At 43.7% G+C, this 109,139-nt stretch overlaps 3 protein-coding genes across 6 annotated transcripts; 2 read left to right on the plus strand and 1 right to left on the minus strand.

Annotated features, from left to right (window-relative positions):
• The first annotated feature begins 26,115 nt into the window (after nucleotides 1–26,115).
• Nucleotides 26,116–69,414, plus strand: npas1 (neuronal PAS domain protein 1). The gene is made up of 12 exons (XM_069668545.1): nucleotides 26,116–26,213; nucleotides 35,374–35,553; nucleotides 36,884–37,119; nucleotides 51,966–52,033; nucleotides 53,764–53,853; nucleotides 61,718–61,892; nucleotides 62,021–62,133; nucleotides 62,544–62,740; nucleotides 62,930–63,036; nucleotides 63,267–63,414; nucleotides 66,095–66,207; nucleotides 66,305–69,414. The coding sequence occupies exons 2-12, from the start codon at nucleotides 35,459–35,461 to the stop codon at nucleotides 67,405–67,407; spliced, it is 2,445 nt and encodes an 814-aa protein (XP_069524646.1). The 5' UTR covers nucleotides 26,116–26,213; nucleotides 35,374–35,458; the 3' UTR covers nucleotides 67,408–69,414.
• A 4,408-nt stretch (nucleotides 69,415–73,822) lies between these two features.
• tmem160 (transmembrane protein 160) lies at nucleotides 73,823–76,977 on the minus strand. Its single transcript, XM_069668778.1, has 4 exons — nucleotides 76,668–76,977; nucleotides 76,426–76,450; nucleotides 75,583–75,675; nucleotides 73,823–75,064 (listed from the first exon to the last, which is right to left on the minus strand). Exons 1-4 carry the CDS (start codon nucleotides 76,902–76,904, stop codon nucleotides 74,751–74,753), a joined length of 669 nt encoding a protein of 222 aa, XP_069524879.1. The 5' UTR covers nucleotides 76,905–76,977; the 3' UTR covers nucleotides 73,823–74,750.
• Nucleotides 76,978–85,156: 8,179 nt separating this feature from the next.
• egln2 (egl-9 family hypoxia-inducible factor 2) lies at nucleotides 85,157–99,024 on the plus strand. 4 transcript variants are annotated; one of them, XM_069668717.1, is made up of 6 exons: nucleotides 85,157–85,429; nucleotides 85,818–87,325; nucleotides 95,872–95,991; nucleotides 96,190–96,326; nucleotides 97,280–97,347; nucleotides 97,448–99,024. In XM_069668717.1, the coding sequence occupies exons 2-6, from the start codon at nucleotides 86,066–86,068 to the stop codon at nucleotides 97,498–97,500; spliced, it is 1,638 nt and encodes a 545-aa protein (XP_069524818.1). In that variant the 5' UTR covers nucleotides 85,157–85,429; nucleotides 85,818–86,065; the 3' UTR covers nucleotides 97,501–99,024. The 4 variants fall into 4 exon arrangements, with proteins under 4 accessions (XP_069524818.1, XP_069524817.1, XP_069524819.1 ...); XM_069668716.1 differs by having other exon boundaries at nucleotides 85,840–87,325; XM_069668718.1 differs by having other exon boundaries at nucleotides 85,157–85,425; nucleotides 85,840–87,325.
• Nucleotides 99,025–109,139: the final 10,115 nt, after the last annotated feature.

Genomic DNA, 109,139 nt, shown 5'->3' on the forward strand with positions numbered 1-109,139 from the left:
AGTAATAAAGTAATGTATAAATGAACACAGTCTTTAGCTTATAAACGTGAAGAATGGCAAAAATGGTTAGCTAAAAGTAAAGGAAGCTAAATAAATTACATTCATGGTTAAAACAGACTAAAAATTATTGATAAATAGTTTAACTTGTTAGCTTAAAGTAATGGAGAAATTCTTAAAGACCAGCTCCAGTCGTGTTTTCAGACATATGAAATGCTCTGCTTAAATAATAAATTGTGTCCGATATGTTTTTTCTGCAGTTATACATTTAATTACCTGCAATACACGTTTAATTAGCTTGTATAAATCCTCCCAAGGCATCTACTCCTTCTCCCTCATTAAAAATTAATGACTCATTCATGACTGCATAGTCACCGCCCACTCCGTCGGGAAAACAAAACATATCTCTCCCAGTGTTAGTGAAAAGTTTGTTGAAACTTAGCTTGCTTGAAATGTAGTAATTAGTAGTAGTAACGTTAACGTCAGTAGTCAGTAGTGAGTTTGCAAAAATTACAGCTGGCTCGCACATCGCCGAAGTGGTTGCCATAGGTTACGCATAATGATATGCATAACGTCACCCCGTCCATTAATAGGATTGGCTCCTTAGGTTTGTGACGTCTCAAACCTGCCAATCTGAAAACGTGTTGTTCAGCCTGTCCTTGGTACACTGCAGTTTAAAAGCAGACAGGCCCAGCCATGGAGATGACTGCTGATGTTGTCCCTGATATGTCTCGTAGCACATGAAAGACACCACATGGAGATGTTTACAAGGTTAAACATTCGACTTTCACTGGAGGAGGTCTTTAACACCTTTAGCTTAAACGATCAAAACAGTTAGCTAAAAGTAAGCTAATTTAACAGTTTAGATTGTAAGCTCAAAGTACATTTTTAAAATTGTTATTTAAAAGTTATGCATAAATGGTTAGCAGTGGTTAATGGTGGCTCAGAGGTAGAGTGTGTCGCCGGTTTGATCCCCAGCTCCTCCAGTCTACATGGCGATGTATCCTTGGTCAAGATACTGCAACCCAAAATGCTCCTGGAGGCACAGCCTGTTGGGTATGAATGTGCATGACAGTCTACTTAGCTGATTAGTGGCACGGCACTACTTTAGTATGTGAATGTTTGTGTGAAAGGGTGAATGTGACATTGTGTGGTCGAAAGACTAGAAAAGCACTATATAGGCACAGTCCATTTACCATTACTATCCATTTTAGCTAGCAGAATTTGGTAAATGATTAAAACAGTTAGCTAACAGTAATGGGTAAATCAGGGACATTTTTATATCATTATTAATATTATATATAGTTATCTAAAAATTGCTAAAATAGTTTTCTTAGCATTTATAGATAAGCATCTTGCGACTTCGCCTCCAGATGATCGGCTAATATTAGGCAAACATAGACTTTGTAATGAAAAATGATTATCAGTGCAGACTTGTGGTGTTAGTGAAGGGTCAGGTTCTTGACCCATGTGATAAGGCTGTAGGGTTCATTCACACAAAGCCAGCTGGAAACCTCTGCTCTGCCGTGAAGAACACTAGCTTGGTTTGAAATACAAACATCATTGCTTCAAACAGCTACGCTCTGAGAAACATAAAAACGCAGATCTCCAGGCATGAGGATAGGCTGTATCTCCATTCATCCGGCTGATAAAGATGGAGTAATAGTCGGTGGTGTAGCTGTACAGCTCTGCTGGAACATGAGAAAGCATCATTACCAGAGTCCTCCCGGGAAAGCTCCCAACCAACAGTCTATCCTGCGTAACATACTCGTTCATAATTTATTTACACGGTGAGCTTCCCTTAGACTCTGCTGTGTGTTTTACTGCAAGTGTGGAGGTATTTGAGAGGTATTTTCCTCTATTTCTCTCTGCTTGTGAACAAGACCAGGAAGGCTGTGTATCCAGTACAATAGTAGATGATTAAACTCATACTTTATAACACATTAGCTGTGTGGTTGGCATGCTAAGTTCAGCCCAATGATGAATGTGAGGGTTGAAATCTGGAACATTTGGCCCCCGTCAAACTGCAACTCTGTGGACCAGTTAGAGCATCTCTGTCTATACTGGCATTAAGAGCCAGTACAGATGGTAATGTATCAATACTGTGTTAAAACAGGGCTCGCAGCCACATTTCTAAATCAGCCCCAGAGATATATTTGGCGAAATCTGTTTCTCGCTCTTCTTGGGTAAATTTACAACTTCTAATAACTTGTTGTTCGACTCGTCGTCATAATATTCTGCAGATGCATCGTTTATCTGCATTTGGATTTAATTACGAGGGATGAATTTCAATATTTATTTACCTTTTTCTCCCTCTCTTTTCCGTCTTCTTCTGCCTCTCTGTACTTTTCATTCATCAGCTTATTTCTACCTGAGCTGACCGCACACCCTTAGCCTTCACACACACACACACACTTTTTCTGCTTCCCTTCCCTCTATCTCCTCGCTCCAAGCCTTCTATACTTCACTGCGTTCCTCTCATACCTCTCCTTCCCTGCCCTTTCCTCTTGCCTTCCCTCACTCCCTCTTCCCGTTTTACCCTTGCTCTGCCTGCTCCCCTCTTGTCCGCTCCCTCCCTCCTTCCCCTCCTTCTCTCCCTCTTTCTCTTTATTAATTTATTGGGTTGTTATTCTCCTTGCCTGGCTCTGCTAATGAAGGCAGGATGCAGATGAGGGCGAAGGTCGTCTCCGTTGCGATCGACCCCACCGCCCCGCAGCATGGCACTCTGACTGGCACAGGTCAGTGGCAGCTGTCAATCAAAAAATACAGGCATGCACATATTCATGCACGTGCACGACTCTCACACACACTGAAAATCGTTCACACACAAAGATATGAGCCGTGTTGTATTACAATTAATTCATTAGCCGTACACATTCTGATGATTTGGTGCGAATATTTAACAGTCGCTTGGCTTTTTGGTTTGTCGGCTCTCCTAATGAAGCAGGCAGAAGTAACACGTAATCGTGTGAGCGTGTCTGTGAGATTCAAAGCAGTTTAACTAGTGATTTTATTCTTCTGAGCCTTTTTAGAGGCCTCAGGATATAAAACAGTCGCACATTTCCCCAGAAAAGAAGCAAATATTCGAGAAAAAATCAAGTTTCACTTGAATGAATACACTCCAGTAATGCCAGTTTATTAGGTCCTCCTACAGTAGCTAGCCTCTTTTATATAAATAGGATGGACAGTGAGGCAGCGTATTGTAAAACACAATGGAAGAACAATAAATCCAAATCACTCTATACAATTCACCAGCCTCCAGGATGACCATAAAGATGAATCAACACCTCTCTTAAACATTAAACCCTTCATAAAAGTAGGATCATTGGAGAGCTGTTGTATTAGACTGCATTGCTTTTAACTCATAAAAAGGTAACTGAAGGTTTCATGTATCGTCTCTGTCAGCTGGTGGCTGCTCTGCCTCTTTGATCCAGACTCAACTGGCTTAACCACAGTTAAATGGACTATTATTGTATTTTGTACAGACAGTCATGGTGTCCAGACGATGAATATTATTAGCTCAACCATAAGGTTATTATTTGGGCTTTTTAGCTAGAGCATGACTGAGCATTTTGGAGACCGATACAGATTTGATAGAGAAAGGAATATACTGATTACCCTTATGGCTACCTATATAGTGAACACCAACAAATATCATTATATTTGGCATTCAACAACCTAAACCGTAACAACCAGAGTAATATACACAAACATTATAAATAACAGATAGCAAGGCGGTAAATGGTGTAAAACAAAATATTCAAAAAATAAATAAAGTAAGTAGATAAATAACTAAAAATAATAATAATAATAAGACAATAAAACAAGTAAGACTGATTCACAAAGCCTATTCGTGTCCCCTTGACCTCGCCCCCATGCTATGTCACCCGCGCAGGGTTTGTGCAAACACTGTCATTAAGGTGCGTTTAAAGCCCATTTACAAAAGAGTAAACGAATCAAAGCACAGCGGGAAATAAATGACACAAATAAAAATTAAATAAAATACAAAGTCAATAAATAAAGGTTGTAGCAAAGCTATTTAGAAGTCGATATTGTTTTTACTCCCACAAATATATTTTAATTTACATCGTCTACCAGTGCGTACCACTGTCTGCTGTCATGCTCTGCTACTTGTGCTGCAGACAGTGCTGAAAGTACAGTGTACAGTTGATTTAGAGCGCGCTCTGATGGACTGTCTATGTGACGACATCACTTCTAAAAGAATCCAAGCATTGTTTTCTGCATTATATGTTCTGTAGGAAAGGTTCCATATACATAACGATATATCTGTGATTGGCCCATATCGACTTGATTATATCAGCCAGCTGATATATTGGTCGGTTGCCGTAATATTTTGTTTAGACTCTTGGGATGAAATGTCATTTCTTTGGCGATTCCCTGACTTTCATTATAAGCAAATGTTAGCTTACTTACACGCTAACAGTAAAATGTTAATTCTGTTAAACATTATACTTTCTAAACTTCAGCATTTTAAAACTGTCAGCATGTACGCAGGCTGATATTAGCATTTAGCTTAAGCAGCACTGAGCTGCTAGCATGATTTGTTTCTTCTTTTCCATCTGGTTAATAGAAGTGCAACACTTTCAGGGCCTTAACCTCCAACGTGGGAGCCGCTGACATATAGAAAAATCAAATGTGTCCTTATGGCATCACCGCAGCACATATACATACAAAAATACTTTCATCTAACACATTAGCTCACATGTTTGCGTGTCCACAGGTTGCAGTGTTGTAGCAAAGTGTGTAACCTCTGCCACGTCGTTCGTCGGCCTCGACACGCTGAGGACCTTTAAATTGCTCCTCCCTGCGTCCTGCTTCTCTGCACTTGTAGCATTAACAACCTCTGCTCTTCATCACAGCATGTCAGGAGATTGTGTGTGTGTGTGTGTGTGTGTATGTTGATGTGTGTTACTAGATGCAGTCTGCGTTCAGACATTGTGTATGCATGTTGATTTTGTTCATGGTTATTGTTGTGGGTTTATTTGTCTGCTCAGCCGTGTTCTTGAGTGTGCTCACCTGCATCGTGGCATTTCTGAGTGTGCATGAGCGCACAGCAACCACACACACACACACACAGGCGCGTATACACACACGCACACATCTCTATTAGCAGTATAGTAGTGTTAACAGTGTTATGCCATGCGTGAACCTCTCCACCTTTCCCTCATATCTATGCAAAGCTGGGGTCCTGTCAATCAGTCACCTTGGTGACATAGAGCCCCACCTCCCCAATTAGAGCTGACAGGGCAGGATTAGGAGGGGGGCGGGCCCCCGCCGACCTGCCTACGTGTCAATCACGCGCCGGGCATCCACACGCCTGTTTACTGTCAGATCCCATCTCCGTCTGTCAGACTGCACGGCAACCGTCGCCCAGGGAGGAGAGGAGGAGGGTGGGGGAAGGCGGAGAGGGGGGAGGAGGAGATCTGATCGGAATTAACTATGCTTCTCCCCACAGACCGGCCGTGCTTTTAATTCATGAAAGGGATGAGAGGAAAGTGGGAAGAGAGAGGGAGTGATAGAGGGAGGAGAGCGTTTAAAACCCAGAGCAGGGCCTTCTTTAGAAGTTTTCAGAGTGATGTTTCTTCTCTCCCTGACAATCACTTTTCGTCTCTCGCTCACTCTCCCTCCCGTCTTCCCCCCTCTCTTTCGGAGGTGTGCTTCATGCCGACTTACAGCTGCTGCGATTTATCAACGGCCCTCCTCTCTCTGAAGTTATTTGACCCTGGTCTTTTTAAAGTCGCACCAATATGTATTAGTGTTTTTTACTTGGAGAGTTAAGGTCAATTTATTTAGTTCTGCACATGCTCATGCAAATTTGTGTCTCTGTTTGGGTTCGTGTCTGGGGATGAGGGTCCTGCCTACACACCTACAGTATGTGAATACATAATGCTGTTCTGCTCCTCAGACTGTGCGGCTGCTTTAAAGCAGTGTCATGGGTGCAGAGTTTACACAATGCTAATGTGGGTGTGTTTGCAGTGTATTCGAGGCTCTGAGGTCCCTGGTGTGTGTACATTTCTTCTTTTTTAGGGTCTCTGGTGGTGGCCTCACTTTGACCCCTGTGCCCTCACTCTAATCCTTCAGCAAATGAGGGCTGTGTGGGGCTGAAGGGGGTGTTTGGGGGGGGCTGTGACAGGCCACAGTTTAAGGATTAGAGGACCAGAGTGAAAGTCCCGAGGTTAGGAGGGATGAAGACGAGGGAAACAATAGATTGTACCGGAGGAAGAAAGAAGGATATTGTTGGAAATGTGTTTTCCACAAACGGTCATATAGGATTTCTTTTTCCTCCACCATGTTTTTCATCCTGTCCTGCTTGTTTGTTTTTAGGTAGTCTTAGTTTAGTAGGAACTTTTTTGTGTTGTTATGGCACAACATCTATAGGTCGCACTACAGGATCTTTTAAATTGCTTTAACTCATTCCTCATGTGACGTTTAGGGTTTAAGGTTTCATGACAAAAGATGTGGAGCAGCTGAAAACAATAAGGACAGGGCACATAATCAAACTGGCGGGAAAGACACAAAGGCAGGAAGTGAACCAACACGAGACAAAAGCTGAGTCCCAATTCAGGGGCTGCATCCTACAAAGGACCTACTGTAAATGAAGGCCGATTGTGTCACAGTGGAGCATCGAAGGCTGTCCCATTGCAAAGGCTCCTTCAGATGCGGCTGACAAATGTGTCCTTCTTTTCCCGGTCCAGGAAGGATCCATCGGGTGCATCCACGGCCCAACGTATCTGGAGATTCATTGCGTTTCAATTCAAACATGATGGCGGACTCTCAGACAGCCGAGGAATACACTTTAAAATGTAAATGAAACAAATGTTTAAAAAACGAAAGGGGCCTTGAAACTTGGAATAATTTAAGTTACTTGACGTTAGTTATGCTAGCTAGTTAGCCCGCTAGCTACCTGTTGCTAGGCGACAGGAGCAGCGTTTGGTGATGCAAAGGTAAGGGTGGGAACAGCTGGTGACACAAACAGGAAATCCTCTGTACACCAGACCGTCCCGCTTTAGCGGTCTGCACAGGCTATGAATGATGCATCCTCCATGGACCGCCTCCTTCGAAGGCTGCAGCCCCTGGATTGGGACAGAGTGTCAAAGTAACACAGGAAATGCTCTCTGAACACGGAAATACATTAAACACAAAACTGAATGACAAGTCATGACAACTGATGATTCTGACTTGGCACATTTCAGCCAAATATTAAAAACTGACATAATTTAAACTTACAATAACCAATGTTTTTTTAACCACGTGGTGGCAGCGCAAGAAGGTATGAACAAAAAAACAAATTATCTCTGCTTAATTTTATATGGCCATCTTGTTAGCAAACAGTTGCAAATCCAGCCTTTAAGAAACAACAATAATCATTCATTGTCAATCATCATTAATTCTGACTCTTTCTGGTAACGATATCAACCTGCTTTTTGCTCTGTTTTTGGTCTCCACCAGTTCCAGGTAGTATGCAGTAGAATTTGAAAGCGAAAACAATGCCATGAAAGCACTCAAAGTGAACCAAAATTCTTTTCACCTCCTTTAACACATTGTTATCATGAAAATATTGAAGACAGCTGCCTCAGAGAAAGGACATACATCAGAATAAGTTCTTTAGTTCAGATCCAGATGAAAATTAAAAACCTCCTCACGTTTTCTGTTATTGAAATAAAATATTTAGAGCATTTTTTGAAGCCTTGCTGAAGGTGAGAGCTCCCTGAGTTATCTTATTTCTTCATCCCAACTTGTCTCATAAATATTTCTTTTGCATTTTGTCTGCATGATTGTCAAGGTGAATTAATAAACGTCAGTTTATTTGGGATATACTGTTTGTCAGCTGTCCTGCATCGTGCTGCTGACAGTCATACAAGTAGTATGTCATCTCTGCTGATAGCTGTATGTTCAGTGTTTGTTGGTACCAGGCATGTGTGGGTTGAACATGTTCGTGTGTGTGTGTGTGTGTGTGTGTGTGTGTGTGTGTGTGTGTGTGTGTATTTGCATTAGACATGCGTTGCAGGCTTGTGTCTGAGACGCAGCTCAGGTGTCTGTTGGTGTCTGTTGAACGACCTCGCTGCAGGGAACAGGCTATCAGGCTGAGAGGGAGGCTATCATGTTAATTACTTTACACACACCCCGCCAGCCAAGCGTGCAACACAACTGCTGAGCTCACACACACAAACACACACACACACGCGCACATACACTTTAGCACATGCACGTACACACGTAATCATCCGTCTTTCTTTCATTTTGTCGTTTTTCTGTCTTCCCGCTCGCGTTGTTTGAAGGCCTTGGACATCAATTCCCCTTTGCTTTCAAGAAAGATTGTTTTATATTCTAATCAATTCAACTCCGTCCTGCGAAATTAATTGACATTCATTCAATGATTTTTAAATTCCTCCGAGGCTTTTCTTTTGTTTCAGTCTGTCAGTGAGCTGCAAGTGAGATCGGGCTAAATGTTTTGTCATCTCACACTCGAGGGTAAGCCGGCTCCAAAGCGCGAGCCTGAGGTCAGCTTAACCTCGGCGCAGTCTCGTCTCTCGTCATCTACACCGCTCCTGAAAGAGAGGGGGGGAAACAATACAGATTCGCGATCACAAACTCGGACGCTTATTCTTTCTGTGGCAGCTTTCATATGTCTCCTCGGGAGAGTCTTTCACAATCGGGAGGGGTTTGAACGGCGAGTCCGGCTCTGTGAGGCCGGGGGAAAACAGAGGAGTGGTATTGGCTGGGGCAGGTTGATGCCTTTAGTTAAATGATGCTGGCACGCAGAGGGATTGCTTTGGGAAGTTGTCATCCATCATGATTTTAGAATGACTCAAAAGCAGCACTCTGCTTTTGGGGTTATGGTCTGGGATCCATGATTGATGTGGAGGGGATGTGTGTGTTGGAGGGAGGAGTGGAGAAGAGACAGTGTGGATTTGTGTGCTTAACATAAAGGCAGGAAGTTGGAGAAGTTTGTGTTATTTACCCTCTGTTAGAGTTACTCTAAATCAGATAGTAATGATTTAAGTAACATTTAGTGAATCCTACCATGTGGCAAAGTGTCCATACCTATTTATCTTTGATGCTAGCTTTGATTCTTTGCAGGTTTTTCCCCCCATTTTGTACGTGATCGCCCCTGAATGCGCCTGGATGCACCCTGGTGTGTACGTTATTGTATTTCTTTAAGCTGAAGCATTTTGTCCGTCTTCGCCTTTCTCCCTCTTCCTTCTTCCCAGGTTCAAGTCTCACCTAAGTTAATTCTTCAATTAGCTTGATCCCGATATTCCGGAGAGATCATGGAGAGGGGCCCTGCCAATCGATGTCCAATTAGCAAGGCTCCGAAGCCCAGAGAAAAAGGGGGGAACGACGGGCGTTGTGGTCATTTAGAGACCGGGAGGAGGTTGGGGTTGAGCGTCTGGATGTTGAAGGTGGAGAGGAGATAAAAAAAAAGGGAAGGAGAGCGAGATGAGAAGAAAGCATTCGAGGTCCGTAAGTGGGTGGAGGTGAGGAGGGAGCATCGGGGTCCGAGGAGGTGGGGGGTGTAGATGTTAGATGCTCAATCAAGCCGTGTGAGGACAGTGTAATTAATCCATTGAAGATGTCTGATTGCAGATGACTTTGGGAATACCAGAGTGGTGGCTGCATGGGCCCGGAGGAGGGGGGAGGGAGGAGGGCAGGAGCAAGATGGATGCGGGGATGCAGGGAGCGGAAAAGCGGAAGGGCAAACAGAGGGAGCGAGCGAGATTAATTGAGACGAGGAAGATACAGTACCTTTTAAATGAGAAGGATGAGTTTCAGTGACAATGTAGGAAAAAGGAAGAGAAACAAAGAATGGATCGAGCCGGGGTCAGGTCGGACCATCACTCACAGCACTGTAGGGATTAAGACCTCCACCAGATGTCACATGTATGTAAAGAGAAGCATCACGAGGCCCGACTCATCTCCGTGTTTCTCTCTGCTAAAACACTCTCAGACAAATGAGCGTCTCTCCTCTTCTAATGCTAATATGCTTTTAAGGCACTATCAGCCGGCAGAGTTTTGCTTTTATTTAATGGACTATTAATTTGTTTGAATGCATTTTGTCTCGGCGGCAGCGGCAGCACGGAGTTGGCCTGGCTTTAGCTCAGCCCCTGAATGCCACATGATTTACTTACCCACAGCTATTTGGAAGCTACGCCTTTATAATCTAATTGAATTTGATAAAGAAGAGTAATCATCAGAGTATTGTGGCGAGTGCTCGTCATACTGATATGGTAATTTCTTTGGATTCATGTTTTTTTTTGTTTTAAGCTCATTTCACTTTGTGTGCGGTTGAAAAGCTCGGTGTTTTTCAGCGAGGACTGGCAGTAAGCTGTGTTGGATATTCACAAGGCGCTAGCTTTCAAACATGCAGGGAGAAAACGCTGACAAAAGTCGAATTGTTTGACTTCTTTTATGACGGAGAAGAGAGACTGGAAGTTGACAAGTCGAAAAACAGTTTTTCCCATCTCGACAATTCAGTCAAACGGTTGCACACATCTGTACAGCCGTCTGCGAGCAGCAGGACAGTGACTTGTTGTTGTTTTCCCTCTGTGCTGTTTTATCTTCTTCCGTATCCTGTGTCTTGGTTCTTTTATCTAATAAGCACCTTTTAACATCTGTTCACAGAGGTGCTGTTTTACACTAACTTAATCCAGCAAATTGGGTTTTAAATTAAACAATTAATGCCTGATTACGCCTGCTTTTAACTTTAATTTGACAGAAATAACTGCACGTGTTAAAAGACAGCGCTTATAAATGAAATTAGCATGTTAGTATTTGGCGTTCAAGCCTTTATAGTCAATGACTGTCCAATCTCGGAACCCCTCGGCTGTAGTCTGACAACGTTAAAGCCTCTGGGAGCAACGGTGATCATGTCGGGCGTGTCGGGTTTAGCCAGCGTTTATTGATAAGGACTTCTAGCCAAGTCTTTCTGTTCCGTGTGCTGCATTTCTTACAGTGTAGTTAGCAGCTTGAGAAGCGACTATGTGTTCAGATCAAAAGTGAAGCGGATATGTCAGCAAAATAAATGCTGTCATTTCATGGTTCATTAAATCCCCAGGAGGAGCGCCCGTCCACCTGCCTCTGGTGAGTCTCAGTTTCGCTGTAAATAGTGAGTCACACAGAGGCTGCACTCTGGCTGACTACTGTGCTATGAACCCAAAAAAGAAATAGTTTTTCTTGTGATTTACTTTAATTAACGGGTCTTATTTTTGCCGAAATTACAACATCATGATGCAGATTTGTCAGGTCTATCCTCGAGAGGAAAATAAAACAACTTTTAAAATGCTTGTGTGTTGAACGGAGGTCGGATTCCATCATTTCTGGTGCATTCAATACAGACAGGAAATCTAAATGCTTAACGGCTTTTGTGACGCAGTGTCAAGGGAATTTATCTGAAGTTGAATTTTAGATCTCAAACGGATTGTTAGCTGTTAGCATGCAAATGTCTGTTTATAGAGATGAATAAGAAGCTAAATCCTTGTCAGATAGCCGCTGATGGGCACTGGGATGTCATTACGGACTGTTTTTCCTGGATACACTGCAGCATGCTGATACGTGACTGGTCAAGACTACTTGGACTACAAGCGTACTACAAACGGACACCAGAACACTTCCTGTACTAACAATCTAAAATAGAGATTAATGACGGTCAAACATCTACAACTCGCACAACTCGCCTAGACGTCTGCACACACTAGGTGTCGACCCTGACGAAGCTGTACTGTTCTGCGCCCTGCTTCACTTTGTGTGTGTTTCAGTCTTTCTGCTTTCTTTCTGCTCTTCAGCAAGTGGAACAAATAATCAGTCAGGTTAAAGAGGAAACAGGTAACTTTTACACTTTCCCTCCTCTGGGTTTCCAAGTTGTGTTATTCTTGGCACCACTGCTACAAAGACAACCAGGTCGCTCTCAGTTTTTCCCAATATGAACAAGAAACCCTGATCGGCGCTTTGTTAAAGTTCGAGTAAAACACCTTATAGTATTATTAAGCTGGTAGGTTGAGTTACTTATTGATCTAGTAGAAGGAAAGCAGACTAGATGTCTGTTTGGAACCCGTTCAAGTTTCACATCTCTCTCTATCAGGTTAATTCCTGTGCGAGGTACCAATTGACCATCTCTGTCTTTCTTTTGCCTGGCAGTGTTTCTACTGATACTCCGGGCCAATCTCCACCCTTAGGTCAAAGCACTGAACCCTCACGGAATTTAGTGAGAGGCTGGGCAGTCACGTTCGTATAGGTCAAGTTTGCTATGAACTTTGGGTAACCACCAAAGGAAAGTCTGCAGATATGCGAGACTTTCACGGAAGGTCCACAATTTGGCGTTGAAAAGTCTGCATCAGAGCCCTCACACATTTGCTTATGTGGGACAGCACTAAACACCCACACACTTATCGGGAACGCGCCTCAAAGTCTGTGTGAGTGGTGAGATTGAGATTGGGCCTCCGATTGTTCTCCACAGGGGAAAACAACAACACTGTGTTTGTTGTGCAATGTTGTGACATGCATCTTTGGTGCTGCAAATCAAACTTCATCTTTCCATAGAAATTGAAACTGATGGCAAACAGGCTGTCAGCTGCCTGGCAGTGTATTTACACACATTATCGAGCTGTTCCATCAAAAACACCTTTAAGTCGAGCTGAAACGGCATTTCGAGAGTATCTAGCTTCCGTATCGTGACATATTTCCGAGTGAAACAGGACGTGCAGGCGGGACATATCATTAGAGGGATTTGATTTGATCGTTGAGCAGTGGGTGTAGACAGACGTTCTCCACAGCGCAGTAGCTAGCTAACTGACCGAGCGTTCTTGGTGCTCTGCGGCTAAATGTTGCAGATTGAGTGGTTGAAATAGTTTGGTGCTAACTTACATAAGCACGCGTGAAATTTAGTTTTACCGGTTTTAAAAAAATGATCCGATTTTGATATAAGAATACGAAGAAGCTAAAAGTCCAAGCTTTACCTTCAACCTGGAACTTTCGTTCAACAGTCTTTTCACACGACTTATCTACAGGAAAAGTCACCAGAGCACACAGACACTTTGCAGTAGAGTCTGTGTGCTAAACAAGCACAACGCTGCAGACGTTCACTTACGCTTACACGTGGCTTTTTTAGTGTGTGAATTCCTGTTATCAGCGCCACCTCGTCCCGGTGCTCGTTAACACTGTGGCCACATAAACGGACCGTTAACCAAGCGAACGTGCCGCAGGGTGTTTACTTTTAGTGGCTACACTTGTAGCGCACACACGGCATGAGGTCGTGTGTGTCGACAGGAAGCAGGAGACGCTTTTTCAAAACGGTCAGCGGGCTGGTCGCGCTGATTGACCATAGATGCTGTTGATGACATGCACACAATGTGACTCACAAGTCTATTTGTATTTATAGTAGGCCTGCAGGTGGAGCTACAAAGGAAATTTGTAGCTCCACCTGCAGGCCTACTCTCTCTACTTTTTCATGAGGGCGTCAGAGTCACTGAACCAAGTGTGGCAAAAGTAAGAGAGGGGTTTTGTTTTGTTAGGAGAGAAAAAAGACTTAAAAGTTCAAAAATAATATATAAGGTATCATTGATAATTGTTTACATGGACATGAAACACTGCGTTTATGGTATTTATTTTTTTAAATCGCAATAAATATTGCAGAGGACATGAACGTCTGTTTTCTCAGGACAGTCTGAGAGAAGATAAAATTCAGTGTTTCGGTTCGGCTGCTCTTTCACTTTCCTTCATGTATTCATTTACAGAAGGAATTCCAGTAAATAATTCATGCAAAAATGCAACCTTTAATACATTCAATGAATAATTGAAAATGAACATGATACTGTTTAATGGATTGCTTTTTATGTATCTGTATGCGTGGAATGGTCAAGGCTCGTGTTTATTAACATCACGATGGCAACAGAGAAACGGGCGTCCTGCAGCACCGACCTGTACGGCTGCATTTACACTCGTGTGACTAACCGGCGCTGATATAGGGTTTAGGTTAAAGTCAATGTAATGCTCTTGTCTGTGAAACAGTTTAATGAAATGATCTAATGAGGTGATTGTAACAGGAGAAATACAAGAAGCACGTCACAGGACTGTGCTTGTTTGTGTATTTATGCCATCTTTAATACATATCTGCCAAAATTATGATACAGCACAGCCCATACATATGGCTTGAGACTTTCTAATTTCCAGGCGGGACTGTGGGGGGGGCACACGAGGTCTCAAATGAAGAGAAAGGCGGCGACAGAGAAATTAGTGGCGAGAAAGATAAACAGAAAGATGACAGCGTGAGATAGAGTGATCGGGAGATACAAAAAGACTGCGAAGAAAATCGTCCAGAGTGTAGAAAAACGGTGACGGGCATCGGCGGAATCGCGGGCAGAAACGTACCAGACAGACTCGGGTAGGGAGAGAGAGACAGGCAGAGACAGACAGAGCGAGAGATAGACAGTGACAGAGGGAGAGATAGACGAGCTGTGTGAGGATGCAGAGAGTGTCCCCCTCTCTCGGCTGCTGCCAGAGGCAAACAGACAGCCTCTCTGCTGGTGGAATGCTAATGCAACAAGCTGCTCCTCTCTTGTCTTCCCTCCCGTCTTTACCTTTCTTCTTCTTCTTTAACTCTCCTCCGCGCGAGAAGTTTAGAGACTATAGACACAAGACTTTGATAATGGAGACCCCGCCGCTTTTATATTATTTGCACTTTGCATATCAGGCGCGGGGAGTGTGTCACTTTGGAAAATGATGATTTTAATGGGAGATTAGTTGTGTGTGACTGTGCGTGCGTTGAGGGGAATCTTAGATGAGTTATTATTTGACCTCTCTCCTCCACCTCGCCCCCCCTCCTTCCTCTAAGTCTTACTCTGACATCATGTTTGTCTGCAGCTCAGTAGCCATGGCTACTGCAAAGAGGCCGTGGGGGGTCGCCGTGTCAGGGGGCCAATCGCAGGTCAGTCAGTCGACCTTTCTCTGTCTGTGTCACAGTCGGCTGACCTCTGACCCCCTTTGGCCCAAAACAGAGACACAAAGCAGTTGTTCGGGGACGATAAATGCGTCCCCTCTCCATCGTTGTTAACTCCCATCATTTAAGACATTCGCGTCACATCACACGGAGAGAGAGAGAAGAAACGCCCCGCGAGAGAAACGGCGATGCTTATTTTTCCTGCTGTGGCGACAGTCATCAGTTCTCAACTTCAGGCAGGACGTAACCTTGAGTGGAGCAAGCCGCCAGAGCCCCCACACCTCCCTCCCTACACACACACACACACACACACGCACGCCCAGTCTGTCTGTCTGCGCTTCCTGTCTATCTGCGTGGAGATGGCAGCTTCTGAGAAATGGCGGCACACTCTGAAGTGTGATCCATTTAGATAGCGGCAAGGTTCCTCTCCCTGCGCACGCACACGCACGCACACTTGCGCTAAACACACACGGCGCCGCAAACAAACACAGGTGGAGGGCGCGCACACGGGCGCAAAGACACAGAAACAGATCTCTCTCCCCTCCACACACACACACACACACACACACACTCGGCAGTCTCTTGACATGCACTTGCTTGGTTGACAAGTCATCTCAGATAAGCTTGAGTGACAGGTCGGGAGTGTTGACTTCTAGTGTGTAGATATCGCCACCTTATGATTATTGTGTATTTACTTAATCAGATTTGTATTATTTACGTCTAAAATAACAGCCATCCATTCCTAACAGATAAGTCCAGGTTATTTTCCGTCTTCCTCCTGAGTTCATCTTGAATCCGCTTTATTTTCTTCCTTGTGTTTCGCTTCTGTTGTTAATTTCCCTGCCACCTTTTTCTATCTCTGCTCAGACATATTGCACTTCCTCTGTCATCTAGAGAGAATCTTGTCAGGTTTTTGGCAGCAGATGTATGTTCAAGCTATATTTTTAAGGATTCAGGCCTTGTATACGCGCTCGCTTTCACTCCCTCCCTCCGCTCCCTCTCTCCCCGGGCCTCCCCGCGCTCCATTCCTCTATTTTCTTATCTCCTTTCTTCTCCTACTTGCTCCTCTATGTCATTGCCAAATCTCTCCTGTCTGCTCCTCTCTGTCTTCTCCTCCTCCCTCCCTCCTACCTCTCTCTGTTTCTTTTACACACCCTCTTCTCTCTCTATCAGTCTCTCTATTCTGTGACTGCTCTGGCTGGTCCCCCTGTGGCACACCGTGTCGTGTCCCTAATTTATTTATAATTAGTGCTCTTTGTCGGGATGCGCGGGGAATGTTAAAGTACACGCCACCTCGCTCTGGGTACAAATGGGGCTGGTGTTCCTCCATCCTTTTCCCCGCCCGCCCCGGCCGCCCAGCCGACACGGCCGCTGGGATGGACAGGGCTTACATCTCGAACCCGGACGCCGCCGACTCTTAAAATTATAACGACTCCACAGAGGAGGAAGAATCTCCATCTTATCAAGTTCTATAACGGAGTCCTAGAGCAAGTAGAGGAAGTCGGCGCGGATCCTTTTGTAATGAATTTTGTAACAATTTTCTTGAAGTGAGCGTAAAACAAGGAAGAGCGCAGTTTTCAGCACTAAAATAAAGTAAAATCTTCGCAGGAAGTGGGAAAAAATCTCTCTCCGCTTGCAGATTTTTTAAGTTTAAAAGGCTTTACGTCAAAAGAAATAGAATAATAGAGCGAGTTTGAACCCTGACTGACACCTGCTGGGATACAGACACACATTGTCAGTGCGCTCACCTGTGCAACGCCTGAATGCAAAACAGAATAACAAGATGGGACAACATGTAATCTGAAAGTGTAATTTATTAAACATCCTGTTGAATTTTAATGCCCATCACTTGTAAAGTTGAGCTGTTTTGGGGGTTTGAGCTGAAGATATTTATTTATCACACTACATTAATGTCAACGCCGTCTTTACACATGACGTACATGACCAGGGATGACGGCGCTGACAGGACTGTGCGTGTGTGTGTGTGTGTGTGTGTGTGTGTGTGTGTGTGTGTGTGTGTGTGTGTGATCAGCCAGGAAGAGCTTTTGTCCTTGGGCTGAGAGGGCACCTGGCTCCTCTTCCCGTCCTTGTGATCTCTCTGTTCCCTCTCTCTCGTGCCGCTCTATCCCTTCTCTATCTGTCTCTTCCTCTCTCCTCTTCAGCGCCGATCCCTTCATCCCCCCCTTTCTCCCGCGCGCTCTCTCCCTCTCCTCTGCCCAAGGCGATGCCGTCCTGCAGGCTTTGATCAGGGGGCCAGGGAGGAGAGAGGAAGTGGGTCAGAAAGTTGTGCTGGAGAGACTGCAGGAGAACAAGGCTGGAATATCGAGTAGGTGAGGCTGGGAGAGAGAGAGAGAGTGAGGGGGAGAGATGGGGTAATCTAGTGAGAAAGTGATAGAGTGAGAAAGGGGGAGATAGTGGGGGGGGGGGGGGGGAGACGAGGGAGGGAGTCGGTAAAGAAGAAAAAGCAGGGAAGGGAGAGGAGGGTTGAAACGGGGCGAGGGAGGGGCGCCTGAACTAAACGAGTAGAAGGAGATAAAAAGAAAATGAAGAGAGCAACAGGAGGAGATAGAGGAGAAGGACGTGGGAAAGGAGAGGTGTCTTCATTTACCGAGAGGAAAAAAAAGACAACACATTTGTCTTGAACGTGACGCTCAGCATTTTAACAGCAGGTTGGAGGATAAGGCCCTGTTTTAACTAATCTACACAGTGCAGGACAGATAGTTCAGCTCTGTGTGTGCGTGTTTGCACAGGCCTTCTTCTCTCTGTGTGCGTGTGTGTGTGCGTTTGTGTGTCTTTGTATCCTGGCTATACAGCGCTTGACTGTGGCTCTTTGTTTTTTTTTAAGATCATTAAGATGCATGCTTTATTAATATTCAGATCAAACCATTAATATTCGCAGAGTGTTTCTGCTCTCCTTGTGTCGTCAGCTCACCTGGGACTGGGGAGGGCAGAAGGGGGAGAAATGGGTGGGGAGGGGGGGCAAGAAATTAGGAGTGATTTAGAGGAACTCGTGGCGGGGAGGGGGAGCAGGAGGTACAGTGGAGGGGATGGAGGTCCTGTGAGGGGTCGGGGGTATTGTGATGGACAATCTGGCCATGAGGGGCAAGGGGGGGTGGAAGGTTGGGGGTCCACCGCTGGGACTGTGAGGTGAGAGGGGTGAGGGATTTTAGGGGGGGAGCTGGGAAGCAGAGGGGTTTTGGTTCTGGAGTAATTGGGCCAATGGGAGACAAACCATAAACACACACACACACACATTAAAATATACAAAAACGCACTTATATATACACATTATACACACACAGTATAACAATAATACATTTATATTACAAACTGTCTCTTACTTAAATTCACAAATATAATGTGTATAATTTTACTGTGGGTAAGTGGAAAAAAATGCATACACACACCTTTTCTTTAATTTACACACATGCATACCACCCAGATACCAAAAAGCATCAAACTTTGACCCCCAGCCACGGCCACGCCCTTTGATGAAAACTCAAGCTTTTAACAACTTTAAATCTTCAGTGTCTTGTCAATACGCTGAGCAAATTTGAAAAGAATCGGATGAGGTCCCAAGGAGGAGCAGTTCGTCAAAGTATGGACCCTGTAAATATGGCAAAAAACTAACAAAATCCAAAATGGCTGACTTCCTGTTGGGTTTAGGATATGTCCATGATATACTTTTTATAAGGTCCTGAGATGATAGATAAGTGTACCAAATTTGGTACATGTGGGTTACATTTTCTCCACTTCCAGGGGGAACTATGGAGCCCTTTTGCTGCGCCCATTTATAAAAGCACTATCCCACGTATATTACTTACCCTTCTCATGTGTGTGCAAACTTTCATGAGTTTTGGGATGTGTTAAAGCCGCCTGGTGCCAATATGCGATTGGCACCAGAAAGAATCATAATGCCTTTCACATCAATAGGATCCTTGCAACCGTCGATGCTCGGGGCACTAAAATGCCAGTCAAGTAAGTAAGTAAAGCTTTGTTTATAGAGCACTTTTTAAACACGAGGTTACATTTGGTTTTGCAGAAAAATAGATCTGAGTATCATCGGCATAACAGTGATGAGATTGACCAGGAAATCAGCTAAACAAGTTACCTAGAGGAAGCATGTATAGTGAGAATAGCATTGGTTCAAGGACTGAACCCTGTGGAACTCCAGAAGAGATCACATGATTATTAATGCAGACTTTAAAATATCTGTTACTAGGATATGAGTGAAACCAGTTTAAGGCTTTACCAGAAACGCGACCCAGTTATGTAACCTATCAAGAAAAATCGATGGTGTTGAAGGCAGCGGATAGGTCCAGAAGCCAGATTGGAATCTATCGAAAATATTAGACCCTCAACAAACTTCAAGCACTCCCAGATCCCAAGGTGACATCTTTAGATTGGTAGTTTGATCTCACCAACTGTCCAGATATTTAATAAATACAAATATGTAAACAATAATAGCTGGCAATCCTCAAATATATATTTTATGTTCTTCTGATGTATGACTTTAACAATTAATCAGTTATCAAAAACCGGTTGCTGCCAGTTCATTTCCTGTCTATCTCTTAAATTATCGACTCTCTTTCATTCTATTCACAATTGTATAAATACATGCACATCATTGCTTCCTCTGTGCATACATAAAATAGCCACACACACACACACACACACACACACACACACACACACACACACACACACACACAGCACTCCAGTCAGCCACAGATACACTCAGGCATGCACAAAAGCGGACAGCAAATTAAAGTGGTAATTACTTTTAAGCCCAGAAAGGTGAAGGATTGTATGGCAGGGAGCAATGGGTCACTGTTGAATAGAGAATAGCGGAGCAGGCAGACAGTGTGAAAGGCAGATATGCATCTCAATGAAATATGGAGGAGCGCACTCAACAAAAGGCGAAATGGCTCCTTAATGGCCGCATGCCCTCAAAGAATTATTGTCTGATAGATTTGGAATATTATCTACTCGATGGCAGTTATCTTTAAACACCCTTTTATTCTTATCGTCCGTGTGAGCTGCGGAGGGGAGGGTGGAGGAAATGTTGTGTTCTGCTACGCTTAATTTTTATGCTCTTAAATACCACGCTGACAGCTGCAGAACCTGGAGAAGGATTAATTTCTCTGCAGATAAGGATGTCAGATGGAAACAAATTATTGCCAGTGTTGCAGAGGTGACTCATCAATACTGTCAATGTGTTTTTTATTATTTAGCTTAAGGTTCGGTTTTGTCGAACTTTTTCTTCCTAGTCCAATCGAACTAAACCAACACTACATCCTCAGTAGAGTGCTGCAGTAATGAGTCCTCAATTCAAATGAGGTAGCAAAAGCTAATTGGTTCCCTCGTCTCAGGGTCAATGGAGTTTTTTGAATTGGATTTTGTAATAATGCCAGGAATGAGATCTGTGGTTAACACAGAGGTTTATACGTTTTGTTCCACAACATAAAATTCATCCCATAATACTGAGATGACCGAGGTTGTCAGGGACATTAGACGTCACCATGCCAAAAACAGAAACTCATCTGCGCACTGTTCCGCCTTTATAGCTTTGTTTTATTGATACTCATCCACTTGCAATCTGTTCCATGTCAAACTTTTCAGATTGTTTTTCAAAGTGTCCGAAATAGAGAGCAAAACTGCTCTTTGCAATGACTGCTCAGCTTCGGTGATGCGAGGAGGAGCCAAGGCAAAGTCTTTCAACATTACAAACTTGATTAACCATCTCAAGACCCGTCACCCCGACCGTTGTAACAAATGTGATAAGAGTATCACCAGTATACTGTACGCTACTTCGAATGCAGAAGAGAGGTGATGATCTCTGCAATTAGGTGTGCGGGAAAAAAATATCGGTATCGGCTAAATGAGTTGTAAAATATCGGCATATCGGATATCGGCAAAAAATCCAATATCGTGCATCCCTACTCATAAACCTTTGTTTGCCACGGAGCGTACAGTATTTTCTGCCATCTCATCGCAGTGAAAGTTATCCCTGCAGCGTTACAAGAATAATGGCATTTTAAAGGGTCTTTTGGGTTTGATAAGTGTCCCCTAAGACTAAAAAGGAAATTTTGATGTATAACATAAAGTTTAATTGCCTCTTAGAAAATATCCAATTACTAGCAAACCATCAAGAACTAATCATCTGTTAAATGCTGAAGAGTTAGAAAATGATTTGGGAAAATTAACAAACTTGTGCTTAAGGTAAAGAGAACAATCTTCAGCACTCAATTTTATGTGATGAATGCCACCCGAAGTTTTTCCTCTGTACACTGTATCAGTGTGTTTATATGTTTACATTTGGTGAAGCATGGTTTATTGGGATTATTCCAGCAGCACAACTTCTCTTTGATTCACTGCACAAAGTCAGTCAGTCAGTCAGTTTGTTTCAGCTGTACAAAGAAATAAACAGAAATAGTCTGCTGTATTTCAGAAGACACAAAATGTATCTGATCAGTCTTTGACATAAAACTGCCACATGTCGTCCCATCTGTCATTAAGAATGACTGATTGCTTTACAGAGTTAGATTTTACAAACAAAAACAGTGATGAAACTACTCCTCAGAACAGAAAGATCTTTAAGTTTTCCTAATTTATACTAATTCAAAAAGGACTCATCTGCAGCCGACGAGCTTAAATACATTCTGAATGAAGTACTTTTACTTAGTTGAGTATTTTCTGTGTGGAATTCGACTTTATTTAAGTTAAGGACCTGAAAGTGTCTTATCCTGTTTGAACTTTTATTCTGAAAAGTCTGTGTTTCTGTCACTGCATCGAACTGACCACAGCCGATAGCGTGTGTAGACAGGCGGAGAAACAAGGCCAGACACATGGGTGTGACTGTCTCGCTGACTGCAACAGCCGTCACACGCTAGTCCACATGCAAGTGTGCACACGCACAAACACAAACACACACACATGCTAAGGATCTTTTACTCTTATTTACGCACTGGATTCAATTACAGTTCTCATTCATCAGTTTGTGCTTCATTCTGCAGCCCGAGGTTGTAGTTTTTGTCACCTCCAGGAGCACCCTGAGTCGTGAAGGGAACACCTGTAATGCTGCTCCGCGAGGCAAGCCTGCGGTCCTAAACTCAGCCTGTGAGGGCTCAAACACTCGCTGACACACACACACACACACACACACACACACACACACACACGGAGTCAGATATTCCCTGCCAGTCTCCTTCAAGGACGCCTGGGGAAGACTTGGAGGACAAAATCACACACTCCCTCTCCCAGCGTCTCAGACGCGCTGCACTTCTAATGCAGACAGAAAGCCTCCTCCAAAGAGACTCCAGACACACACAAAGTCTCTCCTGCACACACACTTACACCTACACACTCTTAAACACAAACACCCTGAAAAGCCCTTCCACCTTCCCGTCCGTGTGAGAAAAGCAGGACATTTTTCTGTCTGCGTTGTTTCTCATATTGTCGCTCTCTCCTGCTCTCAGCTGTTTCGAGCCTGAGTGTGTGTGTGTCGACGTTTGTGTGTGTGAAGTGGAGGGGGGGAGGCTCACAGGGACTCTTTGACGACCTCATTCACTCCCCTTTTCTCCCCCCTCGGACCCGCCATGGCTGACACGTCCAACAATAAGGCGGGAGGGTGGGAGTGGGACAAAAAAAGCACTGAATGCGTCTTCATTTGCCTGAACTTTTCACACGTCTTTTTCCCTTTTGTTGCCCGCCGCCCGTTCACTACAGTCCTGCGAGCCGCTCGGCCAGTTTCCGCTGGCAAGACAGCCACCCAAAGCTGCACTTTTCCTCCCCCTCCCTCCCTCCCTCCCTCCCTCCCTCCTCTGTCACCTCTCTCCCCCCCTCCTCTCCACCATGTTAAGCCCATTTTTAGCTTGACATAATCTGAAATGGTACTTAAGTGAATTTATGTCTACCTCAGTGCATTAACTTCTGCTATTTCCTCCTTTATGTTGCTGTTTTTTTTCTTCTTCTCTTTTCGCGGCGGGTGCAGCGACGGAGCGAGCGGGAGGGAGGGGAGAGATTTGAAACTCAGACCACGGAGTAGACAGCCTATCAGTATTCAGTAGAGAAAGTGAGTGATGGAGGGAGAGAGAGAGACGGAGAGAGAGAGAGAAAAAGGAGGAGGGGGTGATGTATCAATATTCTGAGTAGTGTTTGAGGGCAAGGGGAACGAACAGAGGGGGGAGGAGGGAGGGAGGGGGGGTTGGTGGTGAGAGAGAAAGAGAGAGAGAGAGTACTTGAGTGAGTCTCTGAGTGTGATTATTTGTTCACGTATACCCTGGCATGTGTGTGCGTATGTGTTGTTTTCTGTGTGTGTGTGTGATTGTGGGGCTGATCACATGTTGACTATAGGTTGTTCATACAGTCAGGGGACTAAATACATTTATACTGTGCTTGTGTACAATATTTCTATTGTGTATTACTTTTTAGAGTGGGGATAATCAGGCTTTATTTAAGGCCCAGCTCGCGTACTAACATCACACGTGGCTTTAATCTGTCTTCAGATAGCTGGGTCCCTTTTAATAACAGCATCTTAAGACTAACATGTTAACCCAAAGACCAGCAATGGGACTAAGATCTTCTTAGTCATCGTAGCCCCGCTGATTTAGAGAAGGTTATTCATGCTTTTATTTCACCTCGTTAGGCTGCTGCCGACTCTCCTTACTCCTGCCTCAGCTGAATATCCTTCACACATGTCCGAAACGTCCAACGTGCAGCAGCAAGAATTTTAACTGCCATAAAAAAAACCTAGAGCCCATGTCACCTGTTTAAGCTCACCTGCACTGGCTGCCAGTAAGTTTTAGAATTGATTTTAAGATTTTACCGATTGCTTTTGAGGTACAGAAAGGTCCAGCCCCCGGCTATGTTTCTGACCTTTTAACTTTTTATGAGCCGACTCGCAGCTTAAAGTCCTCTGGCGAGGCCCTTTGATTCGTCCCACAGTCCAGGCTCGGGACACAAGGTGCCTTCTCTGCGAGGGCGTCTGTACTGTGGAACAGCCAGAGGAAATTAAGCTAGCACAATCGGTTTCATCTATGAAACACACTTTTGTAAACAGGCTTTTAGGTAAATCATCTTTTAATTTCCCTGATCTTTGTAAAGGTGCTATACAAATAAAGTTATGATTCAACAAGCAAAAGTTGTGTTTACATTCACTTCCTCATAAGAACACTTTGTGTGTATTCCCTGAGGTCTAACAAATATGTTTGTTGCATTTCTTTCTCAAAGAAAACAAAGCAGATTTAAGTGTTTTCAGTCCAGTATTGTTTACGACCTAGTGCTCCTTTACGTACACTGTGCGTATCACATGTATTTTCATGATATATATTTAACTGTATGTGAAATGTAGGAGTCTAATATATGTTTTTTATTCTTTTGTTTTTGGCCTTTTTATTAGAGAGAGAAGACAGTGGATAGTGTTGGAAACAGAGGAGGAGAGGGTGGGAGTCGAACCCAGGGCATCGAGGAATGTAGCCTTTGTATAAGGGAAGCGCGATTAAACCGCTGAGCTAAACCGACGTCCCGTAAGTATCACTTACAATTTGCTGTTTTTCACTTTGACTCGAGTACAAAAGCTGCACACAGTGTTGTGTGAATAGCCTGGAGGTAGCATGTGTGTGTTTTTCTGACTTGTTGTCATGCAGCTGTTCACTTTTATGTAACACGTGGAGGCTGTTTTGCAGGACTCGACTTATTTTGCTTACATTTTTTAAGTCCGAAAATCTGTCCACAAGTTCCAGTTAGGGGAATCCATCTTGGAAATAAGGACACGAAAAGACTGTGATTTTGAGAAAATTGTCATTAGTTGTAAAGCCTGGAATTTGCCTGACAAGTGCATGCCTGTCTCATCCTGTGTGCTTCAAGCAGTCGGCATTGTTTTTTAAAGTGTTTGTTATCATGATTGATGGCAGATTGGTGTCGCTGGTTGTTTGAAATGGGAGAGCTTTGATTTCCATGTTTTCACAGATGATTGAACAGATAAAAAATGATCATATGTTTTATTTCTGCTGCAGATTCGGACTGAGCGAGAACTGAAACCAGACTTTTGTCAGATGAGGAACACGGAGACTGCCAGGGTCGTTGTGGAGGTCAGAGTCAAATGTTTTTTTCATGAAGTTTGAAGGACAAAAAGGAAATAAAACGTTAGATTTGAGGTTTAAACTAGTTTTATTAAGTCTTAGGAGTGAGTGTAAGTCGATTTGATGTCTTCCTAAGTGACAAAAACAGGTTTATGTGCGTGTGTTTGTGTGTGTGCTCGGGACAGGAGTCACAGTTTACACTCTGTGTGGATGTGATGGAATCTCCCACTTGTTCCAGTCATCCCTTCTCTCTCTCTCTCTCTCTCTTTTACTCCGGCTGCTAATCAGCATTTGAAAGGCAGCTTTGACACTGAGAAAGAAAGTGAGGGAGGGGGGCCACGGGGAGGTGGGGGTAAACGAAAGCATGAGACACAGCGAGTTAGGGAGGGAGAGCCGGAGAGAGACTGAGGCGAGGGGCTGTACAAGCATGCCTTTTATATTTACTAGTGACTGAGAGAGAGAGAGAGAGAGAGAGAGCGAGAGCAGCTGAAGGCAGAGACAACTGGTGTGCACGGCTTTCCCAAGAGGAAATGAAAAGAAAGAAGCTCAGCGAGGAGAGTGAATGAGTGAGCGGGAGAGAGGAAGGGTGGGAGGGAGCATGCCGGCTGGAGAGAGAGAGAGAGAAGCAGAGAGAGAGAGCAAGACGGGGAGAGAGAGAGCGAGAGAGAGATTCTCACACTGGCTGTGTCCTAATCCGAGTCCATCTCCAAGAAGCAGCGGAGCAGAGTGTTGCTGAAGTGAGTCTGAGAGCCAAGGAGAGCTACATCAGCTAGCTCCACTCACACACACACAAACACACACTCTCTCTCTCTCTCTTACTCTCTTTCACACACACTCTTTTTTTTTTTGCGAACGGGAGTCCGCACGATGTGTCCGGCTGAACGGCCACAGCTTTTGTGAAAGTGAGGTTGGACTGACGCTGCCCCCCCCTCTGTCCCAGCCCCCCTTTTTGGCTCACACACACAGTGTTTGTTTGCTGTGTTTAAGCCCGAGGTGCCGCTGCCGCTGCTGGTGGAGGTGGTGGTGGTGTGTCGGTGGTGTGAGGAGGGGGCACTGCCAGGGCAGAGCAGGGGCTCCGGAGAAGAGGAGGAGGAGAAGAAGAGGAAGAGGAGGAGGAGAAAGAGAGAGACAAAGTGGATCAGATCAACAGTAGCAGACTGAACGCTGGAAATGCCCGTCAGGTGAGTAGATAATGGATCTAACAACTTGCGGTCATCGCGCACACACACACACACACACGTACACACACAGTTTCTCACACACACACACACACACACGCTGGCACAGTCATAAAGTTGTCACATTTAGTCGGATTATTGCTGCTAGTTGAAAGCAGATGTTTTTTAATGTGTTTATCTGTTTTTTTAATGTCTTTAAGATGAAATCACACGAAAGACGAACTTGTTAAATTGGTCCTTTTTTTCTCTCTCTGAGCAAAAACATCAGCATGTTTGCATCGGCGATAACTTCAGCAACTGAACACAAATATTACACAACTGTTTCATTAATTTGACTTAATCAGAATAAGTCTTTTTTTGCTTGTAAACTATAAAATCCGACTAAAAGATTTACAGCTTTTATTTTGAAATCGACCTTCCCTCTGCTGAGGTCTCTTTTTACTATGATTAAACCTACTTCTGACTACGTAAAACACATAGATAACTGTGCATATTTCAACATGAAAATGGTACATTTATAATTTATACCTGAATAAATTAATATTGATGATTCATTTGATCAGATGATTGGGCTAAATGTTCCTTGAAAGTTTCTTTTTGCAGCGTATTTGATGAAACGTTTTCAATGCAAATGTTCCAATATTTGCCTTTAAGCTAAGAAATAATTATGTATGTTTATGTTTCTGATAATTGTGTGTGCGAATGTGTGTGTGTGCTGGAGTTTGCCAGAGTGAGCGTCTGCGTGTCCGTCTCAACCTGCAGAGGCAGAATTGGTCACAGTTTACTGGCTCTGCAACATTCGCTGCCTTCAGGGTGTTTGCAGCAGGTGGTCCAAATTGGCAGAATGAGTGTGACAAACGCACTGTGTTAGCTGCTGCTGCGAAGTAAATAATAACATCAAACCATCACAGAGTGATTTCAGATTTTTTTTTTCCTCTTCTGTCATTTAAAGTAAAAGAAGTCAGACTTTCAGAGTAAAGGTGCACTCATTCCACAAAGGCACAATCTTGAGTTTCTGCAAATGTTTGATTTTCTTGCAGGGCTCCTTATTTGCGTTTGCGCATATGTGTCCGTCCATATGTCGATTTGTTTGTGTTGAATGTTTGTGTTCTACGCTCCCTGAATGTTTATCAAAAATCTGCATTGTGTGTTTGGTATAAATACCGCCGTGTTTGGTACGCCGCCCAGCAGGATCATTTGCACACACACCTGCAAGAGGAAGCAGGTGCTTGAGATAAATTCAAACCAAATAACTACCTGCAGCACTGACTCACTCTTTCAGGTGTCAGGATGAGCTGTCAAAACGGTGCGATTACAAGAGTTACGTCTGTGCATGCTCTTATGTAATGGGGTAGTTTTTAGTAACTTGCTGATATAGATTTTCTTTTTGTATAAGCGCTTTAAAATTCCTCTTTAATGATTGAAAACAGCAGCAGAATGTAAAAAAGAAAACGCTGACACGAAACAGGTTGAGACCGTGTCATCACACGTCCATGGTACAGTTTATACCCCGGACCACTGAGCCACTAAGCCCCTCCATCCGTTTGAGTTCTCGCATGTGCAGGGCGCTTTGGTCGTGACCTCGCTTCAGGCCTTTTTTATTAGACCCAGATGTGAGATTCTTCTTTGGCTTTTGGGGTTTTAAGGAGCTGCGGCTCATGCCAGCGAGCGACTGTGTGACAGAGCCTGGATGACTTTGTGAAAAGTGAAATTGTTGGCAAGAAAGAGGAGCGTTTGAAGACGAAAAGTAAAGTTGAAAAAAATTTAATATAAAGTAGCTGGAGTGTTTTTCTTTCCTGGCAGATGAGTGCGCTTTTATTTTGTAGGGGCTGGTGTGTGTTTCTGATGATCCTGCGAGGTAACATCTGGTTTGCTTTGCCAGTTACCTTTATTGTCTACACAAACACTCCTCACATAAGCAGATGAAGTTAAAACCAGTCATTTAAAAATGTATCTCCGTTGGCAGACTGTCACTTTTCGCGACTCCCTGACAAGATCTCAGGTAGACACCTCAGCGCTCCCTCGCTTCCTCTCCCTCTCTTGATATTTTTGTCTCTCTCTGTTGCTCTCTTACACACACACACACACACACACTAAGGTGGTCAGTGTCTTCTGTGTTGACAGACAGCCGCTCACACACGCCTTGCTCTCCCCGGCTGCTGCGCGCGCGCCCGTGTGTGTGTGTGTGTGAGGAGCGTTGACAGACAGTGTGTGGGTCTGTGACAGAGGGTGTCAGCGCGGTGTCAGGGAGATGTGTTTAGTGTCACACTCTGCTGACCTGATCTCCGCTCGGACTGTCCGCTCCGGCCCCGCTGTGGCTCCTTACATAACCCCCGCTGTCATTCACACACCGGCCTGGAGGGATCCGCGCACACTCACACACACACACACGCACTTATTTAGTGACGTGCGGAAGATGTGAGGGCATCCGAAATCACAGTCGAACGCCAGATTAGGTGCGAAACTGAAATTTCTTGATCTCTTTTGTTCCAGGACAAAAAGCAGAAGTTTGATAAATGAGCACTAAATGTGTAAATATTCAAACGCAGCGTGAAGCTCCGAGCGCTGTGTGGGAATGTAGAATGAAGCCAGCAGGGATCCCGGTTTCCCAAGGGTGCTACAACACCTACACAACTTGTGCAAATCTTATCAAGAGTTTGACTCTGCTCTGAACTCTGACATTTGCACCCTGCTAATTGATGTGTCTGTATTAGCATGTGGACATCTCTGCTGCTGCTGCTGCTGCTGCTGTGCGGAATCAGAGTTTGCTTTCAAGTCCATGCACACACTTGCATCAGTGTGTGTTGTGCACAGAGTGTGTGACCCTGTGTGCTGTGCTTTGGCCTGTGGTTATTTGGAGGTCAGTGCTGATGTGGTCTCTGCCTGCGGGAGTGGATTTACCATCCTCTGCCTTATAGAGACCTGCATCCACTCAGCTCGCTCGCACACGCTCGGAGAGAACTTTCTGTCTGCTTTTCTACCTTTTTCTGTTTGTTCACAACTTTTTACTATTTCACAACTTCACATGAATATTTTCAGTGTCCTCCTCCTTAAGAAGCTTTTATCGCTGACCTTCCTGTTAGTCGCCCTCTCCCTCCTTTAGCCTCGCCTGACACGGAGGTCGGGGGTATTTAACCCCAGAATAGACTGCAGCTTTCATTTTGACGGGTTTTATTTTATTGAACCCGGGGTTTTCTCTTTAAAGCTGGAACAATATAAGGGTCAGGGATGGTTAACTTCTTATGGACTGAACATTTTAACAGAATGACGTCTTTTGGTTGCTGTTTTGGTTCTCGACTTTCACGTGTTTTTCTGCTTTGTTTTAGTCGCTCCGTTTTAATATTAAAGCTTTAATTTAATCCATCATGCAGTCAGTGTTGATCCTGCATCACTTCTGAAAGCAGGTTAAAAGATACAAGATTAAATATTTTATAAAATCATATAAATTGTGTTTAAATATTTGTCTTATTTTGAAGTTCCGGTTGTCACTTTGTGGGGTAACGTCTGCATCCATCTTCAACTTATCACACCTGTCATGCAGCTTAAAGCCGTTTTATTACCCTCGATATCAAGCGTGAAATGATGTCCACTTTATTAGAGAGAGAAATCACAAGAGAGCGGTCTGAATTTCGGGTTAATATTGTAAATATATCAATGCTTCTGTACGCTGATACTCCATATTTAATACAGCGCAGGTGAAGTGGAGCGTTTCTTTTGTGTGTGTACTCAGGCCGAGCTGGATGGTAATTATGACAGGCATGGATTGGATTCTGCGTAGCTCCACGCCCATGAGGAGTGGACATCAAAGCGCGCTCACCAAAGCCTTCTGTAATAAAAGCGGAGGAGGAGAAAGATATTGATTACCATGGGTGAACATTAGCAAATCTCTTTCTCTCTCCTTTTTTTCATGTACGTCTTCATCCGTCCATCATCCCTCCTCTCTCTCTCTCTCTCTCTCTCTCACTGTCTGATTTGCCTCCCTCCGCCTCAACTTATGCTCCCTCCATCCCCCATCCGCTCTCCATCCACCCCTCTCTTATCATTTATTTATCGCTGATCTCTTTATTCTGTATTCTTCCAGTTTAGGGACGGTCCGCGCTGTGACTGCACGCCGCCGGTTGTTATCATCATTCCTTTACACCCTCTCCGAACCCTCCTCTTCCTCCTCATCAGCGCGGAGATACCTGGGGGCGGGCGGGGTCACTCTGGTCCAATCTAACGCCGTATTGATTCCATTAGATAATTAATGACCCAGGCAGGGGCCAGGGAGGAGCAAAGAGGGGGTTAGAGGAGGAGATGTGGGGAGGGGTGAGGATGATGGGAGAGGCGGTCGGGGTGGAGGAAGGGGAGCGAGGGGTGGGGGGACGCCAAGGCCCTTGAGAGTTGGAGAGAAACCTTGGGTTGGGAATGATCCAGAGTCGTCAAGGTCAACCGCAGCCGGCGCTCGGATACGAAAGCAGAATGCCGAGCGAGTCGGAATACTGATAGAGGGAGGAGGGGGGTAAGATCTTCATGTCCAGCAGCTGTCGATTGATCAGCGGCTGAAAAATTGTACATTAAAAAGTCTTTTGACTTCCAAATCCTGAGGTCCAACCAGGCCCGTAATGCATGATAAGTAGTTTTCAGCCCTCCAACCAGAATACCAAACTTCATCTCCCCGGACGCTCCAGACACTCATTTACAACTACTCAACAACATGAAAGGCCAGATAGAAAACTAGCTCCATCAAGTATTCCGTGCGTGTTACGTCCAACCATGTTTTCTACATCTTCCATGATATCGAGCGCTCTCTGTGTGATCAAATATTATTCACAGGAATATCTACATTGCTGTTGTATGAGCGCTCCCCTTCGACCTTAAGTTGGAGGTAATTAGAGGCGGGTGCGGGCGGGGGGAAAGAGAAGAGAGCTGTCTTGAAAAACTTCTAAGTAAACAGAGCAGGAGGACTGCTTTACACAGTTTGGATGTAAGGTGGATACTGATGCGGGCTTTAAGTATTTCCAGACAATTGAGAGATGATAGGAAAGAAGAGGGGACAGAGACAGGTGGGGTCGTGAGTCCTGGGTCGTGAGTCCTGGCTCACAGTTGGAAACATCTCTAATGGTTTCCTACTTCTACAGGTCTCCTCTATACTATACTCTATACTACAAAATTTGCAGCTTTCATGTTGAAAATTTGGTGAAACAAACGCCAGGGATGCTACAATAGCATGGCGCTAACTGACCGCCATCAAGACACGACCTTAAATTTAAACTTCTTACTTATAAAACAACCAAATTCCTGCTGTTTTTCACTTTGAATTGAAGGAAAACTATGTACACATCTCTTTTCATTTCAGTTGACAGTTTAAATATGTGTCTCTAACTTGTGATCCATCAGAAATTTGTCAAAAAATCCTCCGAACTCAAACTATCCTCCTCCTCCATTGCGCCCTCCCTTCACCTTTGCATGATGGCAGCGTGCATGTGGTCTCCGGCGGGCCATGAGTGCTCCTCTGCCTCCGCATTCACAGTCTTGGCCAGCCTCTGTATTGGGCCCCAGGGGTTGAGGAGATGAGGCATAAAACAACCATGTCTCTACCTAGGGGAGCTGGTGGCATGGCACCGGGGCTATTGTCTGTCTGCGTGCTGTTTGACTTAAATGTGTTCATTTGCCTGATGGCCCCCCCTGACTCCCTGCGGGGTGGGGGCGGCTCGGCGAGGGGAGGGGCACGCTAACGAACCTCTGACAGCTGGAGGCCCTAATTAAACGTCCCCGCTGAAAATAAACAGAGTGGGAGCCAAGCGAGCAGCCAGAGAGGAGCGCACGGCAAACAGCGGCTGTGAGCGCTCACCGCAGCGCCCTCCTCTCTGTTGCTGTTGAGGCCGTGCCAATAGTGCACAGCTCTATAGGGCAGGGGTCTCAAACACACACTCACATACACTACTTTATGAATATGGAGCACTGCAGCAACACATTGTGAACACCTGCGGTCACACTTGATACAGGTTGATCTCTACAGCTGTGGGCACCGTATATTTTTACACTCAGTGCTCTCAGAAGTCACACTTTCCTTTCCCATATATTTCCCACTGCGCCGTCACAGAATAAGTCGACTCAGCTCCATACGGCGGATTGTTTCGGGCCGAGATGACACTTCTGACATTCAGCCTGTTGTTGCTTGCCTGCTAGCTAGCCGGAGCATTAGCAGTCAAAGTGGCGGGGTCCATTTGGGTGAGTGCATTAATGGGCCGCCCAACCTGCGACAAGGTTATGAGGCTGATTGAATAATTACTGTGGAGGCCCCTGTCCATTACGCCCCTGTGTCTGCCCTGATAGAGGGAGAGATGGAGAGATAGTTCGAGACAGAAAGATGGAGGGAGAGATTAGATAAGCACAGATAGGGTCAATTAAGAGATAAACATACAGGTATGTGGCGGAAAAAAAGCCGTCCATGTGTGTGTGTGCGTCAGAATTTGAGGGTAAATTGTTTCCTGCCTGTGTCTCCTTTTTGATCCCTCCGCCCTACTGTACGCAGCCTAATTTGGCATGTAGCGCATTTAACCAGGTGAGATAGAGAAGGTGACAAAGGTGAAGTTGTTAGACAGAGGTGTGCTGACCTCTGCTCGACCCTGTCTTCTCTTCAACGCACTCTTTTTTAAAAAGCACTGTCAATGTCTCAGGCTGGAAGCTTGAGAGGGGAAGATATAGGTTTCCTATAGTTGAGTGAAGCCTCAGCCTTAAACATAAGCCAGGGACAAAATATTCTGTCAATGTAGGGACGCCCTGGGAGTCTGTGGTAGGAAAAGTACCCTGACTGATCAAATAAGCGTCTTTACTAGTCTCTTACTGACTTACTATGTAGCAATCAATTTTAAATTGTCTGAATCCAATGTAATCAAGCTTAAGAGCTACAACAAACATTGATTAATATGACATTAGCTCATCCAATCAGCTAGCAGTTCAGTCCAAAAAAGTCCAGGAAGTTTAATTAGTCAAAGTGTTAAAAAAAAAATTAATCTATGACTGTTTATTGTGATACAGATTTTACTTTGTTTTATATATTCCCCAACCCTACCTCTTAGTGTAGAGGAGGGCGTATTAGCTTTTAAGTCATGCTAGCAGCATCTCTAGGGTTGAAATGTCAGTCAGTCCACCACTTTGCTCCAAACTGAAGAACATCATCCACCGACATAAATTCATGATTATTCCTGTATTTCTTTTTATTTTCTCCAGTAGTTTTAATGATAAAATATCTGTTTAACTGATGACATTTCCATCAGCTAGTTAGCTAATGTAAGCATGCTATCGGGCTAAACTAAGATGGTGACCAATAAAAGGCTAAGCATTCTCCCTGCTAAACGTCAGGTTAGCATGCTGACATCAGCCTCAACTTACTTGTGTTTACTATTAATTAGATAACGTTAGCCTGCCATCAGGCTAAACTAAGATGGTGGCCGTGGTAGGCTAAGCATTTTCCCTGCTAAACATCCAGTTAGCATGCTGACATCAGCCTCAGCTGCACTTTGTGTTCACTGTTAATGAGCTAACGTAAGCATGGTATGAGGCTAAACTAAGATTGTAACCTTGGGGAGGCTAAGCATTTTACCTGCTAAACATCAGGATAGCATGCAGACATTAGCCTCAACAACACTTTGTGTACACTGTTAATTAGCTAACATTAGCATGCTATCATGCTAAACTAAGATTGTGACCATGGTAGGCTAAGCATTTTACCTGCTAAACATCAGGTTAGCATGCTGACATTAGCATTTTGCTCTACACTTCTGAGCTCCATTAATGCACGCAGTCTGATGAAAGGTTGCAGTAGGCATTGGGAGGTAAATATTCGTAAAATACCTATTTGTCCAGTTTCTAGTGATGCTAATCTCTCCATCCCTCACCTAGGACCGTGTTAGCAATAGAAAGAATCATTCAATGCTTTGCTATCTCAGCCTAAAGCTACTAAAGGTAAGCGTATGACCCCATCTCCCCTTTAAACAGCCATTTTCTCTGTGTTGAATCCCACATCGCCTCCTCTGCCTTTGAAATTGGTCCAAGAAGTTTTCCTGCATACATTAAACGTTGGCTGTTTTAGCGTAGATTTGTGAAATGATATCTGCCAAACCTGCCTGGCTTCTGCTGACCCCTCTTAGCCAAGGTCAGCATAGCCATGCTCAAACTCGAGACATAATCCATTTTCCTCTGCCCCGGCAAAGCTCTACTGAGTTGATTGTGCTGACCCAGCCGGGCCAAAGAAAGAGAGAGTTAGAGAGTGAGAGGAAGTGAGAGAGAGAGAGAGAGGGCATCTCAGGCCCAAGGGCATGACATGGGTGTGCTCGGGGCCACACCAGCCCTTTAAATGTCAACACAGCAGAGAGGGGAGGGAGGGGAGGGAAGCGGTTGAGGAGCGGGGCTTTTCTTTGAGGACACGGAAGAATATTGGCAACTTTCACTACGGGAGTGAAGAGTCGGAGACGGGCAGAAGGCGTCAATAGATGAGGAGGAGTCGGCTTTAAAGTCCAGCCGGAGACTAGTTTGAATATTCTCTCAGGGACGCGGGGGGACATTTAAGGATCTGTGATTTTCAGCTTAATTGTGACTTCAAAGGTGGCTTAGTGTTTTGTCTTATGTCTATTACCTTGGGAACAGTCTCTGACCTTTATGTAGGGAAGTGCATACAGTACCTAATTGCTCTCTGTCAACCTCACATCTTTCTTTCCTTCTTTCTTCCTGTTTTTTTCTTCTGTATTTCTTTGATTCTGTCTTTTGTTCTTCCTTTTTTCTTTCATTTTTTCATTTCTTTGTCTCTCTCTCTGCTGCTGCTCTCTCTCTGTAGAATTAGGCCGCCTGTCGTGATAAGCACTTTTTTTTCCAGAATGCAATTTTTCCGATAGATGAAGTAAGAAATCATAAGATGGGTTTTCATCAGAGCATTTTGATGCAAATTATATTCTATTAAATTAAAAGGGCTGAATGTAAAACTGCAAATGGAGATAAAATTTCACACATTTTCTCTATTTAAAAAAAGGCTTTATGGTCACGGCCTTAAAAAGTATTCTGTTAAAAAATAAATTGGGAAACATGTTTTTTAATTGAATAATTAAAGGCTTTCTAAAGCGCGGTTATTTTGACGTCCCAAAAAACATTTGTTAAAGTGTCTCTTTTTACTTTTTCTCACCAGGATCTCCAGGTCTGAGTCCGTCACATCCTCAGCCAATCAGAGCCTTCGTTAACGGCGGCGGCGGCGCCACGTGATTGGGAGAAGGATGGCTACCATGCCGTTTGTCAGCGAGGGGAAGTGCGTGAGTGTGGAGTGGGATTTCCTACAAGGACTACTGGCCAAGCCTCCCACCCTGCCCTGGTGAGACACAACACACACACACACACACACACAGGCTGATACTGTATAAGCCTGCGTGCATGCCCATGAATTAATCTCCGCAAGGTGAAATCCATGCATTAGCACCCTCGCTCACACTGACAGCCTGAAGAAGAATTTCCTATCAATGAAACACCACACAGAAGACATAAGTCCGATCTCCTCGCTGCTACATATAACCTGTATTGTTGCCCACCTGCCAATCCTGTCAGTGGCGTGAATCCCCTCCCTCTTAGTGGGAGATTAAGTAAATTTGGCTGGAATTATTAATGGGCAGTCATTTACAGGCGGATATAAAAACTAAGCAGAATCAATGTGTGCGTATTGATTGTTCTCGGTGGCTGGGGTCGAGGCGGTATAATAATGAGATGTTACAGAGGCTGGCAGCATGAGTCCACAACACACACACACAGAAACACACACACTGTTTTCCCTTATTAGAGAATAGTAGGGGGAAATACAACAGCTGTGTCAGCTGATTAAGATAGAAACAAATGTACACACACCACGTACAGGCCTTTTCTTTGTTCTCTTCTTTCTCACACACACACACACACACACACACACAGCTCTGGTGGTCTTTCATGGGATGAGAATCAACAACACAGACACGAGGGAGAAAGGCTGGTTCGTCTTGCTCCTCTAGCTCTCATTCTCACACACGCGCAGGCACACACACACACACTGTATTCGAGCGCAGCACCGACACAAATTGTGAAGTGGCTGTGACAACATAATTCCACCACTCAGGCCCCATTGAGGAGAGTCAATACCCAATCAGAGAGACAGGCTACCTGAGCCCCGGCCCCCCTCTGTCACTCCGCCCCTCCCTCTCCTATTGATCCCTCAATCACGGCTTCAGCTCACCAGCCCGGGACCAGATGAGAGAGAGGGGGAGAGAAGGGGGGGGGGGGGGTTGGAGGGAGGGGAAAGTGAGAGATAGGCAGCAAGAGATTGTAAGTGTGTGTTCACGTATGGATTTTGGAGCAAATGGCATTATTAGGACTCTGCTCTGCCAGATAGAAGGAGAGAGTTTGTCTGTAATTATCCGGACGATCTGCAGTGAGAGAGGATGGAGATTGTTTCACTCCAATTGCAGCAGCCATTACCATCATACGTGTTTATGAAATGAGGTCTCAGGTCATTCACACAGAGCATGAATCAATCAACAGGTGGTCACTAAAAGGCCGTTATGCGATACCCTTTGCCAGTTTCTCCCATCTAAGACTATTTTTTTCAATTACCTCTATCTCTCCCTCCACACTCTTTCCCCTCTTCTCTTTAAACGCCCGTCCCTCATTCCCCTCCGCAGTCTTCAGAACCTGCGTAAAGAGAAGTCTCGCAATGCGGCTCGCTCGCGGCGGGGGAAGGAGAACTTTGAGTTCTTCGAGTTGGCCAAGATGCTTCCTCTGCCGGGCGCCATCACCAGCCAGCTGGACAAGGCCTCCGTCATCCGGCTGACCATCAGCTACCTGCACATGCGCACCTTTGCCAGCCAGGGAGACCCGCCATGGAGCCCGCTGATGGAGGGGGACAGCAACTGCAAAGGTGAGCAAAAGAAATAGTTTTTTATACTCAGGTGTCATTTGCTTAATTTCTGCCGCTGGAATCTGCCTTTAACAAACCTTTTTAACAATATAACTTATTATTGTCTCTATATTTAAAGCTACTGTGAGGAACTTTCGGTTTGTATTGCTTTTGGCGCCCCCTGTGGACAAAGCAGTACCTCTTATCTCTTTGCTGATTTTGTCCTGTACATGCTTAAGTGGTGGTTTCTAATCAGCTTTCTTTAACAGTCATATGTATCACTCCTTTTACATTTCTGCCCTGTAAAATGTAAACAAAGGCAGCGTGCAGTTAATCGCTTCTTCTGACACCTACCCCCCGCCAGCAGTTTAAGGCATTAAAAACTATATAGAAATAATCGATCTTGTCGCTGATGGTCGGGTTTTGTAGGTCGTATAGAAACATCGGAATTAATTTCAGTCTGTTTCATAACCAGATAAAAACTCCTCACAGGAGCTTAAAATTAAGCAGATACATAAAACGTACATTTTTCACTCAAGTTGAACCATTCTCAGCCTGCGCTTACGCTTCTTTTTGTTTACGACACACCGGGAGATTTTGTGCACAACTGCATCTTTCCATCGACTTTGTTTGCAATCACACCACCAGTAAAGTTTTATTTGCATAATGTTTAATACACAGTTATTAGAAAACAGAGCAGTAGCTGCTATTGATTACAAGAGGTCATGTCCTCTTTACTTTCTCAGGGAGTTTGAGGTTTTTAGCAACAGTTAATTTCTGCATTTAATCAGCTGATTCCTGTATATTTTAGTACTTAAATTTTGATTCAATAAAAGATTTTTTACTGCAATTCCCAAAGCAGTTTTCTATTTTTGACAGCCTCCAGAGGGCTGTAAATATCATTTAGGCCTTATATTTCCCTATTTATCAATAATTAAGGCCTTTCGTTGTCTGGACTGTAGTGGCTTGGGAAGTTGAGACTTTGGCTTTGTCCACACGTACACGGGTATTTTTCAAAACATAGCTTTTTCTCTGCTATTTGGTCTGTCGTCCACACACAACCGCCGTTTTAGGTCACTGAAAACGGATCTTTTGTAATATCCAGGGTGAAGTTTTTTAGAAAGTCCGTTCCCGCGGAGACGCTTGGATGGGGTAAACGGCATTTTTTGGCTCGTGACGTCAGGCTGTGTGCCGTTATCTCTTATTGTGAGGCGTCACAAATGAGGCGACAGTCCTTAGAAAATGACGGACGTGACATACACTACCAGTCAAAAGTTTGGACACACTTCCCACTCACGTGTATGAGAAAATGTGTCCAAACTTTTGACTGGTAGTGTAAACAGTGATGCTTAACAGGACTTTTTACATGTTTACACATATTTTGAGGAACAAAGGCGTCTGGATAGATTTTTTCAGACATTTGACCGGCCATATTTCTTCTTCTTCTTCTTTGCATGACCGGGTTATATCGCTGCCTGTTGGTGTGGCATTCTCATGACAGCGTTTCTGTTGCATTTTCGTTTGGACGGGGATTTTTTCTAACCGTGCTTGTGTGGACGAGGTTTTTTTTTTTAACGAAGGAGGCAAAAACTCAGTTTTCAATAATACCTGTGTACGTGTGTGTGGCCTTACACTCATGACCTCAGTATGAATAAAATCCTGACTACAGTCATGATAAAGTCATGAGTAGAATGTGCTTTTTCACATATTTAGACTTTGACAGTGTTGGCAGAGTTAAATAATACATAGTTGTGATGGATAATTTCTCTGCTTAGAATTTGCGCTCCAAACCGTCTGCCCATTTTCTCCTTCCCACAGAGACACCGCATGCCAAAAAAAAACATTTAGCTTGGACCGGGACAATTATCCCATCCTCTATTAGCCAGCATAATTACTTGTGCTGCATGTATGTGACACAAGCATGTGTTACTTTGCGAGCCTGTAAACATACATGTGCTCATAATCATACAAAGAGTCTCCATAGGCTGCTGGGAGTTTGAGTAGAATTTATCTGTCGAGTGGGAGTGTGTGTGTGTGTGTGTGTGCTTGTGTGTGCGCTTGTGTGTGTGAAGGAGGGAGTTAGATGATACACATAGAGGGAGGGAACTATTGGTGCGATTTGTAATTACAGAAATTAACTATATAACGAGGACAGTGTAATTATAAAGCCTGTCTAATTGCTACTATTACTGAGGGGAAACGATGCAGCTACAATTAGAGGTGTGTGTTTGTGTGTCTGAGTGTGTGTTGATGCCTGTTCTTGTCTAATTTGAGGAGATGTGAGTGAAAAAACAGACATGTTAAAGCCATGTCGGTGTGTGACTGTGTGTGGCTGCTTTACCACAGGATGATGATCTCGATCCCCTTTTACTTTACTTATTTAAAGGTGAGTTATTCCTCGTGTAGGTCATGACTCATCTCGTCTTCTTGCTCGGACACAAGAGAGCACACCCAAGAGGTCATCATATCATAGTGAATATGCCGCTGCCCAGTGACCCCCAAAAAGACATATATGACTATATAATTTTTAAGTTTTTTATTTTTTTTGCAATCAGTGCGTCGAGGACTGTAGCCTCTGTACACGGGGCGCCTGCTCTACCAACTGAGCTAAACCAGCAAAAAAAAACAACCTATGAACTGCACAACTTTTTTGGGCATGCCCCAAAAGAGCAGAAGTGTTTGATTGGCCATGTTCACAGCACACATTTTGACCTGTCATAAAGAAAAGCACAGGTGTTACTAATACCATTAACGAGCCCTGTGTCCCTGAAAGCCATGACTGTGTAACAGTGACCCAGCCTGCACAGCACCATGACACTAAAAGTGAACCAGCCAACTGGAGCTCAGCCATCGTTAAGTTCATTGATTACACCTGTGCTTTTCCAGCTGTGATTGCCTCTCTTTAAAAATGCCTATCGACCTCTTTTGTGGCATGTAAAGTATCTGTGTGCAGACATTGATTAGGTAAGATACATTGATTTTTTTGTATGCTAATTGCAATAGCAGTAAAGGACAATATGAGTTTGAGTATAATATTCACTTACAGTACATACTTATGCGAACAGTGTTTGATACTTCAGTTTTTAATGTGCGGTCAGTACTTTAAAGGTTTAATAAGCAGGATTTTTCCTTGCATTTTGTCAACGACACATTCAAACTGGGCCCCTCCTCCTGGGCTCTTCGTCACCAGACGCTCACTCTCTCGTGCGAGAACACGCCCACCCCACCGAGCTAACACCGACAGTATCACGGTTACCTTTGCGCTAGCATGCTAACCGCTAGTTAGCTTGTCCTGCCTGGTTTGAGGCACCTACCTGTCCAACAGAAAGAAGGCCAACTCTGCATCGCTCTTTCGCCGTGTTCGCCGGTCTGAATGGGGCACAGTTGCTAATTTGAACCACTCCCACACTCACCTGTACGCTGTGATTGGCTCAGGGAACCACAACAGCGCCCCTTCTGAAAACGTCCCGTGCAAAGCAAAACAACAGAATAGATGCAGAGGGAAGGGTCTCACCAACACACATGTATAGAGGCCCATAAGTGATGATTTATATTATATTTGTAAAAGTCTATATTTTATTTTTCTAGGAAAATCCTACTTATTATACCTTTAGAGTTCGATATCCAGCCATAATAATCAGCCTCTGAACATTTTGAAGCAGTACCTCACTGTAAACTAAAAGTACCCAACTCAGAGATCTCATTTTGTACAATACATACAAAGTAAGCTCTGATCTAGCGCGATTGATCAAAACATATACAATATTGTGGGTGAATCCAGAGGGATCCATCGATATCTAATCAGGCATGCAGCGCTGCACAATGTGAATGTCTGAGTGATACCCATACACTAACACACGCACAGTCGTGGCCTTGACTGAGCTCTACACGCGCTGAATTGTTTTGCCTCCGTGTTGCAGCCTTTTTCTTGGCCTTGATGGAAAATACCTGCTGTTAAGAAAAGTAGGTGTGCAGGTAGCCTTGCTGTCCTGTGCATGAACTGAAAGTGTAGTAGAAAGACAAATGCGAGGTGTGCTGCTTACACCACAATGAGACGCTCAGTACAAATGTGAACCATAGCTGTAAATATATAGAATCCTGCAGCAGCTACGCGAAGGTCACTGGAAATTGTGAGGCACTTTAAAGCACAATGAATCGCAGCCGCGTGCCAGCAACAGTCTGAATTATCTCGGGCATTTCTTCCACTGATATCTCGTGTAATTTATTAAATGTTTGCAGATTTCTACAAGCAGGTCGCACGGTCTCAGCGGGGCCCGGGCTGAAAATGCGATGCTAATTTGGACATCAGTTTGAACAAGTCTACCCACAATGCATTGGCAGGGTTTTTAAGTGTGATGCATGACTTTAATTCCGTTAGTGGAATGTGGTCAGAGATCCAGCTGAAAAGGAGAGGAGGATGGAGAGGAGGGGAAGGGACCGACGTAAGAAGGAATAAAGAGAAAAAAGAGGAGAGGAGAGGAGGGGGAGGAGAGGGGGCTGCATTCCTCCACTCTCCCCCTCTTGTCCGAGGGTTTTTGGACAGGCGGGCGAGGGTCGGCGGTGAGGGGAGAGGATGGAGGAGAGGAGAGAGATGGAGGGAGAGAAGGGGAGGGGCCAGTGTGGCTTTTGTCTGCTTCCCACGTTTCAAAGCCAGTCTTGAAAAATGAATAGACAGAGGAAAATCAATTGCATGACCTTCACAGAGAGAGAGAGAGAGAGAGCAGGAGAGGGGGGAGAGAAGGAGGAGAGAGACAGATTATGGAAGGAGGGAGCAAATGAAAAGGAAAGGGCTAAAGGGAGGAAAAGTAAAATGACCCATGATGTTCAATCCCATTCAGTGTGTGTGTGTGCTTGCGTTTGTATTAGTGTATCTGTACCTATTTGCAAAGCACATTGAAGGACTAAACCTTTATATTAGAAGTCATTTATTTTTCAAAACCTCTTTTTAATTGAGTAAATTTTTCTTTCAATGCCACATAGTTTTTGTCTACTATTCACCTGTTGAAATGTCGCGTTAAAGGGTTATTCTGGTGTATTTTAACCAGAGCCTTATTTTAGTACCTTGTGCTACATCATCATCTATCGGTTGTGATTACAAGATACTCGCCTCACTTATTGCCGAGATGTGGGAACAACAGCAACATTGCTAACCAGATTAGCTTTAACACTTTATATCCAGGTTAAACCAAAAGTGAGCAGTAGTAACCCTTGTATAATGTAGTGATGGGTATTTCAAGCTAAAATACTGTTCGGATATTATTAGAAGATTTAAGGATTTCGACAAAGAACTCTTTGACGGCTGCAGAAGTCTCTCTCTGGTTCTGAATCTCACAGTTTTACCAGCGGCTAGCGCTAATGCTTTCTTCTTCTCTTGTTTATTAATGGCAGTTAGCAAACAGCTTTCAGATGCGCTACAGCCACCGTCTGGCGGGAGTACCGCATTACAACCAGGCGCCAGTAAAAACAATGGATAAAACATATTTTTAAGATGAGATTATAGTCGTGTGCTCTTTTGCATTTTTTATAAATGTAAGCCTTTTCGAATTTTTGAAATTCAGGACCCATTCGTAGTATATGTAGGAAAACTGTGCTAGCACAACAACGCCAAGTACAGTAGGTGAAGCATGATGTAGAACAAATTAAAAGTGTGGTTTTCAGAGTAAGTCGGAGTTGTGATGAAAGAGTAACACTGGGCTGAAGAGCAGCGTTTCACTGCCCACTTGTCTTGTATTTGAAGTGTGTTTTACCTCTGACACATAGACCGTGCATAAGAAGTGGACGCAGCCACTCTTTTGTTTTTAAGAAAATGCTTTGGCCTTGTATGCCTTTATTGAAGGAGGGGACAGTGGATTGTGTCAGAAACGGGAAAACAGAGAGTGGGACGACACGGCAAAGGGCCGAGGGTGGGAGTTTAAACCTGGGGCCGCCGCATCGAGGGCTGAACCTCTGTACAGGGGATGCGCAATTTAACCTCTGACCTAAACCCAGCTCCCCAGACGTAGCCACTTTTGTTGTTTCCATATGTGGAGGACAGTATGGACACCCAAGGGCTCAAATTCAGTGCCTGCAATAAGCCAGGACGTCAAGCAGACAGCTTACTTCACTCACCTGTCACTGAAGGCGGCCACGCCTCCTTCATCATCTCTAACTTAAAGCCTTAATATAATTTGACAGGTTAGTTATGTAAGTATCCGCCCGCCCTTACGGTTAGATTGTGATATCCCTTTATTAGACCTCTGATGACATCAAATGGTACACTCAATAAGATGTCACATAAGTACTGGCACCCTGGTGTACACCTTTACATCACTCCCACGCCTGATTGGATTTGTGAGGCGATATTGATATTTAAAAACTAAAAACTTTATAATAAAATGGCCAACACTCATTTCTAACAACTCGCATAACATTTGCAAACTTATCTGGTGACAAAGATATGAACAGAAAGTGGCGTTATACAGCTAAAACACAAACTAATCAGTGTTTTTAAATTGGTTTCAAACATATCTTTCGCATGTCTGTGTTTCAGCCGCCTGCACATCGGTTAATCCAGACGTATCGTATTTACAGCTAGATGCGTTAGTACTCTCCGTACGAATCTGTCGCCACTCAACCTTTAACAGGTGCAACACGGCAGCTGGAGAACCCCTCAGTATTTTACAAGCTACAGTACAATGACAACTCACTGCCAGCAACAGGGCCAGCTGAAGTGTTTTACTGTCTGTGTTAGTGAGGTCAAACACACCTCTATCCTCCCCAGCGATGGTGACATTGACTTTCATTCTGCCTGCACTCCCTCTCTCTCTCTCTATCCCTCTCTCTTCTCCTTTCTTTCATTGCCTCCCCCTCCCTTCTGTCTCCCCCACCTCTCCCTTTCTCTCCCTGCGTCTGCCTCCCCTCTAATTCACGGCGTTTAAAGCAGCCGGGGCTTTTAAGGGAAGTTAATTGCACTCAAATTATGTTCGACCGCAAAAAGGAGCGAGGGAGGGGAGACGGGAGAGATAGAGGAGAGATAGACGGAGGGAAGGAGGGAGGGATGGATGTCAGAGTGAGAAGATAATTGCGCCGGAGAGGGACGCCGCGATTAGGGTCACTCTTTCTCTCTCTGTGTCTGTCGAACAGACGAAACGTCACATTTGGATGGTAGTAAACAACTTGGCAGGTGATCAGGCTCTTGTTTTGAAAGGGTGAAACTACGGGAGAGGAGCCAGATCTGAGGGACAAAGACGGACGAGAAGACAGAGAGAGAGAGAGTGTGTGTCTGATATCTGTTTGGTTAAAAGGGTTGATACTGTGCGGGTGGAGAGAGGGACAGAGTGTGTGTATGTAGGTATGAGGATGTATAGGTGTGTGTGTGTGCGGCCATAACTCATGGACTTAACTGGGAGTAAATTATGTATTAGACAGAGCTATAATGAAAATCATTCAAATGAAATTTCTATCTTTTCTTCTGGTGGAGCGCTGGGGAGACCCCGAGAATTGACCTGCGAGTCAGACTATAATTAACGTGTCCGCTCGGCCCGGTCCCGTTCTGTCTCCCATTCCCACGATGAAATTACACCTCACACCGAGTCCTGGGGAGCTAATGAAACAGGAGTGTGACAGAGACGTGTGATGGAAGACCTACTGGTCTGCATCCACAACAAAACATGTACGTTTTACATGCATGTACACTGAAGCAAAAGTACAACAAATTAATGTAAACCATTGACAGGATAATTCCAGCTTCCTATGTCCTATTTCCTGTTTTCCCCATGTATTTCCAGAACATTGCGCTCGCTAAAGTAATTGCTGAGATATGAAAACATGCAACAATGACACAACAAAGTCAGACGGGGCGGGGATGAGTCATCAGACAATCAGACACGTTGTTAACAACAGTTTAGCTTTATTACTTAAAGTGCTGTTTGGAGGTAAAACGAAAGTCAGTGCACCAAAAATCTCTTATTGCCTGTGCTTCAGTTATATACAAAGCACCAGCACACTTTTGTACAGTTTAGTACCTTTGCTACTTTCTCAGTAACTGCTATTATTACCCCTTTCCAACCTACATTTAGTGTGTTGACGCAGGTTTTTCAGACCCAGGAAGACTTGTTTATAGATGCAGATTGTCTCTGTTCCCATTGCCAGTGAAGTATCCTCCTTTCTGTCTCTTTTCTGCTGCGTCACCGTCTGACGTCACGAACGCACCCGAAACAGGGTTAGTAAACAGTGAAGATGCTACGGTTGTTCGGTCTCTATAGTCTGTTTATTAAAATCACACGGGTTTTGTGTTCTCATCGATGCCAATCGGAGCCGAGGCGATAATTACCCGGGTAGATAAGTAGCCTCTCCCATTAAGCAAAAAAGCTTAGGTGTTAGCAGGTTTTTTGACCAGTGGGAAAACAGCTATATTGTCATCATGGTATGTTTACTGAATTCTGGTAAAAATCGATCAGATTTATGCCCGAATCAGCCGCAAAAGAAAAGTTCAGTTCAGTCTAAAAGCTGCTGAAAAAAAGAGTTTAGATTTCCAATAGTGCCTCAGCAGGTTGTTGAAGTAATTCAGCAATTTTCTCACCTGAATAACAGTTAATTACAGGAGATCACAGTTATTTTTGACTAACTAATTAAAAAAATAATGATCCCGATCGTGATTTTTACCCTGAAAGTTGAAGTTACTTTTTGAGTTTTTGACCAAAAGAAGCGTTTTATTGTTGCAGGTTTGACTATAATTAAAAATGCGGGGTGCCAGTCAGAGTCAAGTCTGGCAAACGAAAAGGGATTTGTCAAACCGTACAAACAATAAGCAAGCAACAGTAATTAAATTATTTCAGCAACAGCCATGCACAAGCAAACAGAGAGACCACAACTCAATTCAGCTTTCAACAGTATATTCCCACAAGCAGACAAAAAAGCGATATAGATATGAACTCTTCTGCTTCCACACGAGCCACAACTGTAACGCAGACTTTTGCAACGCGATCTGATGCTGGGGGAAAGCTGGTGTTCCTCTGCTCCACTGACCAACTACACACTGGCCTTCGAGAGGCACTAATAGATGTTCCAGAGGTTGGTTTATTGGATGATTTCGGATTGAAGACATGAATGAACGCTCTTTAAAGGTGGGCGGTGATGTCATTCTGAGGCTGGTCGCTACAATATATATATCAGAATCTCATGGGGACGCAGATGTGTGTTTGTGGCAGCGCAAAGATGACCTCTGTCCTCCTTTTAACCTGGCTTTGGGTTGATGGCACCATCGCTTCCAAAAGCGTTGTCCACACTGGAAGCAAAGTTAGCAAACATGGATGTCAACAATGCTTTTTATTCATAAAGCTGGCTTTGCACTCATTAATAAGGAAGGGTGTGGATTCATCACTCGCAGGTACACACACTTTGGTGTTTGATTGTTGTTGAAATTTAAATCCAATTCATGAGGTGCTTATTGCAATAGAGAACAGTTTGCACTCACAATTACAGCAAGCGCGGTAGGTCAAATTTAGGACCAGGAAGTAATGTCTGAAAAGTGACGGATGTTCACAGCAGTGTTCATTTTGGCAGCTATTTTATATTTAGTCTTAATCTTTTATTCTTCTTATTTTTACCCTTTATAGTTTTAGTCTAGTTTTAGTCGACGACAGCTAAGAACATATTAGTCCAGTTTTTGTACAGTCATCACATTTTAGTCATTACTTTTAGTCAACACATTTTCTCTCTTGAGAAAATATTACCCCTCCAGGCTCCCTCATCTTGTTTTTACCTGTTTGCTTCAGGTAAAATTACTTAAATTAACAATTAAATCAATTTCAGCAGATTTACAGTAAAAGAACGATGAGGACACAGCATCTAAGGACTGAAGCACACAGCCGATGATCGCTCGTTCTTGTGCAGTAGAAGCGTCAAATGACGCTTAAAACGCCCCCTTTTCTGTGAGCGTGCACAGAGCCTGAAGCAGAGAGTTAACAGAGAAAGTTCATAACCACCTTTGTGATACCCGTGATCTCCAACTGGTGCTTGAGGCTTTAAAATATCATGGATTCAAATATCCAACATCTTAGTCCTGCCCTCGTCTCGTTAACAAAAACAAAACATGCGTCACGGCAGAGTTTTATTATCAAAGATCTGTTTTTAGCTCGTCCACGTTTTGTATTCATCATGGAAAAACATTTATCGTCATGATTTACATTAACGAAATGAACACTGGTGTACAATGCACGGTTTGGATGATCATGTGTTTGTTTTGTTTTACAAACAAGCTGCTTCAGCTGCTTGTGTGGAACATGTAGGGTTGTTGAAGTACTTGTGTTTCTCATCCCATCTGACGCAGATCTCAGCAATGAACTTAGTGACTACAGTGACAGTTTAGGAAAGGGAGCTGAAACTATACAAAATAAAGAACACTGTTTTGTCAAATGAAGGATCATTAACAACAATTGTTTACAGTTTTAAATCAATAACATAAGACAATCTGGCTACATTAGCTACATGCTAACACCTGTCTGATCGTCGCACTGCTCATGGATAATGTTAAATTCCCAGATCTCTGCAGTTGGTGAATTTGAGACCCATTACGGCCAAAACTTATGAACCAGATTAATATTGTTTTTAGATTTATTTTCACCCTCTAACTAAGATAGAAGTTATATTACTCAAGGATATAAACAGAATCATGCAGGTCCCTCTCTCACACACACACACACACGCACACACAAACACATATAGAAGTAGGGGTTCACAGCAGCACTACAGAAGGATCTTTGTTCTCCGGGTGAGATACCAACACCGCTGTGAGACTCTCTCTCTCCTCACATGTGCACACGGCCGTGCATGCGTCCACACACTCGCGCAAACACACACACCAGGTCCAGTGTTTTGGTTTCCTGGCCGCCCTATTGTACCCTGGCAGTCTTTAATAAATGGTCCTCTGTGTATTTGTGTGTGTGTGTGTGTGTGTGTGTGTGTGAGTGTGTGTGAGAGAGAGTGTGTAGACTCATCCGTCAGCCCTCCTGGCCTCATGTCACATCCAGCGTTTCCTTCGCCCCGCTGACACTACTCAGCACTACTGATCACCCACCATCACCTTCACTCCTCCAGGGATGAAAGCACACACACACGCACGCACACACAGACCATGTACTCCTTTTCAATCGTAAGGCACGCACTCACATCAATGTGTGTGTTTCTGTGTGTGTTTTCATACGGTCATGATGGGGGTTGCTTCCTCCAGACACCCCAGCGCTGCAGCTCCATCGCAGCCCCACGAGGGAGCCTGACAGGCGGGCGGAGAGCAAGAGGGGCTCCCCATCCCCACCCCCCACCCCTCCCTCCCTCAGGCAGTGGCTGGCTGGGCTGAAGGGTCCCAGCACCAGACCCCCTTTCATAGCCCCTGAATGGACTCGCCTTATTTATATTCACACTCTGTCACACAGGGGGACCCCAATCTCACAATGCCACTGTGGCTTTGTCCGGCAACTCTGTATTTATGTGTGTGTGTGTGTGTGTGTGTGTGTGTGTGTGTGTGTGCGGCTATTTGTGTTGTTTAATCGGAGGGCATGTTGCCGCTGTGTAGTCTGTGCATGAGAATTCATTGCTGTGTGTATTCCTGAAGTGTGTGTGTGTGTGTCTATAGCTCTAATGGAATGCCTCCCTTTTCTATTCACCCACATCACAAGCAGGCAGCTGGGCAATATATATGTGCGTGCGTGCGTGTGTGTGCGCGTGTGTGTGTGTGTGTGTGTGTGTGTTCGACCCTCCCTCTGTGTTCAGTTGTAACCCAGAGCAGCGCTTTCATTTTCCTGTCATAACGTGTATTGATTTCCCTCAGCCTTGCAGCGACACACACACACACACACACACGCAGAGATATCCGATGATCCTAAAAGTCACACACACACACACGCACTCATTCATATGCTCTTAAACACACACACATGCACACACGCACACATAGTTTGTCTCTGTCGGATAAGGAACATTGTGTTCAAAAAGCAGCCCTGTTGGTGTGAGATTAGTTCTCACGTATGCTCCCCACTTTACAATCACACACTCGCAGGTGCACACACACACACGCGCGGCGTCACACACTCTTTTTTGACATAAAACAGTAAATACGGCTGATTGCGAAATTAATCTCGCACGTCACCGCAGCCCCTCACGGCCGCGTTGGCTCGGGAGAAAGTGATCACGCTCGCCTTCCGTAGTGTTTTCTCATTTTCCCGTCGTACCCTCTCTGCTCCTCTCGTACCTATCTTCACACACACACACACACACACACACCTAACCACCTCCAACTCTATTTGTATTGTAATTGCCTTGGTAAACAGCACCACTTTGGCACTGAAGCAGTTCTGATAGCTTGTGTTTGGGATGCACTGTGAGTGGCGATGCAGACACGATGAGTGTGTGCGTGCGTGTTTGTTTGCGTGTCTGGCAGCGATTGAGTGCTGTGCATCGCATAAACCCCCCCCCAATCACCACACACACACACACACACACACACACACACACACACATCTCCTTATACTCTTTTTTTTTTTTCAGACACACACAAGTGTTTCGGTCGATTCTGCTGTATATCAGGCGTGATTTGTTCGAGTGTCATTTCAGTGAGGATTTATAGAAACAACAGGGAGGCAACACGATCACAGACCCTCGCTGGTGAACAAGAAGTCATGTTCACACATTATTTTGTATAATTCCACAAATGTTAAACAAAGGGGTGGGAATCGCAGGGTAACTCACGATACGATACGTGACCCGCGATAACGATAATATCACTATACAGACAGTCACGATCCATCACGATATCTGATTAACTGAAGAACACAATAGGCGGGACTTTCACAGAATTTGACACAAACTGAGATGAAACATCGTACGTGTTTTCACTCTGCCCCTGTCCGACATCCTGCTGTCTTCTTCTTCTTCTTCTTTTATCCCAGCGTCAGCTTCTTCTTCTGTTGATTCATTTCCGTTCACGTTACACTCATTCATGCCACCACTAGGAGTCGTGAAGTAGTGACGCGGTGAGTCAAAACGGCAGGTTAATCTGTATCCGTATATTTGTAAATGAAAATATCGATATTTGCCGCCAGCATAACTATGATTGTATTGCACGAGTCTGGACGACGATATGTTGCTGTATTGATATTTTGTCTCACCTCTAGTTATACATGAATTAACCCCTTCTGACAGTGGCATCGCCGCGTAACTCATCAATATAACCTCCCTGTTCGGGCTGTTACTTTTCAATCAAAGTTCGATATATCGTTCAAACCTGGTGAAATATTAAAAGTTTGGACTGTAATGATCGAATTTAAAATTGAAGCACAGCAGATAAAGCTTGTCCACGAACAAATTAGCTCTCCAGAGTCCCAGAGTGCTATCACGTTTAAAGTAGAGTGCCTTGCATTCCAACAGACGGCGATATTATGCTCCTGCTACAAACCAATGGAGGCCAAGCCTCAAACTAACGAGCCGAGAACTTGTGAACCTCTCCTGCTTCAGCGTCCTGATCGTAGTCAGAAAGAACAGGGGAGACTTATTGTTGTTGTGCTCAACTGTAGCTGAGCTGTAGCTAGCTCCAGGGCTAACTCCCGTCACTTAAATACGCCAGCAGCATTCCTAAACTGTAAGTTAGTTCTGTTGTTTAAACAGCTCCCGATCAATCACTCTTGTCTCTGCTTTTCCACTGCTCCGGTCCCTGGCACTTCACGTAACTCGTGCAAACACTCTTCCGTTCTTCACTCGCTCTCAGGCACGTAGCTCTACCCGAAACAGAGCAACGCTTCTGGTGTAAGACCGTGCTACAGAACTGATCACCTCAACGCCAACGCACCCCAGAACTAATTCCATATCACGTTGATATCATATCATTCGTTCTTGTGAACTTGTTTTTCATTCGAACTCGATTTTTGGGCAAAGTGACAGCCCTCCTCCCTGTACCCCTAAAGTTGCTCTAAGGCTCCACACAGCTGTTTTAAAGTTGCTTAAGCTCGTGTGTGTCGTTCTTCTGTTGTCCACAAGAATGAACAAAAGCCTCACTTTTGAAAGGATACGTCTCTGTTCACGCTGTGATTTTCTTACACTTTCAGAGTAGAAATATACAAACAAATCAAGCATTTCTCGAGTATTTTTCTTGTGGAATTTTATCCTTTCACTTGAGAGTTTACAAAAGAAAAATGGCAGACAATCAGAGCAGAGAGAGAGATGGATGCAACAGAAGAGAGATGCAACAAAACTTGCACTTGAGGCTTCTGACCCCCTAAAAACATTTTCTCTTACAGCGTAGCACGATTCATTCATGGATGCTTCTTATTTAACTGCACATGTCATATAATAATAATAACGATGCATTTTATTTATATATATATAGCGCTTTTCATGATTTTAAAACAACCAAACAATTAAAACAATGAAAATAAAGAGGTTAAAAGCAGTTCTGAAAGGTGGGTCTTGATCAGTGATTTGAAGGCGGTCAGGTCGGTACAGTCTCCAGTTCCAGAGGGAGGGGGGCAGCTATGGAGAAAGCTCCGTCGCCCCAGGTTCGGTGCTTGGTTCTGAGTGGCGGAGAGAGGAGGTTTGCATCAGAGGAGCGGAGGCTGCGGGAGGGAGTGTGGCGGTGGAGCAGGAGGTCTGTGAGGTATGAAGGGGCCCGGTTATGGAGGGCTTTGCGGGTGAGAAGAAGGACTTTGAAATGGACGCAAGTATCAAGAGGGGCGCTGGTTTAGCTCAGTTGGTAGAGCAGGCGCCCCGTGTGTAAAGGCTTGGACTACTCCCCACATGTCCTGTCTCTTCCTGTCAAATACAGCCAAAAAAATAACCATGTATCAAGTTAAAGTTGCCCGTCAGTATCTGATGTGTGTTTGTCTTCTTTCTCTCTGCAGTAAGACGATCATCTCATTCCCTGGCGACCGACATGTTCGAGCAGCACCTCGGGGCGCACCTCCTGCAGGTACTGATCACGGCACCCTTCTTCTTCCTCTCTCGTGATTATAACGCTGGCATGTATGAATGTGTGAACGTTTTTAATAGCGAGTTGGTGAGAGTAATCTGTTCTTTACTTCCTGTGAAAACCCTGTCTCTTAAAAACTTTTTGAGAGCCCAGAAAAAGCCCTGGATTGTCAGCTTTCTGGCACTACATTTTTCATACGCTCCAGCTTTGAAATGGTTTATTTAGCTTGAGAAGGGGGAGCTTTTCTCTACCCATAATCCATCTGTTTATCTGAAAAAAAGTTTAAAACTAAATCTGGTTTTCTTAAGACGACTCCAGAAAACTTAAATTTCATAATAGATTTTTAAGTTTTTCCTTGAGAGGCTGACAAAAGTGTTACATTTGTGGGTGCTGTGTGGGATCACAGCTCAGCTCTTCCTCCCTCAGTCTATCAGACATACATTTCCGAGCAAACACGCGCTCTCACATTCACCCACACGGACACCCGCGCGTCTCATGAACCTCAGACGCTCGGACGATATCGTCGGCTGCCAAAGAATGCCTCCCTGTTGCACTGACAGATGAATGGAGCCTGGGGGGGTTTCTGGGGGGGGATGACGAAACGCAGGATGTAGAGACAAAGGCTCGGGAGGAAGTGAGAGGAAGGTATCACTGCAGGTTGTTCGTGGAGAAGGAGGAGGCTGAGGGAGGAGGGAAGGTTGGGATGATGTAAAACTCTTGGAAGTGCCACCTTGACCCTTGTTGGGAAAAGAAGGAGGAAAGAAGAGGAAACAGACGTGAGAAGGTTGCAGTAAAAACAAAGAAGCGTTACATATGTCTGCTCTCCGCCCGCGTTTTAAAGACTAAGGGAGTCTCGGGGAACGGCGCTGATAGAAATCAAATTAACGCTCCAGAAAAACTGTATGATTCTTCCCTCCCAGCCGTCCTCCCGCCGTAATAGCCCGATAATTGCACTTTAGTTCTCCGACATTCAGGCGGCTGGTTTCTCCTCGCCGCGACACACGACGCCCCGCACCCCGGCCGCACATTTGCATACTGGATGTGTCAGTTGCATAAATTACCGCTGCCACTTTAAGCACGGGGCCGCCAAAATAGCAATCATTCTTCTAGAGCAAAGTGGCCCTGGTCTGTGCGCGTCTGTGTGTGTGTCCGTTTATGTGTGTGTGTGTGTGTGTGTGTAATTCTTGTTATGACGATTAGTATTATTCTCTGAAGCAGTCCTCTCTAATGGTCGGGCTGTATACCTTTCACTTCTCATTAGAATCACTGCAGACTGTAATGACTCTGGTTCTGTCTGTGTCCATATCTGTGTGTGTGTTTAAGTGTGTGTGTGTCCATATGTGTGCGTGTGTGTGAGGCCCCAGATCCAGGACGAAGCTTTGGGTCTGAGTTATATCACAGTTGATTGAAACAGCTTTGGTCCGTAAGCTCAGTTTGTCATGTATTTTTGCTCTGTTTGTTCATGTATGTTTGTGTGTGTGATTGGAAATTTAAATTTATGCATGTGTGTGTGTGTGTGTTTGTGTGTGTGTGCGCGTTTATGTGTGTGTGTGAATTGAGAAAAGAGGCCGAGGGGTGACGGGTTGTTTGTTCTCCAGCTCATTGTAATTTGTTCGATACACACTAATTGCTCTAATTTGTCTGTCTTGTTTCTGTTTGCTTTAATGTGTGTGTGTGTGTGTGTGTGTGTGTGTGTGTGGGTGTGATGTGTGTTTTTTTAATGTGCACAGTCTCTGGATGGCTTTGTGTTCGTGGTCAGCCATGAGGGACGCTTCCTCTACATCTCAGAGACGGTTTCTATCTACCTGGGACTCTCACAGGTAAGACCACCTCATTGCATACACACACACACACAAACGCACAAACACACACCAGAATAATCCTTTGTATACAAGTGCATCTGCACACATGTGCCTCTTCTTCTGCTTATGCTTTCATATCCCCTCCCAGGAGTGTGTGTGTGTGTGTTTGTGTGTGTGTGAGTGTGAGTGTGAGTGTGAATATCTTTGACTGCACTCTTCGCGCTCATCTCTGGAGTGCGACTCTCACGGGAGCCGTGCTGCTCTCGCTCTACCTCTCTCTCCCGCCCTCTCTCCCTCTCCAGGTGCTCACCTCTGTTGATTGCCTGTGGCCTCTTGTACTGTGAATGTTAAGTCCTGCCATTTTGCCCAGATGCATAAATAATAACAGTAATTACTGGCCCAGCAATCAAAGTGTCGCCCCAGCGCGCTGGGCCTGTCTAGGGGAACAAATCGATAGGCATCTTAAAAGCCACATTGATTGTAGGGAGGGGGAAAAACACCAAGGGGGATGGGAAGATAGATAGAGACAGCCGGGGAGAGAAAGAGAGGGGGAGGAAAGGAGGAGAGGTGTGATAAGAGAGAGATGTTTCCAAGTAAGAGGAATCGGTACAGCATGACTTGGAGTTACAATAACAGAAGTAATGGAGTGTTTCTTTATGTGGAATTTTTGCTGTGATTGAGGGTCGGCCCTCGGCGACATTAAAGGATAAGTGTGGATTTTTTCTCACATGCAGTATGTACATGGAGAGAGTCACTGTAATCATTCTGTTAGCATTATGTTTGAAAACAGCCGCTTTCCAACATGACGACACTGTAAGAGACGGGGCCAAAATCAACACCGGCTTTCTGCGTATGAATGAATTGTAGAGTAAGACAGACACGTGTTAATGTGTGAGTATAAGATTGGCAGAGCTTCCTTGCACGGCCACAGCAGACATGTTTGACACACAGACATTATGTGACTACAAGAACCAAGTTTTTTGCTTGTTCTTGTTTTCAGCTGAACTTTAGATGAATTTTGGCAGAATACAGACTTTTGTTTTGCCCCCCATGTCTCCGGCTAAATAGCTGCCTCTACTTAGTGAGAGAGGGGTCACCGAGCCACAACCATCCATACAGAACACATCCTCTAACATGCCTTTGTAAAAATACAGTATTGGTCTGAATATAAGACGGGCCTGACTTTTTGAAGATCAAATTTGTTTTTAGAAAGAAAAACAATTTTATTTTACCTAAATAAAATCACGTTTTCAATATTCTTAAAATAAATTGTAACATTTAAATGCAACAAAATAAATACCAAAAATGTCAATAAATCTTTAACCATCAAAGTGAGGTCTATTTGTCGAGCTGTCTTCAAACAGCTGGATGACGGCTCAGGTAACGGGCGTACCTCTGTTCTGTTTCTCAGTAACACACTCACACACTCTCCTGTTGATCTCTTGGCAGCGGCCCACTGTATGATTTTCTCTATTACCATCTGTTAGGTAAGACTGTACGCAGCGGTGCGGCGGCCCATTGTGGCGTTTTTCCGGGGCAGGGGGGATTCCTGGGAGTTTAACCAAGGTGCAGAAGGCCTGGCTAAGCCAACTGACAGCGCAGGGTGGCGGGGCAAGGAGCTCCACGGCTAGCTATGGTGGCCTGTGATCTTTTTGGGCTCACCATTTTCAGACATTAAACTCTTTTACATCTTTTAAATTTACATCATAACTCCACCTCAGTAACTTGGCCTTCTTTTTAGCCATTTGTTCCGGACGATCACCGTGTCTCTCCATCTTTCATCCCCCTTGCTCTGTAGTTGTGAGTGACGGCTGGCCTCATGAGGGGTACACTTGCTTTACAGATAAGTAGCGCCGTCTACTGCTGGGAACGTATATTGGCCTTTAAAAATGTAGACCCTGAATGTAAGACGACCCCAGTTTTTCAGATGTATGTCGAGGGGAAAAGAAAACTTATATTCGGACCAGTACGGTAATTTGTACACTTGACACAAGAGATTTGATTATCACACATTTGATTGTACCTTTGCAGCAACACACAGAGTTGTATTATAACCTTAAGTATATTACAGGTTATACTGAGCTTTACGTATTTTCCTCACAGTCACAGTGTTTGTTCTATGAAACATGCTTCACACTGCCGCATTCCTAAATGACTTGTACTTTACGTGCAGGTATTAATCCCTGGAATCGCCGTTCTTTCACAGACTGTGATACAGAGCAGAAATCGACCCGTACAAAGTCTGTACTCGAGATATCTTTGTTCAGCTTTTCTCCAACTTTACAGAAGTTAGAGAAACTCAAGACTTGCTGTTCTTTTTGGTTAAAAGTTTCAGGCCTGGGACGTTGGTTTAGCACAGTCGGTAGAGCAGGTGCTCGACACAGTGGCCGCAGGTTCGACAAGGCAAAATCTGTTTAACCTCTGACCCCACCAAGCATCACTTATAATCTTACCATTGTAAGATTGCTGTAAGATTTGTTAAAGGAGTAACTTTCTTCAAAGAGCATGGTTGGGTGTGGTCAGAGGCGACCTGTAGCACCTGTAAACACACCCAGCAATGATGACACACCCTGAAGTACACCTGGACTTCACTGGAGCATAGAGAGCTGGGACACAACAAGTTATCAGTACTGGGAATTAGTATGGAGAGGATAGTGGTCAAAACTCTTAATGTGTTCAATAGCATGCAAGTATTTAGTTTACTTACAACAAGAAGTTTCTTACATTTGCAGGAAAAAATGACTTTAAACATATTAGGGCAAAAAAATGAAAGAAAATCAGCCAGAATTGTAACATCAGGTGGCAGAAAACAGAACAAAAAGGAAGATGAAGAGAGACAAGGAGAAACACACAGAACCAGACAGACGATTACAAGAGAGAAAGAAAACAAAGCAGAGGAACGAGGGGAGAGAAAGAGAGACAGTGGTAAAGAGGAGCGAGAGAGTCTGAGTGTGTAAATAGAGTTTAAATGTGCAGTAGGAATGAAATGCGCCTTGGGATTGCCTAGGTAAACAAGACAGCCGAGGCTTTGGTGGAGATGCTAATAAAACAGAGCTGTTCTTATCAGCTGAGCAGATGGCCTAACCCATCACATCTCCTCAAACAGGGCCCGAGCCATCAGCATTCTAATGAAATTATTTATGATCGAAGATTACGCTCAAAACCTTGAACATACAACGCCACGTTTACCTTCCTGAAAAGATGAGAGCACGGGGGGGGGACGGAGGGGGTTTATGATGAGAAAGAGAGACAACCTGAAAGGGCAGAAGGAGTTAGGAGAAGAGATGAGTTAGGGGGTATATGAGAGGGAGTGTGTGGGGTGTTTATGGACCAGAAATCAGAACCAGAAAGACTTTATTGATCCAACAGGGACATTAGAGCGTTACAGTTCCTCACTATAAAAGAGAGAGAGAAGAAGTAGAATAAGTCAATCAAATGATAACTAAATATTAAAGCAGCACGAACAGTTATTTTACCTTGTAAATATACGTGTAATTAAACCGCTAAAAAAGAGATTTTGTCCAAAGAAAAGCAGCGAAATGGAGGGAGGGGGAAAGGCGGGAGGGAGAGGACACAAACACTTACACACACTTTGTTGGGCGAGTGGAGGCGGACACAGGGGAGAGAGGAAGGACAGACAAACAAACGATGTTCTGAGTGAAAAAGTGTAACTGGTGGTTTGTTTTAGAGGGCATGTCGCCCCCGAGGACCGCCCCTGCCCCGCCATCTCCTGTCCCCCCCCACCCCACCCGTCTGACCCCTCTGCCCCCGGCTTACACCCCGGGCTGCTCCCCTGACAGGGGGGTTGCTTAGCCGGCTTAGCCCAGGTCAGGCACCTTGACCAAGGGCACAGCCCGCCGCCCACTCCCCTGGCGCCTCCAGGTATCATTTTTCTTCTCACCGGGTCTCCGGGCCGGAAGCACGGGGGATAAACCTGGGAATGCCACATAGCTGATGAGAGGGGGAGGTGGGGGGGGGGGGGGGACAAAGGAGGAGATGAAGAATAGGAAGGGAGGAGAGGCGGAAAGGATGGAGAAGTAAGAGTACGGGCCGGGAGGAGAGAGAAAAGGGATAAATGGGGTAAAGAGAAGGGAGGAAGGATGGTAGATTAAGGGAGGAGAGAATTGATCTGGGAATGGTTAGTATGCAGCCCCGCTCCCCCTCCCCCCCGCTCCCCCTCCCTCCCTCTCTCCTCTCCCATCAGTCAGTGAGGGCTGAGGGCTGAGAGTGTGTTGTGGACCACTGCCCGGATGCCTCATACATATTAAAGCCCCCTGCTATTATTTATATCATGTCTCTCCTTCCCCTGCTAGCTGCCCTCCTCTCTCCCCCCCACCCCCCCAATACCCACCATACTGCCATACATACATGAACGTGCATGTCCACACACACACACACACACACAGGTTCACTGGCAGACAACAACTCACACAAACAATGACACACAATGACGCGTGGAGACACAAAAACAGACAGTCTAGTCACATACACAGAGAAACAGAGGCGCGGCGTGTGCATGCATACGCACAAACACACACAATCACACACACTCAGAGAGATTTGAATGATCTCGGTCTCTCCTCACGTCTCCCCTCGCGCCACATTCTATACCTGTTTTTATGTCTGAGCCTGACTCATCCCCTCAATCGCTCCATCTCTTTCTCATCTGCTCATTTCTGTCTGATCTTTTTTCAATCCCTCCCTCCTGCCTGTGATGGAGTGATATTATTCGGATAGGTCTTAAGCCCCGGTAAAGCCCGTAAGGACCCGTTTGTCTCTAAACCTTGTTTTCCAATACAACAGGGCCAGGGGATCGTGTCTCTGTCAGAAGGGCCGGTCCGGTGTTCAGAGGAGAGGTGCATGTAGTCATTGTTTAAAAACGACAGGAATTCCCCTCGCAGAAGAAGAATGACTATTCATAAGATAGATAGATAGATAGATAGATAGATAGATAGATAGATAGATAGATAGATTTTGTTCCTTTTGCATTCACAAGTGTATCCTAACCTAATCGCTGTAAAACTCCCAAAACCACCTGATATAACTTTGATTAAAAAAAATGTTATAATAGATTTTGTCAAATGACAATGTGATATTTTGAAAGGGGTCACTCGTTGTGATGAACCTACAGAGAATTATCACCCTAATTTTCATTGAACTGAGCTTTATTGTGAGTTTTAGATTGTTAGATTGTTTTGGTTGACTCTCACTTCTAATAGCACAGTTTCCATCCGCTGCAGACAGATGTTAAAAGACAGCTCTAAAACCCACCTTATACTACCTGCTCAGTACCAAAATATAACACAGTTAGCAGCTTGCAAATGAACATAGTGGAGCCTTTAGAAGCCAAAGTACCAAGCATTTCCCTCCAGAGTTGGTAGTGACCAAAAACAGAGCCAAAAGATATTTGAAATGGATATTTGACACTGAGGCTACGTTCACACTGCAAGTCTTAGTGCTCAATTCTGATTTGTTGCTCAGATCTGATTTTTTTTCTTTGGCTGTTCACATTATTTTTTAAATTTCTCCAATATCAGGTTGCAGTGTGAACTGGTCACGGTCCTGAACTGATCCACATGCGCAAAAGAACAATAACAAAGACTACGCACAGCACGGTGTCATACGTAAACAAACACGGGTGCCATGGAAGTCAGCGTTTACAGTTTCATGTATAAATTGATGTGCCGTGGAAGCCGGTGAATTCGACAGCAGATGATGTCTAGGATTAGGAGAAAGAGAGCCAAATTTTTAATCATGGCTTTTTGTGGAGCAATGGCTGCTACTTCAGTATGGAGGTGTGTGTGGACACGGAGTCGGAGCCGTCTTCCGTGTTGTGTATGTACTGCTTGACTCCCGCCAGCGTGTCGATCGAGAGTTGCGTAAAAGTCGCAAGAATTCCGATGTGAAAGTTCAGACTCAGGTCGCATTGCAAAAAAAATCAGACTTGTATATGATTTAGGACCACATATGATGGTGGCCCAAATCAAATTTGAAAACATCAGATTCCATGTGATTTGAGCTGTTCACACTGTCATGAAAAAAAACAGACCTGAGTCACATATGAGCCAAGAAATTGGATTTGGGCCACATTTTTTGAAATTGAAACATGGTAGGCGAGCAGGGTACAAAGTTGGGAGGAATTTAAACGTAGAAAAGAGAGAGAAACCAAACTGTCCTCAAAGTGAACATATTCCAGTTTGCAAGCCTTTAACCATATTGGGGAAGCTAACAATGTTTGAAGAGGCAAACACCAGAAGACACAATGACACAGCATTATTTTGCTAGCTAGCTAACAACAAAAGCTAACTGGATCTTAGCTCCTGGCCATAAAAAGTTGAGGATACATCGATAGGTGGATGTCATGTGATTTTTTTTGTTGAAATTGGTTGGTTAAAGTTTACTAGAAAAAAATGATTGGATTTTTATGTAAGAGAGCAAAGAAATGTGTTGCCTCCAACATGGGCTTTGGTGGGCTTGGCTTGTGTCTACGCCTCTCACACCTGTTGTTGCATCAAGAGAAAGAGGATAAAATGAACCCAGTAGACTTCATGTTCTTGGGGAAACTCCAGCCACGATATTAATACTCTACTAGCTGCTAGCATAGCCTGTTTTTGTCGCAGCTTAAGCTACATGCTAACGGTCAAGTGTGGTTTTATGTGATGGGTGGGGTTAGCTCAATCCAAATCACTCACTCAACTTTATACACTTTTTTATGAGTGTATTTGTTGTCTATATTTTCCCTATCACTGTTAAATAAACACAAAAAACACATTTGGACTTTAATAGAATAAATAGAATTTAAAAGAGGTGTAAATGTCACTGGGTAGTCTGTTTAAAACACATTTGTATGTGGAAATTGCTCCATATGGTGCCTATTAAATGTAGTATTTAATAAAATGTTGAATACAGGTGGAATAGTTTAACATTAAAATAAATAGGGAATCCCCCGTCTGATTGAGCCCAGCATGCCTGACACTAAGACCCTCTGTCCCCTCTCTCATCCTCCCTCACTCATTGGGGTTCCCTCCATCTTTTTCTCTCTTCGTCCACCGCTTTAATTCCTCCGCTCCCGCCTTTCCCCGTCTTCCCCGCTCCTTCCTCTACTCGGCTGTGATGTCCTTGAGGGCCTGCTGAAGCTCCCATAAAGCCTGCAGTAAATGGCTCTAATCCGGTAATAAATGGCTGTGTCCTACAGACAAGGGTGTGAGGCTGCTGCAGCCACGGCTTTATCAGATGGAATGGTATTGGCACACACACACACACACACACACGCACACACACATTCGCAGATGTAATAGAAGCTGCACACATGTGTGTAAGCACTCTCTCTCTGCCACACACACTCATTTATACAGCTTCAGATGGAATCACATCTGCTCCGATTGTGCTGCTTTTATGGATGCAAGAGCAGCGCCGCGATTACCTTTAAATGATTAGAAATGCGACTATGATGCATTATGATGATAGGATCGTATAGAGCTGTATGAGCTGTTGCGTTGCTCTTTATGCCTGCTGGGATCGACTGTAACTGAATGAAGGAGCAGGGAGGGACGCGGGGAGTAAGAAGAATAGTAATGTGACCTTTGGAGATACTTGGAGTTCACCTGTTTTTAATCAGCAAATACAATTGATTTTTATCTCCCCTGGTTTTATTTGTGTAATACTGTAGTCACTTGCTCCTCTGAGACTGGACTTTAATGTATGTGTGTGTGTGTGTGTGTGTGTGGGAATGTCTTACAACCTCCACTCTCCTTGTTGAGTTGTAACCCAGAGCAGTGCTTTCATTTTCCTGTCATAACGTATATTGATTTTTCCCCTGTGTGTGTGTGTGTGTTTGTGCTCAAAGCTTCTCTTCCTGATCAGTGGGTGTGTTTCTCTTCAGGTGGAGCTGACCGGCAGCAGTGTGTTTGACTACATCCACCCGGCGGACCACGTGGAGATGGCCGAGCGGCTGGGAATCAAGCCGCACCTGAGGGCGGAGGCCGGCTGTCACACGGCCCCCGAGAGCGCTTCCAGCTCCGCATCCACCTCCTCCCTGGCTGGGACCCCTGAACCCGGTACTGATTATGCTGTCAACTTATACGTTCAAGAATAAAGAAATAAATAAGCATCAAAACAGCACAAAGAATAATTGAATTTATGACTAATACTGAAGGATATTTTCCTCCTCTCTCATCCTCCACAGCTCCGTCCAGCCCTCACTCTCCCGCTGACGAACCTCCCGACCGCGGCTTCTTCATCCGCATGAAGTCCACGCTCACCAAAAGAGGCCTGCACGTCAAGTCGTCTGGTTACAAGGTACAAATGTCATAAGAAATACTTTATCATAATAATTTATAAACACACCTCGTATTACTTCCTTGTTTGTTCTTGGGACGGTGAAATAACAAGCAGACCTCTGTCGTTTTGTTTTGCGCTGCCAGGGTTTCATAGCTCTGTCAAGGTGGTCGTTTTAGGTGTGTTTTATGGCGGTGACCTTATTTCACACCGGGCCACTGCACATAACAGTTTACTGCAGTGTAATACCAGTGCTGCATTCTTTAGCTTTAAATCTGGTGCTGTAATGTGTTTCTTTTAAATCCTTACTGATTCATTCTGCTCTCCTTTTTCTGCTCCTGTTGGTGTCTGTTTACTTGATCTTGCAAAACATCAATTAAATCTAAACCTGCCTCAGTTTTTATTAAAGAAAAACACACTCTGTTTGTCAGGTGATCCATGTGACAGGGAGAATCCGCTGCCGCCCCGCTCTCGTCCCGGGCTCCACGCGCTCAGTACGTCGACCGATGGGCTTGGTCGCGCTCGCACACACACTCCCGCCCTCCACGCTTAATGAAGTCCGCATGGAGAGCCAAATGTTTGTCTTCAGAGTGAACATGGACCTGCAGGTCACATATTGTGAGAACAGGTAAGGACTGTACGGGCATTAAATATATACAAGCAAATGTGTGCAAAATGTCTGTGTTTTCAGAGTGCTCCTGCATGTTTTTTCATGAGTTGTTGGCAGTAGTTCCTCGTCCAGGTGGTGGTTTCAGGCGACACATCTGCTTCTGTTCAGGAGGCAATTGTGATTTTGTGTTTTTTCATTTCTGTACAGGATCTCAGAGTATATGGATCTGACGCCCGCAGAGGTGGTGGGACATACCTGTTACCACTTCATCTACGTGGAGGACCTGGAAAACCTGCGGCAGAGCCATGAGGACTGTGAGTCACATCCATATGTTTATGTGATGTATGAGAATCACCCCCAGACCCTTTATTCTACACAATGTCTGATAATGGGGTCTTGAGGATTCAAATACAGCCTGTTGAAATCTCATTCAGTCATGTTGTGACAGGCGCCCTCTGCTGCCTTCATCATGAACTGCCACACCAATAACGCGCCTCTTCTCTCGTCTCCTGTATCCTTCCACCTTCCACCTATCTCCTCCCAGTGCTGCGTAAAGGCCAGGTGGTGACCGGCTACTACCGCTGGCTACAGAGGAGAGGAGGCTACCTGTGGATCCAGTCCTCCGCCACCGTCTCCATCAACCACAAAGCCCCCCACGAACGCAACGTCATCTGGGTCAACTACGTCCTGAGGTCAGTTACAACCGGAGCAGAGCGGCACTTTTTTTCTCTGCTGATAAGAAGCGAGTTTAAACATGAAGGCCCCACGCTGTGTACAGAGATCCTTTGAAGGGATTGATGATGAAATACAGACGGATTATTGGACGAGGTTCACTCCCTCCGACATGTGAGAAAAGTGATGAGGATACTTTCAAAATCGTGACATCAAAGCAAAGCACGTTATCAGTTAATATTAAGAGTTAGAGAGTTAAGAGCTATTTAACATTTTGAGATAAATATTACAGACTAGCTAAATTATATTCAACATTTTAAGATGACAAAAATGTTACTCATCTTATGTTTTATAGATTTTGATTAATTTTTTAGACATTTTTTACAACTTTTATTTTGAGAGCATTTTCAATATAAGAAAAAAGTGTGGAACAGAGGTACAGAGGGTGAGGTCAGCTAATATCAGATACACAGGCACGCTTGACTGCACAGATGTCTTATCAGTACTTATCAAACATAAAACATACTAAGTGAGTAAAGCGGGGGGAAAGAAATTCCCTAATCAGTGTTCTTTTCCTGTCGTCAACAATCCCATTTCATCCGGTATCTTTCCCCTCTGTCTTCCTGCAGACGGAGGGTGTAGGTCATCTTCTCGATGGAGCGTAGGTAGCAGTGTTCATTTTGGCAGCTATTTTAGCTTTAGTCACATTTCAGTCATTTTTACCCTTTGTAGTTTTAGTGTAGTTTTAGTCGACAACAACTCGAAACATTTTAGTCCAGTTTTAGTAAAAAAAATTTAAAAAAGTAATCACACTTAGTCTAAAAGTCTAAGTTTTCTCTCGAGGAAATATCTTCTCGTTTTTACCCGTTTGCTTCAGGTAAAATTAACACTTTAAATTTCAGCAGACCATCCAAACAGTAAAAGAACGATAAGGACACAGCATCTAAAGATTACTTTTTATCATCACTTCTCATTCAAACAGTCTGACTGAAGCAGACAGACGATGATCGCTTCTTTTTATGCAGTAGAAAAACGTAAAACGTCCCTTTGTCTGTGAGCGCACACAGAGCCTGAAGCAGAAAGCCTGGGTTAACACAGAAAGTTCACAACCACCTTCGTGATACCTGTAATCTCCAGCCGGGACACCCAGGTACAGGAATGAATTGCTTGTATTTTGACAGATTAGACGCGCAGTGGGGGAAAATATGTATTTTAAATGCCCACCACTGACATCTTAGTCCCGCCTTGGCTCGTTAACAAAAACAGAACATATGTGTCGCCTGAGTTTGTATTATCCAAGATCTATTTTTAGCTCCTCAACGTCTCATCTTTGCCATTTTTCGTCATTATTTTCATTAACAAAATTAACACTGGTCGGTAGCTCACTGTGCCCATAGAAAGGTCTATAGTGGGAGGGTTTCTCTGAAGCGATCAGTGCATCGTCGCCTGCTCTGCCGACTGAGCTAAACCAGCGCCCTTAAAATTCAATTGCTTTATTTGTAAGTTATCTTAACAATAAAGCAAACATACATACACAATATACATGAAGCACACAGAACCATTATACAAAATAGCAGACAGAAAAACAGGAGACGTGTCAAAAAATCCCAACAGTAGTCCAAAGCTGCCAGTCGACAGCAGTATTTGCAATAAAAAGAAGACTGCCCCTTCTCCTAAGAAGATCCTGGGTTAAAGATGAAATAGAAAACACACACACTTTGGTGGGGATCAGCCATAATATCAGCCAGCGTACAGGATGATGAGGAGTTTGCACAGAGTAAAACAGAACACAGCAGCAGAGATTTCGTCTGCGTTAAGTCTCATCGAGCGACGTCAAAAACGGCTTCACTTGGACAGCCCTAATGTATGTTATTTTATATCATGACTGTAAATGTACTTGAGTTTCTAAGAAGGTTTAAAAAATGAATAAGTCAAATTCACATTAATATGACTCTTTAAATGCAGTTCTACTTGAGTTTACAGCTTCGTTCCTTTCCAACACAAACACAACAACTGCAGTAACCTTGACAAAATACGCTCCTTTCTCCTTTTCCCTCTTGTATTCATCCCGACACTGATGCAAATGCACTCGTTTTACAAACACACACACACACATGCACAAACATAACAAGAATGCGTGCGCAGCGACGGAGCATTGAGACAAAAACAAGAGGAGTAGGCTGCATTTCAATGCTAATTGGACTGAAGCTATATAATTACAACAAATGGATGTCAGAATTTTGGGGCTGAATGGTGTTTTAGTTAATTAGTGCTGTAATTACAAGAGCTCATTAACTTCTCCAGCAGCCTCCTCCCTGTCTGAGCTTAACTGTGTATAGGTGGGCTGCTGAGTGGAGCAAAGTGTGTATGTTTCTGTGCGTGCGTGTGTGTGTGTGTGTGTGTGTGTTCCGCAGGGCGGGGTCTGCCTGTCTGTCTGCATGTGTGTCAGCGCGAGTGTATGAGTGATAAGCGCTGCTGTTTGGAGGATGGAGTGTGTGTTAGGTGGAGGTTAGAGGGGTGTGAGGCAGTTTGGCTATTGGAGGTTGTTATTAGGCTGATTATATGTTGTTTCCATCTCTAAGTATTCACTCAATCAGCACGGCACAAGTGTTTTTTTAAAGCTGTAAGTGCTTTAAAGTGGTAGATGATCATTTTTGCTATTTTTCCCTCCCGTTCTCCTTTTTTCTTTTTCACATGCAGTCGAACAGAGTTGCCCGACACTCCCCTGGATCTACTGCAGCTACCGGAGAATGTAAGAGCCGAGCGGCTTCGAGTCAGCTCGTCCCCCACTGACAGCTCCCCACAGGCCCGAGGTAGGACGCTACACACACATTCTGATGCCCGCTGACACGCGCAAACACCTGCCTGTCCCTCTTCTTCTGCTCATCATAAAAATCTCTCTCTCTTCAGGCTCACAGCCGGGAAAGAGCTCAGTGGGCAAGAGTGACCCCGACACTAAAGGCAGAGAGAAATTCAGGGCCGCCGCCATCCAATCAGAGGACAGGAGGAAGCGCCTGCTGAGATCCGAACCCGACGGCGCACCTCCCGAAACCCGTCGCAGGCTGGAGGAGCTCCGTCACACGGAGGAGAGCGTGTCGGCGTCCTCTGACCTGGCCAGCGAAAGCGAGGGGGAGGAGGAGGAAGAGGCGGAGTGGGATCAGGGGGGAGACAGTGACAGATTGAAACAGGAAGACGGCGGCGGGGGAGGAGGTAAACAAAGCAGGGGAGGAGGAGGTGGAGGAGACACCCCGACTCGAGGGGGGGAGAGGGGAGGCCGGGCGCAGAACGGCCGGGCTGTGATCCAGCAGCTGAAGAGCATAGTGACCCCGTCTCCCCTGCCCGGCAGCCCCAGCATCAAGACTGAACACGAAGCCCTGACCAGCGGGGGGCGCTGGGGGGCGCACACACAAACCTCCACCTCGCACACACACACCACGCAGCCCTCACACGCACACACACCCTCCAGCAGCCTCAACGGGGACAGCCCCACCACCCCGATCCCCGACTCTTCCTCCAGCAGTGAGGCTCCTCCGAAAGGCCTCTTCACTCCCCCCTCCCCGGCTTTGTCCCCCGCCATGTCCGTGTCCTCCCCGCTGCCCCGTGACGACAGGGTGGTGTCCGGGGCGCTCAGTCGGAGCAGCGGAGGTGCGGGTGGCGGCCCTGACTTTGAGCTGCTGCAGAGACTGGCTGCAGGCAGCGCAGCGGGCCGGGTCCTCTTCCACCCCCTCGCCCTCGGCCCTCAGGGCCCCCAGAGCCTCTACGCTCCCAGCACCATCCGCTACGCTCCGCCTGAGCTGCCCCCCTCCCACCACCACGGCACAGGACACGGCGACGGCCTGCAGTTACGCTCTGACCACCACAAGGGACCTCCACCGGCCTTCTTCCCCCACCTGCAGCGGTTGGCCGGCCTGCCACCCTTCAGCGGTTTCTCCCCGTCTGACAGCCCGTTCTCCTCCGGCCTGCCCTTCTGTATGAACGGACTGAGGGGGGCCGCGGGCTCCGAGGAGGACTGAGACTAGAGGAGAAGATAAAAAATGAAGGACGGAGCGGAGTGACAGACCAGAAAGAGAGGAAAGGGCAGGAGAGACAGACGTGGCAGGACATTAAGCCTCTGAGGACGTTACTAATTGGACAATGAGCTGAATAACTGCGATCTAAAATATGTGACACGCCGCTGCCACGGGGAATTATTGTGTCAGTGACTCTGGGAGAAAACGCAACATGGAAACTTTTGACTGGTCGTCCCTGCAGACTTTCCGTCTCCGCGACAATAATGAACTCTGCTCCGCGTCTTTCTCTAGATGACTGTGTTGATTTCTGTGTCTCTTCCACTCAGAGAAGCCATATTGTACATAGAGACAAAACCATAAAGACCCTCAGCTCACATCCTCCTCGCTGTCACTCAAATTAACCCATAAACACTAAAGCCAGGAGAGAGAGAGATGGACGCTCGTCTGTAGGAACAAAAGTGACTTTGGGATATAAATTTTTATTATTGCAGTATTACACAAACCGTCTCTTACTCTGAGATGCAGGTGATTAAAGATGGAGACCGCCCTCTGGTGTTTTTCTATTGAGATTTAAAATAATAGTGAAAAAGAAATCCGAGTATTCATCAGTCAGCCATACTTAAAGCACACTGTTGGGACGTAATATGAATAAAGTAGTCCCAGACATTCCATTATGTATAAGGGAAGAAAATGCAATGCAGACAGGACGCTATTTCTGTTGTTTACTTACAGTAAGGTCATTTGTTTAACTGAGTATTAATGATAGTATATTCTGTATGATTGTGTTTGTGTATGAAGCCATATCCTTGTTTTTAATTTGTGTATGTTTTCTTGCTTTTATCTTTTAGATAAAACGGATGAAGGATGGTGCGACAAATGTGTCCAGACAGAATAACTTTTGGATGTAAAATATCCAAACACCATTTTTTATTTTTCTCTATAAAGGATATTTGTGAAAATGTTTTTACGAGGGAAATAATGTTGGACAAAAGTGTTTATTATCATTTAAACCTGCGTGTTTTTTTTCTGAGCACTTACTGAAATTAGTTCTGTTGTGAACTCAAAGCACTATATCACTTAACACTGACTGTGTGATCCTGTTAAAACAGAGAACAATGCAAAGAGTGGTCACTAATACGACGGCCAGGACCACAGAGGAGCAGAGAGGGGAGGGGTAAGCAAGACCACGTGCGGTCATTAAACGACGACCATTAGAGGTCAATAAAAAGCTGAATTATTCTGATGTGGAGTTAAAATAATGGGGAAATAAAACTATTTAAATTTATGCTTTAATTGGAATTCAGCTCATGACTGTAGAAAACAAACAAAAGCATTTTTATATGAAAAACATTTTCTCTTTCATCTCTTTTTAAACTGAAGTCAGTCCCAAACTATTTAATGGTTGTTTAAAGAGACACAAACATCGGAGCATCTTAAATCCAAAATGTGACGTTAAATACAAAAAACACATAAAGACAAAAATGGTAAAGATTTTAAAGAATAGAAATCAAGACGACTCAGAAGTAAACATGAGATAATTCTTTAGCACTTTGGATTAAAGTCATTCAAACTGATACATTTTATAAACTATTGAGTCTTTAAAAAGATCCCAGACGCTGTGTGGACGTTGTTTTTGTTTTGATGATCTGATTTAAGTAAAAAAAAAAAACATTTCTAATTGTTCTGATCCGACGTGCACTACACGCCCAAACTGTAGCTGCCACATACAAACGTGTGAGCGCACATACTCTCGGGTGTTCAACGGTATAACGTGTGTGTGTGTGTGTGTGTGATTGTATGCGGATGCGCTGGATTGTACAAGTGTGTGTGCTTTTGTTTTCTTTCTTTTTTTTTTTATTGTTGAATTAAATATCTAACCCTTTGCCCATCACTGTGAAGCTAACGTTATCCTCCCATCTTTGTGAATACTTCACCCTCTCATCGAATAAAATGAACAAATGTAAAAAGAAACAGTGATACAGATGACGATAACAATAAAATATTCCAGTAGAGGAGCACAACTCAAGGCTTTGTTGTTTCTTCCTTCTGTACTGCACCTCACTTCAACAATTAAGATATATAGAGATGTGTTTATATTATCTCTTATGGAAATAATTAAGCTAAGCTTAAGATAATTTGGGACACATTTTATGGTAAAAGTTTGATCTCGACAGCAGTTGCATACATTATCAGTTACTAAAATGCATCTCCTTAATACAGTCTCGGCTTTTAAGACATTTATGTGTGTGTGACTCTAAGATCAATCCAAACACACAGCCAATAATAGCAAACACAAATCAAATGTAGAACCAACTTAAAAGCTGTTTGTGTCACTACAGGTAGTTTATGTGTCATCGACAACGGGGTGCTCCTGCACGTCCCCGGAGAAGACGATAAAACGCACATGAACACACACAATAAAACACGATAATGTTGATCCTTAATTTGAAAAAAGGAAGTTGTAAAGCAGGTGAGAGCGACCCGGGCGTGTCGCCGGACATCGCTCGAGTGTCGATCTCAGACAGAAAGGAACACAGACTGTCTCACTTATGAGAGACTCTATGCGGGCACGCATCACCGTGTGTGTGTGTGTGTGTGTACATTGGTGGTTTGCATGCGTGCCTGCGTGTGTGTGTATGCATGTGTGCATCTCCATGAATTTGCGAGTGCGTGTGTGTTGTCTGAAGCAGCCCCAGGGAGGGGCTCTGACATTGAAGACGGGTTAAATCCTGTTTTACATTCAAGTGGCAGGCCCTAGTTCATTAGAGTGAGGATCATTCCTCCTCAAGACCAAAGGAAGCGCATACTAAACAAGAGCAGTTGTTGGGGAGAAAATGGCATTGTACGTGCAAAAGCGTATGTACTGTATATGTGTGTCTGCGCGCACAATACCCTCTGCTTTCTTCTTTATATCTTCTTTTCTGTGGAGCACTCCTTCTGTTGGAATCATTGTGCACTGCTTGTGTCAATGTGCATGTGTGTGTGCGCGGTAATGTGTGTGTGCACAAGTCATGGCAGCTCTGCTGACTGTCTTCCACTCCGCCTGTCATTGAGTCACCCGTACGCCCTCTCTGTCACTGACTTTGATGGCTTATCTTACCCCCTGAATTGGAGTCGCGCTCCCGGGGGAAATACCTGAGCACATGTAAATGCATTTGAAAGAGTAAAAATATGGGAAGGAATAATAGAGTGAGGGATGGAGGGAGACACACAGACAGCTTCTAGCAGATGTGAGCGTACTACACCTCCACAACTCCCTCTTTTCTCCATCCTTCCTCTACTATTTTTTGTCACTGTTTCCCAACAATCTCCTCTTTCTCCTCTCAGCCAAGAGAAGGCCATCTATAGTTAATGCACTTCTCAAAGCAGATCCTTTGATCCATACGCATGGCATTTAACACCTGAGAGCAGATGAGCAATCTGCGCTCAAAATAAGCAGAGGTTATGGCTCCGTCTTCCAGCGCTGGGTTTGGAGATGTTGGAGCTGTGGCTGGTGGTGTTGTGGTTTCTGGAGCTGCTCGGGGTCTGGGGTAGATGGTGTTTGTCAGGGAGGGCGCGTCTCCTGCCTCTGGGCGCCCTGCCCTTTAGACGCGCCAGGCCTCAGGAGCCTCCTGCATGCCAAACAGACCTGTGCAGTCAGATGGAGGAGAGGAGAGGAAAGGAGGGGAGGGGAAGGGGAGGAGAACGTGAGGAGGAGTCCAGAAAGAAAGAACGAAAGGACTGGAGGGCGAAAAGGGTAGAAGAGGATCTGAGGGAGAGACAGTGGAGGAGGGAGGAGAGGAGGCGCTGGTCACACTGCAGCAGCCGTCCAGACACACCCTGCATGTGAAACACAGCTGCACTGAAACGCCCTGGGAATCAGCGAAGGAGAGGAGGGAGGAGAGAGAGGGGGAGGAGGAGAGGAAGAGAGGGTGACTCTGAGGTGAGTCTCAACAGCAACACGATGTGTCGATGGCCGGGAGATATCACAGACCTTCGCCCTAACCTAGTCACTGATAGTTATCACAGACAGAGCCCTCCTCCCCCAATCACCAACACACACACTCACACACACAAACACACGTCGGAACCACATGCTGTTCAGCTCAGCTCGTATCTTCCAACACGCTCGCTGATGAGCAGCTCATTATAAGAATTATGCATGTACAGCGTGTGCGTGGACAGTTTGTTCATCTTCTGACTCCCACTTTAAGGAGAGCTACGACTCAGTCTGACAGCTTTACACGTTCAATTCAGCCTTGTTTGCATAATCCTAAAAATCCTATGATGCACTGGGAAACAGGTGGAGCTGTTCGTGGAGATTATATTCTTAGATTTAAAAAAGCGTATGTGTTGGGTACTTTACGGGATCCTCATTGGCCACTACTTTTAGACTCATAATGGACTGGCTTTAGCCCCCATTTGAAACATTGTAAGAGCCTAAAGTAATATCTTCCTTCAGACATAAGAAGTAAAGTGAATTAACAAAACATGAAAAGTCTGAATGATAAACAAATGTAAAGACCTCTCTAAGTAGGAGAAGGGTGTGTCTAATGGGACCATTCCTGGATGAATCAATTAGGGTGGGCCCTATTAGCCGCCAACCTCTCGGTGTATTAATCAAGTCAAGACACATTTATTTCTAAAGCACATTTAGAACAACATGAGCTGACCAAAGTAGGCAAAAAAAAGATCATAGTGCTCTTACCACATAGTTTATTTGTCAAACTTAAAAGTAGAATTGTTGAGCTGAATCTCAGAAATGGGTCTAGAAGGACTACACTTCCCAGAGTGCACCAGCAGCAGCAATCCGGCTGCTTGTCACCTAATCAGTCATTGGCACTGATTTGGAGCACCTGAGAAAAAAATGGAGGTCAGTCATTTAGACAAACTTCAGAGAGAAGCTCCAAGTTCGCTCAGAAGTTCAATCCGAAGACGCCAATGGTCGGTGAAATGTTTTATTTACTTTCATGGTGTTTGCAATGCTGCTTAATATGTTCAAGTTTATGTTTAACTGCTGTGTACATTGGTTAAGGTAGATTGGTTAAGGAACACATTGCAGCATTGATTTCATTGACTTTCTGTTGAATGAGTTTGCACTAAGATTACTTATCATTCTGAGTTTGAAAAATTACAATAATACAAAGTTAAAAATGTTAAAATTCTGTTAAATGTTAAAAGTTGACTGAAAAAGTGGTTAATTCATATATGTTTAATTAAATGTTTAAATTCATTAAAAATTCATTTAAAAATTAAAATGTTAACGTTGTTTCTCGTCTTTAAAGGTTTACAACCTAATTTACTAAACACACCAATCAACTGAGAAAGCCAAAAGAAAAAATAAAAGTGATTGAGTTGGAAATTTGAGTTGTCCTTTGGAAGCTGAACAAGAGTGGGACTTGACAAGAATCAAAGAGAAGGCTAGTAGATTCAGGACCACCTCTGGTTTCGGGTCGTTTAGCTTCAGGAAAACTTCAAAGAAGGGCTGTAAGGGTTGTGGCATGGTATAGTTCACAAAACAATGTAATGAGAAGCCACGTTTACAAATGAGGGGACCGAGTGGGAGCATATGCGAAGAGAAGAGAGGAGGCCCAAGAATAGAGCCCTGAGGAACTCCACAGGTCAATATAGTTATGTTTGTGTGTGGAAGCAGTATTTCTCTTACTTAAAGCCTACCTCCCATCGGACAACCAACCAGTACTTCTATGTGCTGGAAAATACACGGCCCCAAGTTTTTTTGTGTCAGTGGAAGCTCCTGTGAGGAACTTTTGGTTTGTGTTGATAATGGCGCCCCCTGTGGGCAAAGCTGTACCTCTTATCTCTTTACTGACTTTGTCCTGTACATGCATTAGTGTTTTGTTTTTTTTAATCGCATCCTGCTTTCTTTAACAGTCATATGCATCACTCACTTTAAATTTCTGCCCTGGAAAATGTAAACAAAGGCAGCGTGCAGTTAATCGCTTCGTCTGACACCTACCCCCCGCCAGCAGATTCAGGCATTCAAAATAACAATATAGAAACAATCAAGCTTGTCGCTGATGGTCTGGTTTGCTTTTGTAGGTCATATAGAGTAATCAGAATTAATTTCAGTCTGTTTCATAACCAGCAAAAACTCCTCACAGGAGCTTTAAAAAATACAAACCAGCTCTCTAGTTCTTCAGCTGTACAAAGTCCATGGCAAACTTAAATTTACCAGATAACCCCATCACCCTTTAGATTTAAGCAACATCTACTTGCAACACCCAAAGGAGTAGATTCAGTATTTCAAAGTTGTACAAATATGAACATTTTTGGAGCATAACTGTTTCTATTTTTCTTACCCTGTTAAATATCTCAGATGTATCTGGTGACCTCTGGTTGGAGGGGACCGCTAAGTTGGGGACCACTGGTCATTTAAAATCCGGGAGCAAAAGAAGAGCACAGCAGAGATAGATTCTGATAGATTGCTTTATTACTGTCTGTACAGTCGGGTGCATTGAAAGAGTGGCGCACACAAACAGAAGAAAACAAAAGTGAACCCTATTTCCACACACACTCAAAACTCAAGTTTACAGACTTTTTCATACATCCAACTATTCTTTAGAAGCATTAAAACAGCAATGACAGCGACCACCTTAAGGTGTTAACTCATTCAAAGGTAATTAAGGTACTGTACATTTATATCAACAATACAGAGCAAAATATGTAACCACAAAGAGCTGAGAAAAATATTCTTTTTAAGAGTCAAGATGCAATAACGTAAAAACAAAAACAGAGAAAAGTGCTTTTTTTTTTTCCTCTTACAAAACAAAACTAGAAAATGAGTTCACAGGGTTACCTCTGTAGAAAATATATATATTATAAGCCCTCATTAAAGACACACCTGCACATAGTGTCGACTCCTTTAAACCACAGCACGACCAGCTTGTTTGGTTTCAGGACTTCAATGAAAACTTCAAGTATTTAATTACAGTTATGTGATTTTTTAAAATTATGTTGAACACAATAAGACAAACAGCAGTTGGCTGAGATAAGCCTGTGACAGTGATGATGCAAAACACAATTACAAAATCACAGATTGATGATGAAAGTGAAGCAGCTCTGAATATATCTGATTATAAGAAATCTTACAAAAAAAAGCATCTTTATTCACAAGAAGTGAACGAGCAAAATTCAGCATTTTTCTGACCAGTTTTCCAAAAGGTCTAAAAGTCACTTTAACAATAGTCTTCACAGTAATATAACAAATGATAATAGGTCTGCAGCTTCAGACTCACACGGCCTACATATGAACATGTAGACTGCTTGCACTCACACACGCACACACATCCACACAAATAAGAGGAAACCCTGAAAATAAAGCATCGCACACTCTCCATCCGTGATCTCTACTTGTTCGGCCCCTTGCCGTCACTGTCCTCACTGTCGTGATGTCTGCTGTCATGGGAGCCGCGGTAACCCCTGTTGTCCCGCCTCTCGTCCTCATCCTCTCCCTCCTCGTCCTCGTGGATGATCTCCACCTCCAGGCGGCCGATGTAGAGGGATACCGCGCCGAGCCAGAAGAGGGCGACGCTGCACACAGCTGCACTCTGGAGCAGCAGCGCAGGCACAGACAGCAGCATCAACCTCCGCAGGGCAAAGAGGCTGCCGATGTACGTGGCGCCGCCGAACGACACGCACACACCGCCCAGGATGAAGAAGGCTGAGGAGACACAGATCACATGGCTTTTATTTCAATCTGGGATGAAGTAAATAAGCCCTCATCTCCTCTGCCCATGACTGACCTTTAAGGAGGTAATACATGTAAGAATAAAGTTGACATGCTTTTATTCTTACATTAATAATGTTAAAGTTTAGTTTTCATGCTGTGTTTAGATATTAAATTTGCACCAACTCATAAATGTTATAAAACTTTAACACTGAACAGCTGTGTTTTAGGATAACCATGACATGGAGATACCAAGGATCTCGCCTCTTTATTTACCCATGATGATTTCAGCCCGTTGCAAAAGTCCTCGCCAAATTATTCATTTTATAAATCTATAGCAAGGTTCTCTTTGAAATGATCGATTTAAGCACAAAAAGGGCTGAGGGGTATTGACCCATTTGGATGATATAGTTCTGGTTATTTCAAGGACATTTATTCTTAATAGATTAATAGAATTTAAAACAACAACAGCTCTACTGCACATTAAAAAAAAAATAGTGGTGGGGCTTTACCATATCCTGCTTCCCGTCCCACTTCACTCTGGACAAACGCGATGACCCCGATCCCCGTCGCCAGCAGACCGTTCCTGAACCACGAGAGGAATCCTGCAAAACACGTCAAAGGCAGAAATAAACAGCTGACACATTTACAGCCTGACCTGAGATCAGTGCAGGGAGCCAGAATCAATCACACTGTATACATGCATACTATCAGGGGGGGGGAAAGCACTAAATATAGCATATCCTCTGAAATGCTCTGTTACAAGTAAAGTTTATTAGAGCAGAGATTTCGGTAGATCTCTTATGTTTCTCCTCTTCTTTTGATTACAAGCAATATAAAGTGTATTTAATTTACTGACCAGCAGTTAATTAAAGACCATACACAGCTGTAGTAGCTCTCTCTCTCTCTCTCTCTGTCTGATCATCACTACACCCACTCCACTCTCCTGCTGCTGTGTCAGAGCTGAAATAAATAAAGTTCAAACTCCAGTCTGAACCACAATGTCAGCAGCGATCACTGTGACAGACTAAAACCTGTCAAGTCAAAAAACGAATCAATCTTTCTCTCTACCTAATGATGCATTCTCCTTTCTCACAACCACCTCACAGCTGAACCCTTCAGGTTTGAATCTGTACTCCTTGGTCGCTGAAATGTTAGATGAACAGTCCTTGCATGATATATATTTCAACTAGCTGTGAAATATTAAACACCTGCTATATCATCAATAAATTATATGTTTTACGTTTGACGTCTGCTATAAAGTAACTGTATGATGAATATAATTCTCCATGTATGAGGTTCAGGGTTTTATCCAGACTAATGGTGAATTCCTAGCATGCATTTAGTCAGGTTACCTGTCTCGTGAGACTTTCTCAGCATCTGAAAAAAATTAAAGACAAATAATAATTAAATTAACCTCTTATTTAACCAGTTTTCTAACAATATCGTATCTATCATAGATTCACAGTGGCTGTGATCAAATGCTGTTGTCGTTTATGTAAACATTGTTGGGAGAAACGAAAGTAAAAGCAGCTTTGATATTTTTAAAAGCTCCTTCATGTGAATATTTCGCATTTTCCTCCCGGACTGAACCTACCAAAGCGTCCGCCTTGTCGAGGTCTGTGAGCTGGTACTGCTGCTGCTGCTGCTGCTGTTCCGGCCCCCGGCTCTTCCCCCACGGTCCCTTCTCTCCGAGCCGCAGCCGGGACGAGCCGTGCAGCCTCCTCCGCAACGGGGCTCCAGCGCAGGGAGGCCGGACCAGCTTCACTGTGCGGGCGAAGTGGCACACAGCCGGCGGTAACTGCCTCCTCAGGAACAGACTGAGGAAAGCCATCACATCACGAGTCCCAGCAGCTAGCTTAAATATGAGCTAAACGCAGAAGCACAACACAACCTGTGCGTGCCCTCTGAACTCTGACCTTGGCAACGACAACCCGGAAGAGTCTGGATACCGTAAAAAAGGTAAGTAGTATGAAAACAGCGCCATCTTGTGAGTATAGAGAACTAAAACATAGCGCTGCATAATTTTCTCTAATTGAAATTATTTTAATCCACAGGTTTTTTCTTTTATTCTTTTATTTGTTTACAATCCTGCGTCTACCTATGTTAAGATTTCCCGTCTAGCTCAAGTAAATTAACCTGCAATTCCAAATGTACACCACAAGATGGCGCCAGAGTGCAAGGTTGCAGCCTGTGACATGTTCTCACTGTGTATTTATTTTAATGCAATTTTCAAACTGTTAAATAGACAAGACAGGTGAAAACAAAACAAAATATTTTAACTTAAAAAGATAATTATGAAAAAACGCTAAGAAGAGCTTTACAAGGCTGTAAAGACAGTCAAACAAAAAGAACCGCAGGCTCTTTGGTCTTAAATGCAGACAATTCAGCACACTGTAAAACCTTCTTAGCAATTCAATGCATCATTATTATTGTGCCCCCCTTAATTAAATATTAAAATAAAGAATAGAATAATTTAAATTAAAAAAAACATGAACGAGAATTTATGGACAAATTTTATATATATATAATTCTGGATGCAAAAATGGTATCTATCCATAATTAACACAAGAGTTACTAAACAGGCTCTTTTCATTTAAATTAAGATGTAACAGATTGTAATTTCATCAACTATGTTGGAGGATCATCCAGCTTCAGAGAGACCCAGCTGTAGATGTAAAACCAGATTTTGTAATCGGACATTTGACAGAAAATACCTATCTATGATTTCTCACAAAATTACCAGAGCTCATGCTTTAGCCCAATCCAGCATACATATTAAAATCATACTAATGCATTCAGTCATATCAGTCCTGTTTTATTTAGGTCAGGTTCCTGGTTCGAATCTCGGTTCGGTGCGTGGAGTTTGCATGTTCCCCCCCGTGCATGCGTGGGTTACTTCCTCCCAGTCCAAAGACATGCTTGTTAGGTTAATAGGCGACTCTAAAATTGCCTGTAGTTCTGAATGTGAGTTTGAAAGTCCAGGGTGTACCCAGCCTCTCTCCCAATGACAGCTGGGATAGGCTCCAGCCCCCCGCGACCCTGAACAGGATAAGCGGTATAGATAATGGATGGATGGATGGATGGATGTTGTCTCTTGTCTGATTGTGTATTTTTGTCTGTACATAGAGAGCCTTGTAAACCGGAGTCAAATTCCTTGTATGTGAACACATGCTTAGCCAATAAAGCGGATTCTGATTCAGATATTTTTTAAAGGTATGACAGCGTGGAAATCTTAAAACCTGAAGTGATCATAAGTTTGGGTGTGTCATTAGCCTTGTTCTTTCACAGACACTCTGATGCTGTATCCTCTCTGGGTGTTTGTGTGTCTTGAGAGGGAGAGATCCGCGTCGTCAGTGAGGATGAGTGGACGGCCTCTTCCTGAGGGTCTTTTGTCTTTTTCGGCCCGCTGAGACCGGAGAGAGACCACGCCTGTCATACCTGATTGTTTAGTGTGAGGAGCCCAGGGGTCTCTGTATTTGTGTGTGTGTGTGTTGACAGTGGTGTCTTTTACACACAGCCAAATCTTTGATGTGATGCGCAGCCGACCCTCTGGTCGCTCTCACGCCACTGTCCCAACACAATGGGAGGCTGCTGTTTGTATACACACATACACACACCCACACATGCAAGCGAGTGCAGAGGACCTTTCATATTTACAAATGTGTTGTTTTACTTACATATTTGAACATATTCAAAAGTTATATTTATACCAGTTACTTTAAAAAGAAAATCCTTTCTCCCTTTTCAATGTCAATGTCTGTTTGTGTGTTTCCTTTTAATACAGTCAAAGCGTTTGTTTTATCATATTGCGGTGGTAAGACAACACACACACACACACGCACACAGGTTCGATGGGTGTGGTCCAAGCTTCCCAGGATGACGTCCAGGACAAACTATATTTCCTGATGAGGTAAAAGCCTTGGTAAAAGCCTTGGTGCGGGTGCGTGTGTGTGTGTATGGGTGTGTTTGTGTGTCCTTACAGGGAGTAGGTGAACTGTGGCCATGTCTCCTTTGAAACAGTGTGTTTATCTTAAACACAAGCACGTTATCTTGCGTATTCAGGCACCCATGGGTGTGTATCTACATGAATCCAAAAAGTCCAAAGATTAAAACATGACTGATAATTATAAACAGACTTCATCAAGTGTTCAGACATGATGTTTCGATATTGCCAATAAAACTGGTGGAGTTTTTATTATAACAATAATCTGTATAAACACTGAGCGATAAGCAGATTTTCAGTTTTCTATAGTTCCTCTGTTACAAGGCTTAAGTCAGTGAACTCAGATATTAAATGCAGTCATTTACCAAGCCAGCAGTGCAGCAATCATCTCAACCCTTAAAACTATTAGCATGAGTATCAAATAAATCTAGCAACAGTGTCAGCTGAGGCTTGACTCTTTGTTTTGTGTAAACAGGACCTGAGATATCCAGTAACTAGAGCACATTAATGTACAATGTGATGCACACTAAGAAATAATGAACGATGTGCATTAAGTTAAAACTAAACCAATATACCAGTAAGTAATGGCCAATATGGACAATGCACATTGTGTGCATAAAAGCGCAACAAAAAAAGTATATATTCATTTAAGGTATGGTATACTGACATCACATTTTAAACAGGCTAAAAGCAAAACAATTTTAACCCATAGACTGTATAAAAGATGGACGACATGACAGCGCCTGAAAAGTGAAGCCAAAACATCTCTATCGCCCCCTGCTGACTGGCTGCAGTATAGGTCATAAAGCCCACCTCCTCCATGTTAGATGGGGTCAAACTATAACGTCAAAATAAATTTTTCTCAAATATAGCTTCTGTCATCATAGTTATTATCATGCTGATTTACGTCCAAGTGTTCATTTTTTTCAAGTTCAAGTTTTTAATTAGTTATTTGATGCTTGACTGCTCTGTTAACAAATACGGCTCCTGCAGCCGATCTGTTGTGGATTAGCAGACTAGAGGAGGAACAGTGAGAGATGACTAACTAAAACAATCATTGCAGTTACTGATGTTCCCATATCTGTGAACGTTAACCTCAGACCAGCACAAGAAGCTGTTCTGCTGTTAAATACTCTGATGAGTGGGACCTTTGCCATTTTTTGCCAGGGGGGGATTTTGACTTCAAATAAGTACAATGAGGGCAGATGGAGATCCATCCATCATCCATCTTTAGTCATTGTCTTAAACCATCACATTGTAAATCTGTGAGTGTTTAACCTGTTACAGCCACGCTTTAATAAGACATCACATTTCATATAGTGCTATATAATTAAACTGTGTACCGCTGCAACCGTCCTCAGAGCTATTTTAAGAAAGGCTAGCTGCACAGTTGATCCTCCTTTTCCCCTACCTTACCCCTTCACTCACTCTATATCACTTCTGCAGTTTCACTCACACCCTCTTCCTCCTGTCTCTTCGTGCATTTTTGAGTGCTTTTATTTTTCGGCATTGTGTTCTTTTTTAGATTATTTTTTTGCCTTTATTAACAGACAGCAGAAGAGAGACAGGAAACACTGGGAGAAGAGAGTGGGAAATTATATACAGCAAAGGGTCAAGGGCGGGAGTCTAACCTGCGGCCGCCGCGTCGAGGACTGTGGCCTCTGCATATGTGCGCCTGCTCTACCCACTGAGCTAAACCAGCGCCCCTTCTACATTGATCTAATCCCAAAACAAAAGATGCCGACGGTGATAGATTAACATGAGACCTTTTCTGATCTCATGTTCGTGTGTTTTCCAAATTGTTGTTTTTTTCTTCTTTTTTTCCTTTGTGGGCTTTTCTTCTTCTTTTTTCCCATTGTTTTTTTTTTATATATATATATATATCTATGTGTTTTCCTCTTTTTTTTTCTTTGTGGGGTTTTCACTCTTTTTTATTTGTGTTTTTTCTTTTTTTTCGTCATTTATTTCTTTGTGGTTCTATTTTTTATTTGTCTATGTTTTTTTGCTTTTCATGAACACCGCTGCTTTCCCATCTCTGTGTATGCATTTTCTGGAGCTGCCTTACAACCTCTTGTTGCCTAATTCTCTCCTCACATCCTGTTTTCCCACTTTTTCATAAATAAAATTACATCTACAGCTGTCTATTTTTAAGCTGTCATCTGACTTGCATGATATCAGTCATTTTGCATTGTCATGCATCCAACAGCAGCAGACATTTCATTCTTAATCCTGCTTGCACATGTTTAAATGTGCAAAACTCCATACTATACTATATGTATATTTGCAATGATCTATTCATAGAACGTAAGCTAAATGGGCTGGCGCGGTACACATAAGAAAATGCTATAAAACAGTCAGAGCACACACGGTTTTTGGCCGAATGCAAAGTACAAAGTAACCCAGTCTACTAACAGGCCTCAAGTGTCAATTAACTCTTTTTTATCCTCTGCTTGATTCCTGTGCCGTCCACAGAAAAGAGGAAAGAGAGAGATAGAGGAGGAGGAGGAGGAGGAGGAGGAGATGTGTATACGTGCAGATCTGCACTGGTCTGTGTTACACAGTGTGGGGGATTCCAGCCAGCTGCGTTGGGAGCGCTGACCTTGGCAAAGAGAACACTGTTTTTCAGTCTCTGGAACAAACAAGCGTTGGATACAAGTGTCAAGTGGTCGGCAGACAAATGATTTACTGACATTAATTAAAGGAGAGACGTTACTGCTTAGTAAGGCCATGCATGAATACAAGATAAGACATTAAAACAAACTTGAAAATGGTTAATAAATGCACATATGTTCTTTTTTTTAAGCGTATTTCATTATGTAAACCGCATGTTTTGTAAGTTATTTCAAGGTGAAATAGCATAATGTTCGCACCCAACAGGATACAGGATGGGAAGCTGTCGGGGTTATTTAATGTTGCAGGTGTGTGAGCGTGTTGTTTTTTCCTTTAATTATGGGACGGCTTTCCTTCTGATCTTCTGGTACACGGAGCCTTGATTTATTTTAAGGACGTGTGTTCTTTCTGATTTCAAACACATTGTTGGAGCCTATAGATCACACGCTAATGGATTGAGCATGTGTGTGCATGTATGCGTGCGTTATATCACAACCTACAGTGTGTGCCTGCTTAAGTTGCAGGCCGGACTTTTGCAGGACTGTTGATGCAGATTCTCAATGACTGATCTTTCTTACAGTAATATCTGATTGATCAGTGTTCGGACAAACCTTGTTCCCTTATTTGTTCACCATTTGTTGAGATTAACATTAGGCCTATACTGAAGGACAATCTGCCTCTCAGTCACACCAAACTTCCTGGTCACATCTTGTTTTCCCAAATAACAGCAATAAAAAGGTATCACACCACACATCGGCCACAATAAAGCATTCAGTGCAGGCTGCACATCTTTGATGATAGATCCAGGGCTGCAATAAAATGACCGTTGACCTTTATAAGGTAGAATTGCACAATGATTGCAGCTTTCATTACGTTACCTGATGTAGTCATGTGACAAATTTGCTGAGATGATTTACAGAAATATGATGCAATGCTCACAGATTAAACATTTCCCATACTAGCTGCCTATTTCCTGAAGCCAAGGAGTCTGTTATTCTTCACATTAGTCATAAGATATCTGTTACCGTGTCTCACAAACAGCCCAAACCAAATAAAACATACAAGGAGTTACTTAAATTACATAAAAATGACTCATAATGTTACTTGTAGACACATTTTCACTGGTATTTTTCCATAATCATGTGTTACATGTGCATATATTCTGTTCTGTTCTGTTAACAGCCTTGTTCTAAAGTCCCCTGCTGTTATATTATCAAGTTAGAATCTTGACAAGAAGAGGATTTTCCTACTACCCAGATGCAACTATTTATTGGTACAGTAAGTTGTATTTTGATCTCAGACAGCAAAGTTTTCTTTGCTCGGCTGAGTTCAACGACTTGTCGAGCAGGTGGTCAGACGCAATCGATCCAAAAGTCTGACAAGTCGGTATAAACCTCAATGTCTTTAACCCCATCTTCTCTTCAGCATGTCTTTTATTCCTCTTCACACATAAACCTTCTTAGATTTAGATTAGACAATGTATAGCACTCTCCTGTGTTAAGGGCCTAGACATAAAGCTACAGTCAGCAGCCAGTTTGTAGCTTGGCACAAAAACTGGAAACATGGGTAAACAGCTAGCCTAGTTCTGTCAGCAGCTGACAAATTCTTCTATACCAGCATCTCTGAAGCTCCCTGATTAACAAGTTTATTCATTTGTAGAAGTATCATGTTTAAGAGTGTGTTTCAGAGTTGAGTGGAGTTACTTCCTTGAGTCTCCACTTCCAGGCAGCCTCACAGTAATAACACGACTCCATCAGAGTCATGTCAGACTCTTGGCAAGGAAGCGAAAGAGTATTTCTCAAAAGGTCAAACTATTTCTTTGTCAATCTTTTCCTCTTAAAGTAACTCAGAGTGCTTTTACATAAATAATATAATGTTACAGTATATGTAGTATTATACCTTTACCTGCCTGTGAATGCTTTGTTTGTAGTATGTTGTGAAGTCTTGTTGCCTTGTTGTGGGTGATTCGTTATGCTGATGATACTGCCCTCTCATTCTACATTTTAATTAATGTTCTCCTGTGTGTACGTACATTACCATAGCCTGCATACTTGCATTCATAGCACCTGATGACATGGCTGCTCTCCAGGTCCAAGTAAAGGCCGACACACGGCTGCACTGGACGCAACAGATGGATGTGGCATGCCAGTGTTGTGTCAATACACTCTGTCCCTAATCCCTCAGGGTGAGGCACTAATCCAGCACCCTAACCCCAGGCCTGGCCTTCTAACAGCACATTACCTCACTTCCTCCTGCTGCACAAATTGATAGGTCAACAATAACGTATAAGGGACGCAGAGTTCAGCAGACTGTGTTTTAGTGCTGCGGACATCATGGGTTTAGCAACAGATACATCAGAACGCACTTAACACTGAAATGGCACAAAGGGTGGACTCTCACTGTCCTCCTTACTGCTAATTTGATTTTTTCAATCTTTAATATTCAGTTTATGTATTTCTTTGTTCTTTTAAAGCTCCTGCGAGGAGTTTTTATCTGGTAATGAAACAGACTGAAATTAATTCTGATAACTCTATATGCAGAAGCAAACCAGACCATTAGTGACAAGATTGATTATTTCTATATAGTTATTTTTAATGCCTGAAACCATTGATGGGGGTTGGTGTCAGATGAAGTGATTAACTACACACTGCCTTTAATTACATTTGTTTACATTTTCCAGGGCAGAAATTTAAAGTGAGTGATACATATGACTGTTAAAGAAAGCAGGATGCGATTTTGTGTAAAATAAAACGCCACTTCAGCATGTACAGGACAAAATCAGCAAAGAGATAAGAGGTACGGCTTTGTCCACAGGGGGCGCCAAAATCAACACAAACCTAAAGTTCCTCACAGGAGCTTTAAGTACTATTTGAAGGTAATTGTATTAACCCTAAATATTCCCGTTTAATGCTATGTTGTAATTCTACTGTTTCATTTGAGAGCTTTACTATTAACCAAACAGGTGAAGATTTTGCATATAAAACATGATCCATTTATAAAATATGATACATTATTAAACTACTCAGCTGTATGCAATTAAAATTGGCTCCACCTGGATATTGAAATATTTACAAATTCAGTTATAGGCTACATGCATTTGGAATAGTGCTGTTCTGCTTTATACTTTTATGTTGAACAATCAAGCACGTGTTTACTTTAATAGTATTTGTTGTAGGGAACTGCACTGCAGAGGCACTTTATTTTATAGGGATATTGATGTTAATGTATGTTAAATTACAAAAAGTAGCCCAAAAAGGCCTAAATGAATGATTAAGAAACCCTACATAGGCGAAATGCGTCACGATATCTGTCCATAGCCTACCTTTATTGCTACAGAATCATGGTGCTAGCAGTCTTTTAATTTTGTTAGCCTATATCTCGGTGTCTGTCAGTGCAGTTGAAGGTCGGTCGTATAGTAAGTGCTCACATGGCCTGTATGCATGTACGTAAATGACAGGAGGGAGTGGATAGAGAGAGAGAAAGCTGGCTCTGGGAGGAGGAGCGGGAGGTGGGGGAGGCAGACACAGAGTGGGGGCACTCGCCGACACACACAGAGAGCAGCACTTTTTTTGGAGATTGAGGGGACCTTGTGTGGCTTCGAGCGTCCCCCCTCCGTCCCCCGGCAGAGTTTAATGTGTCAGGCCGTCGCTGGTCGCCATCGGCCCGCGAGAAATTATTTATAACCGACACGAAAATTGGAAGGGACGAACACACACGAGCGAGACAATCCCGGAAATAACATGCGTACTCTCAGCCTGTCACGTACGCTCACTGAGGATTTGCATTGCTGTAGGCTGCCGTAGGTAAGCTCAGGCAGTGGACTGTTTACTCTCCGTTAGGGGCAATTGAAATGACTTTATAATGCTAGAGGTGAATATTAGATGTATTTAAAGCAGTGAAATGTGTGATTCAAGTGTTTTGAGGAGGGAACTAGTCACAGAGCTTATAAAAAACGAAATATAAGTATTTGATTGGATGTTTCAAAGCAGTTGAATATGGATTCTGATTTAAGAAGCATATGAGTTTCATTACAAGTTCATCATTTCACAGTAAAATTCTGTAAGTTAAAGTGACTGTCTGGTATTTCCCCCTATATTTGATGTTTTTAGTAGGCCTATATAAATCCTGTTTAACAGTTTGTTGCACCATATGTGACAAGCAGTCTTCACTGTGCTATTAATAGTCCTAAAGTATCTCGTTTTACTCTCCACAGAAACACAGTCACAACATGTTTTTAAGACGGATTCAAACATATAATACGCAGTTAATGAGGATTAAATGAGACTACAGGGTGAAATTAAAGCCAACAGAAGAAGACTTGGATATGAAACTTCTAGTAGCTGTGGTAAAGATCCTCTCCATCACAGAAAACAGTGGCTCAGCTAGAAAATGAAGCGAGGACGTGAGCTACGTGCGCATCCAGCACATGACGAGATGAAATGGAGAGCTTGGGACACACGGACCTTTTAAATCCAAGCTCTGCCCGCGGGTCTGTCGCTGTTTCACCCTCGCAGGAGAGAAGGACGAGCGGGAAGCAGCTCGTCTGCGGAGCGGCAGAGATTCACCACACGTACCGAGCGGACATGGGGCTCAACGGCTTTTGCGCGGCGCCGGTTGGAAGTCCAACGGCCGCGGAGTTACTCGCCGGTCTGGCCTCTCAGACCGACTCCCCCGCTATAACAACCCCGACGAAGGAGTCCAAAACCGGCGTCCCTCTCTACAACGGCGGAGTGGTGTCCCCATCTGCCACCGTGGAGGGTAGCCACGCGGGCGTTTTGGCTCACACGCCAAACGGTTACCCAGCAGATATGAAGGGGGTGGCGGGGGTAGCAGGAAGCATTATGTACCCCCTCACTAGCAGAGCCTGTCTGACTGAGAACGGGGACTGGACAGCTCATGAGAAGTGCCCTTTAGGTGTGAGGAGGATCAATGGGGACCTGAAAGCCAGGCAGGTTCAACAGCAGAAACGGAGAGGTGGGGAGAACCGGGACATGGGGTCAGTAACTGTAAATGGTCTTATGACAGGGTCACTGGGTTTAGGAACATCTGTAGACCTGGTTTTTGCTCTGGGAGACTCAGACTTTAAGCGGAGGCGATTAGCAGATGGAAGTGTCGCACACAAGTCTTCAGAGACCTCAAGAGTGGCCCGGGCAGTCGCCCCACTAACACCCACAGCCAACTGCAGTTCCCAAAGCAACCAAATGACTTTAAATCATGTGCACTGTGTCACTCCCCAATCCCCCTTTACTAACCAGCACAATGGACACAATATGACCTCCCCAGGACCACCAGCAGCCCCCAGCCAGACCTCCCCCATCGAGGCTAACTGCATCCCGACCCCACCTCCTCCCACAGAGGCTGGCTGGTCCGCGGAGCGCATAGCACAGCAGTACATCGTCCCCTGCATAAAATACTACGGCATCTGTGTGAAGGACAACTTCCTGGGTCCTCAGCTGGGCGACATGGTCCTGGAGGAGGTGGAGGTCTTAAATCGCAGTGGGAAATTCCGGGGAGGGCAGCTGGTGAGCCAGAAGAGCATCCCGTCTCGGAGCATCCGGGGCGACCAGATTGCCTGGGTGGAGGGACGGGAGCCTGGGTGCCAGAGCATCGGGGCGCTGATGGCTCACATCGATGAGGCCGTCATGTACAGTGCTGCCAATGGACAGCTGGGGGACTGTGTCATCAACGGACGCACAAAGGTGAGCGGGTGAGGTCGGGCGGGGTCAGAGGTTATGTTTCTGTCTACAAACCAGAGAAAATAGAGGCTACAAAGAGTCAGTCAGATGACTTCATTACAACTTAGGCAAGTGGTTTGTTGAGTCATGTCTCAGCTGCTCTAATGCTGACATGCAGGCAGGAAAACACACACACACTAAAGAAGGAGGGCAAGCTGAGAGACAGGTAGGATGTCAGGATGAGCCCTGCTGTGTATCCGGTACATGTGAGCTTTATAAGGGGGGCTGCGGGTTAACCCCCCTCCCCTTAACTGACCTTGTGCTGTGGCTTAGGCGTGCCTAAGTTTATCTCTGTCCCTGCCTTCATACCAGTGTGGTACTCAGATGGAAAAAAGAAAACTCTGGGGCTGTATCTCGTCTGCCATCGCTGTATCTCTGCCTTTGAAGACGACCTTTTTATCACTACTTTCACTGCTTTTTTGTTTGTTTGTTTCCACTATGTCATGTCTCATTTCACGCGAGTCCACTGTGTTTTCTTTATTTTCTTGTGTGATACGGTTTTCTTCACTATTGATGTTCTTTAAATGCCATAAACAGATACCAGACCACTTAAGATAGGACTAAACACCCTGTAACTGTTTAAACTCCTCTTTGTCCTAGTCAACAGCTGGCTCAGCGGGCAGTCCTTCCTCTGTCCTGCACACAATGTCCACAGCTATGTGCAGGACAGATATCCTCCTTCTCCCCCTCCCTCCCTCCTGCCTTTAGTGACACAGTCCTGACTTGTCTGAGCCAGGTTATGTCAACTTCCAACTTCAATCTATTTGTACAGTCGCCAATCTTTACCAAAGCTTTGCCCTGTATCACGGAAAAATGGCGCAATCGAACATTCAGATTAAGTTACTTGATTCAGTCTTTCCACCGCTCTGTGTCCTGTATCTATCATTGTATTTTCCCTTATCAGTTAGTTAACCATTACATGCCAGTCTAGACGGTTACTCAATATGTTCTCCGTGTTTCAGCAGGCCTCATGTTTAGTTAAGATATACAGTGTTATCCAAATATAAGTATAACAATGTTTTACTCTCAGAAGAGGAAAGGTTAAGATGTGTCAAATTGTCCTAATGTGCAAAGTTTAATCTCGGAGAGCCCCTTGTTTGGGCATAATTCACTACAGCAGCCTTTGCTCTATTAAATATGGGCTGACTGGGCTGCTTTCAGTCAAAGTCATGCCCCCTCTGTGCCAAAATGACAATGAAAACAGGAAAGTGAATTGACTATAGTGGAACTGTTGAGCTAGCTTGCCTGCATGACTCGCCTCAACTTTGAATCTGCAGTTTAGAGTGAAAAATGTTCTGAACTTTTGCCCGCAAACAATGTCTCATATAGAAACCCTCTTTATATCACTTTGAGCAACACTTCCTGTCTTGCCTGATGTGGATTTAATCGGTGAAATCAACAACACATCAAAGCCGTCAACTCAGTAATCTGCTTGTTTAAGAGTTTATTCGGGGGTTGCCAGATTTGCATTGATAGATGCCTTTTTCTTTAAGCATGTGTGTCTACCATAAGTTATTCTCTTTTTATGCATGGTGATGCTGCTTTTTTTTATGCCAACTGTTCCTAAACCATATCTCCCCTTTTGCCCTTAGTAAATTAAAAAGACAGTTCAATGCCGGGCAGCACAAAATGTCCTGCCTGGGTGTTCCCGTAGAGGAGACAGCTTAGCATCAAATACAATGATGGAGTGTGCAGGAGAGGGAGAGGAAGTGATAGGAAAAGAAAAGAGGAGGATCAGGGAGGAGTACATCCAGACAGAAGGTCACTGCGTCTTTTCCGTCCTCCTCTTTGTGTGGCGACATTGCTCCTTAAAACCTCATTTTATTCTCATTGCTTCACTTTATTTCTTTTGTTTCTATTTTACTCTTTCCCTTTCCCCTGTCCTTTACGTCACCCGCTCTCTCGTTCATCTTATCAACCCCCTTGTTTAGTACTTGGACAAAATATTTCCTTGCAGTTACCTTGGTAACAGGCCCATACAGAGTCGGGCTCTGTGCAAAAGAGATGGAGGGAGGGTTATATCTCTGTACTCTGAGTCCCGTTAGTCAGCAGGAGTCAGGTTCTGCTGCCTGTAAGACGTACAGTAGGAAGGATTACAGTGGTAACAATGGAGAGGTAATTCAGTTAATACAGTGGAGGGTGAAGGTGGGAAAGTATGGTATTTAAGGGGAGAGACACAACTCAGCACGGGGAAGGAGACACGTGAAGGGGGAGGGCAAAGACGGGAAGTGTAAGGAGTGGGAGGAAAGAGGGAGAGAAGGGGCGATGCAGCAGAAGCATCAGTGTGAAAGTCTGCTGCTGCAGCGTGTCCTCAGATGCCCCTCCTCGAGCTCAGCAGTGCCATCATGCAGGCAGGAGCGAGACGTCATCCGCTCACACGCACAATGCAGCTGCAGAGCTCACAGCGAGCCTGTTCGCAGGGATGGAGAGGCAGACAGATTCGGGAATAATGTAATCTCTTTTCTGTCATAATCATAACCAGTGAACATTTGCTTCTGAGGTGCTGATGATTACATCATTTGTGGTGCAGTATCACACATGTTGTTTAAAATGCAGCTCAATATAGCCGTCAACATGCTGTTCTCAGATGTTTTTTAGTAAAGGTAGTGATATTCCATCGTTCCATTTTGGATGTATTAGATCTGAAAAAATGGAATTATAAATAATTATAAAAAACAATAATGGAGCTATGACTGCTTAGACTGACTTCCATTTGTCAGCTAAAGCTAGCTTGTTTAGTAAACTGCGTCTGTAATTCAAGGTAACTGTGATAGGAGTTAGCGAACACTAAGTCATTAAACCTTTACAGTCTGTACATTAGCTTGCTCATTGGCTAGTTAATAGGCTAAGCTAACATGCCAGGTTTGGTGTGTGCAGACACTAATTCCTGCTACTTAACGCTAATAATTCAATAACATTTTAATGGCATTTAAATCAGTAAAGTAGTAGCAACAATGTAGCTAAGACTTCTTGTACAGACTTCAAGTTATCAGCTAAAACTAGCTTGTTTAGCAAGCTGCATTTGTAATTTAAGGTAACTTTGATAGGGGTTAGCGAACGCTTAGTCATTAAACCTTCACAGTCTATGCATTAGCTTGCTCGTTGGCTAGTTAACAAGCTAAGCACAGATACTAATTCCTGCTGCTTAATGCTAATAATTCAATAACATTTTAATGGCATTTAAATCAGTAAAGTAGTAGCAACAATGTAGCTAAGACTTCTTAGACTGACTTCCATTTGTCAGCTAAAGCTAGCTTCTTTAGCAAGCTGCATTTGTAATTTAAGCTAACTGTGATAGGGGTTAGCAAACGCTTAGTCATTTGACCTTCACAGTCCATGCATTAGCTTGCTCGTTGGCTAGTTAACAAGCTAAGCACAGATACTAATTCCTGCTAATTGATGCTAATATTTCAATAACATTTAATGGATTTTAAATCAGTAAAATAGTAGCATCAGTGTAGCTAACACTTCTTGGACAGACTTCAAGTTATTAGCTAAAGCTGGCATGGTTAATGGATGGATTTTTTTAAGCAAAAAAAACACCTGTCTCTAACTCACTGTAAAATAAATATCTTAACTTTAAATTCTTGTCAAGTAAAACAGGCAAAGTAATAAATAGATAAACCAAACATGGTTCACATCTCTTAAGGATTTGGTCCTTTTTACCTCATTTTACTTTTGACATAATATTTATTCCCATTATGTTTTGTTGTTAGCGTATGTCAAAACAAACATACTGTATGTGCGTCAAATGAAGCATTAGTGATAAAGCATTTTGCCTAAATGCATGCACTCCAACCCACAAAAACACACACATCCTCCTTCTCTCCATGCTAACGTTTTGTGGTGACTCATACATACACAATGAGCACAATTGAGGCCATAGCAGGACTGACTCATTGACTCATAGCGGCTAAGCACATTTTCCCACTCTTTTAATGTTCACATTAAAAATACCAGACATGATATAAATACAAGATGGCCGTTGAATATTTGATCATGTCTCTAATTCTAACGTCTTGACCTCATGAGAAGAGCCGGTTATGGTGCCTTCGACAAATACGGCAACAGCCAAAAACAGCCAAAAGAGCCAAAACTTGCAAGTACGTTCTTTTTCTGTTGTACACGCACTACCATATTATGGATGTTACAGAAACCATTTCCAATCTATGGAAGCAGATACAGGGAGGTGAATCTAGCTGAATAATGGGCCATGATATGAACCAGGAAGTAGGGCACAGATATAAACTGGGAGTGACAAAGCAGTTCATCGTAATTCAGTTAAACTTCCCCTCTGACTTTTATCCCCCTTCTCCTTTCTCAAATCCAGTCGGGCAGCAGCTATTAATAAAATCTGATCATGATTTATCTCATGCCCTGTGTCAGCCGGGCGGCTGGTGAGTAATCAGCTGTGGAAATAGAGTAAAATGGCCGTGCTGCTTGGCGGTTAGTGAGTCAACTGGTATCAGCCAGAGATGGCAAACATCTGTCGTGCTGAAGTATCCTTCATCGAGACCCTGGCCCACTCCCAACGTTCACCCTCAGTGACTCACAGACTTTAATTTGTGTCTCTGATAGTCAACATTGGCAAGAAGGAATGGCTGAAGGAGCCTGTTTAAACACACTTTTTTAGTTTGCGAGTTTGCGGTGTTTGCACGGACATTTGTTTCCATCTGCGGCCCTTGTTTTTGTGTTGAAAAAGGAGCACTAAACTCGGCACACTTTACATGCTTTAATGTAGAGTGTAAGAGCTTTCCGTGTCCTCATGCAGCCTTTGCACACTCTTGCAGTTTGCTGATCATGCAGACAGTGTTAATTAAAGTCTGTTCGGATTCAGTGCTAAAGGTTTTATGAGGATACCCCGCCCTATATTCCTGCCAGCCTGTAGTTGATCCTGCTATCGTCTGTCATGTCCCGCAACCGTCTTCTTTTACTCTGAACTTTGCAAATATAAAAGTAGCACACGCTATTTTTTTAGCACCAAAAGCGACCCCTGGCTTCATGTTATAATTTGAGGTGTTTAAATTGCTACTGAAAGATAGAAAATTGCATTTCCCTAATTAATAATAAATATGTCTGGTATCTAGATTGTCCGACCATGCATCTAGTGACCCACAAATAAAGAGCCAGTTTAAATTAAAAGTGTCTCGACTGCAGGACCATTCATAGATTCTTTTTAAAGCTTAGCACAGTCCTCACACCACACTAAAGGGAGCTCAGCCCAGCAAAAGACCACACGGCCTTTATAACAGGGACATCTAAATGTAGCATCCAGCATGTTATATTAAACAGCCTTTAGCTTACAGCCACCTTATTACAGTCTTACTAAAGTTTCAAATTACACATCTACTTCTAGTTTTATTCCCTGCTCTTCATACATTTGTTCTTCCGCTCACTCCTGACAAGCAGTAATGGTGGTATTTCTACAAGCTTATCTAGCCCCCCTCCCCTCCTCACCCCTCTCTCTCCACCATCATTCCTCTTATCACAATATACGTGCAGGATTGGAGTTTTTTTTTTCCAGCTCAGAACAGCTTGTTCCCCTCTCTGGCCCGCCCGTGCGGCCCTCACCTCTGCAGCACAGGTACCTTACCTGCGATGCCATTAGGCCATTAATGAGTGTGCAGGGGAGACGCTGCCAATTAGACCTCAGCTTGCCGTTGGCTCAGATCTCTGCAGTGATGAAGAGCGAGGAGGGCAGAAATGACGGATAGGATCAGGACGTGCAGTGTCACGCTGTGTGTGTGTGTGTGTGTGAAAGGTTCTGACAGAAGAACCTGTTTGTGTGTATGAGACTGGTTGAACGCAAGTGTTTGGGGGTTAGTTTAGACTCAAAACACAACCCTCAATAACATGACTGCTTTATTTAAGCTGTGACGCAGACATTGTGTTTGTGTGTGTGATGTGTTTATGCTGCAGGCCTGGGCTGAGCTGTCTGCTGGGGAATATTATACGTTAATTGTGTTTAATTACAGCATTTAACGCTGTTGCCAGATTGAAAAACTTCCTTGAACTCAGATAAAAGATTAAGAAGTTGTTTGTTGAGCAGTACGATATGAGCATGGACATCTGTATCTTCACCTTTTTATAAAGAAATAAAGTTCTTGTCTGCCTGAGAGGGTATCTGTTGTTACAAGACAGAGAATCAGGTGTTATCAGTTTGGTACAAGATCTGCAACAGCAGGTCGTATGTTAACTTGACACTGACAGCAGTGCGCTAAGAGCAGAGGATTTTCTGTAGGAATGTTTCCTGTTGTGCTGAGTTGCGAGTCTTGCATTGTTCTAAAGCACCATGTCCTGTCATTTGTAATTCTTGTCAGGTGATGAATTGGTGTTTTGGAAAAATATGGTCATTTCTGGTTAAGAAACAACAATACTAATTTGACATTGTTTACAGTCATGTTTGCTCACTAGCATTCCTCTTCTTCCACCACCGTTGGTACCGTGGAGTAATGTGAAAGTCAAGACTGTCTATCATGTCGCCTGCAACACGTGTCGGCATGTTTGATCCTGCATTGCTAAATAGGGCTGCTTGGGATCCGAAACTCCACTGCATACCCTAACCCACCTCCACACTGAGCTGGTAAGGTCTGGCTGAACCCATTATAAAGTTTGTTTCTTTTAAAGGGGGGGCATTGTTCTCATTTCAAGCTTCATATTTCACTCTGTGATACCTGTGGAGTAGCTTAGCATAATTTACAGTTTAAAAAACTGGTGCTCTGTGCAGGCCCTCATACAGCCTCTGTCTGAAACGACTCAGTCAGCTCTGTCCCTTTAAGAAACCCTGTCCCCTACAAGCCCACTTTCTTCTGATTGGCCAGCTCTCCGAAGCCTGCTGAGGCTGCACTTTGTGACGTAAGAAAGTGCAGCATATAGAAAAAACTGTGTGAAACTTGGCGTTCACAGCAGACTGAGCTGAGAAGCCTGGGGATTACTCCAACAGACTTTTACCTACAGATTTGAAACTTCACCCACATTTAGTCTGGACATCCAACATTGTGACATTATATATATGTCTTAAAATGTGAAACAGCTTAATACCCTCTCTAAAAAGAAATCAACAGTAACAGCAGCACGGCAATGTGTCAATGGTCGCTTTGCAAAATAGTGCTGAGGGGGAAATATTTGTACTTATGGCGCAAAGCCCTGGTTTTAAAATGGCTATATGCCAGCCAAAGAAAACACACTATACAACATAAAAAGACTTATGTGTGTAAGGATAAAAATCAGTCTTAATCTCTCTAATTAAAAATATTATATGTAATTGGAATGGAATAATATTACAAATGTTTGCCAGAGTTAAAGAAACCTTCTCTCCCTCAGTCTTAATCACCCAGTCATCATCAGTTATAACAAATGACTCCAAATCACATTTGGATTACATTAATGTTCCTAATGATCCTTATGTCCATACACACATACTTCTCATTTTCTGTGTGTGTATATTTGTAATGTTCATTTGGACACAGCAGGTCTGTTTGTCAGTTGGAGCCCGGAGCAAAAGGTCCGGAGGTTAATGAGCTCTGACTGCGAGCGTTGGTCGGTAATGAGAGCTGACAATGACAGCTTAACAGAGTCAGACACAGTCAGCGCAGCTCACTGGGCTGTGAGTGAGCAGGCAAACGCGGAATGAGGAGGAGGAGGAAAAGGAGGGCAACTCGTACTCTGACCCAACTCCTGACACACAAAACCCACAAACACTTTATTTGACTTTTACAAACAACGCACCGACAGGTGTGTTTGTCTTAGAAATCTATGCGAGCGTTGATTTCCTCGGGGTTAAGACTCTCACACGATAGCGCAGGGGCTTAAATGATAGCGTCAGGCAAGTTAAATCGATACTGCAGCGGAGCAGAACCGGTTAGTGGTGAACGATAGTGTCCCAGAACGGAGCTGAAGATATGCAGGGACTTTTTTCTTCCCATTCAGAGCAAAATATTTCAACACAGTGACAGTATCTTCCTTTGTAGTCTGCCTGGAGAGATAACAGAGAAGTCATAAGTCAACGTGCTGCCAGCTAACATCCCCTACTGATGCCAGTCAGTGTGTGAATCAGCTGAAAGTTGTTCCTGCAGCGTGGACAGAAAGTTTGGAAACTATCTGCCGACTCCAGCCTGAAACATGAGCACTTCCCTGTGCCTCAGACTGATGTGTCATAGTGACACAAGCTCAGCTCATTTTCACTGCTGCAGTGCATGTATAGTCACATGGTCCTGTAGTGGCCTTGGCTTCCACTGAAGAGCTCTTACGCGGGTCTTAGTTTCCCTCGGAGTCCCCAGAGAAAGCAGCGCGCTGCTGCTTCACAGCCTCACAAGCGAGGACGTCAAGCAGGGGAAATACCAGCGGGAGTATCCATTGTTTGAACCTGGATACTCTATCTGCAGGTCATTATGTAGCAGGGAACAGATGAACTTTGACACATTTCTCTGCTCGTTCTCGTGACTGTTTGTGCCCCTCACATTAAATGGACACAAATGCAAAACTAACAATCCTCCTCCTTCTGTTTTCAGGCCATGGTCGCCTGTTATCCAGGGAACGGGGCAGGCTATGTCCGCCATGTCGACAACCCTAACGGCGACGGCCGCTGCATCACCTGTATCTACTATCTCAACAAGAATTGGGACGTCAAGGTACATTTATAAGAGAGTTAATGAGAATCATCACAACATAATGTATCTCCAGTGAAGTCAAAAGACAGCACCTCTAAAATATGCATCTGGTATCAAAACACTTGGAACTCTTTGGCCTTTCAGTTTGACTTTTTTAAGATCATTTGTTCTTTTGTTTGTGGTTAAATTTGACTGTGTTTGTGCTTTGTTTGTTTGTAGAAACAAGGAGGGCTGCTGCAGATCTACCCTGAAGGCAAAAATGTGGTAGCCAACATCGAGCCTCTGTTTGACCGGCTGCTCATCTTCTGGTCTGACCGCAGGAACCCACACGAAGTCAAGCCAGCCTACGCCACTCGGTTAGTATTTCTAAAACGTAGCGGGGTCTCGTACGGGCAGTGCTTGCACAACGTCCACACAAACTCGTACAAAGTAATGCCAGGATTTTGATACAGAGATGAGGCACACTGATTTGTACATCTTGCATACTTTAGTACATGCTAAACTGTAAATAAAATGTTGATTATGCTGCATTTATTAAAGAGTATCTGCATCATATAGCACACTTTGCACCAAAAACAAAGGCAGAATTCTTTTGTATTTTTATATATAAGCCCAGAAGGATACAAAGCACAACGATGCACGCATCTTGTAGCTTTCCGCCTCTCTTTCCTTGTTCCTGCTCTCCTCAAGTCAATAACTTTCTCAGGGATATTTGCCCTCTATTGAAGTTAAATCAGACAGAAATACAAAAATACTGAGTAGACAACCATAGAAAGAAACCAGGATCCACATTTTTGATGCTCATATAAGATAGACAGACTTAGTCTCTTGTAAGCGCTTGCACACATGCGGTTATTTACATCATAGCACCAAACCGTCGTGTCCATTGAGAGGCCCGTGACACACTCTCCTCTCCTCACTTCTCCTCTCGTCTCCATCTGACTGCTGGGGGGGGGTCGAGGTGGAGCCGGAGGCAGGAAGTATGTGTTTCCTGAGGGGGTCGGCGGGAGGGAGAGGGGAGGAAGGTTCGATTGCAGGACTCGTGCTGGAGAGGCAACAGACATGAGAGACAGGAATAAACAACACAGCCCCACAGGAGAGGAGGCTAGAAACTGAGGAAATTAACCCTCTGCTACCCCGGACAGTCTGCTGTTCACACAATAGGACGTGTTAGACCTGCTATTTTCGTGTTCTTTTGTCTCTGTGCGTCAAAAATGTATGCTAGTAGTGTAACAGCATGCTTATATATGGTACAGATAAGTGCTTGTATTTGTTTTATTAACATCTCTTTGTCCTTATTGTCTTGTAGCTATGCCATCACAGTCTGGTACTTTGATGCCAAAGAGAGAGCTGAAGCTAAAGAGAAGTACAGATTGGGTAAGCTTCTTTACTTTTCTCTATCACCTCTGGTTTTATTTAGCACCACTTATAACTGTATGCGACTAACATGCCCTTTCTCTATTGCTTGTGTCCATAGCAACAGGACAGAAAGGTGTTCAAGTGCCTGTCACTCAAAACAGCAGGACATAAATCTCATCTAATCACCGGAGAGCTTCTGAAAGTGTTATGTGCCTTCCCGAACAGCTAATGGACGTCGTGATCATAAAGGGAGACGCGTTAAACTGTCGCTCAACGCAGCCTCCGCTGTCAGACTCGCGTCACAGGCTGTGATGTCATGATTTCCTGCCGTGTGATTGGGCTGCTGATGAAAGACATGGCAGATAGAGAGCACAGAGGACCGGATTGTTTGGAAAAGGAGGATCTTGATTTTGTGTCGAGGTGGCAAAAGAAGAAGAAGAAGAAACTGACTTTGACGTCTCAGTGAAACATGTATGAAGACAACTAACTGAAAAAAAACAGACTTTTTGAGTTAATTTTGTTGCGATTTTGCTTCTGCAGTTGTCGTGATGTCTTGAGAAATCATTGTTTTACACTGCTCTAGTGACCTTTTTCGATTCAAACACGAGGAGCATAAATGACGAATCAGTGGACTGACGGTGGGAAAAGTGGAGCAGAAATCCCCTTAGTCCCCTCGTCTGTGATGTGGTCCCCTTGTCTCATGATGTGGGCGAGTGTGTGTGAGTCAGTGTGAAGACAGAGGCACAGAGAAGACACAGCATCAAGTGATTGTCTGCCATGATACAGGGAAAGTTGCGTTCAGTCAGTCCTGGCTCTAAAGCACTAAACCGACGCATTACAGGGAAATACTTACAACTTGCATGAGGACAATTCTATTGTATTTTTACACTATATACACACACTAGACAGCATTACAATAATACCCAAGAGTAAAACAATTGTTTTTGTTTTATGTTAGTGTGACAAAATCCGGCATGGACCATTGTTTTTTTGTTTTTTTGGGTAGTTGCGAACTTTTTTAAAACTGCACTTAAGTACACAAAGCTTTTCTATATAACGGATGTAAAGTGCTCTCTGTGTGACTGAAATACACGGCTCACACGTGAGACAAGAGGCAAGCTGTCTTCCGGTGACGGGGTCAAAAGCAGGGTGTGATGAAACAGTGTGTTTTATGTGTTGGCGAATACGTGTGTGTGTTTCTTACCTGTTCTTAACAAGATGGAAACCGTGTGTATCACAGCCAGTTTGGAAACTGTCAGACAAACCTTGTGCCCAAACATACACACACATACATACGTACGCACACATGCCTGTACACTTTACAGTATAAAGCACAGAGATAAGCATACACTGTATGTGAACTGCAGGATCAAACTACTTCCTGCTCATGTGTGGGATTGAGTGTCTGTGTGTAAATGTGTACTTGCACATGAAGATGTACATTGTCTCAAAGAGGGTTGCAGGTATTGTCTCGGTGTATGTTCAGATTGGTTAAAGAGAAGGTTATTTTTAAAAAGCACTTTATTGTTTCAATTGCCATGCGTGAATGATAGAGAAAATATAACAATATTGTAGATTAATGCCTTTATGCTGTGGATAATATGGTCATTCAAATGCAATAGAAACTAAAACAATGAGAACAAATGAAAATTGTTTGCCTATTTTCTTTTTTTAATTCCAGAGTATTTAATTAAACCTGTCTGTTTTCATACATGAAGAATTTGTAGTTGATTTATAGGGGGAAAAAAGTCTTAGCTTAGCTGAATCCCACTTTTATGCAGCCAGGAAGATGCGACCAAGAGAGTGGCACCAGGCACATTTGCATAATTAAATACAATAAGTCAGTCAGAAGTTTTCAGTTATAAGTGAACCATTTCAGTTTCAATCATCTATTGTGAAAGAGTGTACATTTGTACAGTACATATCCAGTGTGGGCATATCCATATCCGGTCTCCACAGTCGTCTGTTTCGTCGTGAAAAGAACATTCGAAAGGAGCCTGCATTGTCTCAAGATCTAAGTCTATTAAAACTCGATTAGGTTAAATAATGGAAAATTTTCCCACAACCAAGCTCTGCATTACAGTCTATCAACTGAGTTCCTGGTTCATGAAAGGTTTATAACATTTCCTGATACAAATGCAGCTTTAGTTTTGTCTCATGCTAATCAGTGTTTCTGTTTTAGTATCAAAAGTTTAGATGATGCTAAACAATAGGACATCCTGGCAATGCAGTGTTGAATTCTCTGCCCAAACAGTTGAGATCACACTCAAGACCATGTGAGCCTAACGACCCATCAACACCAGGGGGTAATAAGGACTCTCAGTGATATGAGGCCACAGCTCGGGTTTACGACTCACCCTTGATTACACATCTATAGCATACTAATGACCTACAGAGGCTTATATTTATAGCTCCATCCACAAGTAAGTTTAGAACTGAAGAAGCCTTTCGGATGAGAGGTGAAACGTCTTCAAGAACTTCAACCAAGCCCAGCTGCCTTTTGGATTAAGTTTAGAATTACCATGACCTGGATGACTGACATAAACGATAGGACATTTCCACTTAATCATTATTGTAAGAGTGTTACAAACATAGCACAGTAAATAGATAATTTTAAGAATAGGGGACATGCTTTAAGTAGGCTTATACAAATACAGAAATATTTAGCTTCAAGTGAAAATACGAGAGTCCCCCAGCTCCTGATAAATATAGTTTATGGACATCAAAGCTGCATTTACACAATTCTGGTCACTAGGGGGCAGAAAAGCGACAAATTACGCTGACCGATAAGCTGCCCCTAAATACATTTGCCATTTACCAATACATTGTTTAGCTAGCGCTAACTTGTTTAGCTAGTGCTCTCACCTATTTACTCATCCAACCAGCCCGGAGAAACATTATTATCCCATTATTATAATCCTATTGGAGTCGTCTTTTTGGGACATCTGACGAATGTAAGTAAAATTGTACTCTTGTTTTATCTTTGTTTTGGTCTGCGCCAACATATATGGTTCCTCCACCTCTTAGCTCATATTTCAACTTTTGAGATATGCTACCTAGTTGCTAACCAAGTTTTGTAAGCTAATTGGTGCTGTGCAGGTTAGCTGTAAGCAGAGTGGGTATAACATTTGACGCAGGATGAGCAGCAGACTGAACCTTGAATTTGCAGGCTGTGAAAAGCCAAATTAATAAACTTAAGATGCTAAAAACATAGCTACATTAGGTGACTGTGGGTTTGTCACCACTGAAATGTCACCCCACATGAGGCTAATGAACAGTCTACTGAAACAATAAATCAGTGAAACGGATAGTACTTTAACAGTAAATGGGTTGTTACTAATTAAGCTAATTAGTATCTTAAAATAATTTATAAAGCAAAAATTGGTTGTCATCAATTTAAATCAAAAGACTGGACTTTTCATCTTACAAAACAATACATTTTTAGTTCTCTGGTAAGGCTTTGAGAATTTGCAGTGTCCAGTTTCACCATACCAAAATATTTCCTCATTACTTATAGTCACTTTATGTTTCTATAAAAAAAGTAAATCTTTTTGGACTTTGGGACGATAAATAACATGCCTAGTCATTTCACTGTATTTAATAGATACACAAATGTGGGGACATACACAATCACAAGCACACACAGTGGAAAGATTTGACATGCAAGTCACTCAACACAGCACACTGCCAAAATAAATAGTCTGTCAAAACGCATTGACACTAAACAGAAACACACATGTTGTTTATTAGTGTATTTACTCAAATGCTTCACTTAAACAAACTATCTCAGTGTAGTAAATTCCCTCAGCGGAAGATATTCTTCACAGTCCAACATTCAAGCCCAACTCTCATGTATGTATGCTGACAGGCCAAACTACTTTAAACAATTTGTAAACATAAGCAGCAAATGCATACTAGACAGTTAACTTTTTGACTTTGGCTGATGTTTTATTGCACTTCTTCAATTTCCCCCTCTCCTTTGCACACTCCTTCAGCCTGTCTGGAAATATGAAGCATCTATCAAAAGAGGCCCAAACTAAAATAATAATTGTTATCAATGGAAAAACTTAAAAAATGGTCTAATGTTGACTAACCAAGGCTGCTTATTTCCTTTAATGGTGAATATGTTAGCTAAATAACACCAGGCTACTTCAGTACTTTTTCAGAGGCATTAACCATTAAATCATTTTCTAAAGGATTTGTATCTGACGTTTTTCTTCAAGATTTTTGAACACATCTATTGGTTTCATCTTTATCAAAAGCTTTATCAGCTTTTGCTGTCATCTCTCTCCACCTTGTGGCTTGTTCCTGTCATAGCATATGAGGTCCAATTCTTCCTGTAGTGTCATGTGTAACCAACAGAGGTCAGGAGGAAATGTGAAAAGTCTTCATGCGTAAACTATACTGTGTGAATTCTACTGTGGGCTTATTGTAAGCTTAGCTCGCAATTTCCCCCACTCACTGTCTGCATTTTTGCTGATATACACAGATTGTGATGAAGCACACACAATCACACACAATGTATTTAAAGCACACACAGCATGTGAGATGTCAGGTGCATGTCATAAGCCTGTTCACTTGCATAATAGCAACACAGTCTGCACCTGCTGTGTGCTTTGATCTTGCTATTCTGCGGCTGGGTGTGCTAACAGATTCTGTTGGCCCAGTGCATTTACACCTGTCAGCGATAACATTATGGCCACTGACATATGAAGTGAATAACATTGATTATCTCGTTACAATGGCTCCTGTCAGTGTGTGGTATGTGTTAGGCTGTAAGTGAATCTTTTGTCCTTGAAGTTGATGTTTGGGAGCAGGAAAAATGGAAAAGTGTAAGAATGTGAGCGACTTTGACAATGGCCATTTGATGGCTGGACGACTGGGTCAGATCATCTCCTCAAAACTGCAGCTCTTGGGGGGTGTTCCCTGTCTGCATTGGTCAGTACCTACCAAAAGTGGTCCAATGAAGGAAAACTGGTGAACCATACTTGAACTGGTTCCTATGTGGCCAAGGCTCATTGATGTGCGTGGTGAGCAAAGGCTGGCCCATGTGGTCCGATCCAACAGAAGAGGCTACTGAGGCTCAAACTGCTGAAAAACCTAATGCTGGTTCTGATAGAAAGGTATCAAAACACAGTACATCGCAGTTTGTTGCTAATGGGGCCGCGTGGCCGCAGACCGGTCAGGGTGTCCATGCTGACCCCTGTCCACCGCCAAAAGCGCCTACAATGGGCACATGAGCATCAGAACTGGACCACGGAGCAGTGGAAGAAGGTGGCGTGGTCTGATGAATCACATTTTCTTTTACATCATGTGGATGGCCAAGTTTTGCGTCGCTTACCTGGGGAAGACATGGCACCAGGATGCACTATGGGAAGAAGGCAAGCCAGCAGAGGCAGTGTGATGATTTGGGCAATGTTCTGCTGGGAAAACTTGGATCCTGCCATTCATGTGGATGTTACTTTGACACGTACCACCTACCTCAACATTGTTGCAGGTCAAGTCCACCCCTTCATGGAAACAGTATTCCCTAACGGCAGTGGCCTCTTTCAGCAGGATAACACGCCCTGCCACGCTCTGAAAATGGTTCAGGAATGGTTTGAGGAACGCGACAACGAGTTCAAGGTGTTGATTTGGCCTCCAAATTCCCCAGATCTCAATCCAATCGAGCATCTGTGGGATGTGCTGGACAAACAAGTCCAATCCATTGAGGCCGCACCTCACAAGTTACAGGACTTAAAGAATCTGCTGCTCACGTCTTGGTACCAGATACCTCAGCACACCTTCAGAGGTCTAGTGGAGTCCATGACTCGATGGGTCAGGGCTGTTTTGTTGGAGAAAGGGGGACCTACGTAATATTAGGCAGGTGGTCATAACGTTATGGCTGATGAGTGTACGTCCCATCTGACTTTTCTAAGATATGAACTCATATTCATTCATATTTTGTATAACTACTACATCAATGTGCACCAATTTTCCTGTGTCTAATGATATGTTTTTTTCTCTTGAAAGTTTAAAAATTTCCCTTTAAATGATTTCATTAAGAGATGATCCAGTTCTCCCACACTATTTTCCTATAAACAAAATTCAGTTTCAGTATTACTCCTTGCTGTCTCCACCCATGTTTTCTCATTATTTGGTCATTCTCGATACGTCTATTTTTTTAATCCCAAAAGCACACTGTTTTCTTCGTCCAGTCATTTTTAAACTGACACTAGATTTTACAGTGAACGTGATCATCATCGAGCTTTATTGTTAAGTGTCTTGTGATTCTTTTTCTGGTCTCAATACAGTTTGTTTTGTTCTCAAGTCTTAACTGTTCTTTCTGTCCACATCCAAAAAGGGAGTCCACTAGAAGCAAGAATAATCTATTAAAAATAAGGTTAACTCAAATGAACATTGGAATGTGTGGTTGATGTGCTTTGGAGGTGTTGATAGTGCAAACCAATCTAAAATAGATGCAGGGTGGATGTCGGCCTTTGTAAGAGAGAAGTAGGAGCAAACACGGAGACCATGCAGCTTATGTAACCAATGTGACGACCCTCCACTGTCAACCAATTGTCGACGGAGGTTTGCAATGACAACCTCCAAGAAACTCAAAGTCATCAGGGCAATATAAAACCGTCTATCAGTTTAAACTCTGTCACGCCCACTGCTGCCTCCTAGCAGGTCTCTCTCCCTCCCTGTTTCTGTGTCTGTCTCTGCTTAATTACAGGAGTGGGTTCAGGTGTGTGGGAGCCAGTGGGCAGCTGCTTATCATCTCATCAACTTTGCTACAAATACCCGGCTTCTCCACCACCACACTGCCAGATCGTAGACTCAGTTTGACAGTCAGTACGCTTCGGCCTTTTTGCTCTCTAAATTTTGCATTCCTGTGTCACCCTTGTTTCTTCTGCCTACAGTGCCCTGGCCCTGCTCCCACCACCGGCCTACTCCTGGAATCCCTTTTTGACCCACACCCTCTTGAAAAGAACCTTGGCTCCCCCTACTTCAGCCCTGCCTTCCCCTTCGTACCCTTTTTTGAGTTTGTAATCCGCTCTTTTGCTTTTAAACCAGCCTCAGTGGCTGTGTTCTGCTCCTTGGGTTCAAGTTCCTTTTTCCTGCCCAACAAACTCATTGTCTTTGACAAATATCTGCATTATAATTGAATAGGTATTTAATCAAAACAGCACTATGACCTCAATAACCCATTCCTACTGACCATTGTAACCCAATGAATTCCAACTATTGATATCAAAATCCGGGCTGTACAGTGGTTAGCGCTGTTGCCTCAAAGTGAGAAGGTTCCTGGATCAAATCCCAGTTTGGACGGAGGGGGCCTTTCTGTGTGGAGTTTGCATGTTCTCCCTATGCATGTGTGGGTTCCCTCCGGGTATTCTGGCTTCCTCCCTCAGTCCAAAGACATGCTCGTTAGGTTAATTGTTGACTCTAAAATTGCCTGTAGGAGTAAATGTGAGTGTGAATTGTTGTATGTCTCTATGTGTCAGCCCTGTGTTTGACTGATCAGTCCAGGGTGTACCCCACCTCTCGCCCAGTGACAGCTGGGATAGGCTCCAGACCCCCACGATACCGAACAGGATAAGCGGTATAGATGATGGATGGATGTATTTCAAAATGTCTGTTTACAGTTGACTCAAAATGCTGCTGTGTTTTTTGCCATACCACAGGAAAATGAGGAGCTCAGAATCATGATGAGTGTGGTCAGTCTAAACCAAGGTTATCCTCTGAACCTAAATTACACAAATGTAGCACCAACACTGACTAGAAGCAGCTGCACAAAACAATATTAAAAAAACTCCAAATATTTCACCAAATATTCACATAACTATGTAGATCAATCTTACTACAATCAAGCTCGCACCAATACCAACCAAATCAGGAGCTGTAGCACTCAAGTGACTCACAGACACGAAACAACTTCCTCACTGCCCTTTTGTTAGCTTCTCACCTTAAAACCAAGTTCTCTACCTAAGGATTTTAGGGCATACCGTGTTCAATGCAATTTAGCATTTTATTACACCATCAAGACGACACAAAAGGCACGGAGTAGTCACGTAAAGTAAACGCTTTCTCTGCCCTGGTTACTCTACAGCATCAGATATTTTTGATGCCTTCACTGTCAACATGAAACACGTCATGCGGATGTGAATGTTTTTCTTGGCTCATTGTATTTGTACTCTAATCATAATGATGCAATCCTTCCAAACTATGGCTCTGTTACTCTGACGTGGTATCTTTGCCCCTGTGTGCAAACAGTAGCTGTTGGTTCAGTGACTGCAGCTGTTTCTTTCTAATGCATGTTTTGCATGACTCTCACATCCGATCCCAGAGCTGCAGTGTCTCCTCATATCAAACCATAAGATGGATTTCTCTCCACAAAGGTGTCACATATCTGATACATTTTAGAAAAGTGACACTGTCCGGTTGGGATCAGTGTCCACACATACAAACACTTGCACAATAGATCAGCCAGAACTCCTGCTTGCAGTTGTTTTGCAGTTTTATCACACACAGAGCAATCACACAGCTGCTATCAGTGCCAGCCAGGAGTTCCTCATTAGATAGGGAATTAGAAACATGTTTGCTTATGAATGCTTAATCTCTCCTTGTGCCATCGTGGCATAATGGGAAGAAACCACCATGAAATGAGTGTAGTTTGGCCTAACAGAAATGGCGGTTCAAAGCAGAGGCTTTAAGGGCTGTGTGTGTGTGTGTGTGTGTGTAAGATTGATCTGAATAGATAGCGGACATTCTTGTCTTTATTGAGGAAGTACCATCAATATGAAAACATCAAAGCAAGAACAGCTGGAATGTGATTCCTAAAACACCTTCTGTGCACATGTGGACGTCAAGAGGACAATGATTTATCTTTTGCAACTTTGTTCTCCTGCCATCTTCTGTCTTTACCCTCCCTCCCTCGGGATTTAAGTCAGTTTCGATCAGTCAATCAATCAATCAACATTTATCCATCCATTTATTATCATACCACTCATCCTGTTTACCGCCTGTCAGTCAACCTTTCATGCTCACTTTCACCTATTGGCAAGCATATCTTTGGGCTGTAGAGAGAGCCCACAAATGCACAGGGTCCAAGCCTGAGCCAGCCCTAACTATAAGCTTTATGAAAAAGAAGCCTACTCTTAAAAGTACAGAGGGTGTCTGCTTCCTGGACCCTGACTGGTAGATTGTTCAAGAGGAGGGGGGGCTGATAATTGAAGGCTCTACCTCCCATACTTCCCTTGGAGACTTTAGGTAGCACAAGCAGGCCTGCGTCCTAGGAGCACAATGTCCTAGAGCGGTAATAGGACACTATGAGCTGTTTGAGATATGATGGTGACTGACCACTAAGGGCTTTGTATGTGACATGGTGAAGGTGTTTCACATAGATAACAAAAAATGGATGAATATAAAGAAAATAGTATGGTGTTAATTTTTTTGTTGTTTTGATAATACTATCAGTCTCCAAACAAAGCTGTTTAACTTGTGGAAGATGACTCGGAAGAAAGTTGCTCTACTGGATTTAAGAGTTTGCATTGTACTTTACAATGCAGCTCCCCCATGGCTGTATACAGTAATATATACAGTATATAGCAGCGACAAACACCCCGCAGCGGGAGGGCGTCTCCTTTTCTGTTGATCGTCTTTATGTCACATTTAGTGTATTCGCTCTAGGTTACAAAACCAGAAGTTCTTATAGGTTTACAGTGCTTAGTGTGTGTTGTGTTTGAGTGATTGCTCTGTCTCTCTCTCACACACAAACAAACACACACATGCACTGTCATGAAAGGAACCAATTGCAGGAAATTTGATGTCTGGCTTCAACTTCCCCTCGATGACCTTGGTCTAGGAAAGCGTTGACTTCTTCGGTCCGGATCTGAAGCTGAGGCCCAAAGAAGCTGTTGTATTCTACTTTCTTTCTTTGCCTTGCTTTCATTTTCATTATCACCTGTTTTTGACAGACTTTCCATAATTTTTTATTTCTGCCCCTTTTCGGTGACATTCATTCAACATTTAGGTTTCACATTGAGACATCACTTAGGCGACAGTTGATGTAAAACATATGTCTTTATTTTGTGCCCCATGATGACTGACCTTTGTGCCAAGGAACACGGCGTTCTTCTGGTAACACAAGATTACACAGTCGTTCCTCTTCCCAGACAAACATTAATTTTCCTGTAAAGTAAGTATTCTGGTTGTTTTGAAAAGTCAAATCTTCCATCCCACTCTTACTCACATCTGACCTCTCTGCAGAAACATCTGCAGCAACAATAAGCAATTTAAGCAAATAAGGCTTTCATTTCTTGGTTCCGTTTTCTCAAATGTCAGGATCCGATGCTTTGCTTGTCTTATGAGACAGTAAACTGAATATCTTTTGCTTTTTTCCCAGCAGGAACGTTAAAAACACTCTAGAACAAAATATAACATTTTATCTTATACAGAATGACACATGAATACAAGGTCATACAACATCACCACAATATTGTGTAGGTCCCCTTTTGCCGGCAAAACCGCTGTGATCCGTCGAGGCATGGACTCCACTAGACCTCTGAAATTGTGCTGAGGTATCTGGCACCAAGACGTTAGTAGCAGATCCTTTAAGTCCTGTAAGTTGCAAAGTGCGGCCTCCATGGATCGACTTGTTTGTCTGACACATCCCACAGATGCTCGATTGGATTGAGGATATGGATATGGAGGCCAAGTCAACACTTTGAACTCGTTGTCATGTTCCGCAAACCATTCCTGAACCATGTTTGCTGTGTGGCAGGGCGGGGTGCATTATCCTGCTGAAAGAGATCACTGCCAGTAAGGTATACAGTTTCCATGAAGGGGTGTACTTGGTCTGCAACAATGTTAAAGTAGGTTGTACGTGTTAAAGTAACATCCACATGAATGGCAGGACCCAAGGTTTCCCAGCAGGACATTGCCCAAAGCATCACACTGCCTCTGCCGGCTTGCCATCTTCCTGTCTTCCTGTAGTGCATCCTTGTGCCATGTCTTCCCCAGGTAAGCGATGCACACACGCCTGGCCATCCACATGATGTAAAAGAAAACATAATTCATCAGACCAGACCACCTTCTTCCACTGCTCCGTGGTCCGGTTCTGATGCTCACGTGCCCATTACGGCTATGCAGCCCCATACACAATAAACTGCGATGTACTGTGTGTTCTGACACCTTTGTAACAGAACCAGCATTACGTTTTTCAGCATTTTAAGCTATGATAGCTCTTTTGTTGGATTGGACCACATGGGCCAGCCTTCACTCCCCACGCACATCAGTGAGCCCTGGCTGTCCATGACCCTGTCACTGGTTCACTGGTTTTCTTTCCTTGGACCCCTTTTGGTAGGTACTGACCACCGCAAACAGAGAACGCCCCACAAGAGCTGCAGTTTTGGAGATGCTCTGACCCGGTCTAGCCATCACAAGTTGGCCCTTGTCAAAGTTGCTCACATGCTTACTCTTGCCTATTTTCTGGCTTCCAACACAACAACTTTGAGGACAATAAGTTCACTTGCTGCCTAATATATCCCACCCACTTACAGGTGCCATTGTAACGAGAAAATGTTATTCACTTCACCTGTCAGTGATCATTATGTTATGGCTGATCAGTGTATACCATACCCCTTAATCAGATATACTGTATATGCAAAGGTAAAGCTGATGGATCACATCTAAGAGCTGTCATCCATGATTTTAAATTGTCCAGATGCAGAAGAGATTGTGTTGAGTTGGACAGGAAGGGGAAGCTGTATATTCTGGCAAAGCTTCTATGGAAAAATGTCCTCTTCCTGTCTGTGTAAACTGTCTCA

This window comes from Semicossyphus pulcher, unplaced genomic scaffold (genome assembly GCF_022749685.1).
Source record: "Semicossyphus pulcher isolate SPU_LCO1_2020_fin unplaced genomic scaffold, fSemPul1.0.p SCAF_19, whole genome shotgun sequence".
NCBI lineage: Eukaryota > Metazoa > Chordata > Actinopteri > Labriformes > Labridae > Semicossyphus > Semicossyphus pulcher.

What these genes read in the sequence shown, in the direction of transcription:
- npas1 (XM_069668545.1), top strand. Translation starts at nt 35,459, where the DNA reads ATGGCTACCATGCCGTTTGTCAGCGAGGGGAAGTGCGTGAGTGTGGAG. An exon ending in TCGGGGCGCACCTCCTGCAG is followed by an intron (nt 52,034 to 53,763) that starts GTACTGATCACG and finishes TAATGTGCACAG; the next exon opens with TCTCTGGATGGCTTTGTGTT. An exon ending in TCTACCTGGGACTCTCACAG is followed by an intron (nt 53,854 to 61,717) that starts GTAAGACCACCT and finishes GTTTCTCTTCAG; the next exon opens with GTGGAGCTGACCGGCAGCAG.
- tmem160 (XM_069668778.1), bottom strand. Translation starts at nt 76,904, where the DNA reads ATGGCTTTCCTCAGTCTGTTCCTGAGGAGGCAGTTACCGCCGGCTGTG. An exon ending in GAGAAAGTCTCACGAGACAG is followed by an intron (nt 75,676 to 76,425) that starts GTAACCTGACTA and finishes CGTGTTTTGCAG; the next exon opens with GATTCCTCTCGTGGTTCAGG. An exon ending in GGGACGGGAAGCAGGATATG is followed by an intron (nt 75,065 to 75,582) that starts GTAAAGCCCCAC and finishes GTGTCTCCTCAG; the next exon opens with CCTTCTTCATCCTGGGCGGT.
- egln2 (XM_069668717.1), top strand. Translation starts at nt 86,066, where the DNA reads ATGGAGAGCTTGGGACACACGGACCTTTTAAATCCAAGCTCTGCCCGC. An exon ending in TCATCAACGGACGCACAAAG is followed by an intron (nt 87,326 to 95,871) that starts GTGAGCGGGTGA and finishes TTCTGTTTTCAG; the next exon opens with GCCATGGTCGCCTGTTATCC. An exon ending in AAGCCAGCCTACGCCACTCG is followed by an intron (nt 96,327 to 97,279) that starts GTTAGTATTTCT and finishes ATTGTCTTGTAG; the next exon opens with CTATGCCATCACAGTCTGGT.